The sequence below is a fragment of the Eretmochelys imbricata genome, chromosome 7 (genome assembly GCF_965152235.1).
Source record: "Eretmochelys imbricata isolate rEreImb1 chromosome 7, rEreImb1.hap1, whole genome shotgun sequence".
Taxonomy (NCBI): domain Eukaryota; kingdom Metazoa; phylum Chordata; order Testudines; family Cheloniidae; genus Eretmochelys; species Eretmochelys imbricata.
The window spans coordinates 21,338,667-21,482,206 of record NC_135578.1 but is presented as its reverse complement, the minus strand read 5'-3'; the positions used below and the strand labels follow the sequence as shown (position 1 = coordinate 21,482,206).

General features: G+C 47.1%; 2 protein-coding genes and 1 pseudogene across 4 annotated transcripts; 2 read left to right on the top strand and 1 right to left on the bottom strand.

The window, feature by feature from the left end:
- Nucleotides 1–16,837: 16,837 nt before the first annotated feature.
- LOC144267821 (small ribosomal subunit protein uS13 pseudogene) lies at nucleotides 16,838–17,305 on the top strand (annotated as a pseudogene).
- Nucleotides 17,306–22,957: 5,652 nt separating this feature from the next.
- Nucleotides 22,958–89,244, top strand: CHST13 (carbohydrate sulfotransferase 13). The gene is made up of 3 exons (XM_077822733.1): nucleotides 22,958–23,148; nucleotides 78,928–79,010; nucleotides 86,842–89,244. The coding sequence occupies exons 1-3, from the start codon at nucleotides 23,055–23,057 to the stop codon at nucleotides 87,685–87,687; spliced, it is 1,023 nt and encodes a 340-aa protein (XP_077678859.1). The 5' UTR covers nucleotides 22,958–23,054; the 3' UTR covers nucleotides 87,688–89,244.
- Nucleotides 89,245–105,430: 16,186 nt separating this feature from the next.
- Nucleotides 105,431–141,320, bottom strand: SLC41A3 (solute carrier family 41 member 3). 3 transcript variants are annotated; one of them, XM_077821352.1, is made up of 11 exons: nucleotides 141,176–141,320; nucleotides 138,771–139,087; nucleotides 124,608–124,715; nucleotides 123,025–123,096; nucleotides 122,578–122,722; nucleotides 118,762–118,908; nucleotides 115,174–115,318; nucleotides 114,639–114,718; nucleotides 111,537–111,671; nucleotides 110,384–110,532; nucleotides 105,431–108,702 (listed from the first exon to the last, which is right to left on the bottom strand). In XM_077821352.1, the coding sequence occupies exons 2-11, from the start codon at nucleotides 139,059–139,061 to the stop codon at nucleotides 108,517–108,519; spliced, it is 1,458 nt and encodes a 485-aa protein (XP_077677478.1). In that variant the 5' UTR covers nucleotides 139,062–139,087; nucleotides 141,176–141,320; the 3' UTR covers nucleotides 105,431–108,516. The 3 variants fall into 3 exon arrangements, with proteins under 3 accessions (XP_077677478.1, XP_077677480.1, XP_077677479.1); XM_077821354.1 differs by lacking the exons at nucleotides 138,771–139,087; nucleotides 141,176–141,320 and adding an exon at nucleotides 132,753–132,944; XM_077821353.1 differs by lacking the exons at nucleotides 138,771–139,087; nucleotides 141,176–141,320 and adding an exon at nucleotides 131,985–132,179.
- Between the last annotated feature and the right edge of the window lie 2,220 nt (nucleotides 141,321–143,540).

Here is a 143,540-nt window from a genome sequence, read left to right as displayed (position 1 = left end):
TACTTGACAGGGCTTGCCTCCATCTAAAGATCTTGAGAGGGGGAGAGTGGCCCAGAACCCACTATGTGGAGACTCCAGAAGGCTGGTAAAGTCCACTAGCTCTTGCCCCCTCCTTGAAGATATCTGAAGTAAAATTTCAGTGTGGATAGCCGGGGTGAACCCAACACTGAGGGCTGCAAAACAGATGAACTGAAATTCTCCCCCAACCCCAAATTGTTTTTTGTTCACTGAAGCCAACAGCTTTTATGTAGTCCTGCCTGAAAACTCAAGCCCTCAATCCAACCACCCATTCATTAATTGCCAGAAACTACCCAAGTCAGAGGTCAAATCACTCCAGTAAACTGTAAAAGTAATAAATGAATGGAATAGAAAATATCAAAGGTTTCACTCTCTGGTTTTGTCTTTCATTTGCACACCCAGCTTTTATTTCTTTGCAATATCAGCCTTTTCATACCAGCGAATTATGCTACAGTAGTGAACAGACAATGGTTCTCATCATTAGGCTAAGCTAACAATGTTATGTCTGTTACTGTCCAAGAGTCCTGCTAAATCAAAAAGAAAAGGAGTACTTGTGGCACCTTAGAGACTAACAAATTTATCTGAGAATAAGCTTTCGTGAGACCTGGTCTACCCTACAAATTTACATTGCTGTAACTGCATTGCTCAGGGGTGTGAAAAATCCACACCTCTGAGCAATGCAGTCATACCGACCTAACCCCCAGTGCAGGTCGACAAGAGGGCTTTTTCCTTCGACACAGCTACCGCTGCTCATGGAGGTGGATTAACTAGGCATGGTAGCACCTTGACTGAAGGGCTGCAGAGGCACAGTTGCACCAGTGCAGCTGTGATGCTGCAGCGCTGTAAGTGTAGCCACGCCCTCAGCCTGCCTTGAGACCAACCTTAGTCCTTTCCCCTCTCCCCCAACTAGGTAACTGTGCAAAGTATAAGGGAAACTGAGGCACACATAGGCTTCAGAAGAAACCTTACCAAAAATGCTCACTTTATCACATTAGGTAACGTAGACTGTGATTTTTCCAATATGGTTATAAGATGCTTCTCAGAAGAAAATCTACCTAGAACCTAGCTATATTTACATACAGTTGTTTCTACAACAGCTTCAGCAGTGGTGTGGACAGGGCCTCGGTCTTTGAATGAGGGTGATCAGAATGTGGTTTAATGAGGCTATGAGCCAAGGTTACGGTAACTAGCCGTATGAGAGAAGGTTTTTGAAAAAGAGACTTATTCTAAGCAAGGAAGTATAGTGAAAATTAATCCATCGCTACCAGCAGGGCATTGACTGACAGGTTCTCAAGATTCACTCTATACTTGGCTGCACCTGTCTTGCCATAACAAGCCATAAACTTCCATAAACTGTTGCCTGGCAACAGTGCCTCTTCTCTGAATCCAGTCTTCTTAAACCCGGTCATTAAAACCCTTTTGGTTTTTAGCTACGCAGCCTCAAGTATTCCCTTTACTAAGCATAAATGACAATCGCCACTGCAGGCCCTTTTCTCTGTTTGGATTGCCTCATCTCTCTGCTAATGCCCGGAGTTGGCTGCAGGAAGTTCTGCTGCATGTGCGATCAGAGCTCCAATTTCATGTCTGGTTTTCTTTTGCTTTCACTGATGATGCACAGAATGTGAAACCGGGACCCTGAGCCTGTTAAAGGCATGTGGATTTCTGAATCATCATTGCTTTGGTAAAGCACTTCTTCCTTTGGAGCAGTTGGTTTGCGTGTGGGAGGTGCTTGGCTAGCAGTTCAAGACCATGACCCCTCAGGTCAGCAGAACCATTTAACCCAGAGAGCAGTCAGAAATTCTCACTGCTTAATTTATTTTAGATTTTAGATTGAGAGTCTATTTAATGCTCATAAAACTGAAGGCCCAAGACCTATGGCGGAAGCCAGCTGCAATGTGGGCAGGGTGTGTACCCCTATGCAGCTATGGTGATGCACCCTCTCCTTTTCCAATTGCAAACTGCTTCACAGCTCTGTCAATGCACTGGAGACTGCAGCATGCTTTCATATTCATTTTTGGGCACCACCACCTCTGCTGCATTTCCCAATCCCTATCTGTGCATTACCTTCGATTCCAGCCCCGGACCCTAAACAGCTCTACCAATCCACATCCGTGTCCTCTACTACTCCGTTCCTATGCCCTCTGCCTCCACACACAGCTCTGCCAAAGCACCTCTCTTCTGACCTATGAGCCCCCTGCTATTCCAGTCCCGCTCTCTTTGCCGAGACTGAGTATCAGAATACCGTTCATTTAACCTTTATTATGCATTATGAAATGCTTTAAAATGATATTCTCTCTATCTGAGGGAAGGTTGCAGAATGCATATGTATAGCTAAAGATCACAGATTAAAAGCTATCAGAAGGGTTAAAACTTCAATTCAGAGATCTGTGTTTATGCAAGAGAGGATGAGATCACTAACATCTAAATCCTTGTGCGGCGATGCATTTCCTGAGTTTCATACACTGCTTTATATGTTAGTAAAGCGTCTGGCTGGCTGCCTTTCTAACGTGCCCACCAGAGTGCCTCGGCATCATGTTTATTATAGGTGGCACATGTAGCTCTATCTATAGGTGAAGTTTTCCAACACTTCCCATTATAAGAATCCATCTTCAGTTGCTTATAACTCTGCCAAAGTTTAACCATTTGGGCTGAAATTTTCCATGCTGAGTGTCTACCTCAGGCTGATTTTTTGTGGAAAATTTCAGCAAAAACAGTTTAGCCATTTCTGAGAACAAGATTAGGGGGAAATACATTTTTTTGCCCGTGTTAATTAATTGGTTGTAAGACTTTTTTTTAGAAGCTCGCATGCCTCTATGCTTTGGATCAGGGACTTGCAATGTGGCAGGGGTGGGGGTCTTTCTGGTGTTAGGGTTGTGCCTTTTGCTGTTCCCAGGAAAAAGTGCCCAAATTTGGCCTCTGAAAAATCACAGTTTGCACATGCTCAGTAGGGACTTATTAGAGTCTGGCAGCCAAATTCACTTAAGGTTCCATCTTCTGTCCGGGGCCTGCAAAGGCTGGGCAGGACTTTTCCTGCAGTTGCTGCTGTCAGCTGCTGTGATGCTGGGCAACAGAACTGAGAGTAGGGAGACTCCGTCTCCTGGGCTGTCAATGATCTCCCTGTTACAAGCTCTACCACCAGCTCCACCTATAATTAAGAATATCACTGTAGCATCTCTCTCTATCCAGGGTATTTCTATGGCACCAATCACCAGAGCGTCCGAATGACATCTTTTGTGCCTGGAGAAGGTCCAAACTCTCTCTGCTCCTTTGCTTGAAGCTGCTTTTCAGGGGATGGTCACTCTGGGTGGTTTTCTTCCGGCAAAAAGTTGTGGAGCCACTTTGCAGCCAGCGTTCTTGTGAGCAGGTCTGTGCAAGAGCTTCACCAATTGAGGGGGAACCCAAAACTCTGGTGGGTAAGTAAAGGAGGAAATTTTTTTCTCAAATATTTTGTTTAATGTAATTTAATATCATCAATGTGAGGCCTAATCCTGAGGAACTTGGGAATTCAAACCTGTTATGGGAGCCAATGGGAGCTTTTCCTGCCTGCAGTCTGCAAGTTTAGCTGCATTTTTCTTTTATTGATGTGGGATCTCCAACAGGTGTGTTGTTGTTAAAGCATTTCAGGTCTCCAGCAGGATTCCCCTATCTATCTGGTTTCTACCATACTAACTGTCTCTGGAACTGGAGTAGACAGAAAGCTTTTCTAGCTAGGCCTGAGTGCAGCCAGGCCCGCTTAACTCTGCAGCAAAACTAAAACATTTTTCAAAGTGCCATGCTTCTTTTGCAGCCTGATTTGTACCCAAATATTACTGATTTTCCTATTAGTGTCATTTGGTGACCCCTTGTTCTTGTGTTATGAGAAGGAAACACTTCCTTATTTACTTTCGCCACACCAGTCATGATTTTATAGACCTCATATCATATCATATCATATCATATCATATCATATCATATCATATCATACCTCTTAGTTGTCTCTTTTCCAAGCTGAAAAGTCCCAGTCTTATTAATCTCTCCTCATCTGGCAACCATTCCATACCCTTAATCATTTTTGTTGCCCTTCTCTGTACTTTTCCCCCAATGTATCTTTTTTGAGATCGGGTGACCAGAACTTCACGCAGTATTCCAGGTGTGGGCGTACCATGGATTTAAATAGTGGCATTAAGATATTTTCTGTCTTATTTTCTATCCCTTTCCTAATGCTTCCTTACTTTCTCTTCACTCTTTTGACTGCCATCGCTTGCTGATCAGATGTTTTCAGAGAACTATCCATGATGACTCCAAGATCTTTCTCCTGAGTGGTAACAGCTAATTTAAACCTCATCATTTTGTATGCGTAGCAGGAATTATGTTTTCCAATGCACATTACTTTGCATTTATCAGCACTGAATTTCATCTGTCATTTTGTCATCCAGTTTTGTGAGATCCCGTTGTAACTCTTTGCAGTCTGCTTTGAATTTACCTAACTTGAGTAATTTTGTATCAGCTGCAGCCTTTGCCACCTCACTGTTTACCCCCTTTTCCAGATCCTATTAATATGTTGAACAGCACTAGCCCCAGTACAGATCCTTGAAGGACCCCGCTATTTACCTCTCTTCCTTTTATTCCTACCCTTTGTTTCCTATCTTTTCATCAGTTACTGATCCATGAGGGGACCGTCCCTTTTATCCCAAGACTGCTTAGTTTGCGTAAGAGTGTTAGATGAGGGAACTTGTCAAAGGCTTTCTGAAAGTTTAAGTACACTATATCCACTGGATCACCCTTGTTCACATTCTTATTGAAACCCTCAAAGAATTCTAGTTGATTGTTGAGGCATGATTTCTCTTCACAGAAGCCATGTTGACTCTTCCCCCAACATATCATGTTCATCTAGGTGGCTGATAATCCTGCTCCTTGCTATAGTTTCAATCAATTTGCGGTGTACTGTAGTTAGGCTTATCAGCCTGTACCCAGGATTGCCTCTGCGGCCTTAATCTAAACCAGCGGTTCTCAAACTTCACTGCACCACAACCCCCTTCTGGCAACAAAAATTACTACACGACCCCAGGAGGGGGGACTGAAGCCTGAGCTTGCCAGCCGCTCTGAGTTGGGGGGCCCAAAGCCCAAGCCACGCCACCCCACAGGGGAGGCCAAAGCCAAAGGGCTTCAGCCCCTGGCAGGGGCATGTAACCTGAGTCCTGCTATCCAGGGCTGAAACCCCTGGCCTTCGGCTTCAGCCCTAGGCGGTGGGACACGGGCTTCGGCCCCGGGTCCCAGCAAATATAATGCCAGCCCTGGTGACCCTATTAAAATGGGGTCACAACCCACAGTTTGAGAACCCCTGATCTAAGCAATAGGTTACATACCACAGTTAGTAGTTCTGCGATTTCAGTTGTGAGTTCCTCCAGAACTCTTGAGCAAGTACCATCTGGTCCTGGTGACTTATTACTGTTAAATTTATCAATTTGTTCCAAAACCTCCTCTACTGACACCTCAGTCTGGGCCAGTTTGCCAGATGTGTCACCAAAAAGAATGGCTCAGTTGTGGGAATCTCCCTCACATCCTCTGCAGTGAAAACAGATGCAAAGAATCCACTTAGCTTCTCTGCAATGGCCTTATCTTCTGTGAGTGCTCCTTTAGCACCTGAGTCGTTCAGTGGCTTCCTCTTGAATGTACCATTGCAATCTCCATATTTAAAGGACGGGTTTATTACACTGCCAGCGGCTTGGCGTGCTAAGGAGATATGGTGGCTCACAGGCACTGAAAAGAGATGGGGCAGCACCTTGAATTGTTCTGTAGTTTACCCACGGGCAAGGGAGATATGGTGTGGAAGATGGGTCAGCCTGCTGGTAGCTTTTAGGAGTAGAATATGGGGCAATGGGGGAGGATTCACCCTCTCCCACAAAAGCACTAGGTAGGTTCTATAAATTTGTTTTCCATCCCCATGAAGAGCCGAACCAAAGTCTCTATGGCTGGGGGTCAGTGGCCATGACAGTGGAGCAAAGATCATTCTGGATCTTTCCCCTGATTAAGAGAGGGCTCTGGAATTGCAGACTTACCCCTGTCTCCCTCTGCACTCATACTGTGGTCAGTGGGATTTCCACAGCACTCCTCTACTCATCCACTTAATGTTGAGGGGCAGGTGCTTGACTTGAGCGGCCATTCTCCAGGTCAGATGGTTTTCATCTGTTAAATTGGTTGTGTCAGTCTCTCCCTTTTGTACCCAGAACCACTGCAGATGGACACACAAGTGACAGCGAAGAGAGCTGCAGAGAATGGAGCAGTTTGGAAAACACAATATACTGGTAGACTTAGTCATGATCAACCTAATCAGTTACTATCTCTTTACACCTATTTTACATATCAAACCCCCCCTACTCCACACAGACATGTATACATCCCATCAAGGGGTAATTTTTCCTTGCTCAGGGCTAGAATGCTGTGGGATTAAATCCCTGACAGGACCCGAGATCCAGAACTTCATACTTATTCCCAGCACTGCAGTTCTAAACAGCTGAATCATGAGACGCGACGTCCTCTGGCTGAGCTGTTTCAATTCTGCGTCTCTGGGGGAAGTTTAAAGATCACAATGACAATTTTTGTTAAGAGCTGGGGACAGCCTGGGTGTTCTGGCCAGCATGCCTTCTCTAGATAAAATGCTTTCTAATGTCCCAAGCTGTATAGGAGCTAGAGCTGATGGAGTCTATCCAGTCATGCTCCCTGAAGCCAGCACATAACTTCATGCTATTACCAGGCTATTCTAGTTGGTGATGAGCAGTCAGTGTCAGTCCTCCATTTGTGCCTGGCCACTGGGGGCCTTGAGATCAGTGTGTAATCTCCCAGAATAGCCACTGAGATACCGTCTCCTGGGGTGCAGAAAAGGACTTTGTAGTTAACTCCTTCCCCTGACCCACATTCCAGCGAGACAAATACCTGAGGTGCAAGTTAACTCCCTCTTAGCAGTCTCAAAAGTCTTGTAGACACAATCTCCAGGTAGTGACACAAACCAGCAATGCATCAGAGACATTCAAAGTTGTCTGAATGTCTTTCTTAGCTCTTTATATTGGTGTGTGTGTGTGAGAGAGAGAGAAAGAGAGTAAGTGGTAAATTGTATACAAAATCTACATTAAAAGGTTGCAAAGTCAAACACTCAGAAGTTAGGGAATGCCAGAATTAAGGTTGCTTGAGCAAGCTTACTTCATCCCCTTTGTGCATATGTATTAGAAGTCTTTAATTACATGATTGCATGCTTTTTAAAAAAAACATTTGGATGGTTTCTCATGGATACAGCAAAAGGTGAATCCCTAACACACAGCCTACACCCCTGCCCATTTTCAAGACCTTGCTCCAAAGCACGGAGACACCAGAGTGTCTCATTGAAATTGTTGTAAAAACTTTTTAATATGGGCAAAACAACTTCCTCCCTCCCACCGCCCGCTTTTGTTTTTAGAAACAGACGTGCCGTTTTAGCTGAAACTTTTCAGGGGGAAAAAAAAAAAGCCTGAGGCAAACACCTGGCTTGGAAAATTTCAGCCTAGATGATTACGGTTTGGCAAAGTTATAAACAACTGAAAACAGGGTTGGAAAGGTTTGGTCAACCTTAACTATATGCGGTTCTACCAACTCCTCCTAAGAGATACTAGGCTCTTCTCTATTGCACTGTAAATGTACAAAGAAATAAAATACAGCTTAGGATAATCAGCTGCCTGGTTTCTGTGAGGAGAACTCCCTTCAAATGTGTTATTAACAGATTTCCTTTTCAGCAAATGTGTGTGTGTGTATGTGTATATATAGATAGAGTTCCCAGGCCAGACTCTCAGCTGTGTAAATGGGCGTAGTCATGCAGCTATTTACACCAGCGAGTATCTGGCTCTTAAATTGTATGTTCTAAACTAACAAGCCTGAGCTTGCGCATGAATGAATGAAGGAGCCCTGCTTTTGGGGGCAAACACTTTCTCCCTTTTAGTCATATCCAGCTGTAGCCAAATCATTTCAAAGCACTGTGCTTAGGTCATGCATCATTTAGACAAAGCTTATGGTTTCACCTCAGAGGCCTCTCTCTCTTTTATGGAATCCTTTAACTCAAACCACTGGTCTGGGCTTGAAAGAGAGAATTCCCTTGGCCTAGCATGCTGGAATCCTGTTAGCTGTGTCAGCACTGGCAAAGCAGCTGTCCAGATGTTACCTGCTAGCATTGGGCAGGACCAAAACGTTTCAACTCCCTTTTTGTGCTGTCCCTATAGTCTGATCCTGCAAGATGCCAACTGCTTTCCGATTCTGGCTGCCATATGAATACAAAACTCGAGTGACTAGAGCTCAAGAAAGGAACTTGACTGAAAGCCTTGGAGGTTTAAATGTATCCGTATAATTGCTGCAGAAGAGGCAGCAGATGTGCAGGCTTCCCCCACACCAGCGTGCTTCGGTTGTGGTCTCCTCAGAGCTGTAGTTGTCGCCCCCTAGGGGGTTGCTGGAGTGCTGTGACACACCAGCCATTGTTCTGGCAAAGTGCAGTAGATCACTTGTTTGCTCCGCAGGACCTGGCTTTGCAGCGCATAATCCATATTTCTACACTGTCCTGCGACCCCCCACAGAATGACTGGTCGAAGGAAAAGAGGCAAGTAGCTGTCACATCAGATGATCACTGATTAAGGTGACCTCAGACCGTGTTTAGTGATAGCAAAATGTTCCCAAGGTGCTGGGAATCTGTGTGTGGACGTAACTGCCACTCTAGCACTTTCATGATCAGGATCTGCAGAGGAAGTCCCAGTAATTCCCACAGAGGGGTCCCAGCAAAGAGGCATTAATTCACAAAATGTGTTACTATTAATGATACTGTCCAGGATCTGGTCACTGCCCATCAGGTAGGTGATGAAAGTTTGTTGTCAGTGACTCTGAATTCAGATGCAATCATACCTTTATGCTATTTGCTACAATAGCATTCCACTCCCCATGGTAATGAGTGGCACCGTGGACTTGCTTATTAAGTGTCATTCCTGGTTGATGGGTGTGAAAGGGGGAAGGATGCTCTTGTCTTTAATGTACTGATGTGGTTGCAGGAAATCTGTGTTCAAGTAATATGCTCTGCCACAGATTTCCTGTGTAATCTTGGGCAAGGCATGTAATCTCTTTGTGGCTCAGTTCCCCATCTGTAAAATGGGGTATAACATGTCTGTACATTCATTGTTTGTGAAGCGCTCTGATAGGAGATAAAAGGTTAAATGGCCATAGGTCACAGTGACTGTTTCTAAAATAATTATGGTCTGAACCCTGAAAACCTTCGTCAGACAAAACTGTTGAAAGGTTAAGGAGAGCAAGGACAGAATATAAATGGAGCAAAGACTTCAGGATCTGGACCTAAAAAAGATTACCAAGGGAAGACTCCTGCTGCCAGCAGAGAGTAAGGTGAGGAGGTGGTGGATCCTTCCTTGTATAGACTCCTGCTGATGAAAAGAGGGTGCTAGGCTAGGGAGGAATTCTCCAGAGCAAAGGTAGGGAGGCAGGTAGCGAGATTCAACTGGTTGGGCCTCGGCCCCTCACAAAGAGTGCCTAAGCTTCGGATAGGCACCCAAACCAGCTCAAACCTCTGACCCTGTTTGGGTTTGCTCACTGTTCCTTAGCAATTTCCGTCTTTCAGGAGCTTTCTCAGGGACTGTGAGTGAGTGAATGAATTCCTCCAGGAACTAGGGACCATGACAAACCTCACCACCTTCCTCTCTGTTTGCAAGATGTGTTTTGTTGACATGGACCTCAAATGAGACACTTTACTATCCACATTTCTCCCTTTGGGGAGAGGATGAGAGAACAAACACGTCACAGATTTAGTCACGTTACTTAATGCATCACTGGAAGGGGTTGAGTAACTATGGTGCTAAGTGCAGACTAAAACCGAAACAGAATAGAATAGAACCCCTTTACTGGGGTTCTTGAGGATATATGTCAAGATGACACATGTTGGCTGCTTCTGTCCTGCCTGTGCTGTGGCTTTTGTACCTGGGGACATCTTCTTGTCTGTTCTGCTATTTTGCACAAAACAAAGATCTATCTGTACATGTGCTGATTTCCTAGACACAAACAGTGTATCCCAGAGGCAGGCTGCCTTTTGTTTACACTACCGCTATCCAACACTAGCGTCACTAGAATACCCCATACTAAAGCACACATGGCATCTCTGCTTCCTGAGCCAGCTGGATTCTGTTGGGGAGAAATTGCTTTGACAGTGTAACTTATTAAATCACACACTTACAGTTAAGGATGTCTCTGCTGTCGTGTTGCCAGTAGAGAGGCTTATTCAAAAGCAATTTGAGACAAGATCTTTATGAGGGGCGGGGAGCTGTGATCTGGAATGTAATACAGGAACATGAGGAACTGGGTATTCCACTGAAAATGGAAGCATATGGGGGCCACTGTCAGGGATGGACACTGACTGAGAAGCTAGATGGAATAGAATCGGAATGGCATTTTAACACAGTTCTAGTGTCAAACCCATCCTGATCTGAGTAAGCATGTGGAGGAGGGCGTTTTGTGTCTCATAGGACACACGTGCATGTTCCTGGCTGTGCGTGTGTCATGTGCTTTCTTTCCTCTTCTGTTTTGACAAATGCTTGCCCGCACATTGTGTTTTGTCTGTTTGTGCATTTCTCGATATAATGTGTTTCTCAGTTTGCAACAAAACAAAGTTTAGCTTCCAAGCTGTTATGGACATACGTATGTGCCCAGCGGAACATCCACTGGAATGGCTCTCTGGAACATGCTGGCTTCCACGTGGTCAGAGACAACAGTGGAACCCTGCTCCAGCAGTTAAGGGAGCATGTGTAGGGTGGAGCTCCAGACCCCTCCTTCTTGGTGATAGATGAGCATGGTCAGTTCATTCACCAATATCCATGTGTGTCCTTATGGATGCAGTCTGTGGTATCTGGATAGGGCCCACCACTTCCTGCTTCCCACTCCACCAAAGCAACTAAATACAAGTACACTATTTGCATTACAAAAAGAACAGCTGGTCTGATACATGGAGGGTTGGCCTCACGCTACATGTGCTGTGGCCCAGTTGGATCGTGATGGGCACAGTGTAAGAACCTAGATAGTCTGGAGCTGGCAGGCACGGAGGATGACAGGCCTGCTGTGGCCATGGTGGGTACCATGGTGCTGGATGTGCTATCGCTTGTGTGGTTGTCATGGTGACCTGCATTCTGGTCCTGGTGTGTGTCACAGTGATGAGTGTACTGGGGCCCTGGGTGTCGAGGTGACCTGCATTCTGGTCCTGGTGTGTGTCACAGTGATGAGTGTACTGGGGCCCTGGGTGTCGAGATGGGGAGATGGCTGTTTTTCTTTGGAAAATGGAGACAATTATTTTAACCCTTTATCCATGCTGATGGGCTCCCCAATGGAGGGTAGCGATATCCTTCTCTTCTGGGGATCGGAATGTGTCACTGAGGATCAGGAGCATCAAGGGGAGAAGGGCAATCTCCCACGGGTTCTACAAAGACAAGAAGGACCCTCCCCTCCCTCTTCCAGGGCTGCCAAAACTTTTAAAATTTGCCCTATGTCCTGAATTATCACATTGTGACTCTACCTTTGCAATGCTGCATCAGTGTGTGGTAATGGAGTTGGCTCTGCGTTGCTTTGTGAGATGATGTTGCTCTGAATAAATTCAGGTCATTTTATCTGTCCTACAATTTACAAATCTGGCCCTTTAATATTCCTCCTGCCATGAAGTATAGAGCTATGTGGATTGGAGTGTATGCATATAGATGTACCAACTCCCACTCATCCCCCACCCACCCATGTAGGAACTCTGTGTTAGTCATTGGAATTTGCACTGCAAGACAGGAAGAATTGGAAAGGGACAGGATGGGTAAGATTCGTTTTTACTAAAAACAACTAGTATTCATATTCCAGCAACAGCCAGCCATGGTGCCGCTGCAACAGGGTGAAAGTACCAGTCAGACACTTGCTACAGATGTGAGATGTTTCACTTGCTCTGAGTGAGTTTTCGTGACATAGTGGTAAAAGCTCCTGAGCCCTGTCTCACAAGGGCTTACCTCATTGCTACTCCCAGGGGAGCTGCAGTGGTGCTGGAATATGGGGACTGCCTTTCCTAGTGTAGACAAGACCATAGGGGGATAAAAGAATAACTGGGAAAATTGGACCAGTAATTCCCACCACCAGAGAGAATTTTTTTTAAAAGATGGGGGCTGTTTTTCTCCCAAGCCTTGTTTGTGTGTGTGGAACACTCAGACCTGTAATTCACCATTGGGGCAGCCAACCATGGTAGCAGCCGTGGAAAGTGTAGTGGAAACTGAAGCTTGGGCACATTGGCCATTGTGTCATCTAGCTCACCTCAGTGCAGGCCTATGTGACACAGAAGTAACAACCCCTGAACTTTTCCCTCTACCAGAGTTTTCACTGCTGGAGCTGCGCAACCGTACGTCCCAGTTTTGCCAGTGTGCTCTGAGAGTCAGGGCAATTAGTTTTCCGTTATGCATCTGTCATGTCCTTCTGTACATGAATCTGTAAATCAGATGTCCGCAGTGAATTAGCTCCTTCCCTATGTTACCGTGGAACCCTATACAAATATAAATCCCCACTACAAAAAGCAAACACAATCCCCAATTGCCATCAGCTGAACAAAATGGTTTAGCTGTTGTTTTCAACATAGCCGCGGTATTTCCAGCAGACTGAGCACTGCAGGCAGCAAGAGGTTCCCAGAGCCTGCCATTTGGATTGGTTCCCCCACTGCCCCAGCTGCTGTGTTTTATTTTTACAGTGTTTTTAAATTGGTTCAGTAAAGAAGTTCAGAGGCAGACATGACTGAAGGAATGAATTCCTGAAATCTAGTTTTGAAAAGTCCAGCATGTCCCTGATGGGAAGAATGAGCCCAAACTTTCAGTCTTCTTCTGACAAACTGTCTCCACAGGTATTTTCCAAGAGCCAATTGTAAAGGGATCTCTGGGAGCCCTCCTTAGTGCTATAGGTTTAGGATTTTGTATTTCTAAACTGAAATGGCAGCAAGACTTGAAAATGACAAGGGTGCAACCTCTCGTCACTGAAGCACCAGACTCTCTTATCCCTACCAAGTGTTACTACCTTAGGCCTCAAACCTGCAAAGACGTATGCACTTGCTTAACCTTATGCATTGTGTGTCACCCCACAATCAAAGCTAACAGGACTACACACACTATGTAAGGATAAGCACATTTGTTGGTCTTCGGCGGATTGGCATCTTACTTCATAAATTGTCTGACTGAGGTCAATGGGATTACTCAACGAGTAAGGAGCTACTCAGTGTGAGTAAAGGTTGCAGAATGTGATCCTAGATTTAGAAGACACACATGCAGCCTCCCATTGCTTTGCTTATATTATAACTATTGGGTTATCTTTCCAGAGGAAAGCTGGGCCTTGGTAACCTTAACTCTTGATCCTTCCTATTGTTCCTATAGGGCCCAATCCTGTAACACTTACCACTGCTTATTGGGCTTGATTTCTCCATTGCCCCGAACCTTGTGAAGTCATTTACATCAGTGCCAAGTAGGTTTTAAAATGCTATCATAGCAGAGTGGTCATGTTTATACCCACTCTGCACCGATGAAAGTGATTATAGCAGGTGCTAGAAAATGGAGAATCAGGCCCATTGATTTCAGTGGAACTACTTCAGACACTGAGTACTACATCTGCTAGTGATTGCACTACACCTGATAGGTTGCAGGATAAGGCCCACCCTTGTTAATTTGTAAATGTGGCAGAATTGGGCCCTTCTTTCATAGGACATACACTGTGTATTTTTTTTTGTAATCGTATGTAGGGTGTAGGTAACGGCTTCTGATTGCCTTTAGTTATGGGAATGTGCACAAAGTGAAGTTGGGGAGGAAAGTAATTCATTGCTGAAGTCAAATTCGGGTGTGTGCATTCATTTATTCACAGATAGAGGATGCTAGTAAACTAAACTTTGCAGAAAAAACATATTTCAATTCTTCCCTCAAACCCCCACATTTATGCCATTTAAACTTACATTCCACATGATTCCCCATTGCCAGTAGAAGTCCTCCCTTCTTGGTAATTACATTCTGCCTTATTAAATCCTTCGAGCACTTTGATTTGGATATGACTCTACTTCCTTCACTTCCCACCCTACGCTGTTGCGCCACCCTGCAGCTCGCTGTGAGATGGTTGCCACATCCTACCCCAGACGCGGCAGAGTTTTAGAAGTGGATGAAGTGGTTCCTGCAGTTGTCATTAGCTGAAGCACTTCTGGATGAAAATCTCTAGGTAAATGCAACGTATTAAGAGACAAGCAGATGATGCCCAAGCTTTTAGTCATGTGACTCATTCAAGTCAGTAGGAAAAATAAGTCTAAAATCCAAAGCAAGTGCTCTTAATTCAGAGATGTACAGACACACGTTGAGTAGTTCCCTAGGTACTAGGCTGCGCTACCCAGTAGGTATCACATCAAGCCATTTAACGTCTGTTTATGAGACTCCCTCATCTTGACAGGCACATTGGGAACTGATGCTTGGACTTCAGCAGGTGGCGCTGTTGCCAATGCCTAGTGAAAGCCGTTTACATTGGCCTGGTCGAGCAGGAATCAAGCAAGTTGGGGTGAAATGAAAACGCGGTCCTGAAAGGTTGCTTTCCAGGACAGCCGGGGAACGGGGCCCTGGGAGACATTGTGGATGTATCATTGCAGATTCCTAACCAATTTCAAATGAAACGAATGATTATTTAATCTGCAGTCAGCTCATCCTTGTACCCAGTGTTTAGGCTTCATTTCACTCTGTGATAAGGGACTCGAGGAGCAACTAGCCTTTTCAAAGGAGCACGCAGAGGGAGGGTTAGTGATGAGCTTCTATAATTCAGATGAAGCATCTCCTACAGGCAATGGACTGCAGGCACTGCATTTTTGGCAGACACAAGGACCTGCTTGCTCAGCCACAGAACAGACCCAACCCAGGCAAGTAGCAGCGCAAGCTTCCTTCTGCACTGCCTGGCCACTGGGCCTCCTCCCTGAACTAGAGTGATCACCTCTAATCTCCAGGCACCTCTAATTCAGTGTTCGGTGCTTCTGATGAGGCTGGCAACAATGAATTAGTGCCTAATGCAGTGGTGGGTTTTGTGGTGCAGACATACATCAATTAAGAGCTGGGCTGAGACCAGTAAACTCATTTCACATAGGCCACTGAACAGCCATCAGATAGATTTTGTTTTAATATGTAATATATGTGTATAGATCATAGGTCAGTAATTCCCTGTCCTTTCCATACAGTGGCCAATCTAGCTGGGACCTGCAACCCCATTGGGAAAAGGAGGGGTGGCTCAGTGGTTATGGTGGTAGCTTAGGGCTTGAAAAACCTAGGTTCAGTTTCTCGTTCTGCCACAGACTTGCTGTGTGACCTTGGGCAAGTCACTTAGCCTCTCTGTGCATCAGTTCCCCATTGGTACAATGGGGATAATAGCAACTCCCTCCATCACAGGAGGATAAAGATTGTGAGGTGCTCAGATATTGTAGCAGTGGGAGCTGTAGATAGAAGATGGATAGAAACATGGAGATGGCAAGCTACTGACACCTGTGTGAGAGCCCATGTTATACATTTATTATCCTTCCTTGGAGCACACTTGCCCTTTCAAGGGGTTCTGAGCACGCACAATTCCCTTGGATCTGTGGGGGACTGAGCATTTTTCAGGATCAAGGCACTCAGAAAGTGGCAAACATGCTCTAAGGGCAGATGGACCAAATGACTTTACAGTGGGTGCAGAGTTCGTTTACAATGGAATGTAAATACCTAGCTTATCACGACTTAACAGCGTTCTTACCCTTAGCTCATCTAACCCTTGGGCTCTTAACAGCATATTGACCTCAAGACATGTAAAGTGCAATCCAGCGTACACTGATATGACCACAAATATTCCAGTGCCCAACCCTTTTGGCATGAAATATAAACAAGGGACAGCATGAGCCAACAGATCCTTGCCTGGTTTTTAGCTTTGCAACTTTTAAAAAAATCTAGTAAATGCTAAGGATTTGATTATTTCATCAACTCCTATACGAGTTTGATTTTTCATTAACTCCTGTGGGCTTCGGGCCAGATTTTCAAAGGTATTTAGGCACTGGAAGATTCCCACTGTGCAAATAATTGATTTTTCCAGTACAGTGGCCGAACCAAAACATCAAAAATAAAACAAAAATTCATTTCAGGTCACCCCAATATAATATTTTATTTTATTTTTATTTTTTGAAACCTGAATTTTTTCTTAAAAAAGTTGTGGGTTGAGCAAAACATTTTGTTTAATTATTGAGGGTTTTTTAACCTTCTTAAAATCGAAATAAAATCTGAAAAGAAAAATAATTTTGACTGAAAATGAAAACATTTTCTTTCAAAAATGTCTAAACCAAAACATTTTTGGGTGTGTGGTTTTGGTGGGTTGGTTTTTGTTTTTTGTTTTGGGGAGGCTAGGACGGGATTACCAAAGCAACACAGCAAATTAGACACGAATTCACAACATGTTTCAGTTAAGCAGCATTTTTCACCGAAAAAAAAGTTGAGGCCAAAACACTTTGCTTACCACTACTCACGGTGCAAGTGGGCGCCTCATGGCATTTTCAAAAGTCTGAGGCGCCTCTGAAAATTCCGTGAGACAGCCTAAACACCTGTCAAAAGCTGGTCCTTTCTACTTAAAACTCGGGCTCAGGCTAAAAATGTTGGATATGGATTCAATTTTCAAACCCCACCTCTTTTCCCTTGCGAAGTTGAAGGATCTTGAGGAGTTTGGTTTGGTTGCTTCAGATATTCATTGTTCTGTAACTTTATACTGAGTGAGTGACTAAGTAACTGCCTTTTAATGCGGAGTAGCCGCCATGTCTCTTGTGATCCCTGAGAAATTCCAGCGTATCCTGCGAGTGCTCAACACCAACATAGATGGGCGATGGAAAATCGCCTTCGCCATCACCACCATCAAGGGTGTGGGTCGACGCTACGCTCATGTGGTGCTGAGGAAAGCGGACATTGGCCTGACCAAGAGGGCTGGGGAACTGACAGATGATGAGGTGGAGAGTGTCATCACTATCATGCAGAACCCCCATCAGTACAAGATCCCCGACTGGTTCCTCAACAGGCAGAAGGACGTCAAAGACAGCAAATACAGCCAGGTTCTGGCCAACGGGCTGGACAGCAAACTGCGTGAGGACCTGGAGTGGCTAAAGAAAATCCAGGTGCATCGGGGCCTACGCCACTTCTGGGGGCTGCGCGTGTGGGGCCAGCACACCAAGATGACCAGGCGCCGGGCCAGAACCGTCAGTGTCTCCAAGAAGAAGTAGTGTCTGCCCTGTGTCTGCAATAAAGTGCTGTTCTCAAAATAAATAAATAAAATAAATAAATAACAAGTGTCCCTATCCTCTCCCCCACCTATGGAACCTTAAGATGGTGAAAAGACTCTGCAGAAACAAAAACAGTGCAGTAAGCCAGGGGTTTTCCTAAAGGGGGAATGTTTATAAACAGAAATCAGACCACATTAACATAAGCCCACAAACCTTTCCCCAACTAATTCCTATTGGCCTGGGATCATGCCTCTAACTTTTCCTCAGCCACTCTCCCCCATTAGCTGGCTTATAGTTCTTCCCCGGAGCTCCTGTACAAGGAGAGTTGATCCTTGAGCCCCTCCTAGAGCTGATGATTATTATTTGTATTGTTGTAATGCCCAGTCATGGACCAAGACCCCATTGTGCTAGGCACTGTACAAACAACGAATAAAGAGATGGTCCCTGCCCCAAGGGGGTTGCAATCTAAGTATAAGATAAGACAAAAAATGGATATAGACTGGTGGGGCAATCCAAGGAAACAGTGAGACAATATTGGTAGGCATTGATCTCAGGACACCAGAAGCCTAACCTATTAGGTTAGCTGTTAAGATTAGCTGAGGTTAATGTCTTGTTCACTGGGGACAAGACAGTGCCACTGAACGCAGTGAAAGCACATCAGGGTCACAATCATCGTATTATTTGTATGGTGCCTCTTGAGCCTGCCTGACACTAGCATGGAAAAGTCCTAGCAAAAGTCAGCATGCAACTAGTTCAGCGCTGGAGCCAGATTCTGCTCTGCTTTACCCCAGTTTTGTGCCAATGTAAACCCACTTACTTAGTGATGTTACTCCTGATTTATGGTGGTATAAGCGAAGCAGAATCAGACCCACTGTGTACACACGTCAATTTACAATCCAGCGTTAGTTTGACAGACGTTATAGGTGGCTCGCTTTTACACCTTGAGCTGTACCCTGGTTTTTAATAGTAAGTATTTAATAACCAGAGACACATGAAAGGATTTGTATTCTTGCAGGGGAGCAGGAAAATAATCTTAAGAAAAAATGTGTGTTTAACACTGACTTTCAATCATTCATATTGCAATGACCAAAATAAACTAGCTGAGTTTAGAAAGAAACCACACATGGCATTTTATTGATGATGGTGTTGAAGCTTTGAACACTGATGATCGACCACATCCTGCTCTGCTTACTCACATGAGTAATCCCACTGATCCCGGTGAGAGCAGTCACATGAAAAGAGTGAACAAGATTTGGCTCACTGAGTCCATTGTGTATAATGGGGCTCTTCAATTAGAATCTAGAATTTCAGTCTTTCATAGGGAAGTGTTCTTCAGGTAATAAATCATCATCAGCTGTTTAGTAATTTTCTCTCTTGCCCTGAGCCCGCAGACTCTGCATCTGCCTTCAGCCCAAGTCTCCCATTCAGAGCTGGTCAGTACCTCTCTTTAATTAAATGGAGAGGTTGCTGTTTGGTTGCTTTAAAGAATGCTCAACTCACCCCAAGGCAGGGGCTAAAAGTGTTGCCTCCACTATATTGTGCTGTAAGGTACAATCCTACATCAGTTTTACACCACTGTGTTCAAGATAGTTACTCACAACTTATTCTTGTGTAGCTGATCGGAGAATCAAGCCCTTGTACTCAATTTCACAGCAAATTCTGCGATAGTTTACTGTCAGCTGTAACGCATTTGCGATCTAGACCGTGGTGTGTGATTTGTTCTCACGAAATATGTAAACTGAGTAATCACACTTTGGTATAAATGTAAATGCAGGGTCAGCTTCTGATCTCAGTCCAACCTCAGCAAAACTGGAATAACTCTAATGAAATCAGTGGAATTGCTCCAGATTTATACTGCTGTAAGTAAAAGGAGAATCTGACCCAAAGGGAACTGGACTAGAGGATATATCTACTCTGCTTAATTTTGCTTCCAAGATTAACATTCATTTAAACCACAGCACTATATAAAATGATTAATAATAAGCGGGCCAAATCCTGCCTTATTGGGGCAAAATTTTAACTGATAGTGCAGGATTGGGATCACAATGACTACTGTATTAGCCTTAATAAATATGAAAAAGCTCATAAGAATATAAGAATGGTCATACTGAGTCAGACCAAAGGTCCATCTAGCCCAGTATCCTGTCTTCCGACAGTGGCCAATGCCAGGTGCCCCAGAGGGAATGAACAGAACAGGTAATGACCAAGTGATCCATCTCCTGTTGCCCATTCCCAGCTTCTGGCAAATAAAGGCTAGGGACACCATCCTTGTTGATCCTGGCTAATAGCCATTGATGGACCTATCCTCCATGAACTTATCTAGTTCTTTTTTGAACCCTGTAATAGTTTTGGCCTTCACAACATCCTCTGGCAAGGAGTTCCACAGTTTGACTGTGCATTGTGTGAAAAAATACTTCCTTTTGTTTGTTTTAAACCTGGTGCCTATTAATTTCATTTGGTGACCCCTCGTCTTGTGTTATGAGAAGGCGTAAATAACACTTCCTTATTTACTTTCTCCATACCAGTCATGATTTTATAGACCTCTATCACATCATATCATACCTCTTAGTTGTCTCTTTTCCAAGCTGAAAAGTCCCAGTCTTATTAATCTTTCCTCATATGGCAGCCATTCCATACCCCTAATCATTTTTGTTGCCCTCTTCTGAACCTTTTCCAACTCCAGTATATCTATTTTGAGATGGGGTGACCACATCTGCACACAGTATTCAAGATGTGGGCCTACCATGTCTTTATATAGGGGCAATGTGATATTTTCTGTCTTATTATCTATCCTTTTATTAATGATTCCCAACATTCTGTTTGCTTTTTTGACTGCCGTTGTACATTGAGTGGATGTTTTCAGAGAACTATCCACAATGACTCCAAGATCTCTTTCTTGAGTGGTAACAGCCAATTTAGACCTCATCATTTTATATGTATAGTTGAGATTATGTTTTCCACTGTGCATTCCTTTGCATTTATCAACATTTAATTTCATCTGCCATTTTGTTGCCCCGTCACCCAGTTTTGAGAGATCCTTTTGTAGCTCTTCACAGTCTGCCTGGGTCTTAACTATCTTGAGCAATTTTGTATCATCTGCAAATTTTGCCACCTGTTTACCCCTTTTTCCGGATCATTTATGAATATGTTGAATAGGTCTGGTCCCAGTACAGACCCCTGGGGGACAGCACTATTTACCTCTCTCCATTCTGAAAACTGTCCTTTTATTCCTACCCTTTGTTTCCTATCTTTTAACCAGTTACCAGTCCATGAGAGGATCTTCCCTCTTATCCCATGACAGCTTACTTTGCTTAAGAGCCTTCGGTGAGGGACCTTGTCAAAGTCTTTCTGAAAATCTAAGTACACTATATCCACTGGTTTCCCTTTGTCCCCATGCTTGTTGACCCCCTCAAAGAATTCTAGGAGAATGGTGAGGCATGGTTTCCCTTTACAAAAACCATGTTGACTATTCCCCAACAAATTATGTTGAGCGATGTGTCTGACAGTTTTGTTCTTTACTATAGTTTCAACCAGTTTGCCTGGTACTTTGCATTTATCAACTGGTACTGAAGTTGCCTATTATTACTCCTAACACATGCCTGCTTTAGGCCAGTAACTGCTGTTTTTCATGCTTCCCAACCCAAAAATAATTATTCTAAGCCCTTCACTCTTTAATTTGTTCTCATTTGCCCCCTCTTTGGAAAGAAAAATCTTTTTTTTCTTTTCCTCTTTGGAAAGAAAAATCCTGCATTTTATTTCTGTATCCACATTTAGAGAGACAAGTTGAGTGAGGTAATATCTTTTATTGGACCAACTTCTGTTGGTGAGAGAGACAAGCTTTCCAGCTCTGTGTAAGCTCAAAAGCTTGTCTCTCTCACCATCAGAAGTTGGTCCAATAACAGATATTACCTCACTCACCTTGTCTCTCTAATATCCTGGGACTGACAAGGCTACCACATCACTGTATGTATCTATTTGTAATATTACTTTGACAAGAAATCTTCAGGAAAAAGAGGAAGGCAAAAGTTATCTGTGTATTCCCCTCTTATTTAATACAGATGAAACTAATAGAATATTATAGAAATGTTTCTAAAAACTTATAGAATTTAATAGTTATGTCTCTTCTATAGAACTCCATAGGTTGATTTAGTGACTCCACAGAAAAGGGTCTCATTCTCTGTTAAATTCTACAGGATATTTCCATAAGGCTAGCCTTAAACTAGGAAATATGAAGAGACAAAATCTGAAGCCAGGTATTGCTTGTGGGCCACGGGGGATGGATCACTTGATGATTACCTGTTCTGTTCATTTCCTGTGGGGCACCTGACATTGGCCACTGTCAGGGGACAGGTTTCAGAGTAACAGCTGTGTTAGTCTGTATTCGCAAAATTAAAAGGAGTACTTGTGGCACCTTAGAGACTAACCAATTTATCTGAGCATGAGCTCAAATAAATTGGTTAGTCTCTAAGGTGCCACAAGTACTCCTTTTAATTTTGTCAGGGGACAGGATACTGGGCTAGAGGGACCTTTGAACTGACGCAGTATGTCCTTCTTATGGGTATTTCACATTTCTTATGGGTATTTTGACTAGAAAACTCTCAAGGCACTGGAATTATTCATAGCTCTTTGTTTGCCCCCAGGGTATTTTAGTCCAGTCCTATATGGTTTATTGGTGAGTGATCATTTAAATGTGTAATGTTATTGGAAACAATTGTGATTTAATGGCAATAGCAATTTTTGTGCTGCAGGAAGGTGCTGGAGGTGGGTCAGAACTTTCCTCTGCCTTCTTTGCAGCTCAGAAACTACAGCCTTGTTTCCACTCCCAGGTGACTAGTAGGTGAAACTGACCAGCCTTCAATTGTCTGATCCTTGTTGTTATTTGGGTTACAATGGCACTTTTCGGCCCAAACTGAGATTCCGGGCCCACTGCACTAGATGCTATAGGAAAGCGGGGGGGGGGCTGGGCGTTTGGCCCGGCTGCTGGAGTTGTCTAACCCAGTGAGCCAAGCCCGACGAAGGGGCGAGATTTCTGAGCTGAATGAAACGCTGAGCCGACCCCGAAGGTGGAAAGCCAGGTGAGGTCTGTGCCAGGACCCGCCGCCGCGCGGGGACACAGAGGTGCGGCCAGACGGAATCTTTTGTAACAGCGAGCACGTGGGGCCGCCTTCCTCCCCCGGCCGGGGCAATCGCTGCACACACGGGCGCGGGCCAGGGCTTCTCTCCCGTCCACGTGCCGCTTCCCCCGCGGAGCCCCCAGCTGGAGCGCGGCCAGTCCCAGCCCAGCAACTTCGGGAACTCGCCGCGAGCGCTGGCGAGTCTGTAACTCAGCGGGACGGGTCCATGCAGCGGGCGGGGGAGGCGGGGGGACGCTGCCAGCCGGCCCCCTAAACGAGCCAGGCGAGCGCGCCTCCCGGGCTGGGACCCCCCAGACGGCGGGCAGGGCCTTTGCCCAAAGCGGCTGCTGGGAAGGGAGCGGGGCTTGCCCAGGTGTGTGCGCCCGTCCTCCTCTCACCAACCCCCCCCCCCGGCCGGGAGCGGGTTAGTACAGCCCGGTGTGTGTGTGTGGAGAGAGGCTTCCCTGTGCCCTGGGGCAGCGGCGGCCGCGGCGGAGCGTCGGGCGGGGCTCGGGTTCCAGCGCCCCCCGGGCCATGCCCAGCTGCAGCCGCGGCAGCAGAAGCAGCTCGCTGGCCGCCCGCTGCCCCGAGGGGAGCCCCCCCGCCCCTGTAGCGGGCTTTGCCCCGGCGCGAGGATGAGGAAAAGCCGGGTGCAGCGGATGGTCCTGGCCACTTGTCTGGGCTCCCTCCTCCTGGTGATTTTCTACTTCCAAAGCAGCCTGAACCCAGGTGAGTGACAGGGTCGCAGACCCCAGCCGGCCGGATCTCTGCCCGCTCCCCCAGCACGGCCCCTTCTCTGTGTGTCTGCGTCCCGGCTCCCCGTCCCTCGCTCGGGGAACCTGCGCCCTGCAAAGGTGTGGGCGCGCCGCTGCATTTGCCCAAGTTTCGGCTGCTCAGTTGCAACGAGCCATCCGCATATCAAAGAGCGCAACGTCCCCGGCCCCGGGATCGCTGGGGCCAGAGGCAGTTTCGGGGGTTACAGCAGGACACGGGCTGAGCCGAGTCTCGCTGAGATCAATGGAAAGACTCCCTCTGACTTCCAGGGGAGTGGGGCCCTAAGTCCGCAGGAACTCCCTGGAGATCAGCGGGACTACTCGCTGGCTCTGAACTCGGAACCGAGCCCTTTGTTTCAGACGTTCACCTAGGTGCAGTTAGGTTTATGCACTTCGTTGTGTGCTCAGAGCCAGATGTATAGAGACAGTCTGGCCAGCTGGCATTTGCTTACTGCACATAAAGTCCTGCTTATGTTGAATGAGTGAAAACTCCCTGGGGAATACACTTGGCGTTTACGTATTTTTCAGCTGCAATCATTTACCTTCACTTTGTATCTTGTTTGTAAGGGGAAGGAAAATGCGATGAGTGTAATTAATAGATATATGAATTTCACATATTCAAATATCCATTTTAAAAAACAACTTTTTTTGGATCTGTTCCCAGATGGCTGCCTGTAGTAGAGTAGATTCGATTTGATGAAGTCAAGGAACACACCAATCTAAAATCTGCACTCGGTATTTGAATTAAAATGTCTTTAATGCTGTGATACAGACTAACAAAGGTGAAAGAATGGAACAGGTCTCAGGTGTCATATGTCACACCTAGACCTATTGAAGTGCATCAAAAAATCCAGTTAAATTGTTGTCCCGCTATGGAAAGGAATATCTTTAATGTCTGTTGTCAGTAATACATTGTGCTTGGGGAGAAGATCCTATAGGAGCAGAACTAGAAAATAAACAGACTTGTACTAAAAGGGTGAGAAGTTTCACTGCCTGCTTTCTGCTCTTTCCTTGAAAAAGGAATTGCTTCCTATTTCCAAGAGATATTATTAGGTAATTCCCATAGTTTAACAATGCACTGATGTCTTCTGATAACAGCAGAGATTAATCAATGGTGCTTTTAAAGTTATCTCCTCAAATTCAAAATACCTGTTGGACAGAAGTTAGTAGATTTTTACCACTTTGGACTAAATGAGATGTAATTTCCATTTTATAGTAGTTATTCCATCACTTTAATACTCTTTTCTTGAAAATAAAAATACATAACTTGTTGGCTAAATAGTGTCTGATTTGAAAAGTGTATTAGGTTTGTGTGTGTGTGTTATGCTTACTGTTAGAAGTTTACTAAACGAGCTGTGCAGTCCTAGAAAACTGCATTCAGTTTTCTATTAATCAATAATGTATACTTTAAAATGAATATCTGCGGTATGATTTTGATATTTGGAACATTCAGTAGAAAAATGCTGCAATGGATCAGTTAAGTATCTACGTAGCAGCTGTGTTAGTCTGTATTCATAAAAAGGAAATAAGTGCTTGTGACACCTTAGAGACTAACAAAAGCTTATGTTCAAATAAATTGGTTAGTCTCTACGGTGCCACAAGTACTCCTTTCCTTTTTAAGTATCTATGCATCCAACAGAGAGAGGGCCAAATTTTACATTAACTTCACTGGAATTGCACTGGTGTAATTGAGAGGAGAATCTGGTCTGTTATATGATTTTACTGTAGCTTTTTTTTTTTTTTTTAAACAGGAGGATGCCTTCATGGGTGCTGATCCTGAAGACACTTACGCACATGTTTAACTTTAATCCTATGAGTACTCCCGGTATTGATCTGAACGGAATTACTCACAGGGTTAAAGTTAAACATGAGCAAAAATGTTTGCTGGTTCAGGCAATCAAACTCAGTGACAGAATCACTACAACTGCATTGGAATGAGATAATTTAATTACCTATCTGGAACTCATGCTGGCGAGGTGCTGAGTGCCTCCTGTTGAGTTTGTTGGAAATTAAGTGCCCTCAATGCAAGGAACATCCCCTTAATTCAGAAAAGGTATCATTTTTGAGAGGTCTCACAGATGAGCATATTTCATATAAAATGAGGTTTCTTTGCAGGTAAAGAGATAAGGGCAAATCCTCAGGTGGTATAAATGGTCATCGCTCCTGACTATTGAATGAGTCACAGGGACACGCTTGTAATCTGAAATCATGAGAGTTAAGGGTAGTTTCCAGTATTGCAGCTGCCCCTCCGTGTCCTCCTTCAGTTCTTGTGGTTTTGCAGCTCCCTTTCCCTATGTAGATCGAGTGCTGTCAAATGCAGAAAACAAGCAAGCTGAAAAATATCATTTTCTCTTAGTTGAGATAAAATTGAGATTTATCACTTAGATTTTATGTGTTGTTTGTAGCAATAGTAGGTAACCAATTTCAGACAGAAGTGTGGTTATTTTTTATTTGTTTTTAGTGGCTCTTTAAGTTGTTTGGTGTGTTTCTAGTATTACAAAAAAGCATTCCAGAGCAAGAGGTAGTCCCACAAGTCCCCTTCAAAGCAATCAAATGGTTTTTCCATTGTTGCTAAGCTAGGTTCTTCAGATTGTATTTCACATGAAACCTAAAGTGCATAAATTGTAACTGATCGATCAGTGCTAAAGGCACATATAGATTCTGCCATCATTTGAGCCGGAATCAAGGCTTAAAATTGTGAGAGGCTGAGAGAGACAAATGATCATCTTAACAGATGTAGAAAAGCACTTAAAGGGCTTGATCTGCATGGAAGAGAAATAATTTAATCAGTAAAATTCCCACCTTTAAATATGCCTCTGTTTGGAGCAGCTGGCACTGAAATAACAAGTCATATAGAAATAGGGCACTCCTATTTCGAAGTCAGAGTGTGATGCACAGACTTATACTAAAATATAGTAGAATCTCAGAATTACCAACACCTCGGGAATGGGGGTTGTTCGTAACTCTGAACAAAAAATTATGGTCGTTCTTTCAAAAGTTTTACAACTGAACATTGAATTACTACAGCTTTGAAACTTTACTATGCAGAAGAAAAATGCTGCTTTCCCTTTATTTTTTTCATAGTTTACATTTAACACAGTACTGTACTGTATTTGCTTTTTTGTCTCTCCTGCTGCCTGATTGCATACTTCTGGTTCCCAGTAAGGTGTGTAGTTGACTGGTCAGTTCATAACTCCGGTGTTGGTAACTCTGAGGTTCTACTGTAACTAAAAGTGTGAATTTCCATTGATTTGGTTATTTCATTTCCAGTTTCCATGTAGACAAGGCCTCTGACCACAAGCCATCCCCCTTGCTAGTGCAGGATACAGGGATCAAACTTGTTTCCATCAAAGTCAAAGGCAAAATCCCCGTTGTCCTTGGTGGAAGCAGAATCAGGCTTGTATGGCTGAATCCTACTTGCAAGTACCTCAGTGTAAAGCCTGCGTAACTCACTGACTTCAGCGGGCTACTCCAGAGTTACACGTGTCTGACCGAGGGCAGAATCTGGACCTTAGTCTTTGTCATGGGGAGAGGATGCATCTGATATTAAACTTGGTAACACATTTGATTTTAGCCAGAATTACAAAATACAGATGTAACTCTTTGTAAAACCTCTTGAAATAAACGTTTAGCGTTGGAATCTAATGCACACTTTGAGCTCGACTCTGATCTCACTTACGTTGGTGTCTGTCCAGTGAGGTCTTGGATTGACTCTGGTGTAACCAACGTCGGAATCTGATCCTCCGTTTTTCTCCTCCAGCTTTTACTGAGCTTGTGCCTCATTGGCTGTGTCTCCACAAGCTTTGTCCAACCCAGATTTCCCATCAGAGCTAACCCTGGTGCAGCTTCCCCTGTGGTAGCAACGGTGGGAGTGCTAGTGTGGAGTAGGCTCCAGCAGATGCTTGGGTTTTTACCGTTGTTCCATTTAACCCCACTGAAACTTCAGCAAAACCAGGGGGGGAGTGAGCCCAGCTGATTGAACAGTCCTGCAGGGGAACCTATGGGTTTGCAATTTGCATTAACCTTCACCGTACTGGCATTTTCCACACTGCCAAGCTGAGGAATGTTTTAGGTTTTGTGTGACATTTGCAGTCTTCAAAGTGGTTAAACAAATGGCCACTCCATCCCACAGGAATTTGAGTATTTCCTATATAAAAGAGAAAAGTCTCTGAAGAAAGCTTTGTAAGGGACATATGACTCTGCGGGGCCTGATTCTCCATTAACCATTGTAAATCAGGAGTAGCTCCATTGAAGCCAATGGGGTTTCACTGGTATAAGTGAGTGGAGAAACCAACAGGCCCCTTGTGCATAAGGCATTTCAATTTGTGACTTTGGTGTCTGTCTATTGGTGAAGGCCCACGGGGCTACGGAGTCGTAGTGAAATGCATGTGTAGCTACTACCAGCCCCCTCTGGCTGCAAAACAGTCAGGATTTTCCTCTGTGCATTTATTGACTCTTGCACCCTTGTTTACTAGACTCCAGTGGCAGTTCAGGGTGCCTTGCAGGATTGGGGTTTGCTTTGGCTAATGTATTCAAAGTGCTGTATTCATACAGTCATAGCATTTAATGCCAGAAGGGAGTGTTAGCTCATCTATTCTGAGCTCCTGTGTGTCACTGGCCACTAAACTTCATCCACTTTCCTTTGTATTGAGACCAATACCTTTGTTTGATTAAACCGCTCTTCTAGAAAGGCATCCATCTTGATCTGAAGACCTCCAGAGTGGAGATTCCACCACTTCCCTTAGGAGTTTTGTTCCCGTGGTTAATCTCCCTTGCTGTTGCAAAATTGAGGGCTTATTTCTAATTTGAATTTGCCATTGGTTCTTGTTGTATCTTTCTGCCCTAGATTAAACAGCCTTTTAGTACCCAATACTGCAGGGGCGGGGGGGCAGGACGGACAGCTCAATGGTTTGAGCATTGGCCTGCTAAACCCAGGGTTGTGAGTTCAATCCTTGAGGGGGCCATTTGGGATCTGGGGCAAAAATTGGGGATTGGTTTTGTTTTGAGCAGGGGGTTGGACTAGATGACCTCCTGTGGTCCCTTCCAACCCTGATATTCTATGATCCTGCATTTTCTAGAGTTCTTTGCAGTCCAGCTGTTGGTGTGAGTTGTTGAACCTCCAAAGATGCCTTTGTGTGCCAACACCAGGGCCTTACACCGCCCTTGATCCAAGCACACAGGTTCTGCTGACTTTAGGAGGACTTTTGCTGCCCATCCACAACAGCATATAGCTCATGAATTTTTTGGCACCCAGTAAGCTCAGGGAAAGCTATTTCTTTCCAACTAAGTTCTATGTCTGGTGTCCTAGGTACTGCATCTCCTATAAAGCCTTGAATTGCATTCACAATTACATCCCCTAATGACCTGAACGTTAATGAAAGGAATGGCAGAAGGGGCCCTGATGTCGCACACGCTCTGATATTGTACAAGCCATTAATATTTGCAGCTGGTTGTGAAATAATGCCTAAGAAAAGAAAGGGAAAGTGAAACTTGCAGCATAGCTGACATTCCTTTAAAGCTTCTGTTCTGAAACTTGCCCATGTAAAGGGGCCCTGTCTTGCTCCCCTCATGCACCTGGCCCCAGCTGTTGACATTGTCGCCATTAAAAGGTGTTTTTTTTGCTACTTTTTACTCATGTTAGACCCGCAGAAGCAGCCCAGCTGTGGCAGAGTGAGCTGGAGTGGGGATCGTGATCAAGTATCAGGGAGATGCAACCACGTTGGCCTTCCTGTATTACCAACTGTAAGAGGCATCCTAGCTCGATGGGAAGCAGATTTTGTGGGAAAAGAGGAATTCCGTTATGGAAAATATTGAAATCCTATTGAACATCCATTCATTTGAGTGATTCATCGAGACACAGTAGCTATAAGATGAGCCTATTTCCTGCTCGTACCTGTTGTGCTTTTCCTCACAGAAGAACTCGGTTTTTGTTTTTTGCTTTCAAGACATGGCTGTGTGACTTTAGAACTAATTCCCAGTGCTGTTCACGCCAGCTGTGACTCCTCATGTGGCGTTTACGCTGTGTGAGATATCAGCCCAAGCCACCAAATTTGGATCTGGATGTGGAAGATCCAAAATTCAGGAGAGTTTGGATCTGGGGGGGGATTTGGTCCAAGCCCACCTCTACCTTGTACATAGTTAATAAACCCATGATCTCCTTTGAGCAAAGTGGCTCTAACGGACAGTACACTCGCTAGGTCACTCAAGCCAAGATTTTCAAAGGTGACTAATGATTTTTGGGTGCATCCATTTTTGGGTCCCAAACTTGAGGTGTCTTAAAGGGGGCTAATTTTTAAAGAGTACTGAGATCTGCCAAAACCAGGCCATTTTAAGGTGTCTCAATTAGGCACCCAAAACTGATAGTAACTTTTGAAAATCTTGGCCAGAGTGAGCTGTCACAGTCAACTCTGGATTTGTCCCCACTGGGAAAATGCCCAGCAGTGCAGCTGTACTAGTGGTAGCATCAGTGGGAATTTTCCCCCTAAAATTCCCTACTGCAGGCCTGGCCACTAAGACTGGGGGAGCGGGGAAAATGTTTTAATTCATATCTTTCAAAATTTCTTGATGACAAATTAATAGTGTGCTCTTCCCCAGTGCTTTTCAGGTAAGGTACTCAAAGTGCTTTATGATAATTATTTAAATAATATTTTACATCATCCCTGTGACATATGTAAATATTATTACAGCCATCTTGCAGCTGGGGGAAACTGAGGCATAGAGCTGTTAAGTGACTTGTCCAAGGCCACACAGAGTTGGGCCCCGAATCTGCAAATACACATGGGCTTAGGTTTAAATGGGGCTACTCGTGCTTAAAGTTAAGCGTGTGTGTAAGTATTTGCAGGAGTGGGGCATTAGCAGAGCTAAGAATAGGATTTATGGGTCCTACTCCCAACCCCCTCCCCCCATGGTCTGCTCAAACCACTAGACTAGGGTTGCCAACATTGTATTCAAAAATAAAGGAATGTTTTCTTAGCACCCCACCTCCCAATATTATTATTATTTTATTATTTAATTTATTAATAATAATGAGTACTCACCTACATTCGCCAGGGCTATTTCTTATTGCTTTTTGCTGCACTCAGCAACTCCCGATCTTATTGTACAGAGATGAAGAAATAAGAGACGTTCCTGCTAATAAGGGACTGTTGGCAACCCTACCTAGACAACAGTTCCTCTGCATTTTTTTAAAAAAAGTTTATTTTTCATTCAAAGATTAGGGTAAAATCTGACACTGTTGAAATAATGGTAAAACTCCTATTGCCTTCAATAGGATCCGTGTTTCCTTCCTAGTTTTAAATTATAATAATTCAGGGAAATGAATACATCAGAATGACCCAATACTACTCAAACCATTGTGTTGTAGTTACTCCAAATGTCCACTTGGGGTTGCATCATTGTCTTATGTCTTAAAAAAATGTAATGGTGATCTTGTCTTTACTATCCACTAGCAAATGAATGCAAGTGAAATCCCAAGTAGCATCAAGAGACGCATGCTCTGCCTTCTCTTACCTCGTTGGGTACTCACCTGTGTATTGAACCTGGTCCTGCAAACTCTCTGTGCTTGGAACTCCTGCTGGAGCCAACTGGGATTTTGTGCACAGAGGGCTTGCTTGATCAGAGCTTCTTAGCAGCTGACCGACCCAATTCTAAATCTTTCCAGATAACGGTGCTGATCTGACTTCCCTTTGGTTTGTGCAACATGACAGGCACTGGTGTGAAAATATAAGGGACCCTCCAGGGCTTTTATCCATTTGCTTTCGTTGCAGATGAGTTGCGTGAGTTTTTTTCAGCTCATGTTCTGGTTTTTAGCTGTATGAAATCCGAGAGGCAGTAACTGAGTTGTAAGAGGCAATATACTAGTGCGCTGTTAAAACAATTGGCCAGTATGTCAACAGAGGCATTAGATAGCACCGTCTGGAATGCCAGTTCCCACACACTGCTTGCGTTTGCTTGTGTTGAAAGGAAGGCGTGTAACATAGAATCTGTGACCTACTCTTGTGGACTCACTGGCTGGCTCTGCACTCGAACATGGATCCGTAATGAAGTCCATATGTTCCTGAGGGCCAATCCTTTCATGTGGAATGCTTTCTAGTCCCTCTTGGGTTTGTTCAGTTTCCTGACGGTCTGTGATAATTACAAGAGATTTGAGAGAGGGCAAGTGTGGGACTTAGCTTGTCTGGAAGTTTATTCCGAATCTGCAGAAAAGAGACCGAAGATGGTGATCCTGGGGTCTTTGCCATATTGATCCAGGCCTTTTTCATCCCAGGGTTTGGTTCATTCAGTGCACCCGGCTTGGGGCTACATCTCATGACTGATGTCTGCTGGCTAGTTCACTCTTTTTACTCAGGTTGGGTCCCTGGGTCTCTCTGAAACAGGCTCATCCCTTGTGTATTACTGCATGTGTGGAGATCCAGCAAGCTAGCAGCCTTCATATCAAATGGAGAGGGGGGCTGGAGGCGGGGCATTCCCAGTGAGATGATCTGTGACTGTTTCACTTCTGGCATTGATTGGCCAGAGCCCAAATTTACTGATCTTCAAGTCACACAGTACTTTCTCCCAGCTGTTTTCTGATGAGGGCAAGGGTTAGAGTAAGGGAGAGTGAGGAGAGCACAAATTTCCATCCCCTGGCTAAAAGCAGAGGGAACTCTCCCTCCTCCTTGACAGGCACTGTTCCAATCTACCTTAACCCCTGGGTGGGGCTGAGGAGGTGGTTGGGGAGAGCTCTCTATTCGGGGAAGCAAAGTAGGAGAGTCTTATTTTGGATGATGTGGCTGTGTGTGTGTGCTGATGCAGCTCCGATAGCTGCGACATGTGCCCAGATCACAGGATTGAAGTCGTCTTTGGGCTAAATGGTACGAGCTGTAGTGAGGAGAGCCATGCCAGGCAATCGATGTATCCCCTGGGCACCAGTCATCATTTGGCCACTCTATGGAGCCAGTATGGTAAATGTGTCAATGTGTGTCTTTAATCTGATGATGTTGCCCAAGGCTCTGCTGATGAGTGAGGTACATTAAACAAACAGGAAGGCAGAACCCTCCCTGGCATACCACTTCCAGCCTTCACTTCTAACACAAGTGAAACGTTGCCGGAAGCCAGACTAAGTGATCACAATGGTCCCTGCTGACCTTTAAATCTATGGAGTTTCACATAGTTGGGGAGTCTTGAGAGAATGGCTGTCCTATCAGCCAAACAGCGGGAAGCTCAACCAGAGAAAAGGAACCCTCTTGGTGGACAGATCTGGTTCTGATTCTGTAATTACTGCTTATGTCTTGATAGCAGGATGGGCCCAATCCCACCATGAAGTTACTGGGAGTTGGTAGCATGCAAGGTAGACGATAGGCCTAATAGCAGAGCTGCTTGGAAAATGGAGTTCTTTTAGTGGAAACTTTTTCAACTTCAACATTTTTTCGATTTAAAACAAAAAACAAAAAAATTCAAAAGAAGGAAAAAAATCATTCTTGTGACATAAGAAAGAAAACCCCCAAACTGAAGAGTTTTTGATTTTTGGTTTTTCGATGAAAAGTCAACGTTTTTCGCAGCAGGCAGAGACTCTAGTGAAAAGTTTCATTTAGTAAAACAACCACTTTTCTGTCAAAAACCAGGTTTGATGGAAAATTTTCAAGCCACCTTCCCCGCAGACAAGGCTGAGCTTCATGGTTTTCCCGCCATCACTTTCATTTGACAGAGACCTGACTCTGAAGTACACCCCAAGCAGGGGCAGCACTGAACACAGTTTTTGGAAGAGCTTCTGAATAATCCAGTGAGGACAACTGGCTGGGCCAGTTCAGGCAGAATCATGCACTGTCCAGAACACAGTTCTGCCAGCCAGTCTGAAGCTGGCAACTGAATACTCTCTTGATGGACAAATAATCTGAACCTCATTTGTAAAACCAAATTATTAAAACCACTTTTCCGTCAGCTGCTGCTTGGAGAATTCCCCCAAAGGAAGTCACAGAACCTGTTACGGGAGCTGGAATTTATCATGTGATGAGTTGTCTTACCTGGCTGCTGTTTTCCATGTATATTTTAATTTAAAGCATTACAACTCTGTTTTAATCCCCCTGCAACCACAACGCTCCCCAGAACTTGTTATAAAACTGTTTATAATAGTGGCTTTTATTTGCTTGACTCTGTTTATTAGACACATCTGGACAGATGCCCATATTCTCATTAAAATGCACTTACGGACCATCAGCCAATCCGATGGTAGGTCTCACTGAACATCTGCAGTTAGAGGTCGGCCCAAATCACAAGGCCAGCTGTGAACTACCATCAACCATGGGTCCTTGTGTACACTGAAGCTTTTGCACTGTCGTAGCTACACTGTTTAGAGGTGCTGCAGCAGTAGGATCGGGCTTGCACCAACGTACTTACCCAAATGCAGGGGTAAGTCACTGGTGCGTGTCTAAATTTGGGAGCTGCACCAGTGTAACTATATCAATTTAGTTACATCAGTGCAGATTTCTATTCTGTATAGGTTCTTATACTGTGCTTGTCACTGTAGTATCTGAGGGTATGTTTACACTGCAATAAAAGACCCATGACTGAGAGTCTGGGACAACTGGCGCAGGCTCATGGGGCTTGTGCTACAGGGCAAAAAACAGCAGTGGAGCTGTTCAGGCTTGAGCTGGAGCCTGGGCTCTGTAACCTGGTGAGGGGGGAGGTTCTTGGAGCCCAGGTTTCAGCCTGAGCCTGCAGGTCTACACTGCTATTTTTAGCCCTGTAACGTGAGCCCAAGTCAGTTATCCAGGCTCTCAGCTCTGCTGCTGTGGGTTTTTTATTGCAGTGTAGGCATATTCTGAGTGCCTTCCGGTACTGCGTTGAGCAACAGGGCTACCCATCTGTCAGGTGGTGTTTGTGCCTTAGTCTAGACAAGCCCAGAGCTGAAATTCAGATCTGCATCGGCAGCCTGATTCGCTCATGCTCTGCACCCTGTGTAAGCATATTCACCAGTGGAAAGTGGGTGAGAAATGCTACCAGATCAGAATGGCAGGGTTAGCCTCTCCTGTTGCCCAGGTGTAGATGGCTACAGGCAGGAAAAGGCAGGCCCTTGAACTTTATGTTCGGGGTCCAACTCTTGTTCCATTCATTGCATGCAAAAGATGCCACATGCTGTGAACTACAGTAGCTGTTCTTAAGTTGTCCCATGACAACCGTCAGCTTGTGCATTTTAAACACACACCAAGGCAGGCCTGACATTCTTCTTGCTGTTGAAATTTTTAAAAATGAAATAAATATTAGACTAGATAATATAGGTGAACAGTTATTGGTGTGATTTGGGCATGCAGTTGCCATTGTTTGCACATAGAAAGGGCTGATGCACAAAACTGGTTTGAGTTGTGTGCACAATAATAGTCATGGCACACCAGTGGGAGAGATTTTGTGTGTACCCAACCCTGGATGCACGTGTGAATTAAGATTTGCAGCCCCAGCCTGCACACGTGTATCAACAGTTGTGTGTGCAAGTTGGGGACGCACACATTTTTAGATGTGAAAAAATTGTCTCTTTGAAAGCAGTTTAGTGCCAGGTTCATTTAATTACTTCTTGCTGCTCCTTCCTGTGTTTGCAAAGCAACTCTATGATGTGGTCCCTCTCCTCAGGATCTAACCGTCTACTCTGGCTGAGTACAATACACACATTTAACCCAGGAGGCATGAGAACTGGCACAGACAGGTCTGTAGGAGATTGGCAGTGCAAAGGTTGGCAACACAGAGCACAGGTAATGCGCTCTTGTGCATGGGAAGAGAGAGTTGATGATAGCTTCTTTGATATATCGCAGCTAAATAATACATTTATATGGTGCCTTGAGGGTCCCTTAACCAGTATCTCTCATTTGCAGTTCACCCTGGAAAGGTGAACCTTGGTTTCAGTTTGCTGTACTATGGCACAGGACCTGAAATTATCCAGTAATAATAATTTAACTTATTTTGAACATGGCCTTTTGATGGAGGATCTCAAAGCACTGTGCCAATGTTAATTGTTACAACAACCCTGCGGATAGGGAAGTATTCTCCCCACAAGGCATGGTGGGATTTGCCCAATTTATTTCCCACTGACTTCCTTAGGAGTTGAGGGCATTCAACACTTTGCAGGATCAAGGCTAGTTCCACTTGCATTGAAATCATTGCTGTTGACATCAGTGGATACAAGAGAGGGCTTGGAGTCAGCTGGAAATAAAACCCAGGGTTCTTGACTCCCAAGCCTCTGATCTAGCCACTAGCACACACTCCCACCCTTGAAAAGGAGGCAGACTGTGGGCATCATAATCTGTTATCTTTAGAGAGTATATTGCTATGCAACTGAGGTCCAGATACCTGTCTGGGTCAGAGGCTTTGGTTTGATCCCGTGCTTAGTTAGGATAACTTGATACTGATTTATTTTCCCCTCCATTCTGCAGTGTTCCCCGTTTTCTAAGTCCCCATGTTTAAGTACAGCTAACCCTTTGACAGTAAATATCCCCGCTGCCTCTTGAGAGGGAGCAACCTGGGAAAGCTGCAGGGCTTTAAACTGTTTACTTTTCACACCTCCATTCTTTATATTGGATGGTTTGTGCATACCCTGTTGGCTCTGCTTGTGGAACGCTCTGTGAAGAACTCTCGCTAGGATGGGGATGATCCCACGGTGAGCCTGTTGTGGATCCTTCTTGTTTATTCAGCTCCTTCTAAATACCTGCTTTCACCGAAGTCCTTCGGGGTATGGCATGCAGCTGCCTACAATGGACCATGTTTGCTTGACATTTTACTTCTGGCCTGCCCAGTGCCACTTGAAAGAGCAAATACCCATCAAATCTATTTCTAATGGGGAGAATAGCCTACGTTGTGCTGTTGGGGGGGAAAAAGGCCAGTGGTGGGAATCAAGACCTCTAGCATTGTCTCCTTTATGGCCTGCTTGGACTCTGTCTTCTGTCTAATATCACTTTCCTAGTAGTGATCCTGTAGCCGCCAATGAAATCCCCTCCATGCAGGCAAAACCTCAGTCTCAGGCCTAAAGCCTGAGGTTAGGCAGGTATGCGAGAGAACTGAGAGCCTGTCTGTTGGGAGCTAACTGAAAGTCCTGGGTGGCCATTGGTCAGCTGAGCTCATCTCCTTCCCTGTGATTTATTGGAAATCTACCAGCCTGTGGAATAATGTTGATGCATTGCTTTAAAAAAAAATTATTAACAACCTAGGGAACAAAGCTAATGCAACATTTATATGTTTTTGGGAAGGCAGCTGAATGCAATGAGGAGGGTGTCTAGCACGTCTGAGAAGAGTCAGAGCCACGTCTAAAGGTGTTTAGTGAAATAAGGACTCTGTGCAGAAACCCCTGAATCAAAACTTCAGTTCATTGGTGTCATAAACTACTTGTGCTGAATCTCCCGTTCCTTGGAGACTACCATTAAGAGTTGGTATGAATATGATCATAACTTAATGAGTGAAGTGGCCCCTTTTGCAGGCACTGAGGTATTTACAGACTTTACATAAAGAAGCTCAACTCGTATCAGCTACCCCTGGAATGCAGCCACTTCTGGGCTAGGGGGCAGCAGCCATTAGAACAGTTCCTTCTTCCATACAGAGCGGTTGAGTAGAGGGACTGCTGAAGAATATTTCATGCAGGCAGGGGGCAGTTCTGACTGACAGTATGGGATTATCCAGAGTGGAGGTTAGTCAAGACACTGAGGTTGACACCTCTACCCCAGAATGATCGCAAATGAGAGGGGCCTCTGCTTTACACTCCTCTGCAGGCTGGAAGCACCATGCTACAGCACTGTCGTGCTATTGAATCGCCAGCAACTTGCCTTTTCTTTGGAGGGCTCCAGTCTACATACGTCAACAGCCCTGCTCTGCTTAGCTAGTGCAGACGGACAGAACCACAGCCTGAGGTCCAGGGAATGTCTTTGTACCTGCTGACCAGTAGGCTGACCAGAATGAACCCTCAGCTTTCTGTCAGCGTTTCTTTCTTAGCATTGCAAATATCGTAGTTTTTCACTCCATCAGTGCTCTCGCCACAGGTTCTGTGCTTTGGTGTAGGGTTTGGGGGAGATTAAAGCTTTTCTGTGCTCACCGTACCCTGGCAATCATTTACAACTCGGGCATTTTGAAAGCTTGCTGGCCAGCTGACTCTTGGAATAAGTCAAAGATCTGCTGAATTCCAAACTTGGTTCTATGCGCTTAAGAGCTGCCTGGCTTTCCCTCCATTGACTAGAATGCCGGCCCCGCTCAAGTTATGCAGCTCCATTGCCCTCTAGTTACTGGGGTTCCACTGCGGATATAAAACCCCTAATGGTTACTACAGGGAACAGAGTTTCTCTCTTAGCTCAAAGGATGAAGGCCTGTGTATGTGGAGCCAAAAGAACTGATGTCGGAGACTGGTTGGTGTCTCCTGTTTGTGGCCCAGAGGTTTGTTACAGGAGGCCCTAGAGCGTGTTCATGAAACCTTTGGGATTTTTGTTTGTGTAGGAAAACCACTGATTGCCTAAGCCATAAAGGCAGTTCCTGAAGTGTGGCATTGACTGCCCGTCATTGGCCTGGAAGCCACTTATATTTCCTATAGCTCTCCAGTGCTTTGGTGTTTGGTATGGTTATATGGTTAATTTTTGTTTTGAACAAGAAGAAAGGTTCTTTTCTGATAGCTACTGAACCCTAGGTCAGCAATAAATGCAGTGGTAAAAGCTATCTGTATACCAAAGCCTTGGGATATGCTACTGCCCCCACCTGATCCGTGAGAGGAAGCACAACCACAACACCCACATCTTGACACATTGGTTCCCTGGCTCATGTCAAAACTAAGATAAAAATCTGTCGCCTTCCTGCTCGATTTTTAAAACTGTCCTAGTTTCCGGCTGACTGTTCCCTTGTGTGTCTCTCTCTGCTTCCGTACTGCTCCTACCCCTCCCCTAATACCAGCCTTTTCGCACAGTGTCACCCTGCAAGGCAAAAACCTTGCGGTCTTCTGATGATCTGGAACAGCCTCTCTTTCTTACTAGCTGATCCATCTCTGTTGTATCTCTTTGACTCATCAGTTGGACAGATCTCCACTGAAGACGTAGCTCTCACCCTTTTAATCACTCCCCCTGTGCTGCTGCTATTTAGTTTCACTGCGCCTGTTTAATTTAGCTTCACGCAAGGCCTTTTGGCATGTCCTGGAGATGCTTTTCTGTACCTAGCAAAGCTGTGCTGTAGCACACAGCGAGCGATCTCCAAGCTCACCATGTTAGCTGTTTTGTGCTTTGCGTAGCTGCTTCCTCAAGCACCACCGAAAACCATGCTGCCCACGACAGGTTCTGGTGTTGGGCTCACATGCATAAATTATGATATGCTGAGAGACACTGGAGACTGCATCCGTAACAGACCTCTTTGAGACCTGATTGAATTGGCCTGGTCAATACTGGTTCTCCACTTGTGAGGTAACTCTCTTCTCATCATGTGTCAGTATATTTATGCCTGCATCTGTAATTTTCATTCCATGCATTTGAAGAAGTTGGATTTTTTACTCACAAAGGCTTATGCTCAAATAAATCTGTTAATCTTTTTAAGGTGCCACCGGACTCCTCATTGTCTTTGACCCCTCTGCCATAGGCCTCGACTTCCCCTTTGCCCAGTGGGTGCTTGACCCCCCCCCACCCGCCCCACCCTTTTCCCGCCCCTGCACTGTCCTCCCCCCCCCCCATTCCACCCCCTTCCCTCAAGTCCCAGCCCTTGCTCCTCCTCTTCTCCGCCTCCTTCCCTGAGTGTGCCATGTCCCCACCCCTCCACCCTCCCTCCCGGCAAGTCCAAAGCGCTGCCAAACAGCTGTTTAGCGGCAGCTGGGCAGGAAGCACTGGGAGGTACGTGGAGGAGCAGGGATACAGCACGCTCGGGGGAGGAGGTGGGAGAGGCGGGGGGAGCTTGGCTGCCAGTGGGTGCTAAGCACCCACTAATTTTTCCCCATGGGTGCTCCAGCCCCAGAGCATCCATAGAGTTGGCGCCTATGCTCTCTGCAATTGATATAACTGTCAGGATAAACTAATCACAGGATTCCACTTAGTACAAAAAGGGTAGTGAATCCACCCAGGAGTTCTGGATAGAGTGGATGGATGGGTTTTTCTGACAAGGCTGAGTACTGTCTGTGTGTGTGTGTGATAGAGAGAGAGAGAGAGACTGACTGGCCAGTGCAAGAAAACCAAGCAGCAGCCTGTAAGCATAGTGTGACCCTGGAGAGAAGCTGGGGTCAGGTATGCTGGCCGAGTGAAGCTTGGGGCTGTAAGCTATGAAACTGCGCCTTTTGGTTTTGGTCTCTCCTGTGCTCAGAGAAGCAGGACTTAATACATTTCTTGTAAATAAAAAAGGCTGCATCAAAGAAGATACCAGACTCCATCTCCATCATCAATATTTACTCCCAACTGGGACGTCCCCAGGGTGCTGAATTTTGACAAGCTGCTCTGGTTAAAAAGGGGCAACATTAGTTAGTTTAAAGAAAAGGAGTACTTGTGGCACCTTAGAGACTAACCAATTTATTTGAGCATGAGCTTTCGTGAGCTACAGCTCACTTCATGAAGTGAGCTGTAGCTCACGAAAGCTCATGCTCAAATAAATTGGTTAGTCTCTAAGGTGCCACAAGTACTCCTTTTCTTTTTGCGAATACAGACTAACACGGCTGTTACTCTGAAACCTGTCATTAGTTAGTTTATGTTCTGACTGTGCTTGGAAATGCACATTGCGTTCAAAGTTTTGGGGCTGATACGACATATTAAAATGGTTGGTACACTCATACTGATGGGACCTGATAGTCACAGACTCCTTACAATCTGTGTATTCTTAGCCAGGATCTGTTAGTTCTGTATCTATCCCAATCATACACACATTCCACACTAAAGTGCTTTCACACATCCCTTGCTCTTTTATGCTGGAATTCTTTTCCCTGGACAGACCAGGATAGATAGATTGGTAGAGTTAAAAATCTAAAGATCCTTCTCCTCTTCCTCTGAAGGTCTGAATCTCCATTGTCCTGTCCCTTGTGTTGTGACGTGCTCCAGGGCAAGGTGAGTGCAAAGCGTGTGTGAAATGTTACAAAGCGTGTGTAACATTTTACGAGCCCTTTGCACTAGTGTAAATGACCGCAGAAATGACTGCAAAGTGACAGAGACTCAGGTGCTGGCTGTTGGCTGTACAGTCTTTGTGGCTTGTTCCTCACTTCGTGAATGGCACGTCCTGACTAATTTGCCTGCATATTGTGGATGCCTCCTGGGTTCTTTCCTAATTCTGCTGTTGTGGAGAGCCTTGGGCTGCATCGGGTCTGAAAGGGATTGCTGCGTTCCCTTGTCTCCGTGTCTGTCCCTTGCAGGCAGCTCCATGTGAGTTGTCACTCTTTAGACGTTCTGCAGACTGCATGGATTTGCAGCCCACCACAAGTATGAAACATGATCCAGCTCTGGTCTCTGACCAGATGTTATTTAGCTGCTCTGTGTGATGAATTATTGACCCTGCAGGAAGCAGGGTGACTGACATACGGATCAAAGATGATATTTTATTTGGAACTGTTCACTGTGGGTGTTTCTGTGTCTGTCCTGTGTCAAGGTGGACTTCCCGCGAGGCAGGGATTCAGGAAATTAGCTTGAACTAATTAGTGCTCAGCAGATTTTCAATAACACCCCTCTCCCCCATGCTCATTGTCCTTTCCTCTAAATCAGGAGCTGAAGTGCATGAAATTGTGAATAGCTCTCCATGGGTAGCAGTGACACCTGCATAGTATGCCTCTGATGCAAATGAGAAAAGAGGCACAAAGAGATCAAGGACCCAGTCTTGCACATACCTGCTCCCAAGCATGGTGCTTGCTAGGTGGAGTCCGATAGAAGCTAATGGGTCTATTTATGGTAGTAAGCACTATGCATGGTAGTAGCATCTTTGAAGGATAGGGCCTGACGTATTTTGCCCAGGATCACTCCTGGCTCTGGGAGTTACATTCTTATCTCTCTTGGACTTCAGGGAGGTTGAAGGGTGTGACAATTTGGGGGATCTGACTGTACTATATAGGGACTCTGGTTGATGTTATAAAAATTGTTACCTCATGGAATGCATCTAGGCGGATGTGGTCTCCACCATGTGCTGACAAGGCTATAAGTAATTTCTCCCTGACCAAATACAATGGAGAGTTGCCAACTTTGGTCCAAACACAGTTGTTAAACAATTGGTATGCTAAGGAGGTTGGCTAGAGCTGGAAGAAGCTCCGTCCTTCTGCTTGTCTGTGAGATGCTGATGAAGTAAAGAGTAGAAAAACAGCATCAGCAGAACAAAGGAACCCGGTGCTGGCAGAGGGACACATAGACTGAGAGACTCCATGGAGACAGGACAGAAAGCTTGGGGCAGGAGAAGGGAAGAAATGGGTATGCTTTCGCAATAGGCGGTCCTATTTAAATGTGGGCCGGTTAAAGTCAGAGAAAACTAGCTGAGCTGGAAAGACTCCATGATTTGGAAGAGAAGTCATACGCTGTAGAGGAAGGATCCTAGATGCCCCAGAGGGCTCTGCCCAATCCCAAAGAACTCTCCAGAATGGTGAGGAACCTGAGACAGGGAAATGTGTCTAGGTGTGTGTGTTGTTTTGTATAGATTGGTATATTTCTCTGGCTACTCAGTAACGAAGAAAGGTGTTTAGAATCCTGTGCAAAGTCTGTCAGTGAGTCTGTTGGCTTTCACTATCACATACCCCCGAGGAGGTGAACTGTAAAGCAGAAGGTGCACACCTTCAGTCGGATTCTGGGGAATGTGCAAGAGCTGCTGGAAGGCTTGTGGGGAGACAGCACTAGTTTCAGGGCCTAGGCAAATGGACCCTGCAGTTCCCCCTGCCAAGAAGGGTGTCAACAAGAGGCCCACACCTGGAGTGAGTGCCTAGAGACCCAAAGCCAGGAACAGTGCCTAAATTCAGCCTTGCCCCAGCAGGCAAAGGGCACTTGGGATTCAGTATTTGGATCTCCTCACAGCACTCTGGTGAATATCCAACAGTGGGGAGCTTGACTAGATCTGTGACAGAGGACACTTGGAAGTCAGTAGGAGTTGATAGGAGTCTTGCCAATGACTTCAACAGGTGCAGGTCCAGATACCCAGAGTCAGTTGGGAAGAGAATCCATGGTTCCTGACTCCCAGACCCCTGAACTAGCCATTAAACTGCTTTCCCCCCTGGAAAAGGAAACTGACCTTCTGTAGCGCCTTCTGCAGACCAAGTGTCTCAGAGAGCTAAACAGGACAGTGTGCTTAATGCTGATCGTGCAATAGCCGTGGAGGCAAATACTGCAGCTGTTCAGACAGCCAAATGGAATTGATACTTATGTATATGGTGTCTCAGTGCTACATTGATAGGCACCTTGGAAATGCTTGAATTCTTCTCAGACCCTTTTTCCGATACTCCGTTGGCTGAGAAGTCTGGGATATCCATGCTGCTTCATGATAACTGAAGTGGGAACTTGGTCATACTGGATCAGACCAGTGCTCTGTCTCACCTGGTACCTTGTCTCAGGCAGCATCTCATGCCACAGGCTTCATAGGAAACTCCATGATGGATAATTATGCAATAACATTCTCACGAGGGGGAATTTCTACTTTCACCAGGCTTCATGATTGGTTTATGCCCTAATGTTCTTAAATTTTTATCCCAGCTAATACAACTGTGTCTATTCATATAAATCTTCAGTCCTTTTTTAAAGCTAAGCTCTTTAACTCTGTTTCTAGTGGCAATGAGTTCCACAGGTTAACTAATCATATGTTAAAAGGAAATAATCTAATCAGAGATCTGAACTGGGCCTATAGTTGAAGAAGCACTAAGAATCCCAGAGATGAACAAAGGGAAAGCAGGAGTAACCACTAGTAAACTGGTGCTATCAGAAAGGATTTGCTGAGTCTACCTTTTTCATGATCTGGTTCCTATATCCTGCTTTGTGATTTTTATCAGTCCCATATGGGGAGCTGGCCTGGCTGCTAGAAACATACCAGCCAGGCATATACATCCCTCTGAGGGAGGCTGGGTCTGTGAGCAATACATCATCCGGGATGTTTCTTTCTTGCTTGTATTTTTTGAGTGTTAATGTCGTGTGCCTGAAAACGAGTGACCAAAAGCCAAAAAAAAAAGTCTGAGCCAAATCTAAGTACAAGCAGGCACTGTGCAAGCTCCCTGGCCAGCGTTCTGCAAGAATGCCTGATCCCAACTCTCGGCACCCTCCACTATCCTGGGCTCCCACACAGCAATCCCAAGGCCAGGGCTTGGAGCACAGTGGAACAGGAAGCAGTGGCCACTGGCTGGTACAGCTGGGCTCTTAATCTGACAGGTTGGCGCAGTTACCTGGAAAGTCTGAGCCCAAGGGCTTAGTGAAGCTGTGTGCCTGCATACACAGGCCCCAGTGATTGTGAGTCCATATGATTATGGATCGCCTAAACATTCTGCATGTGCACAGAAGAATCTTGGCCTGTGACTGTGAGTGGGATGCCAGCCTCCTCGTTTGAAAATCTGTGCTCTGGCATCCAGGCTGGGTGCTGCTAGACGGATCTCGATCTGTCAGCCTGTCACACCCTCTGCATTGACAGGGTGAGCACTGCTGGTACAATTCCTGCGAAGCAATGGCCTGGAAAGGGTTTATTGACAGTGAATGGGAACGCTCGTAGTTTAGATTTGCATCATAGCTCTCATCCATATGCTGCTGCGGCTGCAATGCAGAACCAGGAGAATGACTGACTTGGGTGGTAGTGTTGGGGACACCACTCTTGGAAGGCCTCTTTCTGGGTTTGCAGGAGAAATTAACCATTGAAGACGTCCAGGTAAGTATTGGGTAGGTGAAAGAGCCAGCCAGTATTTGCCTCTGTTCAGATCAGTCTCCATTAGCTTTGGTTCCTGTCTTCAGCCACAGGAATGACCCTGGGCTGTTGGCAAATAGGATCCAGCTTCCCTGACAAGGACCCATTCTCCTTCTTTGCCCACTTTATTGTGGGCTAAAGCTTGAGCTGTGGTCCTTTTAGGCCATTTGGCTGGAGATTCTTTGGCTGATTCTTGAACTGGTTTGAGTAAATGGATTGAAAAAAAATGCTTTCACCTTAAAAACCCTGACTCAGCGCTGCTCATCCTTAGGAGGGGAGAGGGCCACCTACCTGGGGCCAGGTGTGCTAGATCCCAGCACCTGATGCATACCGCACTGAGATGGTGTGACAATTGACCGGTTGGAATCTGAATATAAGTTACCGGTAGGAAAATAAACCCAAGCTAAGGTTTGCAAACAGATAGGTTTATCCTACCTTAACTCCTTTCTTGAGAAGGTTTTATAGAACACGTGGAAGTTCTTGGTTCCTGGCTTTAATCTCCTCTTCTCTTTGTTAATGGAAAGGCTAAAAAAACCTTTGGGCTCTCCAGCAGCATAGAATTTCAATGCTGTTATGTAATGTCTTCTGGCAATCAGATCTTCATAAGTCACAGCTCCTTCTGGGGCCAGTGGCTGTTAGTAGCTGGACTGACTCAGGGGTCCTTATTGCTTAACCCTTAGAAATCTGGTTAAAGCCTGAAAACTGGCTGGTTTGATTGGGGCTCTCAGAGGTCAGGTCCGGGCACTCTGTCAGAGGTTGGGCAGGAGGGAAGGATGAGGAGTGAAATTGACAAACACAAAAGTAGGGCCAGTTTCATTGCCCAAGGTGAATGACCTGCAAACTGTAACCAAGCAGCAGAAATAAACAAGTAGATTTAAAGGTACAAACCTCATTCAGTATCAAGAGTCTAAAGTTGTATATTACTAACACCACGTTTTGTAAAAATCTTAATGGCGGCCCTTAAAACTCACAGCCGTTCAAGTTAGTGGAGCCTTCGCAGGCAGCCTGAGGGTTAGTGAGTGTATATGGTGTGTGTGTGGGAAAGAATTGGCTGCAAAACTATCCGCAGTAGATAGCGTCCCAGCTTTGGGAATAGCAACCGCTCCAGTGTTAACTATTAGCTGCCAAGCCAGCGGAGAATGCACAAAGAGCTGCAAGCCAGATGTTTATATCCGTTTGGTGGGCAAAATGCACACACGGACAAATGCCTGACTTGTGCACAAAGCTATTACAACTGCCCATCTGGTAACTGCGTGGTCCGATGGCTCATGGTGGTCGCCATGTGAGCAGTTGCGCAACTAATTTGTCTGAAAAACATGGTCTGTATTTCTGGCTCTGTGATGGGGCTTAACCCGCAGCACCTGCCAGGCAAGGGAATGAACCCCAGTTAATCATGCTCCACAGCTGGGCGTGATTAACTGGAGGAGCTGGAGCTAAGTAGACTGAGGGAGCTCAGTTGGAGAGAGACTGCAGTGGAAGAAGACTCTTGGAGCAGGTTAGGCTTCTGTAGGGGAGCTCTGAGATAGGGCTAACAAGGGAAGGGCAGTGAAGCCTGAGGGGGTGAAGGGCTGTTAGTTTGAAAATGTGTTTCTATTTTTATTTGGACTTGTTTGTGCTACCCTGGAAGGGGTGTAGACTTCTGGGTGGTTGGCTGGAGGGCCAAGCCACAGAACACCCACAAGTGGAGTTGGGAGAAGATGCAGGCTGAGAAAAGCCTTCGCAGGCCAGGGAGAGCCCAGTAGGGGGCACCAGAGAAAAGAACCCTGTGCAATGCTGTGACTAGTGACAAGGAGGCGCTCATGAGATGAGGACATGCTACCACAGGCTCCCACTGAAAGGTGCAAGCAAAAAGTAGGAACTTGGGCTGGTAAGGCACCTCTTCCTCAACTGCATGATGCCTAAGGCCTGTCAGCCGAAACTGTGTCTAGTTTTCAGCCGTGTGCGTGTGTGTTTGGAACAAGGCCATCTCTGGTCGAGACAGACTTTCCCCTAGTTTGTTAGTGTTTTAATTTGGAATAAAAGCTCAAATAACTGTGAAGGTTGGGACTCTCTTCTGGTGAAGTCATTTTCTCCCTTCCCATCTTCCAGAACTATACTTGAAGTAGAGTTTTCACTGTAGGGAGAATTAGGAGCAACCTGAGCAGTTCCGATTAGTGTTCCAGCGACTCCAGCATGCGGTCTCAAACAGTGGCCTGCACATGCCTAAGTGGGAAATCCAGGAAATCCTAAGAGGACGGTGTCATGGAGTTCAAGGGATGCAATCCAGACCATTAAAGGGTTGTCACTGCTTGCCCTGCAACCCTGGGTGCCTCTCAATGCTTTGCTACTGCAGCTCCCAGCCTGGGATGCTCTCAATCATAGACTCATAGAATATCAGGGTTGGAAGAGACCTCAAGAGGTCATCTAGTCCAACCCCCTGCTCAAAGCAGGACCAATCCCCAATTAAATCATCTCAGCCAGGGCTTTGTCAAGCCAGGCCTTAAAATCTTCTAAGGAAGGAGATTCCACTACCTCCCTAGGAACCCATTCCAGTGCTTCACCACCCTCCTAGTGAAAAAGTTTTTCCTAATATCCAACCTAAACCTCCCCCACAGCAACTTGAGACCATTACTCCTTGTTCTGTCATCTGCCACCACTGAGAACAGTCTAGATCCATCCTCTTTGGAACCACCTTTCAGGTAGTTGAAAGCAGTTATCAAATCCCCCTTCATTCTTCTCGTCTGCAGACTAAATAATCCCAGTTCCCTCACTCTCTCTTCATAAATCATGTGCTCCAGCCCCCTAATCATTTTTGTTGCCCTCCACTGGACTCTTTCCAATTTTTCCATATCCTTCTTGTAGTGTGGGACCCAAAACTGGACACAGTACTCCAGATGAGGCCTCACCAATGCCGAATAGAGGGGAATGATCACTTGCCTCGATCTGCTGGGAATGCTTCTACTTATACAGCCCCAAATGCCGTTAGCCTTCTTGGGAACAAGGGCACACTGTTGGCTCATATCCAGCTTCTCATCCACTGTAACCCCTAGGTCCTTTTCTGCAGAACTGCTTCCTAGCCATTCGGTCCCTAGTCTGTAGCAGTGCAATCAGCAACAAGCATGCAAGTCACACCCTGAGTGTCTGTGTGTGATGCAGCCAACCCTGGTTCAGAAGCTCTGACCCCAGCAGCCTCTATGCAGCCCTACTTTGGCTTCCACCAGCCTTGGTTGTAACCAGCAGGGTCACTCCCAGTTCCCAATTTCTCCCAAACCATGTGCCCTCAAGTGTCCAGCCCTCTGCTGGACGTTTCAGAGAAACAATAAAGTTCATTTGTTATTTAAAGAGACAAAAGCACCTCACAGTTATTAACTTAACTGGGGTAAACACTCCCTTCTGTGCAAACACAGCACTGCATTGGTTTATAGTAAAAATAAAACACGTTTCTCAACAGGACATAGGGTAAGGGATGTCAAGTTAGGAAGGGTTACAAGCAAATAAAAGGCAAAACGCTCATCTAGAAGTCTAAAACTTTATCTAGCAAGATACAGGCTTTGTTCAAGATGGTTTCTCTCCTCGGTCATTCTTATTTCCAGCTGTGGCTGACTTTTCCTCATTCAGGACCTTCCACAGAAGGACAAGGTGCTGGTATCCCTTGTCTTCCTAGGTGAAAAATCTTTGCCTCAGCAGGTTTCTCACTTATGTTAAGTTTCCAGAGACTTCAGCCCCTCCTTGGCTGAAAGACCCATCTTTCTCAGCTTGCAAGAGCTCTGGTCCCTTGCGTGTCTCTAGAGATGGATAACTTAGGCATTTTCTGTCCTTCCCTTTGTAGTCCAGTGAACTTTTGAAAAGCATATCTCAAAGTTCATTGACCTTGCTTCAAGAATCAGGAAGGCTTCATGGGGTCTCATCTCCAGCCCCCATCGAGATTAAATGGTCATCTTTCCACACTTGCTCTCCTGGTGGCTATTTTTACTTTGCATGTAAATGTTCTTTTCTTTGTCTTTGCCTGACAACCAGGCAGGCCGGACAAGCAAATACACAGTCCTTCAGATCTGGAAATGCTGACTCCCCTTGAGAGCTTTGATGGTTCCATTTACTACATATGTAAATTGTAATCCCGTTGTCACTGGTTACCCCTACTTATTTGTATTCAAGATCTGGGCAGACCTGTTTTGTACTTTGTTCAAATACAGACTTTAAAACATAATATCAGAGAACATCCATAAGGCCACGTATAGCATTAATATATGCCTCTTACAATGATATTAATCCCCAGTGTGTCATTGGAAAACTTTAATGACACCTTTTACATACAGATCATGACATCAGTGAATTGGGGTACTGGTCTGAGCTGCTCAGGCCAGCTGAAACTCATTACCTCATACCAGTGAGCCCCTTACTCTTAGGGTCATGCCCTCAAGCATGAAAGATATTTTTTTATTGCAACTCTGGCTGTATTCTTTAGCCGTATAAACGTCCAGTTCTGTTTAGATTCCCACCCTTGGCATCAGTGATATCCTGTGTCAATTGCACTGCTGTGGAACAATTCGGAGCTCTCCTTCTACTTCACTATGAAGGGAGGGTGGCCAGCCAAGAGTTTGCGATAGCAGTTTGTTAGCTGTATGTATGTGCTGGGTGGGGCTGTCCCATTATTTAATTATTATTGCTCGACTTTGTTATATTAGCAGCTAGAGGCCCTGATCAGTGGGACCCTCCATGGCACAGACACAGAATAAATGTGCTCCAAAGATCTTGCAATCTAATTAAGACAAGATGCCACAAAGTGAACATAACAATCAATCAGGAGGAGGAGAAAGAGAAGCAGTGTTCTTACATAGGCCAGAGAAATATTAGGCAATCCCTAGCAGCGATCTTCATCGCTGTTATCAGTCAGCACCATCGTGGTAGAAATGAGCCTGGAGGAGGGATGTGAAGAAAGACAGGGCAGTGACTTAGTTTGGGAGACATGAGGGGCAGCGTGGAAAGGAAGCATGGAGGTGCTCGTGGAAGAAGCAGGCAAACAGGGGTTAGAGGCTGGCCTTGGGGATGGAGGGAAGGGGACACAGGCAATGCGATCAGATACAACAGCGCACAGGGAAGTTGTGACAAGCCTGAAAGGTGAGGCCCAGAAGTCTGAATCTGACATGGTGGGGAGAGGTAAGTACAGGAAGCAGTGACAGGCATCTTAGTCGCAGCATTTGGAACGGAGCTGCGGGGAGTGAGGTGGGCGTCAAGAAGATTGGAGAGGAGGCATTTGTAGTGGACACAGTGTGAGATAATGAGGGTGAAGGATCTGAACTGACCTCAAGTGAGCTCCGGCTGAAGCATTCTGCCTGCGGGAGTCGTGGGAGGGAAAGCAGAGACCTGTTCAAAGTGTTGGGTGGGAGCACAGGCGAAAGCCCTGCATTCACAGCAGCATCCTCCACTAGCCTTTCACATCTGTGCAGTTCAGCAGGCTCCCGTCACTGCATCTTGGCTGGGCAGTGCTGCTGTCCCTCCCTCACAAAGGTTACCGCAGCATCTGGGCAGCTGGGGAAGGCATTTTCCTGTTCAAGTCTATCTGTTTGTATTGAGCCGACTCCAGGCAGAGAAACCCAGAGCTGGTGGCAGTGAGTGTGGGAGTGAATGCACCTTGTCTGCAGTTTTATTGTGTCTGGCATTAGCCAGAAAATTCCCAGTCTGGGTGACAGGGTATTAACCAGGACGATTCCACCAGGGTGGAGGGGAGGGGAACCTTCAGATCAAGTATCAGGCTTAAAGGGCCACGCTTCCCAGACAGGCCACAGGTTGCGTGTTTTTAAGATTGCTCTCTTAAACTCTGGGGCATTTACCTGGCACCTAAATGCAAACTGTGTTCAGCAGGGGCCTGATCCAGACAGGAGCTGCAGTTTTTATTGTTACCAATGGGAGCTGTAGGTCCTCAGCACCCCCTCAGTAGGCCCTGAATGCCAGTCCCTTCCCCCCTTCACTCAGGTGGAAATGAGGGAACTGTCTCTGCAGGGGACACGCTGAAACTGACCATTCCCAGAGCACTGCCAGACGCTCAGCAGGCTTGATCCAATGCCCGTTGAAGTCAATGCGGAGGCTGTCCGCTGACTTGGAAGGGCGTTGGATCCGGCCCAGAGTAAACGAACTGGAAAATATGGAGGCAAACACCTTTGTAATCTCTTGGTCTCTATCCATTCTCCTCCTCTTCAATGATACTTTTTAACATAGTAGGGCATTAACTTCAGGCAGCAGGGATGTTTTTAAAATTCGTGGTGCCCTTGTAAAATAGACTAGAGGCAGGTTCCAAAAATGCACCCAGATGGGAAAGAAATTCACAGGCAAGGGCAGATGCTCTGTGGTGCAACCTGCCTCACCCACTCCATTTTCTCTTCCTTATAGCAGAACAAGAGATGGATGGAGCATCTTAACTGGCTTGGGTTTACGTTTTGGGTTTTTTTTCCACTTTAACCCACAACTCTGAGATGACTTAACTGTGGGCTTGGGTATTTCGTGTCCTTCCGTCTCAATGTCTGATTTCTGACTTTATAGCTTACGGCAATTCCCTAGCGTCAACCTTTCATATGCTCCAGCCTGCAAAGCGTACAGTGCCATGATAATGTCCAGATCCACAGAAGTGGGCGGTGCTGCCTGGGAATGGGGTATACCCAGAGTCTCTGAGAGATGTGCTGATTTAGCAGATTCCCCTAGCAAATGCCTTTGGAGCCCAAACTAAATTAAAAGCTGTCAATCCCGCACCCTCCTCCCATCCTAAGGAAGCACAGTGGAGCGCACACTCCCTGGCCTCCCTACTGTGAATCTTCCCTAAAGCTCAGCTGTCCCCTCTTGGGATTCAGGGGTAAATCGAGACCACTGTATGTATAGAGTTCATTTGTTCATTGCTGGAATGCAGCTATCTGTTGGGTGGAAAGTGGCAACTGTGCATCTATGTACACTAGGGATTTGGGGGAGCGGAAGTGAAGAATATCTTCTCCCACCGCATCTGCAGGGGAAGTTAAATTAAACGGACATAACTACTCCTCCAGGAATTTGGCCTGGACTCTGGATCTTTCAAACAATGCGTTGGGACCATTAACTGTGGCAAGTCAAGTCTTTGGTAACTTTTACATTCCATCCAAAAGGCTGGTTGAAGTCATGGGTTCAGCATCACAGGTGCAGGTGGATCTGCTGGTATTTTGGGGTAGATAATTTCAATCTCGAAAAGTTTTGCATTTCCCTACCCCGATGTTTGCCAGTAACGCTGCTGCTTCTGGCAGAATCTGCTGCCTGTGTGGCTGGAACCCAGCAGGTACCAGGATGTGTGCTACGGTGACCAGATGTCCCGATTTTTATAGGGACAGCCTCGATATTCAGGGATTTATCTTATATAGGTGCCTGTTACACCCCACCCCCATCCCGATTTTTCACACTTGCTGTCAGGTCACCCTAATGTGCACGCACTCATGCAGGCAGCCGTTCCCATCAGTGTCTCCTAGAGAAGCGCTTAGGAGGTTGTAGATTAGCCTGTCCTATGCATATTCCCTTTTCTCCCCATCCTCCTAGGCAGCCCTGCTCTCCTAGAACAACAGCGTTGTCCTCTTCCAGCCAAAAATGCACATCCCTGGAGGAGTTGGTGCTTTTTCCTGATTAACTCAGTGCAATTGGTTGGATAATCCCATGTAAAACCATGACTCCTCCGACCCTTCAAAGTGTGCTTTTTGGCTAGAAAGACTCTCACGATCCGCACGGGACCCCAGGCACCTCACATTACTCTCGAGCTGTTCACACAGCCCTGGAACCGAAGAGAAGCCTTGGTGTGGTCATTAATATTTGGGAGACATACAGAGGTGAGGGCTGCTGCTTTAGCAGGGTGTGTGCGTAACTCTGCCCCTTAATATGACTTAAAAGGAAAGAAAACTATTGCAAATGACCACAAACCTCTTGCTGTTCCCTGGCCCACAAACAAGAGTTTCCAGGTAACTCTTATTCTACCGTGGGTTCTGGGGTCGAGGGGGCAGTCAAGCCAATGTTTGCCTTGGCTTTAAAATCAAACATTATCAGAGGCTTCAAGTGCCCTTTATTCCTTGGTGCGGTAAGTAAGGATCTTGTAAAAACGGGGGGAGCAACTTTCAGCTGAGAACTGCTAGGGTCAGTTCTCAGAGTGGGGAGGCTCTCTGGTGGCTCACCTGAGAGAGGCGCTGCTGGTGGGACACAAGATAGCGTGCAAATTGCAGACGCGCAAGATCCAATCAGTTGTGAACCTCTTGTGCAACCAAGTCATGGTGGGAAGACTCAATATGATGTGAAACCCCCCTGCTTGGTTTCTAGTGCTGTGGAAAATCCTGGAGATTGTTCTGCTGTCATCCCTGCTCCAATGATCAGGGGTGTTCAGGGTGGAATGGCAACTGTCAAGTCCCCCTAAAGGTCATCTCATGGGTCCTGCCCAGGATCCTAAGGCAGATGCTATCTGTAATGGAGCAGTCAAGGTGGGCATTGCAGCTACAGTGTCTTAAGAATTGTTTAAGCTTAGAGGGGTGAATGTTTGTTACACAGGCCCAACCCAACTTGCTACAGATCGGCCTGTCCCAGGGGAAAGTCAGCAATTGTATGTGGTGGGAGGGGTCAGAAAATTGCTCCCTTTCCTTTTTTTCGGGGGAAGCAGGTTTGCCCAGCTGTGTGCAACCAGGTCCTTCTCAGATGCTGGAGGGGTCAAACTGTAAACCAGTTCCCATGGCAATTCTTCTGACGAGTCCATGTTAATGAGTGAGGAAGGGTCTTCTGGGATGCCACTTGATAAGAGGTCCGGGGGAGAAGCAGCTGAATGTGGATGGCAGTGTGAGAATTGCTGGAGTTCCAGGCCGGGGTGCTGGGACGGTTTGTACGGTGGGGGTGCTGGGAGCCATTGAACAAAACTGTGAACCCTGGATATCATGGAAACCACTTCAAGCCTGGGGGTGCAGGAACCAGCACCCCTGGTTCCAGGGCTTAGAGAGTTTGCCTCTGAAAAGCATCTCCAATGTCACTGGACACCTGGTGACTAAAAAAACTTACTGAAAGTCTTTTGAAGAAGAGGAGAACCGGGGGGGGGGGGGGGGGGGGAGAGTGGGAGAAACCATATGCTGTGATTGTAGCTAAAGATGTTTTAAATGTTTTTATACAGCACTGTGTATGTGGGCAGTGGCTAATTAGCCACTGGGCCAACTGGGCCCGCACGCAGGGGCTCTGGAAAAATGGGTGCCCCCTCACCCTGACCTGCTCCGTCTGCCCATGCCCCAATCCCACTCCCCGACAGGAGCACTGGGCAGAGCGGGGCAAGCCCCCGTGCCCTGACCCCATTTCCCTGGCAAGAGTGCCACGGGGACTAGGGGTGGGGAGGGGCCCCCACTTGTCATGGCCCAGGGCCCCACAAAACCATAATCCGCCGCTGTATCTGGGGCTGGCTGCTCTGATGTCACATGGGGGCAGAGATTGGGAACGGGTAGAAGCCTGTAGAAAGCTCAGTCAGGAAACAGATGGTAAAAACCGCCAATGTCTGTGGTGTCTGTGTCTGGGAGGTGTTACATTATTGTGGCTAGACTGCCCATTATAGATGTGCTGTGACAGTCTAGTACAGAGCTCACACACGTGCAGAATACCTTACTGGGGTAGATCACTCAAGTGGAAGCCCCACTGTGCACCGTTCTGTTATCCTCCAAGCTTGGGTCTGATCGCACAGGCGGCCTTGTCTTCACTTTTGTGGGCAACTTCCCTGAAACTGCATTTCTCTTTTGTCAACTGAAGGGTGTGTAAATGCCGAGAAGGGAGGGGGGGGGTTGTTTTGCTTGCCCTTTTCAGCTGGGCTGGGGAAAGGTGCTGGGTTATGTAGCCGTGGCAAATGTACGAGATCTAGCCCTTCCAGCACCCGAGTGCTACCGGCTGTGTCTGACTCTGCCAAGTCCAAGTCACTCTGTTGGTTTAATTTCTGGGTTTATTTTATTTTACCCACACAGAACAGCTTTAAATCGGGAACATGTAGGGTGACCAGACGTCCCGATATTAAGTTATTTGTCCCGCGTCCCAACCATACATCGGTCGGGATGCCATTTGTCCTGATATTTTGGCGCGGGCCCTGCTGTGTACTAGTTCGCACGTAACCTGGGGTCCCGGGCTGGCGGCACTTACGTGGGGCAGGCCCAACCAGGGAAGCAGCTGGCAGGAGCCTGCAGCCCCTAGGCATGGAGGCGGTGAGGAGGATCTCCGCATGCTGCACCCGCCCTGAGTGCTCTGTCGTGGCCAATGGGAGCTGTGGGGGCAGGGCTTGCAGGCGCGGGCAGCCTGCAGAGAGCCGCTCCCCACCCTCCTTCCCCAACCCTGCCCTAGGAGCCACGGGGAGCTGCTGGATGCTTCCCGGGAGCCACCCCAGTAGGCACCACCGGGACCTCCCACCCACGGCTGGTCCCTCTGGCTCGTAGGGTCGAGAGGACAGGGGGCTCTGCATGCTGCTCCGGCCTGCAAGCCCCGCTCCAGCAGCTCCCATTGGCGCTTTTCCCAGCCAATGGGAGCCACGGAGCTCGCGCTTGTGGCGGGCGCAGCACATGGAGAGTCTGGAGACCCCCCTCCCGCCCCCGCCACTCTGACCCTAGGAGCCAGAGACCTCCCAGCAGGGCCAGTGAGTGCGGCCAGGGAAGGGTTCCTCTGCCCCTCCTTCCTCGGCTTTATTCCTCCCTGACCTATTTCTTCCCTTGGACATAGGCTGGTGTCATTGTGAGGCCAGTGGAGCAGGCTGGGGCTCCTTCCCAGTGCTGCCCATCCACCCCAGCACATCAGGGCTTGCGTGTGTGAGGCAATCAGGCGCGGTGGTCCAAGAGGGGACAGTGTGAAAAGCACAGACCTCCTGAATGGGGGCGGGGATTCCCGGGGGCCCAACAATAGGGGAATGGAACTCAGGAAGGGAGAAGCCCTGGGAGGGGGCTGCTGGAGCCCATGAATGTAGGGGGCTGGAGCCTGTGAAAATGTGGGGCTGCCATCGGGTCACTGGGGCCCATAAAACAGGGGACAGAGCCCATGGGGGGGGGGGCAGGATCTGCAGGGCGCTGGCTGTGTGAGGCAGCTGGGGTCGAGGGGCAGTCCTCCCCCAAACATGGACTGCTGCTGGGTCCAAAACTTCCAGGCTCATGCCACTGCTGCCTTTCGCCAGCAGAGTCTCATTTGCTCCAGGACGGGGGAGGCCGTCTGCTGTGTGCACATTTGAACCTCGCCCCATCCTTTGTGCTCGCCCCCCGTTGTTGCCAAGGGCCTCACCTCGGCACCTGGGAGTCTGCCTGCATTGGGAATACAATGGAGCATGCTCCGGCTGCTGCAGGGATGGGAGTGGCTCTGCCCTGAAAGTCCCAGCCCCTGCGCATCAAGCAGAGAGGGGAGAGGGCGGAGAGGAGCCAGCAGGCTTGGTAGGGTCTGGGGGCGCAGCACCATTGTATACTCAGTACTGGAAAGAGCTGCCCTTTGCTTGAGGCTGGGAACAAAAGTCACACTTCAATTCAGCTGTCACCTGCCAGCTCTTCAGCTTAGCGCTGCACCAGATCCAAACCCGCTCTTGGCGAATGAGCTTTGGGATCCGACCGATCCAAAGTGAACTGAAGTTGCCCATTTATTTTAAAGCTCTGCCATCTGGGAAACTCACTCTGCAGTGACAACAGAGGAAAACCCACCCCAATCAATTGAGCCCGGGTGGGAATGTCCCATTAAACCTAATTGCGCTTTATGTTATCTACTGGCAATTTTGGTTTTTCAGGTTGTTTTCAGGTGTAACACAATTTACAGTAGGGATATGTATTTTTCAGTTCTGAACCACAGTGCATACCCTAGGACAAACTACAGTGGGCATGTAATAACACGTAAGAAGCACAGAGACTGTGTGGTTCTTTTCAGTGGCTGGCTAGCTATCTAGCAAACGGTCTTTAGCTGAAAACCCCACCCCAAAATGGCAATGGCAAGGGAGGAGACAACTACCCAAAACCCAAAAAAGACAGTGTAGGTACAGGACAGAATGGGAAACCACTTACACCTGGATTCGGAAATCCTACGAGTGTGATTCAAAAGCCTTTTGTAAAGCACGCAGGAAAGAATTTAGCATTTGCCATGGCGGTGAGTCCAATGTTAAGCATCATGCTGATTCAAAAAACATGACCAAAACACCAAAACTCACAAGAGCAATACCCTTGTCTTAAATTTTTCCAGCAGGCCAAACGAAGCCTTCAATAACAAGGTTATCGCTGCTGAGCAAACTCAAGTTTACCACACAGTAGTCCATCAGCACTCCTATCGCTTGTGTGACTGTGAACTTAAACTGGCGCCTACCGTGTATCCAGATTCAACGATTGCGAAGCTCGTCAGCTGTGGCCGTACTAAAGTGGAGGCATTGATCAAAAATGTGCTGATCCTGCTCTTGACAGGATTTTAAAAAGACTTCAGCAAGCCAGATGGTCCCTATTCCTCACTTGCCACAGGTACCTCTAACAAGGGCAATGTGAAAACTTTCCCCTTCTCGCTGAGATACTGGCCACGTGAACATGGGGTCCACGGTAAACTGTTAGACTTCTATGAGCAAAGTGAAGAGACTGCGGAGGCGATAAGCAACACGTTACTTGAAAAACTTGCAACACACAAACTAGACCTGAACCAAGTGCCTTCCTATTGCGCTGATAATGCAAACGTGAATGACAGAAAGCAGCAATCAGGGTACCAGAATTTAAAAAAAAAAACAAATATCTTGCCTGCAAACTGCCCTGCCCATGTTGTGCACAATGCCGTGAAACATGCTAGCAATACCCTACAAGTCGACATTGAGACTCTGGTGATTAAGACGTTCAATCGTTTCAGCAGTTCTGCGAAAAGAGTAGCAGCATTGAAGAATACGTTTGACTTTGTGGATATGGAGTATGCCACTTTACTGTGCCACGTTCTGACATGCTGGTTGAGTCTTTTCCCAGCTGTAAACAGGCTTGTAAATATGTGGTAGGCTGTTAAGTGCTACTTTGTTTCTCTGGCCAGTGACGAGTGCCCAAAATCTCTATGGATGCTGTTCTCGGACATGGAAAACGGTGAACAAGGTGAGGGGCCTAGCAAAGTTGAGGTTCATCTGTTTTTTCTCCAGAATGTCCTGAAAATCTTCAATGATACCGTGCTCTGTTTGGAAAATGAGCGTATGACAGCATGTGAAATGTATGGCATAATGAATACTCTGAGAATTAAACTTCAGCAATGGAAGAATGACATTCTTTGGCTCCAAAGTTGAAAATGCATTATCTGAGATGCTGCCTGTCACTGCTGCATGTCTCCAGAAAGACTTCATGAAATTTGATGATGTGTTGATCCTATATTTGGAGAAATGGTTTGATTTTTCAACAGCTGGCTACGTGTTCAATACCCAGTGCTTGAACATCAAAGTTAATAGGGCATTTGAATACAAGGATCTGTCTGCGGCCGTGACAGCTGTAAACCTACTTAAAACAGTGGATCTTGATCAGCTCTCTGATGATGTCTTTGATGATACAGTACTCAAGTCCAAGTTGGAGCCTGGAAAATACTCAGTTGGGGAACTCTGGTCTCAAGTACTGAGAAACAAGGACGGTAGCACTGAATTCCTGAACGTGACAAAGCTGGTGTCATACGTGCTCAGTATACCAGTAAGCAATACATACACAGAGCATGTATTTTCAATCATGAAAGGTGCATGGACTGATGTCCGGAATTGAAGCAGCATAGACTTGGTGCGGTGTGAAACCCTTGTCAAAATGAATTTTTGGATGCATTGCAAGGACTTCTATAGCTTTGTGATTGCACAGAAGTAAGTTATGACTATGGCAAAGTCATCCAAGAAGTACTAGACTTCTGCCATGTCTGAGAGGTATGCAGATTGGGAAGTTGATTTATTGACTGAATAAAAAACCCTGCCCTTTACCCTTGTTGTTTATTTAGTGTACAAATAAATCTGAATGTTTAAATATGGATTACAGCTAAGTCTGCAATTTAGTCAGGGGGGCCATGACACTCACTGATTCCAGATCTTTGTGATGTAGTTTGCTTCAGCTGTCAGGGGCTGAAGGCAGGACTGTGGGCCTCCCCTCTGTGACTGTGTGGCTGAGGCTGGAGCCAGGGCTAGAACTGGGATCCTTCACTCTCCTGCCCTGCAACTGGGTCTGACTTCGCAACCAGGATCCTGCGCCCCTGGCCCCATGGCTCCCCCCCCTCCTCCCGCCCCATGTGTCCCGATATTCACTCTTGTGATCTGGTCACCCTAGGAACACGTAAGCCTCTGGCTGGAGCATTATCAACGTTTCCACTTTGGTGAAGACTGAGGCCTGGTCTACAGACAGATGGTTGTACGAGCAGAACTACATCAAATAGGGGTATGATTTTCTTTTCCCAACATAGTAATACCAGTACAACCCCTACTGTGGACCCAGGGTGTCTGATGAGAAGCGCCTTGTACCATGCCTCTTCCCCTTCCCCTGTGGGAATAGCGACACTAGGCTGTGTCTCTGCTAGGAGCACTTTACCAGTGTACCAACACTAGTGTTCGATAGTGGCAAATGTACGACACTAGTGCGGACCCAGCTGTACTTGCATACTGTACTTGCGTACCACTCTCGTAAAGCCACCCACCACCAGTGAAACAAGCCAGTCCAGTATTATTGTCTGCGCTAAGAGCTGTGCTGACAAAAGCCCCGTCAGTCAAGGATCGCACCACTTCACAACATCGCTATACTAGAAAGGGGAATAAGCTATGCCAGGATAAGCAGTTACAACCTCCTTGTGGGGATGCCATTATAGTGGTATAAAAGTGCTTCATACCAGAATAGCTTATTCCCTTTACCCGGGTATAACTGTGCCCACATTAGGGTGCTGTGCTGCTTCAACTATACCTATGTAATGAAACCAGTACACCTTGAGCGTGCAGACAAGGCTTTACTAGTGACTAGACTCCGGAGTGAAGGCTGCAGTTTTATAGATGGTTTTAGTGCACTGGAGTGCATGGCAGATAACCAAAGCCCAGGGCGTACTTCAGTTTTAATCAAAAGCATTTCAAAGCAGATTGACGTGCTTTTTAAAAAAAGAAAAATGCTTTGCATTTATACAGAGCTTTCATCCTTAAATCTCCGGTTGGTGGGTGAAGACTAGGATCCCTGGTTTTTTAGAAGTGAGCAAACTAAGTCCTAGAGAAGGGACGTGACTTGTCTGAGGTCTCCCAGGGACTCAGCGGCAGAGCAGGGACTAAACCCCAGATCTCCTAACCCCCACCTTCCTCCTGTAACCAGTGGACCTTGGACCAATAATGGCTTGATTTTCCGAGGTGCTGAGCAGCCTGGACTGCCAGGCCTTGGAGAAAGGCATCTCCCAGAAAGGTGACGAGAGGGGGCTGGATTCAGACCTCACTAGTTTGATTCCATGGTTACGCTCCCGGTCCATGGAGTCATTCCAGACTCACGCTAGGCTGAGGAAGGGAAATGGAGCCCAGGGCTGAGGTGAGATGGCTCAGTCTATGGATTAACAGGGCGGGGAAGTGTTCAGACAAGACATGCTGTCAGACGGGGATGCTGGCTCCTTATTTTTTCAGAAAGGTGTTTGTGTCCACAGTGATGATAGGTGCCAGCTCTGTTCCCTAGCCAGGGTTGGCAGGGGCTGCGTCTGGAGTGTTGCTGGAAGCTGCTGCTCAGAAGGCTGCTGTATCAGGGCATAGCTCAGTGCTTTGGTTGACAAGGCCACTTTGACTCTCTCTCACATTTTCCTGTGGAAGAGGCAAGATGGTGAGAATTAGACCAGGCTGCTGAACCCCCCCTGGTGTGATCTAGGGCAGGAGGCTTGAATGGCATGTGTCTAATTCATTGGTACCCTAAGAAGGGCCAATTAGGAGGGGGGCTGTCAGCTCCAGTTCCCTGGGTTCAGCTCCCAATCTAGATTACAGTGGGGAATGGGATTGGTGGGTTTCTCAGTCTAGTGCCCATGTGTGTGTCCCCCACAGCACCACTGTCTGAAATGCCCAAGTTTTTCTTGGTTTGTCTTGGACTCCTCTGCTCAGCACCCTCCATTCTCCTTGGCACTGTCTTTGCTGCCTCTGGTGAGGCCCCTGGTCCTGGGTCTGAGAACTCTGCTATCTTCTCTGGGCAGCCTGGATGCCCTTAAAGCCTTTAGTGGTGAATGGCCAGGCTCCTTCTGCTCCATGTGGTGGTGAATACTTTGTGCAGAGAGGTGCCTCTGGATACTTGTTGCAAGACTGCCTGTTATCAGCTAATGTATATTACCACCTTGGCTTTCCCACTGTGCCCCCTTTTTGGAAGGCTATAAATGATCAGGTTACATTATTTTTGAGAGGATGCTTTAAAAAAAAATCCTCTAATTTCTGATTCCTGCAGGGCTTCAGAGAACATGACTACGTACATAGATAGGCAACTTCAGCAGTTCTGCAGAAAAGAACTTGGGGATTGCAGTGGATGAGATGCTGGATATGAGTCAGCATTGTGCTCTTGTTGCTATGAAAGCTAATGGTATAGTGGGCTGCATTAGCAGGAGCATTGCCAACAGATCGAGGGAAGTGATTATTCTCCTCTATTCAGCACTGGTGAGGCCACATCTGGAGTATTGCGTCCAGTTTTGGGCCCCCCACTACAGAAGGGATGTCCAGCGGAGAGTCCAGCGGACTGGAGAGTCCAGCGGAGAGCAATGAAAATGATCAGGGAGCTGGGGCACATGACTTACAAGGAGAGGCTGAGGGAACTGTGCTTGTTTAGTCTGCAGAAGAGAAGAGTGAGGGGGGATTTGATAGCAGCCTTCAACTACCTGAAGCAGGGTTCCAAAGAGGATGGAGCTAGACTATGCTCAGTGGTGGCAGATGACAGAACAAGGAGCAATTGTCTCAAGTTGCAGTGGGGCAGGTCTAGGATATTAGGAAACACTATTTCACTAGGAGGGTGTTGAAGCACTGGAATGGGTTACCTAGGGAGGTGGTGGAATCTCCATCCTTAAAGGTTTTTAAGATCTGGCTTGACAAAGCCCTGGCTGGGATGATTTAGTTGGGGTTGATCCTGCTTTGAGCAGAGGGTTGGACTTGATGACCTCTTGAGGTCTCTTCTAACCCTAATCCTCTATGATTCTATGAACTTCCCTTTCTAAGCTGTATCCTGATTTTTGCACTGCCCAACCCTGAGCCTTCTTCAGTCTCCCTAACCCTCCTGCCAAACCCTAGCCTTCCTGCTACACAAGACAAGCATTCCGGCACTGGAATGAGTGGAGGAGCTGGGGTTCGAGGGGGTAGACTTGGGATAGCAGGGTTTGCTGCAGGTCAGAATTGAGGTGCATCAGCAGAGCTGGTAAGGAGATGGGGGAGAAGGGGGAACTTTAGGCCAGGATTGAGCTATACTGGTATTGCTACAGGTGGGAAACTCATCTAGTGCCTGACTTGGCAGCACTGCCCTCCCTATTCACAGAGAAATCCGAAAGCCAAGCTCACCTGAAAACCGATTTCAGAGTAGCAGCTGTGTTAGTCTGTATCTGCAAAAAGATCAGGAGGACTTGTGGCACCTTAGAGACTAACCAATTTATTTGAGCATAAGCTTTTGTGGGCTACAGCTCACTTCATCTTCCCACTTTATCGGTTGCATAGAATGGAACATATAGTAAGAAGATATATATACACTCACACATACAAAGAACATGAAAAGGTGGAAGTAGCCATACCAACTGTAAGAGGCTAATTAATTAAGATGAGCTATTATCAGCAGGAGAAAAAAACTTTTGTAGTGATAATCAAGATGGCCCATTTAGACAGTTGACAAGAAAGTGTGAGGATACTTAACATGGGGAAATAGATTCATTATGTGTAATGACCCAGCCACTCCCAGTCTCTATTCAAACCCAAGTTAATGGTACGTATCTAGTTTGCATATTAATTCAAGCTCAGCAGTTTCTCCTTGGAGTCTGTTTTTGAAGCTTTTCTGTTGCAAAATTGCCACCTTTAAATCTGTTACTGATTGACCAGAGAGGTTGAAGTGTTCTCCTACTGTTTTTTTGAATGTTAGGAAAAGTACTCCTTTTCTTTTTGCTAATACAGACTAACACGGCTGCTACCCTGAAAGCTAGGGGAAGGAGAATAATCCTCTGTTCGTCATGAGCCTGACTGGCAATCCTGCCATTTCCTGCAATGAGTGTGAAGGGACAAAGCAGAGAGTGATGTGGAGCCAAATGCAGCCCTGGTGCCAGCAGATGCATTTCCCATGGACTTTAATGCAAGTTGTTCCTGCTTACTCCAGGGCACAGTTCGGTCCTAGGTTACCAGGCTAACCTGTGCAGAGGTTCCAAAGGAATGAAATATCCCTACAGCGTATTGCACATTATAATAAAGCCAGCCCAACAGAGTAGGATGCCAGAATTGCATTGCTACAGACATGCACCACTGGATAGACTGGGCACACTGAGGCTATGAAACCCAGAGCCATAGGAAGCACTTCAGGGCTTGGATTTCATCCCAGTCTTGGTTCCCTGAGCCCTCTGCATAGAGACAAACCCAGCTAGAGGCATAGACCAGTGCACTCTTAACTGAGGGAAGGGGGAACAAAATGGTTTAGAATCTGAACCCAGATCTTGATCCAAATTCTGCAGCTGGCCTTATCTCTACAATGGACCAGATGTAAATCTCAGTACGCAACTCCTCTCTCCCCACCCCAAAAGCCCCCCTGCAAATTCTGGGGCAGGTTACCCTCTCTACTTTGCGGTGCTCTGAGGTCCACTGATGGCTTTGATGCAAATCCAGGTGAAAGCACATTCATTTTGACTGACATTTGATGTGAGAACCTAACTCACTCTCAAATTGAAGCTTAGGGTGGGTGGACGTAGACAGTAGGAACTCCTCTCCATATAAATAAATAAATGTGATTTTAATGGACCCCTCTGAAGTGACCAGCTGAGTCATGAGTCCCAGGTTTTGGCATGGGACCTAAAACTCTCGGACCTGACCTACATCTTGTTCAGTATCCTAGGTGCATGAAGACCACCCACCCCACCCCATCTCATTCTCTCTCTGCATCGAACTCCTTTCTAATAAACATGGGTTCATGCCACAAAATTCAGAGTGGATTTTAAACACATCCAGAGGCCACTCAGTGCTTGGATATGGGGGCCTGGTTCAGCACGACGGGGAGAAAAATCCATTTGCAAAATTTCAGGTTTGCTTTGCAAACACTTCCAAATTCCAAGGTGTTTGGGCCATCTGAGGCCAGCAGACCTCTGGTTTCTGCTGCTTAAAGTACAGAAAATCCTAGGGTGACCAGATGCCCTGATTTTGTAGGGACAGTCCTGATTTTTGGGTCTTTTTCTTATACAGGCTCCTATTACCTACCCCCCCGTCCCAATTTTTAGCAAATGTTAGCATTTGCTCCAACCCCTCAGACAGAGACAAACACCTACAAGATCTCTATCAAGCATTCTTACAACTACAATACCCACCTGCTGAAGTGAAGAAACAGATTGACAGAGCCAGAAGAGTACCCAGAAGTTACCTATTACAGGACAGGCCTAACAAAGAAAATAAAAGAACGCCACTAGCCGTCACCTTCAGCCCCCAAATAAAACCTCTCCAGCGCATTATCAAGGATCTACAACCTATCCTGAAGGACGACCCATCATTCTCACAAATCTTGGGAGACAGGCCAGTCCTTGCCTACAGACAGCCCCGCAACCTGAAGCAAATACTCACCAGCAACTACATATCACACAGCAGAACCACTAACCCAGGAACCTATCCTTGCAACAAAGCCCGTTGCCAACTGTGCCCACATATCTATTGAGGGGACACCATCACAGGGCCTAATAACATCAGCCACACTATCAGAGGCTCATTCACCTGCACATCTACCAATGTGATATATGCCATCATGTGCAAGCAATGCCCCTCTGCCATGTGCATTGGTCAAACTGGACAGTCTCTATGTAAAAGAATAAATGGACACAAATCAGATGTCAAGAATTATAACATTCATAAACCAGTCGGAGAACACTTCAATCTCTCTGGTCACATGATTACAGACATGAAAGTTGCGATATTACAACAGAAAAACTTCAAAACCAAGACTCCAGTGAGAGACTGCTGAATTGGAATTAATTTGCAAATTGGATACAATTAACTTAGGCTTGAATAGAGACTGGGAGTGGCTAAGTTATTATGCAAGGTAACCTATTTCCCCTTGTTTTTTCCTACAACCCCCCCACCATTCCTCAGACATTCTTGTTAAACCCTGGATTTATGCTGGAAATGGCCCACCTTGATTATCATACACATTGTAAGAAGAGTGATCGCTTTAGATAAGCTATTACCAGCAGGAGAGTGGGGTGGGGGGAGAGAAAACCTTTTGAAGTGATAAACACCCATTTTTTCATGATCTGTGTGTATAGAAACATCCTCATTGCATTTTCCACTTTTATGCATCCGATGAAGTGAGCTGTAGCTCACGAAAGCTTATGCTCAGATAAATTGGTTAGTCTCTAAGGTGCCACAAGTACTCCTTTTCTTTTTCCCTTAGCTTGTGAGCCAAGACTTGGAGCATTGGGAAAGTCTCCTTTTGAAGACAGCTGGGGCTTCTCCATATACCTCAGGGACAGAAATGCGGAGCAACCTCCCTTTAACGGATCATGGTCTGCGGAGTGAAGGAATAAGTAAAAGCAATGTATATATTGCTGGCCTGGTCGTCAGTGGATGGAATATCTGATGCTGATTGTTGAGGAGCTGCCTGTATCCACAGCAAACTGGCACTGCATCCCTGTCTCCCTGCAGTTTACAGTAGCCTGCTGCTGCTCAGTATGATATTCCCATCCCAAGGCACCTCCCAGGCAGGATACCGCAGCATGCAAATTCTCTGTTAGCTGAGTGAGGAGGGAGAGGCCCCATCCTCAGCATCACAGGGTTTACTATGCACCACTGGGGCAGCTCCTTGTGGCTCATCTGGGGATTAGCCCTCGACTGGTGTGACGCCCCTCCTTTGTTTGTTCACCCTGTGGTCTCTCTCACTTTCTGTGGACTCGGGTTCCTCCCTCTTCGGGACTCGGCCTTCTGGCCAGGTCACTATAGTTCTCCGCTTCTGGGGTAACAAAGCCCCATTGGACAAACTGTCTCAGCCAGTCTTCTGACCCTCTACCCAGCCTGTGCCACTTTCCCAGTGTCTGGCTGGGGATCCCACCCACATACTACTTCAGGTTCCAGCACAGGGACCTTATGCCCAGCAACCAGTCTGCTCAAGCTCCGACTTTGTTGCTGTTTCCCTAGGCGCTTTCCTACTTTTCTTCCCTATTGTCTGGCCCACCTCTGCGTTTACCACGGGAGTGTCCTCCACTCCCCAGGGCTACTGCCCCCTCTCGGCTTCTTGCCTGAGTCTGTAGTCCCATGTAAGATTCCTGGGCTTGCTGTCCTCCTAGAACTTCTCCTTGTTACCTTGTCAACTCCCTCCTCACTAGGGAATGAGTGCAGAGCTCCTCCCTGAACTCCTCTCCTACCGCTAACTTCCTATCTATAAGCCTATCCCAGCTCCTCCCCGAGCTGGGCTTCATCAGCCACAAGGCCTTACCAGACCTTGGCTCCCCTCCAAGTGCAATCAGCCTGTTTTAACCTATTCAGGCCTTTGTGTGGGGCAGACAGCTCATCACACTTGGGTCTTGCCTTGAGTCTTGCTTTGAGCAGGGGGTTGAACTAGATGACTTCCTGAGGTCCCTTCCAACCCTGAGATTCTATGTGCAAGAACAAATGTTGCTGTTATTGACCATAAAATGATACCTCCACATATACAATCCAGCTACAATGTGTGACTCCTATCTCAAGTGCATCTGTTGTAATGGGGCATGAGGCTACTTAGTGACACCAAACATGTTGACAGCAAGGGCTTATATGTTCTGGTTCAGAGGTAAGGCGCTTCTATGCATCTTGTCCCAAGCCCTTGCTTGGAGAACAGAGAATCCTGTTTGGAAGGATGCAAATCAGGATTGTGCGGGAAGGAAGAGTTGCTAATTTCAGACTGTCGCCCATGAGCACTTGCATGTCAGTGACATCCTGCAGTTTAATGTGGGGAAAAATGCATTTTCTAGGAGGAGGCTGTGAGCCAGTGGACCCAGTGTTACAGGAGAACCTTCAATGAAACCCAGTCAATTTCACTTCCTTTTTCTAGTCAGTTTCACTTCCTGGGTCTCCTGCACCAGGGGAGTACTGTTGTTTGTGTTCACAAACCTGTAAGGAATGTGTGAATTTAAACAACCCAAGCAGATGATACAGTGGATTTATGGAAAATTTTAATTTAAATAAGCAAATGGCTTTTATGTTACTCGCTCTTTAGAATCACTCAATTATCAACATGAAATTTAATAGCAGGAGTCAAAGTGGGCCGGCTCATCGGTTTTCAGGAGGTGGCTCTCTTGTGTTCCAAAAATCTAAATTTTCATTTAGAAATAAAAATTCAGCTGAGGTGCTGAGCAGCTGCATCTCCCATTGACTATAGCTGCGAATGAAGGTGCTCAGCACTTCTGAGAATCGGGGTCTCCAGTCCTTGTGGTTGTGCAGATACTCTTCCAAAGCGTGAACCTGTGCAGTGAAGTGTGCCCAAGTTTGCAGACCTCCTGCAACAGGATCTCTGAGAGACGTGTGAACTGCTTTTATTAATCCCGATGAGGCCTAAACTCTGAAGACTGACGGCGATTTAAATGCCAGAAATATTGCCCTTTTTCCCTGCTGATCAAAGCACACAAGAAAGGAAAGGGTCAATTATATTACATCCGATGAAGTGAGCTGTAGCTCACGAAAGCTCATGCTCAAATAAATTGGTTAGTCTCTAAGGTGCCACAAGTACTCCTTTTCTTTTTGCAAATACAGACTAACACGGCTGAAACTTGTCATTATATTATGAAGATCAGCACAATGTACTGTGATTTGATGTCTTGCTTAGGTGCGTTGAGTGGGGAGGAGCTTGGATTGTAGGTGGAGCGTCAGTGAGTGCCACTCCTTTTCCACTTACCCTGAAGCAGCAGATAAATTGGAGCTCTCTAAACAAAGACTTTTTAGCTTTATGTCTGTCTATACCTACTGATTAGAGCGCAGAACTGGGGCTAGGACCTCTTAAGTTTTTAGTCCTGGCTCTGTGTAATGTTTTTCCTGGGTGACCTGTTTTGTCTATTTATATTACACCCCACCCTCCCCAGTGCCTGTGCTCCACCCCTCTAGGCAGATCATGGCTGTATATAATACCCATTATGCATGCAGGGACCATCACCCTGGGAGAATGCTGTTGCTGCCATGCTCTTTCCACATACGGCGTCACAGCTTCCAGACATCAACTGGAACATGTACTCCAGCCGTCATTCAAAAACTGAGATGGAAAACTGAGCTCAGACTGCAAAATGTCTGGATTTTTCACTCTGTGAAATATTGTGCAGACTGTGCAGAAATATTTTTCCAGTTTTAATTCCTTTTGGATTTTGGAATCGAAAATGAGACAATCACTAAACAACGGCTGCAGATCTCTCCCTCTTCCCCCCCACCTCCCCCCATGTTGAATAATATGGTCTCAGTTCTCCTTTGTTAAATTGGACCACAGGGTTCTATGTTTCTGTTTTTATTGGTGCGGTTACTTTGTTAGCAAGGAAGTTGCTTTAGTGCATGGTGCTTTTATTCTTGTAATCGGGTGGATTCTATTGGAAGTCACTTATCCATCAAAACTGTGCCCCTCCCAAACTTGCTCATATTTCAGGGGAGGGAGGAGGAAGTAGCAAAATTTGGAGAAACTAATCCGTGTGATCCAATGACCATCAACAGTGACCAAGAGGTCTAGGTTCTAGTCCCAGTTGTGCCACTGACTTGCCGTGTGATTTAGTTAAGTCAATTAATCCTTGTGCCTCGGGTTTCCTGTGTGAAAAATGAAGTGAAAATGCTCGCTCACCTTGATAACGCACATTGAGATCTGTGAATGGAAAGTGCTAAGAATTCTTGTGTATTTCACAAAATTTGAGGGCTGCTTTGGAAACAGCTGTGTCACATTGCTGTTCCTATCCAGCGCAGCTCTGCTGATGCACCTCGATCTTGACTTTCAGACCCCTCCTGTTCCAGTCTTGGACCAACATTGATCACTCTAGGTAGTAGCTTTTCTATGCATGTTAGGGCCAAGTACAGAGCAGTAAATTCGTTTTACTTGACACCTAAACGTGCTTTGGAATGCAGGGTCTCCAGAATGAAGGCTGGCCTGCTGTGGTTTTTCTTCAGTGGTTTTTCCTTGGTCTCTTTTTTGGATCTTGTTCAAAATGTTGAGGAAGAACAGAGAGAAGCTGTCCCCAGGAAGGGTGACTTGAGGCTTGCCATAAAAATGGTGTCTTCCTCCAATACAAGCAGTTCCTCCCAATCACCTTTCAGACTCTCTGCCTCCAGGAGTCACAGACCGTAATTAATGCCCAAGACCATAATTTCTGACTTCCAGGAAGAGCTATCATTTCTTCTTCTTTTAGGTCTTGCATAGACACAACAGGAAATGAGGGATAAAGTGAGTGTGTATTAGGCAACAATATGGAGATCAGTGCTTCTACCAGGATTAACCCTTTAGAGATTGTGTGGTGTGTGAGACAGAGAGAGAATATGCCCGTTTTCTAAGCACTGAAGGCATTGGTTCCTGTGGCAGAATACTTAGCGCTGTTCAGACATTAACCAGTCTGCACATCCCTGAATGGGAGGTAAATATCGTTGATTCCCATTTTACTAATGGGGAAACTGAGGCAAACGGACATTGAAGGTCCTGATTTTCAGAGGTGCTGAGGGCCCACAAGTTCTATGGGGACGGTGGGTGCTCAGCACCTTTTGAGAATCAGGTCTTCAGTGACCTGCCCAGAGTTGCACAGCATGTCAGTGGCAGTGCTGGGAACAGAACCCAGCTTTCCAGATTCCTACTACTGTGTATAATAATAATTAATACCCCCTAGCTCTGATATAGTGCTTTTCGCCTGTAGGCCACTAAGTGCTCTTCAAAGGAGGCAAGTTTACGGATGGGAAACTGGGGCACAGACAGGGGAAGTGACTTGCCACAGGGTCACCCAGCAAGCCGGGATCAGAGCCAGGAATAGAACCCACGTGTTCTGGGTCCTAGGCCAGTTTGCTGGCCTCTGAGTCACATTTCCCCTCTGTTACCCACAAGCCCATATCTCCTCCCCTGGGAGCCAAACTGAAACCTTTAATCTGAACGTCGGCTGCTGAGATAAAACAGACTCTGGGTCTGAATCGCCGCTGGTGTTGGTTCTGCACAGCCCATACCAGCCTCGTCTGCCAACGTCTAGCTTTATATAGGTACGATTCCAGTCTGTGTTTCCAAAAACATCATCTGCATCTTCAGAACTCTGACAGCCCTCTATTTTGTGGTATGGTTTGGTCCTGGGTTTGCTGCGGAAAAAGTCTTCTGTGTTTTCCATCCTCTGTCTTTTCCTACCTTCTCCTCAGTGGCCTGGCACTGTAGAGATGCAAAGGGGTTAGTGAATCGCTGTAGCAGGCCAAGGGGAGGTAAATTGGGTTGGGTGCGAGCAGAAGTAGGTCAATTCCCTGGCCTTTTCATGCTGTTAAATAGACTGGGACTTCAGCAGACTGAAGAGGACAGGGTAGGAAATGGGTGTCAGACTGGCGGAGATATTAACAATGCTATAGAAAAGGCAGATGGATGGGAGACCAGTAGATTGTGTGGATGGGCATTGAAGATACAGTCACCAGAAAGCTAGGTGTCTTGTTCCTGTTCTTCAGTTAATAGAATGGCCCCATGTGGACAGTGCTGGTTACAATATTCTTTACTCAACAAATTAATAGAAGCAACTATAAGAATTCAGCTGGTTATACAGGAGGTACCATGTACACACATAACTTGGGTACCACCTAGACATGGTCTTGCTGCCTCAGGCAAGTGCTCTGTCTAGCCCACTGCCCTGTCTTTATTAGAGGTCAGTGCCCAATGTTTCAGAGAAAGGTGGAAGAAACCCCTCGGTGTACAATAGTGCCTCCCTCCCAGGGGTTTCCTCCTAACCCCCATCAGTGAATGGCTCTTGCCCTGAAGCATGAAGATTTACATCCCTTGTGTTTTTATTCTCACTCGTACAACTCCATGTTGTCATTACCCATATAAATAGCCAGTCTTTATTCTGAATCGTACTAAGCTACTGTTCTCATTGATGACACAGATAGGACCTGGGGAGTTCTGAGCAGTTCTCATTCTCTCCCATACAGGGTAGTGGGTTACCAGCCAACTCATTATGATAATACTTATCTAGACCTTCCTCTTCCAAGCACTAGCTAGCAAATCCTCACCATGCCCCCATTAGATATTACTACTCTGATTCCCATGGACCCATAGAATCTGTCTCCCTGATGCTAGTACTGGCTTGTCTCTGCAGTGTTACAAGAGTGCAGGGAAAGCTTGTTGCTGCCGACGGCCATGATGTCATCTGCTGCTGCTCAATGGTCTTTGCCTGGGTTTCTGGAGAATCATCAACCTCTTTCCCTCTCCTTGGATCGCTTCCCTAGAGCACATGGACTCGCTCTGTAAAACAGATGCTGGGAGCAGGGGGAAACGGCGCCATTGGAGGGCTGCTTGCCATGCCTTTGTTTCAGCACTGAGAGCTCCTAGCTCCTCTTCCAGCTGAACAGTGGGCCCTGGCTGCAGGCCCTCAATCAACACATGGAGCAACTTTCCCCTGCTCGTGATGTGCCCGTTGACATTGGACAGAGGATGCGGACATTCTTCTCTTGACTGTGGTCCAGTATTTCCTGCGGGTGCGCCCTGGCCTGCCCTGAGCAGTAGGGGATTCCGGCTCCTGCAGGGGGAACAGTTGTCTAAATCCCCAGCTCGGGTGTTCACTTCAGCATTGCATTTACTGTTTAATTTACATTTACTCTGCTACTGTGTTCACATGCTCCCAAGTGCAATAGGGCCCTGATCTTGGTCAGTCCCTACGCACTACCATAATAAACATGCTAATCAGAGTTGCTCCAAATTGACACCAGTGTAACTCAGAGCAGAATCTGACCAGTTCACTGCAGTTTGGGTACCACAATTTCTGTTTTGTCTTGTTGTACAGTTTGATGCGACGTACCTCCCATGGTTCTCCTGCATGCAGAGGAATAGAATCAAGACAGGAGGCCTGAAACAAGGCTTTCCCTCTCATGCACTCTTCTGCAGTGCAGAAAATAGGATTTGATAGCAGCACCCCTCTTTTTTAAACACCTTGTTTTTCAAAGCATTCCCTGGGATATCAGCATCCTGTAATATTTCTGCCCACTTTATTGACTAATAAGCCTAGAAATGTCCCTGTAAAATTGATTTCCTTCTCCTTTTCAAAAGAGAGTGAAGTGAAAGAGCTGAACCCCAGACTGAGAACAATTATTGCTATCAGACTGCTGCAGGATAATAGCTTCTGTGTTCGGTGGAATATTAGTAGAATTTGGAGTGTGGGTTGGTTGGTTTATTTGTTTTTTCAAGCTCTACAGGGAAGACTGAAAGCAACAGCAGCACAGAAAGCTCTAAAAAGTACCTGTGTTTCCTTAAAGTCTCTGATCATGTGGTGGGTACCGCTTAGCTCTGGTTCCTTTACAAGTGTTTTCTCTGCTGCTTCCCATCTCCCCCAGTCACACACCCACCCACTGTATCTCTTCTGTTCACCTTTCCCAGGCTATGGCGAAGATAAGCCTTTGAACTTTATAACCAATCCAAACACGCCCCCACCTGCCCGTGCGCCTTAGAAAAGTTTGGCACTGGATCCCAACTTTGCAGCTTGGTCCCATCCTCACTGGTCACCCTCATCGTCATTGATTTCTTAGTTGTCTGAGAAATGGAGTGGGGAAGTGCAGGGGTGTGGGGTTTCTTCCCTATAGGAACTGGATCTAGCTGGCTGAACTGTACCCCTGCATATGGAAACAACTGTGGCTATGCGAAACCTTTTGGGGATTTCCATGTGCGGAGGGGGCTGGATGTGGAATCTGGGAAAGTCACTAACGGGCTGTAAAGTCAGAACTGGAGCCAAGACGTTATGATCTTGGAACGGCCCACGTGATGGAGCATCTGCTGTACTTATAGCTGTGATCCCAAAATGGAGAGGGATCCATTAATCTACCCTATTTCCCCCTACTGTCAGCTATTCCATTACCTGTTGGCTTCATCCCCTTCCTCAACCTCCTAGAGCCCAGAGGCCACTATAGCAAGGGTACCGCCGGCCCGGGAACTTAGCCACTGTAAGCAGAACCGTGGGGGCTCTTTTTTCCACTCAGTCTCTTGAAGTGAAGCCAAGGTAACAATAAATGGTCAGAAATATAATTCCCCACCTGCCCCCTGCTCTAATTCATGGTTCATCCCAAACCGAATGGAAGAAACAGGTTGGAATAAAAACCTGAGACTTTCTTCCCCCTCCAGCCCTATACTGGTTTCCAGTTCAAGGCTCAGTCCCTGCAGTTTAGCCAGCGTTCAATAGGAAGCCACTTGAGAGCTCTGCCTTTGCGGGCTGTGCTATTGTCTGCTTTGGCTTGTGTGGGGGGAGCTGTCTGTAGGGAAGTTCAGGACCGGAATAACTGGGGGCTGGAGGGTGGGATTGAAGTACATGAACAGAGCCATTGGAGGGAGTTGGTTCCAAGAATAGGATAGCGGGGAGTGCTGCAGCTCAGGAGCAAGGGGCTTCATCAGAGCCGTAGTTGGGAGTGCGGGCGGCAGACCCAAGGCCAGAGGAGCAGGGGGCGTTGCAGGTCTGGATTCTTTGTTACACAGATACACCGTGGAGCCCATGTAGAGTAAACATAGAGTCAGTGACCTCTGTTGGCAAGTAGAGTGAGTGTTCTGTATAGTTTCAATGCCTGGTGCCATCACCTATTGCTCTGCCTCGTTGCTGCACCGAGGCTCCTTCCGACTGCAAAGCCCATGTTCCACTGATCATGTCTTCATCTGCCACGGCGTGAGTTGTGAAATGTTGCCACCCGCCTCTGAGTTTGCAGCTCTGACACTGCCTCAAGAGAACCCACCCCCTCATTACTGTTCAGCAGCCATATTACTTCAAAGCTCCTGTCCTGCTGGTGACTGCTGGGCCAGCAAGTGAGGTCTAGCTGAGCCACTCGCGGTTGAGTCGCTGCTTCGGCCCCATTCGCCGGGGGTTTCAAACTCTGCTTTAAACATTGCTGCGAGCTGGGACTTGGCTGCATTACTGTCCCAGCCGGGAAGCCCATCTACGTTTCTTCTAGGGAATTAGAGTGTAAAGCAAACAGAAGTTTTCTGGGTTAGATGCTTCCTCTGGTGCATGTGCTTGTAAAAGCTGAATTGGCCCGGACGTCAATCATGAAAGTTTGGCAAGGGCCTAGTCCAGGGGATGGCGTAATCGCTTGTGAAAACTAAACCAGCTGAGAGCTATGAAATGTTGCAACCTGGCTGCTGCCCATTCGAGCTCAGAGCTCTAAGGCCCCCCCATCAGCATTGCAACAGCCGTTTTTAAGTGTACACAGTACGTGCCCTGTGACCAAGCTGACCAGGCTGTTGCAGGTATCTGTATCTATGGAAGGGGTATATTCTGGGCCAGATCTTGCTCTAGTGTAGGGACAAAGGGGAGACAGCTTTCAGCTGCCCTATTCAGGGGCTTTCTGGGGACACTGCAGCAAACAGTGCAGGATAGGGAAGTCCCTGGTCTAAATTGCACCTCTGCTTCAATGGCTTTGCAGCTGTTGCCTTCAAACTTACCTGTAGCACTTAAAACCAACCCCTCTCACACTCCAGTGGCCCCGCAGGAGCACCAAATTGCTGGAGGGCAGATCTGCCCTGCCCGCAACTCCTTCCACTCCCCACGCACCCCTCTGGCTGGCCTGCAACATGCTGCTGTTCTGCTCAAAAGTACCTCCTGTGCTGGGGCGGGGGCTCTTGCCTGATGAGCAGATAGCCCTCAGAGCCGGCTCCTCATATGACCTACAGGACCCTGTACCAATGCTATTTACTAGGGTCCTTATACTGCTGCTAAAGCCCCCTTGCCTCCAGCCTAGCTAAACTGAGCCCTGTGTACTCTAGGGCCCCAGGTCAACCTCAGCAGTTAGTCTTTGGTGGTACAGTTATTTCCTGCAGCTAGAAATGTGACGATTTGTGAGCATGTTATTTTCCAAAGCAAATCCCTCCATGCTATTTTGAATAAAAGGCAGTGTTGGCCATCCCAGTGCTCACAAGCAACCACTGTGCATCCCCCACAATCAGCAGGCACCCCGATAACAGTATTGCCAACTTCAAATGTTCAAAAATCACGAGTCAGGCTCAACTAAAATCATGAGATTGGCTTTCAAATCAGGAGATTATGTACAAATAATAGATTTGTGCTTCTTTTTCTTTGCCTTCTGCTTTTTGAGCCTTTAGGGTGCACTGGGGTCACATTTTGAAGCTTTCTCCACAGTCATGAGGGCTAGAAACTTACTTTCTCTTTAAGAATGAAGGCTGACATCATCACATATCCACTTGATTCCAGGAGCTGGGGCTTTAAGGAAAACAATTATCATGAAGCTCATGAAAAAATCATGAGAGATGGCAACACAGCTAACAACAAGCCAGTGTGCGTGGCCTAGTACTCATAAGCAACCCTACAATAACAAACTGGGGGGGAGGGATAGCTCAGTGGTTTGAGCATTGGTCTGCTAAACCCAGGGTTGTGAGTTCAATCCTTGAGGGGGCCATTTGGGATCTGGGGCAAAAATTGGAGATTGGTCCTGCTTTGAGCAGGGGGTTGGACTAGATGACCTCCTGAGGTCCCTGATATTCTATGATTCTATGAAATCAGGGGAATAAAACTCACTGGGAAACTTGCAGTTTCAGATTTTCACTTTTTAAAAATTATTTCTTCTTTGTAACAATCAGGTTTTAAATAATGGATTTTTAAAAGGACCAGGACCATTTGCCTTTCATTTGCAAATGACTCAGCCTGGCAATGCAGACTCTTAACCCCTTGGGCAAGTGTTGCAGCATGGCACTGCATGTCTCAGGCCTGTTCCTCATCTCTCCTCACCACAGATGTTGTTACACCCGCTTGCGGGGTAACGGTTACATTGGATGGAGGAACCTATCACCACTGCCCGTTACCTCCTGTTGAGTAACTCCTTGATCATCTAATGCTGCAGGAAGTGTCATTTCCTATGCGTATGTGGATTTACAGTGGCTGGTGCTCAGATCTTAAAGTGGGGTCTTTTTTTTTTTTTTTTTTATGTTGTATTTCAAAAGGACTACAGTTGCGTGTCTTAGACCCCAAATTAGCTTGCTGAAAACAGGTATATTTTCAAACCCTAATATTAGCAGAATGCTTTTCATGCTTTAACCTCCATGAGACATGTTCGCGTTGCTTTTTAAAATGTCTCTGCAGCAATTATAACCTGCATCCTGCAACACTGGGCTGCTGAACTTTTCGGGGCATCCTCATCTTATGGAGAGGGCCAACTTATAGTATTACCAAGAGCTATGTGGTGGGAGGACACAAAGCTAGGGCCGGCCCTGATGCAGGACTTGCATCGCAGAGTGCCCAGTGATGTCCTTTCAGGCTCGATCCTGTCACCTGTTTTCACATGAGCCGTCCCATTTACTGGGCTTGCATCAAGACTTGGTATCAGGCTGTTTGGGATTCAGGCTGAATCAACACTGAGGTGTATTTATTCCATGGCATCCAAATCTTGGGAGATTTTGGCCAAAAGAGGCAGAAATCACATCACATCACATCAGGTGCGCCCGGGAGATTTTCACATGTCCCGTCTAGAACTGGAAAACAGGCCCCTGACTGTTTGGGATTTTTTTTGCGGGGGGTAGGGGTGGGATTCTAATCTAAACTGTTAACTCTCATTTATCTTCCCTCCCCACCAAAACAGCTGAGGGGATTTGGAATCAAGATTCTGGTTTGAATCCATATCTAGCAGTAACTAAATTTTTAAAGGCCACTTTCAGTCCCAACATAAGCCAGAGCAGCTCCTCTTGACATCACGAGGGGTTACACAGGGTCAGATATGCTATCTTCCCCTGGGCATTCTCTGCTTCTCTCACTCTCTTCATCTGCCTTTTGGCCTCCCCTGCCTCTTCTCCCTCTTCCCCTCTTCTGTCCTGGGCTGGGGGTGATTTGAATGTAAGAGGATTGATCTCCTAAACCTCCCCCACTACTCCTGATCGGCTTTCTTCCTTTCCTTCCCAGGCCTGAGCAGGGGCGTTGTTGTGTGGTGCAGACTTCCTCCTTTCTCTCCAGGCTCCTGATCAGCTCCATCCTGCTCCCCCTCTCTCTGAGCACTGTCTCTGCCTCCCTACTGCACTGAGCAGGGATCAGAGAGGAGGAGGATGAGCAACAATTACCATGTCTCCTAGTGACCAGAGAGTAGACACCCAAGGGAAGCTTTCCCTGCTCCCCACGTTTAATCTTTGTCCCTCAGGCAGGAAGTGAGGCATCCTAGAATCCAAATGAGGGATGGGGAATAGAACTGTGCTCTGGGGTGCCACCATTTACAGCAGGGCAGTTTTTTAAACTGACGGGGCCTGAAGGAGGGTAGCTCATAGGTGCCCTGCATCAATCAGCTGTGGATAAATGCATGAGCTGGATGTTTCTGCTACACCGACCAGCCGTTTAAATGGTTAACCATGTGCATATTTCAATTGTTGCCATTAGGCTCCAGAGTCAACACAATCTGACATATACAAGGTATCTCACTCTTCCTTGATAGCCATTGTTTCAGGCTGTCAGCAGACTCAGGCAGACAGCACTGCATGAAGTTACATTTGGAACGTTTTTCACAACTTTAAGGGCTAGACACATCATTATTCTCGTAAATGAAAACTTTTCCTCAGTATCTCCACTTGCCTGGAAACTGGAATAACACAGCAGACGGGTAGCATCTATCCTGGAGTCTGACACCAGTTTAAACAACCCTCCAGTACAAAACTAGGGTATCTATGTAGTATAGAGAGAAATAAAAACTGAGCAGGAGGCTCTTTAGTTTCAAACACTAGAACAATTTTTTTGAAATAGCAAGTAAGACTTAAAACAGATTTATAATGGTTAAGGATCTTGACAACTTCCCTATTAATTAGCAAGTGACCTGAGCCTGGAAATGTATATCTTAGTCCACGGGTTCTCAAACTGGGGGTCAGGACTCCTCAGGGGGTCACGAGGTTATTACGTGGGGGGTCACGAGCTGTCAGCCTCCGCCCCAAATCCCGCGTCACCTCCAGCATTTATAATAGTTTTAAATATAAAAAAAGTTTTTAATTTATAAGGGGGGTCATACTCAGAGGCTTGCTGTGTGAAAGGGGTCACCAGTACAAAAGTTTGAGAACCACTGCTTTAGTCTGTCCCACCATCACTGCCTAGCATAAATGCTGTTACACCCTTTTGTCAGATAAAACAGTTGGGATTGCTGTCTGTTACGTCCTGTTGAGTAATTCCCTCGCTGATGCAGCCCAGCGGGCAGTGGTATTTCTCATGTCCACGTGGGTCAAGTTACTCGGCAGTTGCAACTGAAGTTGTGAAATGCAATTGCCTTTTACTTGTGGTTTATTATTTTAAAAGGACATGCATGAAATGTTTGTACCCCAAACTTAGGTTTTGTTTATTGGCAGAAATATTCTGAAGATGTATGCATTTTCTTGCATTCCATGTAAATAGTATTTTCTTTGATTTTAAACATGACCCATGAAGTGTTTGCAGTTCAAACATTGCAACAGTTTGCTAATATGGAGAGCCAGAACATGAAACTGACTAGAAGAAACAAAATAAAACGAATATTGAGTAGGCTTACAGTACAATTTAGTGAAATACAGAAAATAAAAACATACAAAAAACCACAACACAGCATTAGTCATGAAAAGTAAATTTGAGAATTTTAGTTCTGAAAACTTTCAGTAATTCAGATGATACAAAGAACAGGGATAAGGAAATTTGTATTACAAATACACTTACTAACCTGATCAGGCTCTTTTAAATCTCAGATAAACAGCAGGGCGTATGTGTGTGAGAGAGATTTTCATGTTTATAAGGCAGTGAGTTTGAACTCAGACTTCTAGGTCTATTCCGTACTCTCTCACTGATTCACTGTGGGCATGTCACTTATGGCTTGATTTTCATAAATCCTGAGCACCTATTGCCTCAGTTTCCCTATGCGTTATATGGGACACCAACAATTTAAAAATCACACATCTGTCTGAATTTTATGAATGCCTGCAAGATGTCTAGTACAATGGGGTGCTCAGCACACTTTTCCAAGACGCCCCAGGGCTTTTATGATGTCATGTATAATGTTATAAAATAATATTTTCTCTGTAGCCTTCCAGAAATGCTCCTTGCGTATCTTTAGCGATGAAGTCTTCCCAAAAGCACGCCTGAGCTTTTCTCTCTCCCATTATTGTAGCTGAGTTTTCTGGATACCCTTTGTTAATATTTTTGTGCACTCCTGGATGAGCCATTATTTTGCAATGTCCTAGGGATACTTGCATCGATATTTGCAATCCTGGATATGCAAGGAGCATTTCTGGAAGGCTATAGAGAAAATATTATTTTATAAATGTATAATGTATTTAACCATCAGCTGGCTCCAGAACTTTCATGTGGTGTGTAGGGCCATATACAGACCTGGATCTGCATTTAGCAATCCCACATGTGGGCAGCAGCAAGAAGCGCTTTGACACCTTTGAGTATGTGATGTGGGACTTGAATCCAGTAAATCCTAATCCAGAGGTGACCACCTTTCGCAAAGCGTCACACCCAGGGTGACAGACAGCTTGGCAAGTGGTGAAAGGGGACAAGTTGCTCGTTCAGTGTAAGAATCTGAATGGGCTTAAATCGAAGGTGACACCAACCCATATTTAACCCAGACACTCTTCCTGGGAGCTCTTTGCTCTCGTTCATAGCATCTGTACCCGAGAGGCAGTAGCGAGGGAAGTAAAATGCTCTGCTTTCTTCTCCCCCACTCTTCTCTCTCCAGCTGCAGAGGATAGGATTCTGAGGACCAGCTGGCACGGGAAGTCAGGCCGAAGTCCACTCCAGGCACTTTACGACAGTGACCAGGTGGGTGAACTTGAAGAGGAAAATGAAGGATCTGAAAGGTGGGGGTGGGGAATCTGTGGGGGTTTGGAGGGAATTGACCCGTTATTTAATGACATTTAGTGTGTTCTTAAATTGCAGCCCCACACAGGCTGCTTTGCAGTAACAACCTGACCTTGAGGTGTCAAGGGCAGCGTCTGAAAAAGGTCACAACCTTCTAGATAATTATCAGTGATAAAAAGTACTCCAGACCCCTGCTGCTACTTGTGTCAAGCAGTTTTATTTGCCTTTGGCCTGGCGCAGCCAGGCTGAGGTACAGTAATTGAGGATCCAACAATGGTACTCTAGCTGAGGATTTCAAAGCAAATTCTACAGCACAAAAGATGGGTAAAATCTTCCCCAGCTGAACACATGAATGGCCATGCTGGGTCAGACCAAGGGTCCACCTAGCCCAGTATCCCATCTGATGCACCTGCCACTGCATGCTGTCAGAGAGGGAGTGAACAGGACAGGGTCATTTTGAGTGATCCATCCCCAGTTGTCCAGTCCAACTTCTGGCAGTCGGACACCCCAAGTATGGGGTTGTGTCCCTGACCATCTTGAGATCACCTCTGCCATATTTTTCAAGATAACTGAACAGGGCACCATTGGGCTAGGTGCTGTACAGACGGAACAGAAAGATTGTCCCTGCCTCGAAGAGTCTACAGTCTAAGGCTATGTCTACACTACAGCTTATGTCAGCAGAATTTATATCCCTCAGGGGTGTGAATAAACCATCCCCCTGAGTGACATAAATTACACCGACATAAGCGCCGGTGTGGATAGCCCTATGTCGGTGGGAGAGCTTCTCCTGCCGATGTAGCTTCTGCCACTCATGGGAGAGCTCTCTCCTGTTGGCATAGGGCATCTTCACCAGTGGTGCAGCTGCAGCGCTGTACTTGTAGACACGGCCTTAGTGAATCGCAGTCATCTTTGGATTGCGTTGTAGCCATCTCATCTCCACCCAAGCCCTAGTCCCAGCAAGACACTAGCTAAGATGATCAGCTATACCACACCTCTCAGGCGCCGACTTTCCAAAGTGCCGGGGGGTGCTCGACCTCCGGCTCTGCCCCAGGCCCTGCCCCCACTCCACCCCTTCCCTTCAAGCCCCACCCCGCCCTGCCTCTTCCTGCCCAGTTCCAGCCCTCTCCCAAGCACGCCGTGTCCTTGCTCCTGCCCCTCCTCCCCCCGGGACTCCTGAACACCGCAAAACAGCTGATCGCAGCAGGCGGGAGGAGCAGGAAGGGATGGGGAGGCGCTGCTCCGCATGGCCCGCCAGTGGATGGGAGCTGCTTGGGAGGGGGAACTGATGGGGGGCTGCCGGTGGGTGCCCAGCACCCACCTTTTTTTCCCTGTGCATGCTCCAGCCCTGAATTCTTTCACCCTTGTAAAGTGCTTTGAGATCCTTAAGAGCTAGAACAGGCCAAATAAATGCAGGATAACAGCCTTGTCTTGCTTAACGCTATGCCTGTTACAGTCAGAGCATTCTTAAAGGAAGCCCCCACCTGGCCTCCCATTCAGATGGCCAGCATCTCACTGGAAAACAGGCTATGTGCACGCCTTTAAGCATGTGGCTGGAAGGCCAGACCCATGTATCCTGACGGAAGACATGCGGACACTAACTGCCATTTCTGAAACCTTGACGGGACCCGTCTCCCCAGCGATCCCAGAAAACACAGAGCCGCTGTCAACCTCTTCCTCACCAGGGAAGGGTTAAGCTGAGCTGTCCGACCCAGAGCTCTTGGTCTGCTTCTTGCCCTCTTGGACATGGGCTCTGGGCTCCCAGCCTTCTGAGTGGCTGGCAAGCACATCAGGAGCAGCCGCTGCCAGAGACCAGCTCAGCATTCAGCACATACCTCCCCTTTGGGCTCCTGTCTGAACACTGTTGACTTTACAGATGGTTCGCAGAGGGGGAGAATGAATGGAGCTCGGTCCTTTCACTGCACAGCCCAGGTTTCCTGGCTGCAGGCAAGGGGAGGGAGAGGACGCATGCAGGCCTGGCTCCTGCAGCCAGCACAGAATCCCAGTGGCCCAAGTTAGCAGGGGAGGGAGGGACAGGCTTCTCCACTCTCCCCTGGCTTGGGCGCTCCATTGTCACTGTCAGGGGCTTACGTGATTTGAGGTGTTTTCATCTATTGTTAGCAGTCCAGGCAAAAGGATTGAGAATGAGGGGACAGTAACCCACTCATGGGACAGGAGCAGCAGCACAGAGCAGAGAGAGACAGTGTTTTGATGAGGAGCCCGAGGGAAGGCCTTGGGGGGGAATCCTGTGGGATCTACCACACCTTCAAAGGTTCCCTGAACTTTTCCACAAATGAGGAGGGCTGGCCACAATTCTCTCCAGAGCCTGACACAGCTACCCATCCATTGACTTTTGGGGGTGTCATGCGGGGGTCAGTGGGGATGCTATTAGCTACGGCTGACCCAGAAACTGAGGGACCAACTTCTGCATCAGCACTGCTGAGTGGGGATCTGCTGCTCGCTGTGGTGTTTTTCCATTGACCTTCCTTCCCATAATGCCCAGGCAGAGCATTCTGACTGTCAGAGAGGGGCAATGACATGACATTCAGGGGAAATTGACATAATCCTCAGCTGGGGTCTCCACTCAGCCCCCCTGTTTTCTAGGAGAGTCCTGGTTTGCCAACTACCTAGCCAACAAGCCCCCTACTGGGTCTGTGACTCTGCATCACCATGGCACTGGGTTGTGGTGGCATGTCACCAGCTCACCTCACCAACTCCCAAACATCCCATAAATGCATCGTAATGGGGCAGTAGTGCCACTCAGGATATCCTGGGTATCAGCCCCTCCTCACACCCCTGCTCTGGGCCAGAGTTCCAGACTCTACAGGTTATACACTGTCACGTGGCTGACAAACTGCTAGCAGCCATGGAGGGACCAGGGGCCTGGAGGCATCAGAGATCTAGAAAGAACTATCCATGTCATCCTCACCATGTTGATCTCTCAGGTGTGTGTGGGGCAGCCTAAAACTCATCCCACTGAAATCAAGTTCACCCTCCACAACCACATTGTGCAGCATTATTGTTGAGAATGAACATGGACACAACTCCAGGAAAGGCAGTTAATGGTTCCCATGGCAACTGTAATGAGTCCCTCTTATGCCCATGTAATAGCTTTTATGCCTTTGTGTGGCTGCATTACATTTGCTCTGGGGAAATGGTAAATGTGGAATGTCTTGGCTCTGGTGCATTCAAAGCCTCAGACCTACTGCTCCAGGAATGTAGTTGGGGTTTTTAAAAACTGATATTTAATGTCCTTGGCTTTTAAAAAGAAGGAAATGAAGGGAGCCGTTTTGCACAGAGATAATACAAGGCGGGCACTTACTCCATTGGGTAAGTGGTGAAATGCAGCTGCATTTCTTTGGTGCTGGGCATGCACACTTTTAGCCATCCCTCCATCCCTCATGGTTTTGAGCAAGTACAGAAAAAGCACTTGACTATAGTATGAGATGCTCTGTACTGTTTTCACGCACAGAAATGGCTACAGATTAAAAAAAACAAAACCAAACTCTGAGCTGAGACCACACAAGAGAAATTTCAAGCCAGAGGGTGATTGTTTTCAGGAAGTTACAGTATCTGAAATCCAGGGCTAAGAATGAAAATGCCTCTTCGGCCGTATCTGTAACACCACGAACAAGATGCTAATGTCGTGACTTCCAAGTAGCCAGCCAGGTACAGTGGGGCAGAACCTCAGTTGGTGTAAATTGTCATAGGAGTCAGTGGAGCTATGACAGTTTATACCCGCTCAGGATCTGGCCCATTATTTCCCTGCTGGGAGAAAAAAAATGAGTGAATAGCAGACAAAGGATACTTTTATTTCAGTCCTGCTTCAATTTACAATTAGTATGGGTCCTGCTGACTATGGTTTTGAACAGGGATGTTAATGTGGTTTCAGTTGGCTAAATGGTACCCACATAAACATCTACAAAGGTTATGGACCTGCATTGGTGGTGAGCTCTTCCCAGTAAAAGCTTCCTCCTGCACAGTGCAACTTCTAGCAATGAATCTGCGGGTTTCAATGTAGGAGCCTGAATGCAAAGCATCAATGGGATGGAAGGCTTGTATTGGGTCCCAGGGTCCAAAGTGCTGTGTTTAGAAAGCTCCCAGCTAGCAAAGCACCCACAGCTTTGCCTGCCCAACCGAAGAAGGATCTTGAAGTGAGCCTTACAGGGACTGGCAGGCTGGCTGGGGGTCCATGCAGGCAGCCTGGGATAAGCAAACGGGCTCCTGGGGGAGAGGGGGTGATGTAACAATGGCGGACAGCTGTCAGGAAGCTTCAGGAGCAAGAATGTGAGGAATGCAAAGGTCTGGCTGCACCTTACCTCATGAGGCGGGAACTCTCTCCATGCGTGGTGAGCTGGGCTGACAGGATAATGATCCTAGTCTTGCTGGCTACTGAAGGAGCATCCAGCCAGAACCTGATTACAGGGATGGAATGATTTTAAGGCAACCCTTTTTTTATTATTATTCTTGAGTTTTTAAGGTCCACAAATATTGGGGAAATACCTGGAGACCCAGAAAGAATACGGGCATGTTTATCAAATGGGAGGGTCATTGTGCAAGCTTTCCCTGCACAATTCTGCCAATGCACTTCCGTCCTGACCTACAGCACCCTCCTAGTCCAGTCCAGGGGTCCCCCCCGTCTTAGCTGAAGCACCTCAAGCCTGACTTCCAGTTGCTCCTGTTATTGTAGTCCAGGGTCCCCATCTGGCTCCGCTGCACCTCAGTCCTGGCCTGCAGCATCCCCTGATCTCCCCATGGGGCACCCGCAGAAGAAAAGGAGCAGTTTGCCAGAGCACTGTCACACCTGTGCAGGTCGACCCCTGAGGTGGCTCGGAGAGCAGGAACAGGAAGGGTGTTCCTTGCATGGGGGTGGCATGGAGAAAGGGGCAGGAGATGGTTGCGGGAGAAAAGAACTAACAGACTCATCTCTGAGGCATTATTGGTGAGGAGGAAGAGGAGGAGGGGAGGCAGATGGTGCGATAAACAACCAGGTCAGAGAAGAAGGCCAGCAAGGAGCTCTGTAGGGCCTTGTAGACAAGGCTGAGCAGTTTAAACTGTAGGGGATGCTCAGAGGGAGGCCAATTCAAATGCCAAGCCATGGGGGTTGTTCCCAGTCCTGTGGAAGATCCATCCCTCTGTGGTTTGGGTGGTGAAAGGTGCAGGAACAGAGGGGTGTGAAGGGAAACAAAGTGAATCCCAGGCTACAGAAATAGGACAGCGAGCAGCTATTCCCCTGGACAGTGGGGTGCCTGTCTGGAGGAGCAGAGTCTGAAGTGGAAGACACACTCAGCTTGCAACATGGGAGCCATCATCATGGTAAAGCGACAGCTGCACAAAAGCAGGTTTCTTTTAGCAGTGGGAGTGGTAGTTACTTAACTGTCATCATAGTCTGTGAGTTGGTAACACTCTGGGGCCAGCCTGGCAGTTTCCCTTATAGGGCCAGCCCTGAGTGGTATGGAGAAGCCACAGCAGTTGTCTTCTCCCTCTCTGCCAGCATTGATGGGAGCGGGTGGGCAGGAGAGGGAGGGGATCTAGCGTCCTGCCAGTGGCTTTACTTTGAAATCGCATGGTTCTAGTGGTTTTAAGACATTGCCGTGAGAGGGGAGCCCCTGCTACAGAGCTCAGAGATCCAAACCTCCCCAGCTCTAGGTTTACAGAGCTAGAGGCTGGCGTGAAGTTGGAGCTGATCTTACCCAAAGTTTTTGGGGTAAGCTGAGATTTCGATCCAGAGACATCTCTGCTCGGCTTTTAGCAAAGCAGTAGAGCTGGTGGGAGAGGAGGCTCGGGGAGGAGAGGAGAGGAGGATTCGAAGACTTGAGGGATGAGAAAGAAAATGTAAATGAAGCGCTCCTGGGCTGAAACCCGAGCCTTCTGCCTGCATCCTACTGCAAAGCGGGGCTGTGTTGGGGGATGTGGCGTCGGAGGAGGAGGAGAGACGTCCCTAGGCTTTGTGCAATGGTGAGGGAAGGCCCCGAATAGGAATCTGAGTCTCTGGTTAGTGAACTTGCCCTGCACAGCCCAGCCTGGGGCCACGTGCTGACCTCCGCCAAGCCTTGGCTTTGCAGACAGCTCAGGCAGAAAGAGATGCGAAGTGGGGGGAATGGGGGAGGGTGTTTAGGTTGCTGGAGGCATCTCAAGACAGGTGTGATCACAATCATGTCCTGCGGCTGGTGGGACCGCTCCAGTTACAGATGCTGAGCTGGCCTCATAGAAAACGGGGGGGGGGGGGGCTGGCGTTGAGACGACTCGGGGGCATCTGCTTTCCTCGTCTGCTGACCGCAGGAGAATAATGTGAGCGGGGGAGAACTGAGGCCAAGGCAGGTCTAGCCCCCCACCCCTCCCCCAGTCTGGGGGAGCTGCAGGTGTTGCCAATCCAAGCTCTGAGGGGCTGCTCAGCAGGCAGCCCAGCAGATGGCTTTAGCAGCAAGGGTGATGCTGTCTGGTTGTGCAAGGACAGCCTCTCATTCCCCTCCTGCCTTCCCATCTCTGTATGGGGTTTCTTCACTCCCCTCTGCACTGCAGGAGGCCCTCAAAGGGAGCTGTTCCTTTGCCTACCCCCTCTGCAGGGCAAGTGCCAAAGGCCCCCTCTTTGCTTCCTGCATTAGGCACAGAGCAGGCCTCAGAATGGTTTGTGCCTTCAGTCCGCGCCGCTCTGCGGGTCATGCTCCCTTCCAGCCACAGCCCGAGCAGCCCCTCGTCCCTGCAAGGCGTGCACTTTCAATCCCGGCTGCCAGCTCCAAGGGGGTGCTAGAGACCGAACGTTCTTCTGCTCCCGGAGCCATAAATGTCCCTCTCACGAAACCCAAGGATGTTCTGACCCTACAGACTCCAGCCTAAGGAGCAGGCAGTGCTGACAAAGCTGGGTGATGCAGGGCTCCTGACTCTGCCATCCAGAAAGCATGGGACTTGGAAACAGCTCATTCTCCCTCCCAGTTCCCTGCTGCTTTCCACACCTCTCTGAAAATGTGCATTTGAATCTGACTCATGTCCCAGCTGCCAGAACAGCCCCTAACATGGGAGCTGAGCCATGTGTTGGAGACTCACCTTCACCCAGCCTGCCACCAGCCCTGAGAATATCCCCAGACCCCATCCCACAGAGGCTGCACAGGCAGACTCCTAAGCAAGGCTGGTGGAAGGGATTGTAGCTTCCTGGTTGAAAACTCCCTTGCCCCCACGTTTCAAGGAGAGATTTCCAAGGACGCGAGTGAGGGTTGTGTGCCTAAATCCCTTTGACTTTCAGTGGACGTCTACCAGGCTGCCCCTTGGGCCTTTGAAAACACCCCCTCTACATTCATGGTTTTTCCTCTATGGGTAACTCAGTTCAATTTAATTTTTCCCTAGCCAAAGGGAAGCCAATTCCCTGTATTACGAACTCCGTCCTGACCCCTTAATCTGTGCTAGCACAAGTGGCCAGTCTATACTTAGTGTGTATGTATTATAGCAATTTTTAAAGTAGAATTTCTCTCTTTGCTCCATTTTTCACAAGCGCGTGCTCTCTCTCTCTCTCTCTCTCTATTTGCTTCCACTCTCCTCCTTTTTCCCCATTGGCTCTAAGTGTCAAGTGCCTCACAGCAATCAAAGCTCAGAGCTAAGGCAAAAAGTCCACATAGGTGAACTCCACAGCCTACAAGCAGAGCCCAGTGCTGGGGAGGGGAAAGCGTGTTCCACCAGAGCAGAGTGGGAACATGGACTTCATGCTCTGATTCCCATGTGTGAACTCTGTACGTCTGGCTGGAGCCCAACTCCATTTTAAGTTCAGTTGGGCAATAACGATTTCCCTCTTGTCTCTCCCCAGTTCGAGCAGTCATCACTGCAGGCCACTCACCAGCAGAGGCGGGACCTGCTGAGCAGCGTTTGCAGTCGCTACACCCGCAAGCGGCGCCTCCTGACACGCGATGATCTTCGCCACCTGGTGGTGGATGACGTGCATGGGCTGCTCTACTGCTACGTGCCCAAGGTGGCCTGCACCAACTGGAAGCGCGTCATGATGGTTCTGACTGGACAGGGCAAGTACCGGGACCCTCTGGAAATCCCAGCCAATGAGGCCCATGTCTCGTCCAACCTGCGCACCCTCTCCGAGTACAGCACTCCCGAGATCAACCATCGCCTGCGCAACTACCTCAAGTTCATCTTTGTGCGGGAACCCTTCGAGCGCCTGGTCTCGGCCTACCGCAACAAGTTCACCCGCCGCTACAACACGGCCTTCCACAAGCGCTACGGCACCAAGATCATCCGTCGGCACCGGCAGGAGCCCAGCAACGAGGCCCTGGAGCGTGGCGATGATGTGCGCTTCCAGGAGTTCGTCTACTACCTGCTGGACCCGCGCACACAAGTTGAGGAGCCCTTCAACGAGCACTGGGAGCGGGTGCACTCGCTCTGCCACCCCTGCATCATTCACTACGATGTGGTGGGCAAGTACGAGACGCTGGCCGAGGACGCCAACTACGTCCTGCAGCTGGTAGGGGCCGATGCCAGTGTTAAGTTCCCCTCTTCCTCTAAGACCACCAGGACCACAGACGACATGACAGCCCAGTTCTTCGAGGACATCAGCCCCTTCTACCAAAGGAGACTCTTTAATTTATACAAAATGGATTACTTGCTCTTCAACTACTCCATCCCGTCATACCTGCGCCTCCGATGAGGGTGGTGGTAGGGGGGCCCTAGAGAACTGGGGACCTCACTCATTCTTAGCTACTCAAGACACCTCCTGCCTTCTCCCCACATGCTTGCTGTTTAGTTAATTCCTTTCCCCTCTGCCTCTCCATTCCCCTTCAAGCACGTGCATCGCATGCCGACGCCCTCATTGGGACTGACCGTGCGGCGAGAGGCTGCCTTGTTGATTAGCACGCGGAATGCTTGGGCTGAAGCACCCTTAGCCCATTCCAGTGCCTGCGGTAGATTGTTCACAGAAGCAGGCTGCTATTGTTTAAACGGTCAACTTTTGTGTTTCCTTTAGATGCTAAGAGAATTCACTGCGGATCTGAATCTTGGGAAGGCTGCTTATCGGGGTAGGCTCCCTTCACGGCCTGTCCCACTAACTGAGTTGTTTGCAGCCTGGTCACGAGGGATCTCAACCTTTGATGGGCATGGGGAGGAGGTCTGTCAGAATTTTGCATAGGATGATGAGAAAAGCAATAATTTGTGTATTGTTTTCTTTGTTCTTCTCCCATCCCCCAAGCCACCCCCTTTCCCATTGATTGAGGAAGGGGGAATGTGAATCATCGATGTCGTCTTGTGATCTAGTATTTCTCTGTGGCAAAGCCTGTTTTTATTGCTTCTCCCTCATGCTCAGTTGGAATTTTAAATACTTTGTTTTATGTACATATAGAAAGAGAAGGACAGATTCATAATTGTAAATCGATGAAGCTGCATTGCTTTCAGTGAAACTGAACTGATTGACACCAGCAGAAGATTTGGCCTAGATATTGTGTGTGTGTGTCCTGACCAAATATGGTAGTTAAAGACCCCATGACCCTTATGTGTAAGAGTAGTTGTCAACTGCTCTTTGGGTCAGGGGCAGTTTTATTTTCCATCTGTTTGGGGTCCCATTGTGTTAGGTGCTGTACAATCTGGTTGCCCTCTAAGGACTACCATAATATAAATGTTCAATAGTATTAATCCTTGTGTCCTGGCCAAATTCCAGTTTGGCTGCTTAAATGTGGCCTACTAAATATTCTTCTTCACCTCCTGCTATGCGGTGTAGCTGATGCTTCTCACTCCGGAGATGGCCGCATTTCACTGTTGGACCAAACAATTTCCAGGCATTGTTTGTGTATCAGTTTGTTTGTAAAGCACTTTGGGAGGGGATGCACTATAGAAATGGGAGATACTTATGAAAAGATGACGCAGATTTCCGGAAAGGGTTGGGGGAAGAGCAAGAGAGAGAGTCTGTGTCTGTGTGTTTGTGTGCGTGAGAACAAAACATAGACATAGACACCTAGTGGAAGGTTGTTGGCTGGCTGGCTTTGGACAATTCATTACTTGAAGAAGAAATAAGAAAACCTAAGATTTTAATATCCAACCAGTCCAGATAGATGGATTTGCTTAGACAAAACAGCACTTCAGTCTTTACTCTGTTAAATTCAGCTTTGGCTCTGCATATAGAGCATCTCCTCTGTAAGTAAACATGCTGATAGCAGAATTACTGTACAGTGGTGTCTGCTGATTCTGTTGTGAATACTTGACTTAGTGCAATACAGTGGCAAGGTTTTTATAAAACTCCATTGTGCTCAGACTTAAGTCTTTGTAAAACAAATGTTTTCACTGAGTATTTTTCAGCTTGTTATTTCTTAATGTTCTTTGCCCTCTGCTTCTGAACTGCTCCTAAAATGCGGAAGTTCTGTCCTTGGTTATCACACTCTGGAAGGCTAAAGTGAAATCCAACTCTGGGAAAATCTCATCAAGTTTGGTAGTTGGGTTTGGATGAGCACTGGAAAAGTTCAGATGATGATCTGGAGTATCAGAACTGCTCTGCCAGACTGGATCTGAGAGCTCATGAAAATGGCCTTTCTTAGGCTATTTTGGCACTTCTCTATCTACCTGAAACCCAGAAGCACAGAAACATATAAAAATATTACAGAATGTGACCAGTGAATTTTGAACTTCTCAGAGGTTTGGATTGAATTTTTGCATGGAGGTTTTTGTGTTCATTGGTCTTACATTACCTGGCCATCTTTTGCCCATGCCTGTTGAAAACCTGCCTTGCTCACATTTCTGTGACACAGTGTCATGTTTTTGATAATTGATTGTAGTCATGGGTCAGATTTAGGACACCAAAAGGCTGACACCCGACTTAAACACCACGCACAGCACCAGAGTAGGTGGCCATTTCTTCTAAAATGATCAATAGTGACCTAGGACCAGATTGTAAAGGTGTTTTAGGCATTGCTATGCTCAGCGTTGCAATGCCAAAGTGATTTGTGAGCTTAAATCTCATTTTCAGAAGTGATTTAGGCCGTTAGGAATCTAAGTTCCATTGACAGTCGATGGGATTTAGACCTACAAGTGCCTGAATCACTTGAAAATGAGATTGAGGCTCCTAAATCAGTTTGGTGTTGCAATGCTGAACACAGCAATGCCTAAAATACCTTTTCAAATCTGGGCCATAGGTCACAGTGACGACATTTACAACAGTGGTTGTCCGTGGTAGGTTTCAGAGTTAGCACCCCATTGAGCTGAATGGAGCAATCCACAAACCTCTTAAAGCTGTTGCTTCTTCAGACTCACCACGACAATTTGACGTTTGTTTGTTTGCTTTGTTTTTTGTACCCATAAGATCTAGAAATGTGGTGGGTGGGTTGGTTTATTTTTATTTTTTTTTAATGAAAGCTTAACTTTTACAGAAACCAAGGAAGTGTCCAGAAATGTGGTGGCTGGTACTAGCCCACTCCAACCCCTGCTCTTAGCAGGACAAGAGACCCCACTACGGTGTTGTCTGTCTGGTCTTTCCTTTTCTGGCTACTGTTGATGACTGTGCCAGTGAGCCAGGTTAGGACCTTCACTATTGAGAGTGCTTGTGCACTTAACACCATTTGACAAGGAATATCTCTGTGATAATGAGGAGTACTTGTGGCACCTTATAGACTAACAAATTTATTTGGGCATAAGCTTTCATGGGCTAAAACCCATGAATCATAGAATATCTGGGTTGGAAGGGACCCCAGAAGGTCATCTAGTCCAACCCCCTGCTCGAAGCAGGACCAATTCCCAGTTAAATCATCCCAGCCAGGGCTTTGTCAAGCCTGACCTTAAAAACTTCTAAGGAAGGAGATTCTACCACCTCCCTAGGTAACGCATTCCAGTGTTTCACCACCCTCATAGTGAAAAAGTTTTTCCTAATATCCAATCTAAACCTCCCCCCCTGCAACTTGAACTCCCTGTTATTGTATATGAGGACTGGGTGGCTCGGGATGGGGAATGGCCTGCATTGCCTTTCATCTTTAAGTTGTCACAGTTTGATAGCTGTTTGATCTCAGTCCCTGTCCTGGCAGACAGATATTCACATCAGCAAAACTGGACCCCTGAATGCCATTACTTAGCCAAGAGACCAGGCCCAAATGGGCCTGACAGATGGAAGTACCCTACCAGCCATAGACATGGTCCCTTCAGGAAGGGGACAATGGAAGGATGAAGTTTATAACCCTTCTATACAATGCTGAACTGTCCATTGGAAGTCAATGGGACTTTTGCTTCTAGATAACCTAGGTGCTTTTGAAAATATCACCCTCATTGGGTTTTTTCCACCAATCATTCTGCATTACGTTGCTGTTGAACTCTTGGTTTTATTCTTGACAAAATAATGCCTTTAGCCGTTGATGCCGTTGATGTGAACTGAAATCTGTATACCCTCATGGAAAATGGCCTCTTTTTATTGCAAAGATAAGTGAGTTCTGACTGGGTTGGAGCGTTCCATGTACTATAAATGCTTTGCATTTGCCAAGCCAAACCAGCAAATTCAGCCCATGACCAAGGGCCCGTGAGTCCAGGCTTGGTATCAAAAGAGAACGGTGAGGACTGCCCGTTCCATCAAGAGGAGACAACACACTGGTATCATGCTGAGTGGTGAAGAGGGACAGTAAGTTACATATTTCCATCCTTGTGCCTTCCCCTACCACAGCTACAAGGTAACTGCCCCTTCTCATGTCCCTGCTGTCAGAGGTAAGTGTGGGAAAGCCAATTTGTGTCTGTTTGACCAAATGGAGTTATGGAGACACCATGAGGCCAGCTAGGAAAATTGCAATCCTTTTAATTTCCTATGGGATTCTGGGCACTATGTCCCATGATTTGTGAGTGGTATTTAAAAATTGAGCTGTATCCACTCTCCTCCATCTTCCTAGCAGCTCTAAGCCCCTTCTCTCACGGCTTAAGACATTTTCTGGGGGAATTCAGATTGCATAGAAGATTTTATGCAACTCAAAACTTTGCCTTCTCTTGGGAACGTGACTCTAAGATGGTGGCTGTTGATGGATGACATGCCCACAAAAACCCAGAGAGTGAATCAGAAACATGGGGTGATGACCACCTCTATAGAGAACATGGAGATAACAGGTTCTGAGGAAGTCAGTGGTTCTGGGCTCTCCAAAGGATTCTGAATCAGGGCAGTTAGTAGCCTGCATGCGAATGTATCCAAACAGAACAGATGCTAGAGCCCTACCACAGCAAAGTGATTTACGTATAGCAAACCTGCTTCTGACTATATATGGAGGCACCGATTCTTTGTATGCAGAGAGGAGCTAGTCTGGTAATGATGAGGCTGAAGGGAGGTCAGGCCAGAGAAGCATATTGGGACCCAGAGCAGAAGCACCATTTCCAGGGTCTCTCACTGCCAAGCATGGTGCCTTGTGCCAAACTTTGAGGAAAGTTTGCTGGCTGCAGAAGAGAAGATGCAGGAGGACAAGGAGAGCTCGAGGAACACAGCTGAGATGGGAAGAGACAAGTTCCTACCCTTCCTTCTAGGCAGGGTGGCTGACCGGGCACACATGGGGAGACTCCTGGTGCAGCTGGCTGGCTTTTCTTGAGTGAGCCCTGTTCTCCTTAATTCTGACCACGGCCAGACTCTGCTCTCCAGGCAGTGATGGTCAATTGCCCTGGTATACTGCAGATTTTCAATTCAGATCCAACAGCATCAGCACCTTCAAAGCTTGTGCATCAGGTGAGCTGGGATGCCGTATACTAATTATCTACCTTCATTTTTATTTAGATCCTGTCACCATGATATCTGAGCCTCACTCTTCTCTAGCAGAATCCAGCCAGGGACCTGCATGTGCTTTGCAGACATGAATTAAACCTCATAACTTAAGTTCCTGCAAGATTGACATGTATCATTCCGATTCTGCAGGTGGGAAGCTGAGAAGCAGCCCAAAGTCACCCAGCAAATCAGCGACAGAGCCACGAATAGACCCAGGTCTCTTCATTCCAAATCCTCTGCAATAGGCACAAAGGCCCAGCTTTCTACTCCTCAGTTCCTTTCTTTTAGTGCCTCTGACCTACTCTTCTGAGGAGATACACGTTTGCCAGGAACATCATGGTACTCCACTTTCCCACTTCCTCACATGCATGGTGCCAATGTGTTTATGAATCCTAGAGAAGCAAAGGTTTTGGCTGGTGAGTTTGTTGAGGTATGTAGCAGTATAGCATCCAGCTGCTTCTCCCCTAGCTAGCAGGAGGAAAATCTGTCTTTGCAGAAAGCTCTGTAGCTGTGACTTGAAGATACAACAAAAAATCGATCTTTGGAGCTAATTGGGGCCATTTTTACACAGTCACTTTTCTGTGCGCCTGTCTTGTCACCATATGTGATAGAATTCTATTTCTCCTGACCTGATTGGTGCATTAATTGGAATTGCATTAATTATCTCTCTCTCTCCACAAAGCCCCCCCACTTTGGAGCAGCTGCAGCAAACCATTTATCATTCCCTTGTGCTGAGGAGTCCAAGGCACTTCATGTGGTTTCAATCTTTGTCAATTAGAGTGCAGTGCATTGCATAAAAGGATATAATCTGCCCCCTTTCTCACTGCACTAATCAATAAACTGCCACCAAATGGCCAGCCGTTCATCCCCTTACTCTGCTGTAGAACGCAGTGCTCTCCAGAGGGCGCTTGACATGGAACTGTAATCAATTCAGTTCAACATAAAACCAAAGATTTCAGGCAGCTGAGTAATAAATCTTCCTTCTCCTCTGCCCCCTTCCCGCTCCCCTGGGAAACTTCAAAACTGGATCTAATTACTGGAAAGAGCAGAAGTAGCTGCTGTGATAATCTCACCCTGCTGAAAGGCCAGTGTGTAGTATGGGAATTGTGACCTTGTCTACACCCACAGTTGCACCGGTGCAAACCCCTGTGTAGACACTCCTATTGTGCTTTAAGAGCGGATTATTTCAGTTTAATTTAAGCCTGTTCCCATTTGAAGTAAACCAAGAGCATCCACTCAGACTTTCGTACTGGTTTAGCTAAATCAATTTAAATTCAAACCTTTAGTTAAACAGCTAGAAAACTGTGTGTAAAGCCCAAGGATTGTCCTGGGACTCGGAAGACTTGGGTTTAATTCCCTGATTCGACACAGCCTTTCTGTGTGATTTTGGGCTAGTTGTGTCGTCTCTCTGTGACTCTATTCCCCATCTCCCTCACAGAGGGCCTGCTGAATTCTTTAGAAATCAGTCACACTTTTTTCAATGGAATGCTCTGTGTGAATATGATGGCAGGTGCCCAGACTGGTAGGCACAAGAGAGCTACACATTGGTTATCCATTGATCCAGTTCTTCTGTTCACTGCCTATGGCTTTTGGCTGCATGGACCACGCCACGGGCTGAACCTTTGCTTTGGGACTCGCCGTTTTTCACGGTGTGGTGTGAGAAGAGAGATTTCTATATTTTTGCTCCACTTTAATTCTCTCTCGTGCAGGGCATGGCTCTCTCTTATTCATTTGTTCTGGGTGGGTCCTTAATCTTGAGCTGCTTCTGCTTGAGAAACAAACTTTTGCCCCAGCCTCCTTCCCAAAGGGTGAAAGCAGCAAGCTGAGCACTAGCAGCTATTTAAATAAAGTGAAGTTGGCTCCTAAATTTCCTTTAATGGCCCCATCTGCACTGATGGAGTGACAAAGTAACCCCCTACCACCGTAAGTAACTAGCCTTGCAGTTGGAGAGCCAAATCCTGTCCCATTGGAATAAAGGGATTTGTGCCTAGATGAAGGGGGAATGCACTGTACTTTTGGCATGGTCTGGGCTGAGATCACAGCCAGAACGTTGGTAGAGTTTGGATCTGGACTGTGGCTTGACCTCATCCCTACTGAACAGCGTATCCATGTGTCATGAAGGCAGATTCTGTATGAACCCTCGGTTTTGGCTGAGTGACACCAGCAGGTACCCCACAATTAGCTTAGCAGAGTGCGCTGTACCTTGGCTGTATGCATGAAGGAAAATCACTTCAAACCCTGGAAAGCTAACTCTGGGTTAGTCGCTGTCAGAGAATAGAAATGAATGGAAAATCCAGGTCAGCTCAGCCGTATGTGAGGAATGAATGTGCAAATCCTGCTGTAAAAAACAACAGCAGCCCTATCACATTCTGGGGTGCAATGCAGACTAGTGAAGGGTTGTATCACCACCTGCCCTGCAACCTGGGGTGTCCCGCAATGCTTTGCTGCTGTAGCTCCCAACCTGGGCACTTCATAAACAGCATGGAGGTCACACCCACAGTGTCTGTGTATAGGCACAGCCCTGACCCCAGCTTCCTGTCAGCAACACACCAGCCACACCCTTGCTTCTTGTAGCCTTGGTTACTACTTGCAGGGTGACCACAACGCACTCCAAGTCTTATATTTTCCCTCTCCTGGGAAAGTAAAGAGTATTCAGATAGTACAGGGCTGTTGCCCCTGCAAGGGGTCAATACACAACAGTTCGTTCCTTTAATTGGCGTTACCAAAAAATTCCTTTTAAACACCGGATTAGTTTTGATTAAAAAATAAAACAACATCTCTCTCAGTGTACTTAACTAAACATAAGTGAATAGAAGAATAAGGCAAAGTCAGACATGGTTACAAGAAAAATAAAGACAAAACGCTTTCTAGCAACTAAAACTTTACAAACTAGACTTGGGATCAAGGTAAAAATCCTTCCACGATCCTAGCAACAGGCTGCCTGAATTCTCAAGTCAGGATCTGCCCCAAAAGGCCAAAGGGCTGGTTCCTCTGTCGTCTGAGAGGGCATATGCACGCAAGAGAGAGGCTGGTGTGTTTTTGCCCCTCACTTTTATAGTCCAATCCCCCTTTTAAGTGGATTAGTCTGAGGCTTACCCCTGAAAGCAAAATTTACTCAAAGGCGGCAACATGGGGATGGGGGTACAGGTGCCCCTGTGCTCTTTCTTTTCCCCTGTGTATGCTGAAATGCAGATTTGCTGTCTCAAGGACCCTGTTTACTACTTATACATAAACTGAGATTAAACACACATGCCTTTGTTTAAGCTAGACCTGCTAAACCACTCCTGCCTAAGCAGGGGTATGTGGGTTTGAACATGTGCTACCACCATCATATAGGGGGAATTTGTAACTTTACAGATCATGTTGCTACATCTATTTCACCATGATATCATTGACCAGTGAGTTACTAGTTTTTGATTTTGTACAAAGATTATTACAATAGCGTGTAGGCTGTGAATACAGGGGTGCATTCAGTCGCAAGCCCTCAGATGGTACTTATTTAAAAATTGAATCCTTCCCATTGATCGTAAGATGCTTCCACCTGTGCGATACCTATCAGGCATTGTGAGAGACACAGCTCTTGAGTCAAGGTGTTGAAATGGCAGAGGGTGAGTTCTGGGGAATGTACAGTTCCTTCAACAGCAGCAAATCCTTAAACAAGAGGAAGGGGATGTGGCCTAGTGATAAGGGTGGCTCAGAAGCCCTGTGTTGTGAGCTGTAAAGTAGGGGTGTGTGTGTGTGTGTGTGTGTGTCATGATCTTTACCAAAGTGGCTTGAGATTCCTGGATGAAAGGTGCTGTACACATGCAAAAGGAGTGGCAAAAGATCAACTCTCAGGCCTCACAACCTTGACAAGTTTACACTGAGCAATATGAGGAAACTTGGGGTTTAGTCCACTGCATTGCTGTGTCACTTAGGCCCATATTGGCAGAAGTACCCTCTGTTTCTTTTGATGTCCAACCTTAAATGCCTACGGCCTAATTTTTCAGTGCTGCGGTGCAGCCACACAACCCAGTGACGTCAGTTGGCATTGTGGCTGCCTGACACTGCTGAGCAGTTGCAGTTGGGCATCCAAAAAATTAGGGGCCACTTTGGTCTTTCTCTCCTTCAGCACTTCAGAGGCTCCAACTGTAAAATGGGTGTGCGGGTACTTACTCCTGCTTCTCAAAAATGCTTTCAGATCTATAGAGGAAAAGCTTCCAGTAAGCATGTTAAGGCAGGGGCCAGGCCTTCCTGTGTGTTTATACAACACCTGACACAACTGGGCCAGATCCTATTTGGGATCTCTTGGTGCTATTGCAATACAAATGCATAAAAATGCAAATTACCGTATATATTATAAACTTAAAAAAACTGATGGCTTTAATGCTCTGCTTTTCTGGCATCACAGTGGCGAAGGGAAAGACAGAGCCTTTCTCTAAGCAGTCCCAACTATACTGCTCTTCATTCTTCAGACCATAAACCATATTTCCTGTACTGCCTGATATTAAACACCCCTCCCCCCACCCCGTCCAGCGGCTTATTTAATGACATAAAGGTTCTTCTGCCAGTGAAACAAAACTGAGATTCAGTGATGCCAAGGTTTCCTTTCAGCGCTTCTTGGGTGACACTGATTGCCTTGTTTAACCAACTGGAGGAATAAACAGGCTTCCTGTGAAGGGGAAAAATACAGCTGTGTTGTCAAGTATGTCTTTGGAGGCAGTGTTTGTCATGAAGGTTTTTTCATCCCCCCCGCCCCCCAGATTTGCTTGTGTTTACCTGTTGGCTCTTGCACCCTGGGAGAATGCTGCACTTCTAACCAGGCATTGCTTCTGGAAAAACACTGGCTTATGCTATGACCGCCGCTGGTGAGGTTACGGGGGCAGTGTATGCTGGGGAATACTGCTCCCCCTCTCCCCCTGCACCAACCCTATTCCCTCCTCCGGTAGGAGGCCGAAGTCATCGCCTCCTTTGCTGAAAGCAAGTTCTAGCTGCAGTGGTGATGCTCCTCAGCCGGCCACGGGTCAGGCTGTTCCTGCAGTCCCAGCCCTTTTGTTCCTCAACAGTGAAGGCATAATGGAACAAGAAGGGGATCTTACCAAGGGAAAGGGGTAACTTCTGCTCTCTTACATGGGGGTAAAGCAGGAGTAACTCCACTGAAGTTGCAGTTCTGCAACAGGATGCAAGTGCCTAACTCCCTGTGGATTAGGCACCTAAAGCCCTTTGAGTTCTGGCTTTAAGTCCTCTAAACCAGATGCTTTCAGTAAATAAGGCTAAATGGGGCAAGGTGCTAGCTCACCAGGCAGCTCGGGCCACCTGAACATGAAATCGGGGGGGAGTCCCCTCTCACAGTGGCTTCACACTGCTGTAACTCCATTGACGTAATTCCCAGAGCAGAATCAAGCCTGCGGTGCTTTGTTCTGCGATGGATGCAGTGGAAGTGGTAGCGTGGGTTAGATGGCAGAGCAGCAGACACTCCAGAGGTCTATTCTGCCTGTAACTTGTGGGAGCTCGAGCGTTAACTGCTCTGGGCCTGTTGCCCCACCTCTAAGCTGTAGATAATGCTAGAGGGGTGCATACTTGATTACTGCTAGACTCTGCACTCACTGCGCACGCCTGTGACTCCTTGCAGCTCTTCATTTCCCCCACCCCCTGCCTGTGTGCTACCCTCCCCTCTCCCACTATTTCAGGGGCTCCCAGCAACCCCTCCTAATGCCCTTCCTCATGCCAGAGATTCTGTGTTGCCTGGTCTCCTCTCCCCTGCATCCCAGGGTCTCACATGTCGCACCCCCATTCAAGGCATTTGTGTACCCCGTCCCCCATTCCTCCGCCCACCAGGTTCTGTGTGTCCTCGGTTAACCCCTCCTCCTCACTCGATATCAGACTATCCGATTCTCTGCAAGGGCTCTGTGTGCTGCCCATTGCCTCCTACGTAGGGTGTCCATACATCCCGTTTTGGCCAGGACAGTCCCCTTTTTAAGCCCCATCCCGGATGTCCTGTCTTCTTTTGGCAAAACTCGGCTTTTGTCACATATTGCTTTTGCCAACTGATCAAGAGCAAAAGGAACAAACGTACACTTTTCCAAAAAGTGGGGTATGTCCCCAGGGTTGGGGGGGGTGGCGAGGTGTCCAGCCCATAGCCCTGGGCGCTGTGGGGTTGGGCCATGTGGTAATGCCAGGTGGTTCAGGTCAGCCCTACGCAATGTCCCATTTTTTACTTTGGGAAATATGGTCACCTTACTTCTATGCCTATTACAGGGACTCTGTGTATCTCCTTTTTCTGCTCCCTTTCTGCCCCCTGGCTGTGAAGGGACAGGCGGCTGGCTGGTGCTTTCTCTCTCGCACGCGCTTTCCCTCACCCTGGAGCAGGTTCTGTGGTGGCAGCATGCTGGAGGGAGGGAGCCATAAAGCTGCCTTGCCTCTCTTCGCCCTCGGGCTACCCTGACTGGTTGCGGTCTTGGCTACACTATAGAGTTTTGTTGACTAAAGGTATGCTGATGTAACCCACACGCCTCCTGGGTGTGGTGCTCTGTTCCCCTCTAGTGGCACCGAGTTGAGGCTCATGCATTTAGCTCCAGAGGTCCCACGTTCACGCCCTCCTGCCAACGACTGGGGTCTGTCAGTGTTACACTGGCCTAGAGCAGCTGTTTTAATTAAACCGCTGCTGCATGTCCACACTACGCTCCTTGTGCCAGCAGACTGCATCCACACTAGCAGCTTGTGCATTCCCACAGAGAGCAGTGCACTGTGGGTAGCTATCCCACTGTGCAACTGGCCGCGGGGTGCTTCAGGAAGGGGTTGCGGTGCCTCATGGGGCAGGTACAGTGTCGGAGGAGGCAGGTTTTTCCATCCCATCATTCCATGGACAGCCTACTGGACTGCCAACTGCCTTTCAACTGAAGGGGGGGGGGCGGAAGAGACAGTGTGCGAACTGGGACAGTGTGTATGTGAGAGAGACACACACACACAGCAGCACACACTCTGTCTCTCTCACATACACCCCCCCCCCCACACACACATGCTTCCCCACCAGCACACACTCTCTCACCCCCCCCGCCCCAGCGTGTGCTGGGGGAGTGTGTGTGTTGGGGGGCCCGACATGCTGGCTCCAAGTTCAGACAAAGCAATCTGCACAGCACAGCAGGAGCTCCCCCATGTCCCCTCTGCAGCAGCAGCCCGCTGTGCCTGCCCGTGTTCCTCGTGCTGGGGAGAGCAGGACTCCTGCCGAGTTCGCCCACAGACCAACGAGCCGCACCCTGCGCTGTTGACAGTAGCGGATTAGCCACGGGGCCGTTAGGGCCCTGGTCAACTGGGAGGCCCCAGAAAAAAAATCCACCGCTCAGTGCCCCTGCCACTGGGCAAAGCCCCAGTGCCCCGACTCTGCTCCTCAGCAGAAGCCATGGGACAGGGGAAGACACCCGCGCCCACCCCATCCCTGGCAGAAGCCCCCCAGCATCCCTCAACCCTGTTCCTGGCAGAAGCTGTGGGACGGGGGAAAGACCAAGCCCCTCCCCCACCATCCTAGCAGAAGATGTGGGGCGGCAGGGGAAGCCCCCACCGGCAGAAGCCTCCGGACAGTGGAAGACCCAGTGCCTCCCCTTCCCTGCCGACCCCATCCCTGGCAGAAGCTGTGGGGCAGCAGGAGAAGCCCCAGTGCCCCGACTTGATCCCTGGCAGACACGCTGGGGGAGCGGGGCGGGAGATGCCCCAGTGCTCAGACCCTGGGCCCCCAACAAGCGCAGGGCGTGGCAGGAGAAGCCCCAGCACATGGACCCCTGCTGGGGCCCTGGGACTGGAGGAGCTTGCACGCCCTGGCAAGGCGCAGAGACAGGGCTTCTCCAATCTTGGGGCCGAGGGAGGAGAAAGGAGCAAATGGGTTTGGGGGCACAGTGGGGGGGGAGTGTTGCCAACTTTCTAATTGCAGAAAACCGAACACCTTTAACTTGCCCCTGCCCCGTCTCCAAGGCCCTGCCGCTATTCACTCCATTCCCCCCTCCCTCCGTCGCTCACTCTCCCCCACCCTCACTCACATCCTCATTTTCACCGGGCTGGGGCGGGGAGTGTGGGGGCTGAGGATGAGGAGTTTGGGGTGGGGGTGGGGGGGCTGGGCTGGGGCAGTGGGTTGGGGTGTAGGAGGGGGTGAAGGTGCTGGATGGGGGTGTGGGGTCAGTGTGGGGCTGAGGAGTTTGGGTTGTGTGTGGGGGGGTGGCTGGGCTGGGGGGTTCAGAGTGTGGGAGAGGGCTCCATGCTGGGGGCCGGGGGCGGTGAGGACACTGGCTGGGGGTGCAGGCTCTGGGGTGGCGCTGAGGATGAGGGGTTTGAGGTGAAAGAGGGGGCTGCCAGGGCCCTGCAGCCCCTAAGTGCGTGGGCGGCCAGGGAGGCTCTGAGCGCTGCCCTCACACCCACAGGTGCCACTCCTGCAGCTCCCATTGTTTGCGGTTCCCGGCCAATGGGAGCCACAGAGCTGACACTCAGGGTGGGGGAAGCGCAGTGCCCCCTGGCCGCCCATGTGCCTAGGGGCTGCAAGGACCTGGCGACCGCTTGTGGGCGCCGCCATGCCGCCAACCGGACTTTTAATGGCCCCGTCAGCAGTGCTAACTGCAGTTGCCAGGGTCCTGTTTCGACCGGGCGTTCCCCGAGACAACTGGACGCCTGGCAACCCTAGGCGCATGCCTGTGTAGCTGGAATGCAGGGCAGCAGCGTTCAAAACAGAGAGCAGTGTGGTCACGATGGGCATTGTGGGATATTGGGGTAGGCCCGTTATGGCGCCATAATGAACGGCAGCATCTACAGTAACACGTTGCTTTAACTTTCCCGCAAATAGCCCTATGCCTCGCCTGGAGGCGGTTTTATTTTTGTATGCAAAACAACAGAATTTTGCCACTAAAAGTAGCTTTGCAGTGTGTGCACCTCCACTGCTTTGTCGGCAAAAGGCAAAACTATGTAGTGTATGTTAGGGTACAGATATTCAGGCCTGTCTGCAAAGGCCTGTACTCTAAGAATTTAGGTGTATTCTTATCACTTGGCTAGTTCTAGAGGTATAAAAGAGAGAATCAAAATCACTGTCGGCCAGTGTAAGGGCCTTCTCTTACTGTGACAGTCTGAGGCCTTGTTCTTAGGCTAAGGCCTTTGGCGAAGCAGCAGAGGCAGCCATAAGCTGGGAAGCGACCGGTCACATCCTCACATTCCAAACTAGTCACATTGAAATAAGGTGCTATTGGGCTCTTAGGAATACAATCCTATCCTGATAAAGCCTATCGCCTCCAGAGAAAGGGAAGTGCCCAGAAGATGTAAAAGGAAACTTAGTTTGATAGCATCCTGTCTGGCAAGAACTCACTTATCAATAGCTGGGATGTGAAATCCTCACTTCTGTATTGTTTTGCCATTATAGTTCCCACTTTGCCACTGTTTGTCTGTATAATCGCTGTCTGGGTCTGTGATTGTTTCTGACTGCTGTATAATTAATTTTGCTGGGTGTAAACTAATTAAGGCGGTGGGATATAATTGGTTACATAATCATGTTACAATATGTTAGGATTGGTTAGTTAAATTTCAGGAAAATGATTGGTTAAGGTATAGCTAAGCAGACCTCAAGTTTTACTATATAGTCTGCAGTCAAGCAGGAAGTGGGTGTGTGCGGAACGGGGGTAGGGAAATTGGAATCATGTTTTGCTAAAGGGGGAAATGGGAACAGGGAATGGGGGTGGGGAAATTGGAATCATGTTTGGCTAAGGGCAGGAATGGGAACAGGGACACAGGTGTATGGCTCTGTAGTGTCAGAGCTGGGAAGGTGGACACTAAGGAAGGAAACTGGACTCATGCTTGCTGGACGTTCACCCCAATAAACATCAAATTGTTTGCACCTTTGGACTTCGGGTATTGTTACTCTCTGTTCATGCGAGAAGGATCAGGGAAGTAAGTGGGTGAAGGAATAAGCCCCCTCACAGTGTAGGGAAGGCTTGAGACTGCACCCCAGAGCTGCTAAGACGCTCTCAGGAGGGAGACCAAGGAGCAACTCTTGAAGTGCTATGGGGTTTTCTGATTCTCATCGAGTTTGTTTGGGTTCAGCCTATGGGTGCCTGACCCATTCCCTGCAACTTTAGAAGTGCTTGGAAACGGGGGCTCAAAGGCTATCACCTTACATCCAGACGGAGAAATATGATTCAGGTTGAATGTAGAGCTTCTCTTCTCTCAGCCAACTATATGCTTAGCTTCCAGGGATGGGGTTTTGAGGCTGAGTGAGCGTATCTTTGACGTGGTAACTACCTTATTACTATTAGTGTAAGCAGTGTCAGGATGAGCTCCACCCTGACATCTGGTGGTGAGGTGTGGCAAGTTGTGGAAAAGAACTTCAGGGGCTGATCTCATTTGCATAGGCACACCCACCCTGCCTAGAATGAGGCCAAAGCTGCCCAAATGGTCACTTTGGCTGCTGTGGGATCCCCAGTGTCTCTGTTATTGGGGCAGGAAGAATAAATTGTTATTATCCTGATTATGGGAACTGTGCTTGGAGCTGTACTTGGCCTTTTGTTATGATGGAGGGACTTACCATCAACTAAGTAGCACTCGCTAGGCAAGGGTCATGGGTTCCAAAACTCTGTGAATTGAGAGAGACTGGGGGCAAGTATTAATATTTGGTGGTATGGGCCCCTTGGTGAGGGCCTTACATGCTAATTGCACTTCCTTCTCTCTCCACTGTGGAATATCAGAGCTAATTTTGATTTCATTAGAAGTCTAGTTACAGACTGCTGAGCTCACTCTGGGCTAATAGTGCCCCAGCACTGCGGCTTCCCTACTACAAGCTGAATTCACCAAAGAGCTGACCTGACTAAGAGCTGAAATCACTGAGTGTTGTGTTAAGTAGTGGGGGAGCCTGAAGCTATAGTGTGGAACAGTTTGCGGGACGGCTGGAGTGCCTTGTGGACAGGCTGGTGGAGCAGTTCATAGGACGGCGGGAGCTGCTGGTGGGACACGGAGCAGTTCGTGGGACGGCGGGAGCTGCTGCTGCTACTGGTGGGCTGCAGAGCGGAGCTGAGCAAAGCAGTTCATGGGGTGGCTGGCAGAGCGGAGCAAAGACCTATGGAGCTGTGGGGCGCTCAGCTTCTGATCATGTAAGGTGCCTCTTACCCCTGCCCCCATCTCCACCCAGGTTGGGAGGTAAAGCTCTGCAGATAAACTTTCGAACTCTGGGGCTGCCCTGACCAGGGACAGAGACTTTTGGGTCATTGGACTTTTGGGACTTTTGGGGTTGCTGGACTCAAGAACCAAAGGGAAAGGGGCATGCCCCAATTTGCTTGGGGTGGGTTTTTTTGCTCATGGGTTGTGTTATGAATCCTGTTGGTGGTGTTTCCCCAACATAATGCCACATTGTTTCTCTCTGTTATTAAAATGCTTTTTGCTACACATAGACTCTGTGCTTGCGAGAGGGGAAGTATTGCCTCTTGGAGGCGCCCAGCAGGGGTGGTATATAGTTGTCCCAGGTCACTGGGTGGCTCGACCCGGTTTGCATTGTTATTGGAATGGATCCCCTAGATATTGAACCCGGCCCTTGTTGCTGCCAACTCTGATGGGCAGAAGGGTTATATTAGTAATGGCTGACGGTGTGAACTGTTGATCTTAGTGCTGGGTTTTACTCAGTTTACAACATGCTGGTGTCATGGCAAGAATGACTCTAAAGTGAACTGGGCATTTGCTACCTGAGAGACAAGTGCCTTTCAGATTACTGGAAAAATCTCATTCTATCCCTGCCCAAGGCAATCCGTGTTTTTCACTGTTCTCACAAGAAAGGTTTAAAAATGGAGAGAAAAGTGGACTCCGCCCCTTCCTCCTTTTAAAATTGGATACTAGATCTATCTAAATGCAGGCTCACATGGCTTTTCACCGAGTTACGTATAGTTCTGGGACCCAGACGTGCCAGTGCTCCAGGCAAAGAACTTCCACTTAAGCCAAGAGGATTTTTATGCCTGGAACAGTTGCAGGTCTGCCTTTTTGGGGCTTGTTTCCCCACTGCCCTCAACTTTGTGTTATAATATCTTTGCAAAGCAAATGCAAAAAAACCGCTACCACCACAGAATGGTAGAAAATCCTCTTTGCACAGATATGAATGACAACACAAAGAGCAAGACACAGAAAATCAGGACCTCTGGAATCGATAAATCCCAGAAATGAGTTAACAGTTTAGCACCAAGATCAGGTCTATATCACAAAGGGACTTGCTTGTATTTTCCCCACGTTGAGGCCCATTTTCAAATTTGGTCACGTGCACATCAGCCTATTTACCTGCAGCCTTAGCACTAAAGCTAAATCTTGTTACAGGTTTCAGAGTAGCAGCCGTGTTAGTATGTATCCGTAAAAAGAAAAGGAGTACTTGTGGCACCTTAGAGACTAACAAGTTTATTAGAGCATAAGCTTTCGTGTTACCATATAACACCCATTGTTTCATGTTCTCTGTGTACATAAAATCTCCCCACTACATTTTCTACTGTATGCATCCGATGAAGTGAGCTGTAGCTCACGAAAGCTTATGCTCGAATAAATTTGTTAGTCTCTAAGGTGCCAAAAGTACTCCTTTTCTTTTCTTGTTATAGAAGCTCTTTTGAAATAAGGTCTGAAATATATATATACACACACACACACAGAGAGAAAACAGGTTTAGAAGACAAATGTCCCTTTAATACGCACTTTAAAAAGCCCCTTGTACAGAAACCATTTTCTCCTGTTCTCAGCGATTCTCAAACTTCATCGCACAGCAATCCCCTTCTGACAATAAAAATTACTAAATGACCCCAGGTGGGGGCGTGGAGGAGCAGAGCCAGAACCAGAGCCCTGCTGCCCCGGGCTGAAGCCCTTGGGTTTCGGCTTCAGCCCTGTGCTCCAGTGAATCTAATGCTGGCCCTGGCAACTCCATTAAAATGGGGTCACAACCCACTTTGGGGTCCTGATCAAGAGTGTGAGAACCACTGTGTTATATCATATCTCTGGAGGATAGAAAAGAAACACCGATACTGCAACAGAATTATTTTGCTGCTTGGCCAAACAGCAAAAGTTTCAGTATGGCCAGACCTCGGACCTTAGCGAACATCCCCTGTCAGTGCTATTTATGACCCAGACATATTGGCCTCAGCCACAGAGACGCATCTGGGATTGTCAAACCGTCCTACACAAAAACACATCAGTCAAAAGGTATAGCATTTGCTTGACAATCATGCCTGTTTAAATAGGACACAGCTGGGACTGATTACATGTTCCAGCCCAAGGACACTGTCAATATTTACAACCAGAAAAAGCTGGTCATTAAGAAATATTGTTTACTAGAAAAAAAATTAGAAGTGTGAATTATTGCTTTAAGTTCTAAGAGCGACCATGTATCAGTTACTGGGAATCATAAATCAGGAAAGTGACTGGCCCAGTCACTAGGGGTAAAATTCAACCCCGTGCAGAAGGCCAGCACCAAATAAGTCCTCAACATGGGTGCATTGGGCTTGTGCTGGCCCTTTGCACCAGTGTGAATTTCCCCAGGTGACTATCTGTAGGGAAAACTGCTGTAGGGGCAGATGATGGGAGCAACCACCTATTTAATGCTCCTCTTAAAATAGGGAAAGATTTATCATGAGGCTCCCACCTGTAGGTTCCTTTTTGTCCCTGCTGGACTGTGCTAACACACTAGGAAGAGGCTTGCCTAAGTTGCTCAGATCCCCACCCTAGCAGGGAAGATAGCAAAGACAAGGGAGTCCTTAGAAAATCGGCACAGGAAGTTTGCCCTGCTGCTACCCATGCTGTACCTGGTCTGTGGTGGGAGGACTTTGTTCTGTAGAGGCTCTCAAGCCAGCATCACAGTCACTTCTTAAAAAATTGGTTACAGGCTTGAGATCTGCAAACTCGTAGACTGCACGGCGCCCCCTTCCCTACACATCTGTAATTGCTCATGATAACGATGTTTCAGTTTGAATGTAAGTAACCCGTCTTCCTGTCTACGCTGCTGCAATTACCACACGTCCGCTCATGGTTGAAACTGAATTGTGTTGACTTCACACAGGCAGCAGATGGTTAGTAACGCATAAAGGGCCATGATTAGAGGACAATGGGATGTGAATGCTGAAATGCAGCCATCCGGGAAGCTAACGTTCCATTCAGCCAGGGCTGCAGCACTTACCGTTGTGAACGAAAAAGGGGTCACCGGAGCTATGTTTTCAAACAGAACAGGGCCTCAAGCAGTACCGCAGAGCTGAACAGCCCAGGATTTTAGGGGTGTTCACAAGCTAAACTGGGATCTGAATATTGCAAATACTTTCTTCATAATGGTCTGTCATAGGAAGATCCAGACAGCACTAAGGCTGGGATGTGCAACAGGGCCTAACAGAGTTAGGCACCCAAATCTGTTCATATTCAATGGAGCTGGTTGCCTAATTCTCATAAGCTCCTTTGAAAAATCTCAGTCTAAAACTTTAGCATGCTCAAAAGCCAGATCACAAGTTTGGCTTAAAGACTGAATCAAACCCTACTGAAACTCAATTTGCAATCTCTCCAGCTGCTGCATCTATTACACGTCTCACAAAGCACCTAGGCACTTCTGAAAATCCCCTTGGCTGCCTACCTACATCTTTGGGTGTCTATATCTCTTTAAAAATCTGGTCCCACATATTTGCCTAAGGTGACAGAGGAAGGCTGTACCGGAGTAAGGAACTGAACTGTGGTTTTTAGTCTCACAAGCTAGTGCCCTCAACCACTGTTCCCCGCTTCCTCTCTTAGGGCTGGGGAACACCACCAACCAAAGACTTCTACAGAAATCAACAAGCATCAACAGTGTGACCTAATGGAGGCTTTTAGAATAGGTTGGACAAACACTTGCCAGGACTGGTCTAGGTTTACTTAGTCCTGCCTCAGCATGGGGGACTGGCCTGGAGGGCTTCTAAAGGTCCCACCCTGACCTACATTTCTATGCTAAATGGTATTTTTTTGAAGGGGTGGCTGGATTATGTATCCTAGCTGAAATATGGCCCAAGCTGTGAAAGGTCCATGCTGTGCAGGTCTAGGTGTTAGTGATCTAACAGTTCCTTAGTACAGTGCCAATACCAGCGATTAGCAACATCAAAATAATGGCAATCCCACCCCCACCACTACGAAATGGTTTACATTTTATTTGTGTTTCCATAAACCATAAAAACTACTGAACAGATGTTCCTTAAGTTGCAATCCAATGGGGAACATGCTCTTTGAGACCCTGAATACAGAAGTTATGGAGAGAGAAGTTTAAGGCCTTTATTGATTCTTGCTCCCAGGGATGTGCTGGGGAGGAAGAGGGGCAAGAAAATATTACTTGGGCTCTAACTGCTGATCAGAGACATTGCAACATCCTCATCTAGGATCTGATCCAAAGACTAACTGAAGACAATGGAAAGTCTCCCATTGACTTCAGTGGGGAGTGAATTAGTCTCCTACTTACCAGGTGGTTACATTCATACATTTTTAAGCCAATCAAAATGCAGATTTGCCAAGATATGACCTGTGTTCCTTAACCCCTGGTTTTATAGATGCACACATAGACAGAGTACACTGTTTTAAGATGGCTAGGTCACTTTCAAAGCTGGATAAATCCAGACAGATGCTGCTTCTTTTGATCTAAATTAGACAGCTGTAAGGCACTGCAGTGGTCAGTAGGGGTGGGCAAGGATAGCAGACCCGTTCAGTTTAAAGACTTAGTCTTAGAAGTAGTCTCTAACGACCTTGTTGGACCATGTTAAAGCACCATACTGAATGACTTGCTTGGTGGAGCAGCAATGGACCAACGCTGCAGCAGATGTCCGGTTAGTTTCGCAGTTTCATCTCAGTCCCATTGACGAGCCAAACCAAGCGGAAGCAAAGTGCCAGGAATCCCGTGCCCAGGAGGTCGCCCAGGGCAGTGAGGTAGGGGATGGAGAAGTTGTCTGGATCCAGGGCCCTCCTCCACACCAGTCGCACAATTAGATCAGCCATGTAGAGCAGGATTCCCACCTGTCCAGAGAGAAGACAGACCCAGCGGTCAGCGAGTGACAGGCATGCAGCTGGGATATGGTACCTATTGCTAGAATACACTGTCATTATGATGGAGGGATGGAGTTCCTGCTGCCAATGAAGTCAACGGGAGACGTAAGTGTGAGCAGGATTGGGCCTAAAAAATGTAGGGAAAAACAATGGGCCAGCCCGCAGAAGGTAACTTCTGTAGGCAGAGGTTTTATGCTTCTCTTTTACGTTAGCGATTCGGGTCTTGTCTACCTCGTTTTTCCTGGCAGTCTCCCTGGTACCAACTGGAGATCTAGTAGGTTTTTATCACATCAAAGATACCAAGTAAGTGAACCCTGAGTCACTGAAAAGAGAAGTGATTTTTATCTAGATTATTTAAAAATCTTTGTGGTTTTATTTGTTTTTCATTCACATTTACCTCAAGATCCCGATAACCAGCTGTAGGAAAAGCTTTTGTTAAAGATTAAAGACTGCCTTTTTAATTCAATTAAATATTGAGAGAGTTCTCCCACTCTGTATCTCTAGGTCCTCCAAGGGACATCTCAGCATATCAGGGACCACAAGATTGGGCATTTCTAAAGGGAATAAACCAAGCAGAAAAAATAGCAAGCACAACTCTCCTCCCCCTGCATCATTTCCTAGTCTTCATACATTATAATGCAACTAAAAAGAGCACACGCCTAGTGTTTCCTTCACTACTAGGTCCCCTAGAAATCAGCTGTGATGTTGCTGAGATTCCATTACCGGTGCTGTAATTTATTGCATGTATTTTCATATTTGGCTCCAACTGTGGGAGTGGTTTTGCCATGGTGGATATGCAGAATAGCAAGTTTTTTTTTTTTTTAAAACAACTTCAACTGTGGTGTCGGGGTTGTGTGTCATATAATCACAGGCAGAGGATGGCAAAGCCGAGCCAATTGTTTACACGTGCAAAGAATTCACACATGCTGCAAGCCTGATTTTAAAGGGAAGCAAAAGGAGGACCACAATCTTTTACCCTGCAAGTTAATGAACTTGTAGAATGACTCATTTAAAAGGGCAAATGAACCAGGAGAATCAGTGAGTTTAAGTGACAGTGACGTGTCTGCGAGTAGGACAATGGAGTGTGCGGATGGGGAAGGCAGAACAGTGAAAGGATAAAGGGACAAAGGCAGAACAGATCGAACTGGCGGTCTGAGGTCTATGTATGGCTGTTATTTTCGAATGCAGGATCTCTCGCCATCTCAGGCCTCTTGGTGCTTGGTTTTCTCCTTGCTGAATGTGGCTCTGACTCACAGAGTCCAGTTCCCCCAGCCCACAGACTTCCACTTTGGCATGTGAAATCCGCCTTGCAGAATTATCATGGAAATTTACCAGTCTAGCACAAAATCTGCTCACTTGCCTTTGGCTGTGATGACCAGCAATAACTGGGGAGAGGGGGAACAAACAAACTACACATAGTTATTTGCCCACTAAATATATTACTGCTGCAGTGGGACAAAGAGAACTACATGAGCCTGTACAATGCACCCAGCATCTGGAACAGGGATGCTTCTGCCACTAATAATTCCTGGGATTATGGCGACTGGGTGAGGATGGCGGTGTGGAGCAACTGGGACTAAGGGACAGTGATTGGGATTTTCATTGCTGGCTGATAGATTCACTCTCAGCTCAGCTGGGCTCTTTTTATTACCTGCAGCAAAGCAGCAGTCAGATAAAACATCACAAAAGTGATGGTGATGGCTGTGTGCCCGCCCTGCAGCAGGCGAATGGTGTACAGGAATACCAGGTGTCCGGGGATAACCAGCAGGAACAGGACGCGGGCTGACTTGGAATTCACCCCTGGAGAGAACACATGTATTAAAATGAACCAGAGCAGTTACTGCTTGAGGGGGAAAGAAGCATGAAGCTGTACATCTTTCAGTGACCACAGACACATTTGTGGATGTTAAATACCATTGCCAGGAGAGTAGGAGAGAGACATGGACTGTTGACAACTCATTTCTGAAGGATACTCAGTTCCTTAATATAACATTAGGTATCGTGAGTAACTATCTAGTTGTTTCATCCACCCCTCTGGATCCCACTTCTCACACCATATAAAGTATTTCTGGGACTGCCCCCAGCAGCTTTTTCTGGCATTAACCTCATAATAAAACCATGTTCTACATACATACTCAGCTCCCCGATTCTCTCCTGATCCTCTTGCTTAACTTCCCACAGCTGTTCCATTCAGCTATCCTACGCAGCTCCGGTCCCCACTCAGCTCCTGCTATGAATCACCGTGATCCACTTTCCTAGCTCTGACTCTGCCCTATCGTCAGCGCACAGACTTCCAACAGAAAAGCAACATGAGCCAGTCATCTAAAAGTAACAGACCAGATTCGGATTTTGCTTGTGTCAATGTAACTCCATTGCCTTGATCAGAACTACTCCTGATTTTCCCAGCATGAGTGAGATCAGAATCGGCCCCACTACGTGCTTCAGTCCGCTTCTAATTCATGCACTGGGGCATCTAGGACGGTCCCAGTTACAATGGGCGACTCGCCCTGAGCGTGAATTTGAAGTTTCTTTTCAAATGATTTGTTGCCAGCGACAGATACTCTGGAGGCCAGTGTTCCCTGTCCATCCATGGAGCAAGTACAGCACAGCTAGTAGGAACAAGCTTCCCCCAACCTGCCCTTTGCCAAGGTACCTCAATCCTGCCCTGGAGGTTCCCCCTCTCAGGAAGGAAGAGGAGCGCAATCTCTGCAACCCATGCGGTCCTTAACCAGCCAGGGTGACAAAGGGCGCTCTCGTTGGGATGATGGGTTTCGCGATGTGCACACCTGGGGTTCATTGTCTACCTGATGTGAAGAACGTCGTGCATGGATTGGGCCAGTTCTGCCTCATCTTGTAGGGCAGGACTCCAGGCATGCTCCAGAAGTGCAGGAATGTGGAGATGCGGCTGGCTTGGATGGCTACCAGATTCCCACCAACACCTGCAAGTGCAAAATGCAACAATCCCATAAGCCTCTCTCTTAGTGGCAGCAAGTAGCCACATACAATGCATTGGTCTCTAGGGACTCAGCAGAAGGTTGGCCAACCTGTATCTGCTCAGATGCGCAGTGGGCATGGTGGTTAAGAAGAGATCAACCCAAACCCATGTGTCATTGTGGTGCTGTTTTATTCACATGCTAGGAACAGTCACAAAAATCACAGGAAGAGGAACGTTCGGATGAATGTCTCTTTTTGGTGGTTTTATATAAAACATTCTCCCCTGGACCTTCTGCTTGCTATGACAAGTCAAATGTTGCATGATCTCCAGCTGGCATGAACTGATCTCTGGGAAACACCTGGTGCAAACAGCCGGTGCAAAGGCAGCTGCTGCTCTCAGTTCTGCTTCTCGGAGGGACTCAGCTAGAGAGACTTTATTATTTAAATCACAAGTGAAACAGACCGTGATCATCCTGTTCATTTGGAAGCACCTGACACACTTACTAAGTGAGAAAGAATCAGATGAGAATGAATCAGCCCTAACCATGTTGGTTAATTAAAAGGCAATTAGTACCTTCCCAATTGTTTAATTCTGGCAAACATGAAATAGCTGCTACATTCTCCATTAGACCACTGACTATATTCTGGGGAGCAATCCTGCATTGCCTATGGGTCTGTATGTACCTGTGTGTGGCGGAGGGAATGGGATGCACTGGATAAAATAATAATGAGCTAAATCCTGCAGCTTTTACGTGTTTCTTTTCTCAGGCACTCTCTCTCTCTCTCTCTCTCTCTGTCACTGAAGGTGAAATCTGCCTGAGTGAAAACCGAGTAAAGTCTTCAGGACCTGATCCAAAAATAATATGACCTAAAGGGTGATATTTGCAAACTGACTCCCTGAAAGGGAACCCTCAAACTGTTCCTGGGCATCTTTGCTCATGCAAACAGGGAGTTGCACCAAAACAGGGGCATGCTTAATTCTGCAGATGATTTTGGGCCAATAAATGTTCTCTCTGATATCTAGCAATCTGTGAGAACTTTTATGAGCTCTGATCAATGGAATAGCTTTGATTTGATTTCCTAATGTAGCTTTTTGGCTGATAGCACTGGAAAAGGTTTGTCATAAAGGGTGTGTTTACACTGCAAAGTAAGATCAGAGTTAATAGAACCTGAGTTAGCAGACCTTGGGTTTGTTAATCTAGGGCTTGAACGTCTACACTCATTTGTAACCCCAGGTTAGGAATTGCTGAACCCTGGGTCCCAGCCTGGAGCTCCAAAATCTACCCTGCATTATGCAGCCTTGAGTCCAACCATCCATATCCCAGGCCTTGTCTACACTACATGGGAAAGCTGATCTAGCCTACACAATTTGAGTTACGTTAGTAGTGTAACTCAAGTCGACGTAGCTTAGATCTACTTACCACGGGGTCCACACTACGCGATGTCGACTGGAGACGCTCTCCCATCGACTCCCCTTACTCTTCTCGTTCTAGTGGAGTACCGGAGTCGACGGGAGAGTGATCTGCCAAAACATGGCCACTCTAGCTCTTTGTGTAGTGTGGGAAAAGCTGATTGTCCACCAAACTTGACTGTCCAAAGTACAAAGAAAGTTGGCCCATGGGACTGTGGAATACTTTTGGTGGACTCCCAGAGCACAAGTCCAGTGGGGCAGCATCTGCACTGCAAAGCAACATGGTTTGAACCCTGGGTCCCAGCTTGACTCAGGCTTGGACCCTCCACTCCCATGAGGTCATGGGACCTGGGTCAGTGCGATTTGTGTGTAGTCAGAAGCAGGGTTAGGCTTGAGCCTAAATTCAAACCGTGGGCTTACATTGCAGGTAGACAGGTTTAGCAAGACATCTTGTGGGTATTAGAATCGCTGCAATTTAAAGAGCTGCTAGACGACAAAATGCTTTGCATATGGAACAACGCTGTAATTTCTTAATGAATGTTGGTTTCCTCTAGAATGAGCCTAACTTGCATTAAACATTATATCAGAAAAAAAATCAATCCAAAAGCCCAGGTTGTTTCCACAGTTGGCTAATCTTGATCATCAATGTGTATCAGAAGGTTGAACTGATTGCACAGCTCAGACTGTTGATTTGGGATTGGAAGGAAAGGAGTTTTATTGTGATATTTTGCAGTGATTGAATGCTCATGAAACTCAGGGTATGTCCACAGTGCAATTAAAAACCCACAGCTGCCCCTGTGCTCGTGCGGCTCGGGCTAAAGGGCTGTTTAATTGCAGTGTAGACGTTTGGGCTAAGGCTGCAGCTCAAGCCCTGGGACCCTTCCACCTCACAGGGAGCCAGAACCTGGACTCCAACCTGAGCCCAAATGTCTACACTGCAATTAAAGAGCCCCTTAGTTGAGCTCCAAGAGCCCAAGTCAGCTGGCATCGTCAGTTGCAGGTGTCTAATTGTGGTGTAGACAGGCTAACAGCAGATGTAGTCAGCTGGGGTTATGCAGGCTTCCTCCCCACAGCTCTGCTCAGTCCTGACCTGCAGCTGCCCCTGCTATTCCACTCCAGAGCCTCTCCCGATCTGAGGGTATGTCTACACTGGAATCAGAGGTACAACTGCAGCTCAGTTTGGCATACTCACACGAGTTTTCACCTAGCTAGCATGGCTCAAAATAGCAGTGATTCGCAAAGACCGCAGAGCAAGCTAGGAGCATGAGCAGATACCTAGGGTTCTGGGCTTGTACAGCCCATGCCACTGCGTCTTCACTGCTATTTTTAGCCACACTAGCTAGATTACAGCTAGTCTGAGTATATCTATACAAGCTGTAATCACACCTCTGACTGCACGGCAGACGTAACCTGAAAGTGCCAATTGTTCTGCAATGTGTGATGTGGATAAAGCAAAAACCAGACGAGACCACCAGTCTCATTTTCTTTGGTAACATAAGCTGGCAAGTGAACCCAGCCCTCTGGAGGTGAAAGGACAAAAACATAGCCCCCCTCAACCTACCATTAATCACAGGTGTAAAAACTGCCATGCCTTCGAAGTTTGGGTCAGTTACAGTTTTGTCCAAGATCAGCCCACCAATGCTGTTAAAAATGACACAAAATAAAAGCTTATTACCTATCATCTGTTACCAGGCGCAGAATACAGAGACTGAGGCAAGGACTAACTGTCCTTTTTGTTCTGTGTTAGTACAGCACCTAACACAATGGGGTCTTGATCCGCGACTGGGGTTTCTAAGTGCTACCACAATACCAATAATAATGACAGCTATACAGGTTGTATTTGACTATGCAGCAGATGTGTTTGTTTTATGGAACACACTGATCCATCAAAGCGCCTCTAACAATGACAGGTCCTGAGACCAGAGAATTTAAAACCATGTCACTATAAATCATCACTGGAATCTCAGACAGGCAGAATATTTTTTTTGGGGGGGGGGGGCACTGTCCTGGACCTTCAATTAGGCTGACTGTTATTCCCTGAAAGAGAAAAAGATGTTCGCAGGGTGTGGAGTGAGAAGGGTGGTTCCTAGGTTTACCTGCTGATGCTCATTGCAACAATCACCGGCTGCCATCCAGACTTCAGGACCTCAGCAATAGATGGACTTTGCTTGGCAATAGCAACCCAAAGAGGAATCATGATAACAAACACAGCGCAGATCAAAGGCGAAAGGTATTTCACATCTGGCATGGAAAAGAAATTCAAAGTTAAATGCAATTTACATGCCTCCAACTGCATAAGAGTGTAAAATCTGACTGGACAGCACCATTACATTCCTGACTGACTGAAAGAAAGGAAGCACTGCTTGGGACTGAAGTCTTCATGTTGCAAGATATAAATCACATCATCCAGGATATTTTTTCCCCCCACAGTCCATAATTCACCTCCGAAACTCACCGGCACAGGAAAGTACAAAGGCCAAGAGATTAGGAGGATTCAAATCAAGTTAGATAGATATGAATCACAACGTCCACACCATTTCATTAGACTGGATAGAAATGTATATGGGATATAAACCCTTTTATTTCAGGGATAAGTCAACCACTAACTCGCTGGGGCTAAGAAGAATGTTTTCCTGTGGGCAACTTATGCCATAAATAGACATGAGGGGGCATCTCACCCCTTCCTCTGAACCATCTGGCACTGGCTATTGCTGATGCCAGGGCAGCAGACTAGATGGACAACTGCTGTTTTCTGATGCTCTATACATCAGACAGCTGAGGGGCAGGATTTTTACTTGCTGGTTTACGTTCATTTCTATTAGCTACATTTCCCTTTGGCAGCAGCATAACCTTGAAACGACCTTCAGAAGCAAATGGCACTTAAAAAATGCTGCCCTACAAGAAAACAAACATGACTCAGCACCAGAAACACCTTCAAGAGATGGGGATTGTGCCAGGCCTTTTGAGATGCTAATAATTTGTCTATAGGGCTTCTCCATCTGCTCTCTGTATTAAGTCCAAAGCTGGGCATGGTAAAACATAGGTTTTGCAGGTATTCCAATATATAACGCAAGCTTGATACATTTCTAACCTAAGGTCCTGACAATATGTTTGGGAAAATGCATGTAAGACACGATTAACTTTCTTAGGCCACGTCGACAGTACCCGCTGGATCGGCGGGTGGTGATCGATCTATCGGGGATTGATTTATCGCGTCTAGTGTAGATGCGATAAATCGATCCTCGATCGCTCTGCTGTAGACTCCAGAACTCCACCAGGGCGAGAGGTGGAAGCGGAGTCGACGGGGGAGCGGCGGCCGTCGATCCCGCACCGCAAGGACGCGAAGTAAGTGATTCTAAGTCGATCTAAGATACGTCAACTTCAGCTACGCTATTCTCGTAGCTGAAGTGGCGTATCTTAGATTGATCCCCCCCATAGTGTAGACCAGGCCTTAGAATAGTATCTTATCATTATGAAAGCTTTTTTACACAGGGAGGTACTTATAGTGCACTTCACCCACCACTGAAATGCAGCCTCTTCTGGGGTGCAAATGGCAGCTGTTTAACAGTGCATAGCATCCCCTCAAGCCAGCTAGGACAGGAAGCAAAGACGCACGATGGGACATCCAACCGAGTCAGATGCCAAGTATCCCCTTGCTCTTTTGGGCATTTGGCAATTAGCTTAATTTTAAACCTCACACATACAGGATGTTCACATCTATCATATACGATCCAAGGCCCACTGTAATCAATGGAAAGATTCCCTTTAGAATCTGTATGTCAGGCCTTTGGACCCAGTTCTGTCACCCTTACTCAGGAGTAGTATCTTACTAAGCAAGCAGTCCATTGATTATTACTTGTTGAGTGAAATACTATTCAGCGCGAGGAAGGGTTGTGTAATCAGCCCCAAAGTATTTAGAACTGGAAGGAGACATGTTGATTTTAAAAGATTATAAAACACTGTACTGGAACGAGAGCATTATACCTCCAGGGGAAAATGTAACTTTCAAAGGCATGTAACATTCTGGGCCTTCTAGGACTCAGTGTCCTTAAGGGAATATATTTCTCTGATCAAGGCAGGGTCACACACCCTATCCCACTTCCCTCTCACCTCCATTGAAATACAGAAGAGTTTGGAAACCTGGGAATTATGAAAACCCACCAATTGGGTGATGTCACACTAGTGACTGACACAACGTAACCAATCCTCTGCCAGAGCACTGCTGAATAAAACTCCAGCAGAATTTATGCCCTCTCCAGTCAGACTACTCAGCTGCAATGATAGCCCCCTAAATTCACGTCTGCTCATTACTGTATTTGTACACTAGGGTATATGTTATCACCTTACTCCAGAATGCAGTCCCGGAGAGAGACTACTGGACGTGGAGATGCAGAAGGCCAAGCCAGTTTTGTGTAGGTAGATGGCACGGCATCTTGGGGAACTGCACACTGAATAAATACATTTCTGAAGCATAGGAGAACTAGAATGAAAGGACTCTTGGACCTCCCCCAGCCTCTTTCTCTCTGGGATATGGATTCAATTGTTCTCCTATTTGTAGGCATGTGGAATGAGTTATTGGAATAGGAAAAAGCTGTCTCTCTCACCATTTCTGCTCTCAGTTTTCAGTGAAACTTTGGGTTTAATTGTTACAAACTTTTCATTTTTTAAAAACATCCTCAACAGACGTTGTTTAAAAAAAACAACCCAGCCCTGAACCTTTTCTCTTTCTAGGTCAGGCCCATGGTACTTTGCTTAGCTATTTTCAAACATCAATTAAAGCATAAATCACATTTCTCCCCTGTTCCAAAAATGTACTGTGCATTTTCCAGGCTCATATAGGAGAAGCAGTTCACGTGCCAAGGTTTTTAGCCCATTTGTCACCCCTAGGATTATGTCTACACAGCAAAGAAACACCTGTGGCTGGCCCAGGCCAGCTGACTCAGGCATTCAGGGCTCGGGCTGTGGGGCCGTTTCATTGCTGTGTAGACTCCCTCCCACCTTGCAGGGTCCTAGAGCCTGAGCCCAGACGTCTACAAAGCAGTGAAACAGCCACGCAGCTCGAGCCTCAAGAGCCCGAGTCGGATGGCACGGATCAGCCACGGGTGTCTAGCTGCTGTGTAGACATACCCTCAGAGCATGGTTAACACAGCAGTCACAGCACCGGCCTAAAGAGGGTCTCTTAGGAGAATATATTCTCTCCCCTGTTCCAAGATGATGATAATGCTTTGTGCTCCCAGAGGACCGGAGACATCAGCTAAGCCTCACAATAGCCTTATGAGGTGGGGAGCATTATTCCCATTTACATGTGGGGGTGCAAAGGCAAAGAGAGCATAAGTGACTCGGCCAGTGTTGCAGTGAGTTAGTGACAGATGCAAGACTAGAACCGAGGTGTCCTGAATCCCAGTCTTCTGCTCTAACCACTGGACAACATTATTTCCATTCCACTGAATGGTCCCAAAACCCTTAAATAGACCGGACAGTCATAGGACTTACCTACAAAGCCTTTTCCATCTCTATCTCCCACCTCCACAGCCCTACAAGACCACTCCCTGTTGTAATGCTGTGTCCAGTCTAGCTTCAACATTTCCAGGACTGTGGATGCTTCCCTTCCACAACTGAACAGCTCTCCCTATCAGGAGGCTTCCCCGACAGCTGAGCCACAGAGACTCTGCTATGTACCTTACCTATGTATTTAAAGAGGGTGCTGCTGATTCCTGCTAGCAGAGAAAGGGTTATCAAATCTCCAAGGCTCGCTGCTATGGGAGTGGCGACGTTGTCTGGGTTTATCCCCACCTTCCTCGCACCGATGATCACGCCGATCATCACTAGACCTAGAGAAGACACAGACCAGGGGTTCAGATACAGAGGATGATGCTGTTTTTTGTGTTGGCACCATTGCTCCACACTGTGCCAAGGGCTGCCCTGGTTCCGGGATGGCCCATGGTGGCTTAAAGTTGCCTTTGCCCATCACTTGGTGCAGCATCCAAGTGGAGTTTGGTCACACTCAGGAAATGGGCCCAGTGTTCTCACTGTACTGAAGAACACGGCTCTGCCATGGGCCCATACACAACAAAGCAAACACCACGGCTCAGTGCAGAAAGCACTGAATGGCCCAAATGTAGATGCTTTCATCCCTGTCAGATAGTCTCTACTGGCCTGAAGTGGGACCAGGAACAAAGCACATTCATAGCTATGCACACAGTGGGTACTCAAGACCAGGCAGAAGTAGCAGGGGACTAGAGAGGTGCCATTCTCTGGGGTCACATCTAGATTCCACAGCCCAAAGGCATTTTCCAGAACAGCATTCAGTATTATTCAGAGTTTTTTTTACTTGCTTTTGAATTCTTAAGTGGCATGGGGCTGCCACTGCAGGTCACAAGCCAGCTCCACGTCCCCAGCATAAGGGTCTTGGCTGGGCATCCGTTTCCCCCAGCGATCCCTGGCTGCCAGAACAGCTGCTTGGGGACCACAGCTCTCTGGGCTGCTCTAATTTATAATGTGGCCTGGAGGCTGGACAGCTTCAGGATCAAGGGGGTATAAAAGTAGCTTCTAGCCACGTACACACCCCCATCCTGAGGTGGGCTAAGCAAAATTCAGCTGCAGCTCAGGATCTGGGGCACAGTCTCCTGCTGGTTGGTGAGGATGGAATTTTGGCTTATTAATAGAAACCCCAAAGGCCAGGTGAGAGTCAGACTCTGAGAACAAGAGAGCGTCCTGCTACAGCAGTGCAAACCTGAACAGAGCGCAGCAAAATGCTTTGGAGAGTCACAGCAGCAGCAACAGTTCATTTTTGGGAAAATGAGACCTTGGCAGAGATCAGACAAAACTCTTATCTGTGGGCAAGTCAACTGACAGACACGTTTATCAGCCTGACTCGAGTGTTTTGTGACTGTTCAGGGCAGTAGATGATCTCCAGCCTCCAAAACAAGCCCAAATCCAATGTCCTTCGAGCCTCCCATGGCATTCTGTCCTCTGCCACTGCCCCGAGGCACCCTGCTGACCACCGTTGGCATGGCATGGGGGACGCAGGCCAGGAAAGGAGAACACTCTCTGGCTCAGAAACCTGCGTCTGTTCACAAAGGCCTGCGAGTGCTGAATCTCCATGTGTGCCTGGAACATACTCCACTCTTCCGAACACCACACCTCCAGACAACAGCTCACACACATGCACACACTAGCCCCTCCCCTCTAACACGTGCACACAATGCACCCCCAAAACACCTTCCCCCCATGACACAAATGGCTCCCTTCGATGCACAAACACGACCTGCTTCCTTAACTGCACATGTCCACACAACAGCAACTTGTCACCGTAGCTAGGAAAGACCTTAACATTAGCTGAATGTGTGTCAGCAAAGTCCTTCCTTTTTACATCCAGTCAATTCTTTGGAGGAACAGAGGTTAATAAAAGCTGTGAGGTTTTTATAAACTTCTGAGAAGTTGTCTAGTGCTCCTCAGCACAGGCACCTCTGTTGTTCTTGGACTCTGGCCTAGGAACATCTGTACGTTCTGACTTATCCTCTTTTTCTTAGAAGACGCCATGTGTGCAAGGCTACTGCATAGGGTTGCCGATTTTAGCTGGATGTATTCCTGAAGGTTTCGTCATATGACAATCTTTAATTAAAGATTAAGCTTTAATTCCTGGAGACTCCAGGACAATCCTGGAGGGTTGGGCAACCCTAGATACACAACACATTGCTGCCCACTCAGTCACTAATAAGGATGTCATGCTGCTCTCTTGTGGCAGATGTGTGAATTCCTACTTTTCCCTTTAACCAGACCCTCCTTATAATGACATCATTGTGGAATGGCCTGCCAAGAACTCAGCTCTGATTATCTTCATTTCACAGAGAGGGCCATGCAGATAGAGAAATGAAGTGATTTGTCCAAGTTCAAAAAGTGAATCTGTAGCCAGGAACAGAACTCAAGAGTGCTGACTCCCATCCCCATGCTTTAAACACTCGATCATACTAATCTACCATTGACCTTCCGTGAGGAAAGGGACAGCTTTGACAGCCATTTCCCATCCCTTATCAAAAGCATACCATATTTCCCTAGATCGACATGCTCTTAGAGAGAAGTGTGTGTGTGTGAGAGAGATGCTGTAAAAGAGCAGTCCGTGTATGCATGAAGTACCCTTTATACTTCACAAAAAGAAAAGGAGTACTTGTGGCACCTTAGAGACTAACCAATTTATTTGAGCATAAGCTTTCGTGAGCTACAGCTCACTTCATTGGATGCTTCAGATAACCCAGGGCATTTTGCAGTGTGGTACCAATTTACCGCACGTCCTGGCAGCACGGTGATTACAACACCCACTCTGCACTTAGTCGTCACTCACACTCAGCCCTGAGTGTTACAGGCAGTCTTACTGCAAGATGGAGCACCCAAAGCTTTTGGATGGGCACTTATGTGTGTTAATCAGTGAACTGCATTTACTGGCTGGCTGGAACACTGGGCTTTGGATCTGCTCAAAGATCTTCCCTGGGGTCTTCAAAATGATATATGATTGGCCACCAGGGAGAAACAGGAAGGGACTCCTCTGAAGAATGGTGCTTTTAACATGGAGCACCCCTTGCTGCTGCCCTGCAGCAGGAATGAGCCCCAGCCCTAACTGGTCTGAAGAGAATCCCAGTGGGGGAGGAGTGTCTGAACTTTCAGAGCACTGGGAACACACTGAATTTCTTTTCTGTCTTTAAAACAAAAATGTGTGTGAGAGTTTAGAGTGGATGGATGGCGCCAGCTGTTTGAGGACTGGCACGGGGGGCAGAGCAAATGAATGGCCCACCCTTTGGGTGTGAGAGAGGCCACAGAACCCAGAAATCAACAGATCATGGGACAAAAATGAACAAAAAGGGACGGGGGTGCAGGACACAGACACAAAACAAAGGAATTTAAAGGGACATGGAGCGGAGGAGAGCAGACAACACCCGCAGCTCAAAGAAGGCATTCAAGGAGTCAGTAGACACCACCCATGAGAATTCTGCGCAGATGTGTGTGCATGAATGAGGAACCCAAAAAAGGCCCCAAAGTCACAGCGAACCCCCACATCCAACATTCTTCTCTTGGACTGATGGATGGCACCACCTTGGCCAGTGCCAGGAGGAGGCTGATGAGGTGGTTTCTGGACTTTCCCTGGAGACTGAAGTCTTCTCTTCACAGAAGAGGTACAGCATGGATGAAGCAGGGCAAGCTCACCCCATCACATCTTGTCTCCTAACTAGGGGTGCGAGGGGAGCTCTCACTCTATGGTGCATTCAGTCCTTGGCCTCCCTAGGTGTCAGTTTGTGGTGGTGATTTTAATAATCCAGTAATATTTTGGGATTTGGCTGCCTGTCCACTGGAAGTTCCACCAAGACCCCAAAATCGTTTCATGTCAGCTACTGAACAGTGTCCCAGATGGGAAAAGAGCAAACAGTCCATGGAGAGCAGATGTGCATGGAAAGGGTGGTTTCTCACTGGCCCAAATTACCGGGTGTGGTGGGGTTAACAAGACTCACCTAGGGAGAGCGCAGCTATGAATGCTGTAGTCACACTGCTCGCACAGAGCACTGCAGCCTGATTCAGCTCCACGTGCCCCTTTGAGATTGCTCCCAGGATGACAGCGGCTATGGCAGCCAGCAGCCCCACTACAGTGGCCTGTACCTGTTGGGCAAAAATCAGCTGGTAGGCAGAGTTCCATGTGGGGTCCGTGACCCTGAACACATACACAGGAGACTGCGATCCCCTTCATCACCACCAGCATGGCACTAATAAGACATGGGGATCATTCCACCCCACATTCAGGAAACTGCACCCCAGAAAGCCAAACTCCAGTTGAATTCCTCTAAGAGAAAATCCCAATTCCATCCAAACACTCACTATAGAATGTAACGAGACGGAACAACCTGAGAGGGCAGTTTAGCAAAAGAAAGGAGCCTTTTCCAGCTCCAGCTGGAGCCACTTACCTGAATCAGGGCTAAATTGCAGGTGGCCATTTTCCACTGTTCCTGGGTATCATCCATCTGTCCAGTGTTAGCCTGGAAATCAAGAGAGAACGTGAAAGGCACGTGAAAGAAAACGTGAAAGAGAACGTGAAAGAACTCCTGTGGCACTGGCAGCAAGAGGGTTTCACTTGGACCCTCTAGGAGAGAGTAAGTGAACGTCAGCATGATGAAAGATGCTAGCCAGTGTCCCCAGTCTTCCTCACTTCCCCCTCTCTCATTAATGAGTATCCCCCTGCCCTAGCCTCTGAAGGGCACCAGAGTTCAGCTCTGGTCTCTTGCAGGTGGGGTAGGATATCAGCAGACACGCTGGGCCAGACTTTCAAAGGCAGGTACCTGAGCTGTGTGCACTGTGTCTGCAGGAGCCGATCCCACGTGTGAGCACCCACCTAGTGCCAACATCCCAGTGCAAGCTCTGCAGGTGCTACAGACGAGTGTGCAAATTCCAGGCTCGCAGCTCAGGTGCCTGCTTGTTAAAACGCTGACGTACAGCGTCAGGAGCTCAGTGCTGCCGAGAGACGGAAATATGCTCAGAAGAGTCACATGGTTTAGTCACTTCTGCCAGATACAGGAGGCTGACTGTGGCCTTTGACAGAGCCCATAACCACCTGGGCCCATCTCTACTGGTGCTGCTGATGGAAACTACTGGGGTGATTGTGCTGTGCAAACTGAAGGGAAACGACACAATAAAAAAACAACGCAGCCTTCTTCCCACAAGGGAAAAAAATACCCTTCAGAATAAGGAAGAAGCAGGCTATAGATGACAAATAGTATCTTCCTTTTTCAGGCTACTCAGATTCCAGTCCAACCCACTGTCAGACTCAGCAGAGAAAACCTGTCACCTCGCGCACAGAGCACAGCTGAACTGTTTGTTACTATTTATTCTTTACAAGCAGTTTTGTGGCCTGGCCTGTCTCAGGAGCAGACCTGCAGTAGGGGCATCCCACAAACCAACAAAAGGACTCCTAAAGGACAGATCATGCTGCTGCCAGAGGGGCTAGATCATGCCATGAGTTGCCGAAGCTACTAACGGTCCCAAGAAGTCTTGTGGGGACTTAGGGACATCCACATGCTGGTCTGCTGGGACAGCTCACTGCCAGGGATGGGAAGGAAAGTGTCAGTACCCATAACGGTCAGTGGCCATAAGGGGAGACATCTCAGTAGTGCAGCCCACAGCTCAGCACTGGTAGCCACTGTGCGTACAACCAATGTTCTCTTTGGTCTCTCTCAATTTTTGCAACACCCTCCACCACCGGCAACTGGACACATATCGATGAATCATCCTTTAAGAGGCGACCAGCTGCAGAATCGGGATGAACCTTTTTTAACACTCCCCCCGCCTGAAACACCTTGTTTCAGCTTAGCAGGGAAGGGGTCTCTGATTCACACACACACACACACACACACACACAGAAGAGGATGGGGTCTTTGTTTCTCTCTCTCGGTCACACACACACACGTGCGCGCATGTGCGAAAGTAGGACCTGTTGGTCAAAGGATTCCTTTCTGTTCAAACCCCGCACTCCCCCCAAAGCTTTTACACTTACAGCAGTAGAGAGTCTGGACGCCAGGGTCATTTCAAGGTTACCCTTCAAGCCAACCAGGGCAGGAACCAGGATAAAAACTTCTGTAATTGTCCGAAACACATCCCAGTGCTAAAAAGGAAGGCAACATGAAGAACGTCAACCTCATCTAATGCCATTTTGCCTAGATATGTGTTCTCCTTCCCTGGCTCATTTCCTGTCCTAAAACATAAGGCATGCACTGTGAACAACTGGTGTGCTCCACCTCAGAGGCAGCTGTAATCTGATGGTGCGTGAAACAATTTTTGAGTTTACAAAGTGTTCTCTGATCTCTTGGGCAGATAGGTACTACACAAATAAGAGATATTATTAATGACTATTATTATCCAGAGTCACAACAGTCAAGACAAAGAGATTTTGAACAGGGTATAAAAAATACTTGTGCTTTAGGGCTTAAGACAATCTCTATCTATTAGGAATTAGGATGAGACCTTCCTGGAAGCATCTTCCCACTCTGTGTTTCTGGATACTGAACTGGATGGACTGCAGGTCTAAACCAGTATGGCAATCCCCATATTCCGATGATTGCCTTGGAGTTGAGTTACATGAAGCTGATGTTTCAAACTGTGACATTCTATACGATCTGAAATCTCAAGTACAGTAGACCCTCAGAGTTACTAACACCAGAATTTCGAACAAACCAGTCAACCACACACCTCATTTGTAACCAAAAGTATGCAATCAGGTAGTAGCAGAGACAAAAAAAGAAAAGAAAAGAAGAAGCAGATACAGTACTCTGTTAAATATAAAGTACTAAAAAAATAAAGGGAAAGCAGTATTTTTCTTCTGCATAGTAAAGTTTCAAAGCTGTATTAAGTCAATATTCAGTTGTAAACTTTTAAAAGAACAACCAGAATGTTTTGTTCAGAGTTACGAACAACCCCCATTTCCAAGGTGTTCATAACTCTGAGATTCTACTGTGGCTTCAGTGACTAATGCAGAAATAATGTGCAACTTATTTGAATATACCTTTAAAGATAATGTCTGGCCATGCACTGAACTACTGTATGTTCAGGAGGTTAACAGATAGTCATGCTGCAGCCAGAGGAGATCCTCTTGGAGAGGAGTGACACACCAGACAAGCTTATCAGAAGGTTCTGAAGTCTGCAGAGCTATTCTGAAACTGATCCAAGTGCTGCAACAAGACCCCTTGCAATTACTGTGGGAAATCTGATTCTGGGACAAACTGAGGTGGACTATCAAAGTTCCTCCTAATGTCGCTTCCAGTTTCATTGTTGCCCAATGGAGCCAGTTAGGAATACAAGGATCAAATTCAGCCCCGGATGGATCTCCCACTGACACCATTGTCCAGAGGTCAGTGGCCTGGCATCTCAGCAGACTTTAATCCAGCTGAAGACACTGGGATCTGCAGGCAGTCAGCACCTTTGAAAATCAGGCCACAAATAGACCTAATTTAATAAACACCCACTACAAGTGAGGAAGGTGGTGGGCAAAACATCTCTTCTGAGCCTCCTGTAGTGATGACCTGGAAAAATAAGCTACGGGATGTTAAGAGCTAACATGAGTGGGGAAGGCGTACTAGTCATACTACCTGAAAGTCTTTAACTTTTGTTTGATTTTGTCAACACCTAACTCAAACACCTGAAATACATTTGGGGTGGAAAAAAAGAAAAGAGATATTTGTTAAAGATTCAAACACCCCTCTTTAATTAAGGGGTAAGAAAGCTTCCCTCCAGTACACATTTGATCCTTCCAGTGAGTCTTCCAGAAAAAACAGGAAAGACCAGACTTGATCTTCTTCCTGTAAAGAACAGGCATAACTTTACCTCCTGCCACCCCACCTCCCCCAACCTTGCAGGTTTTATACATAAAAAGAAGCCAAAAAAGGACAGAAACACAAGTGTTTAATTTCTTTTGCAGGCCAACTTTAAGGATCATGGTTTGTCATACCAATATGCATCCGATGAAGTGAGCTGTAGCTCACGAAAGCTTATGCTCAAATAAATTTGTTAGTCTCCAAGATGCCACAAGTACTCCTTTTCTTTTTGCGAATATGTTTTTGAGTTTCTATTGTATTCTTCAGATTCCTGTATGGATCCTGCAGGCTTCAAGCCAAAGTAGGCTAAGTTAATGGAGTGCCTTGTATGATTCGCAATGCTTCGCTTTACATATTGTATCTTTTATATGAATTACTTTGTGGGTCCATGGACAATTAATTAAAAATGAAAAAAAAAAGTCAAAAAACCCACAATATTCAGATCACTTCATTTTCCCCCCATTAGAGAGTCTCATTAGTAACATGCCAGGAATCCAAAGGCAGTATTAATTATTATAATTTGTACTGCAATAGTGCCTGGAGCCCCATACTGGACTAGCCCCCCTTGTGCAAACTGCTGTATAAACTGAACAAAAAGAGTTTACAATCTGAACTGAATGAAACACAAAGATTGAAACCAGTTAACACAGAACAGTGATTTTCAACCTGTGGTCTGCAGACCCCTGGGCATCCACAGACTATGTCTAAGATTTCCAAAGGGGTCTGCACCTCCACTTGAAATTTTTTAGGGATCCGCAAATGAAAAAAATATTGAAAACCAGTGATATAGAGGAACAGTCCTCAGAGACGACAGCTTCCCAGGTGGAATACTCCAGCTAGATTCTGTGGCATTTCATAGGCGTACAGGACCAAAAGCAGGGCGGGGGCCTTTCACATCTGCACTGGGGTCAGAGCAAAACTGAAGTGAGCTGGCCTGTGCTGTCGGAGAAGCTCAGGGCTGGAATACTGGGTGTCGCGGCAGCTCACTCCTGAGCTGCATTAGCAGAGCAGGATTGGGCAGTCGGTCTGGAGCAACAGATGGGTGCAGCAGGTCAGGACTGCAGCCCAAGTGTGTGTGTGTGTGTGTTTGGGAGGGAGCAGGGGAGATGCCTGAATAAAGACTTCAGGACTGAGTCTAAGAATAGTAACATTTTCATGATTCCTCCAACACCAAGTGAAGTGAAAACAGGTTTAGGAGAAACGTGAACATCCCCCTGCAGTATCGCAAGCCTACACTGTGTTAATGTCACAAAACTAGGAAGCGAAACTCACGAGAAACCCAAAATAAAACTGACCTCCCTCATTTCACTGTCCAAACTAATCCAAGCAGAAAAAGTTAAACATAATACATTGCATAAAGCAAATAATTTTATAAAAATCCCTGTCAGTGCTAACAATCTCATGTGCTGCTAGCAACCAACGGTGAAGAATACTTCATGCATACGGCTATAATGTGGACAGTGTCTCACTGAGGATGAAAGAGAAGCTTTATTCCTGAATGTTCATATTGAAATGTAATCCTCCTGGATCAAATCTGATTCCTCACATTAATGTAACACAGTGGGCCGGATACCAACCTGTAGTCTGCAAGGCTGGTGCCTTTCTAGCAGTGCAAAGCAGTCTGGAAGTCGGTTCAACATGTTGGCTGCAAATTCCTGTGGGGTAGGTGGAAGTGTCTAGCCAGAGCAGTTCTAAGCCATACTCCGCCCCCAGCGCAGGGAGCAAATCATGGCCATGACTAGAGCACTGAGCCATTCTGGTTAGCCCCAGAGGGAGGAACAGACTCTGAGGGGCTGCTACCAGTCAGGGCATCCTAGAGTAGCCTTGAGGCTACTCACTGGGGATGCATAAAGCTGATTTACAACCACCTTCCCAGCCCCTCTAGTTGTGTCAAGCCCAGCTGAAGATTTGGGCCTCAATAGAAATTCTATCTGTTTAAATTAAAGTACAAATAGATTAATTTGCATATATCTCAGATTGTGCTATCATTTAGCATTTGGAACCTATCACTGTGCCAACTTCAGCCCTGAAATAGGCGGGTGCACAATTCCAGGAAATTTACAATGGGGTGACAGAGTACAGAACAGGTTTCATTGACTCTTCTCAGCTCGAATTTGAAATTGACTGTATAGTTCATTTCTCCCTTGCCTACACTTTTTAATTCCTCTGTCCCTCTGCTATTATTTAGCTGGTAACTTGGTAAAGCAAATGGGATGCAGTTAAAAAAAGAAGTTGATTTACTGTATTTTTTTGCTGCTGCATTAGCCTCTGATTTGGGAGCTGTTCATTTGACTGTATCTGCTTTTCTAGAGTCTCAAAAGGCCCACAGGAATGCATCTAGCCACTTCCTCTCCCCAGCTTGTTATCGCCATGGATCAGCTGATGCTCAGAAGAAACAGTGTGGCCTCTCTCCCTGGCTAAGCTTGCAAATTGGAATAAAGGAGTTATCTCGAAGAGCAGCCAAAAATAGAGAGCATAGCTTGGTGCACTTCCCACCTCCATGCCTTCTGTAGGAAGCCATGTAAATGGGAAAGTGCTTGCAGCCACAATACGGAGGCATTTACTTTCCACCTGCCTTCCTTCTTCCCCTCACTCATTCACAGCTTGCAAAATATTGGTAGTGAAATCCTGACTCCACTGAAATCAGTGGCAAGACTCTCTGGGTACGTCTACATAGCAAGTAGCGGCCCGTAACATCGAGTCTCAGAGTTCGGGTCTACAGACTTGGGCTCATGCTATGGCACTCAAAGTAGCGGCGTACATGGTCAGGCACGGGCTCAGATGCCAAGGGAGGGGGTAGACTTCAGAGCCTGAACTCCAGTCTCAGCCGCAATGTCTACACAGCTGTTTTTAGCCCAATAGCATTAGATGAGGCTCTGAGACTTGCTGCCATGAGCCACCACTTGCTGTGGACATACCCTGAGTGTTGCAATGTTAAGCAACTGCTTGTGGCCCTGTGCTTTTGGGAGTTCCATGCAGACTTATAATCCATGGAGTGGAGTGGCAACTCACCTCTCAATCTTTTGGCAGTAGGACCAGAGAAGGAGGCACATGCCTCTACATGCCCCTTTACAGCAAGGTAGGGCCCTGAAAATTATATATAGCCAGTCCCAGCTTCCAGCACAGTGCCACTCTGCTGCTGTTTGGCAAAACAAGAGCAGTGTAAGTAAACTCATGTACACTCACTACACAGCATTCACTTCCATTATCAAGGTGGTACTTGTTTCTGTGTGTTCACATCTCTCTAACAAGGGTAAATAAGGGGATGCTGGAAAGCACTTTGTTGCAGTAACTGGAAATCCTTTAAAACAGATTTTTCAGTGTCAGACCAGCTCCTGCTAAAGGGCGGGGCACAGAGTCAGTTACGAGAGCTAGAAAGGGCCTCTGGGGTCGGTGAATCTCAATGTTACCAATTCTCACAATTTCATGTCAAGTCTTGTGGTATTTTCCTTAATTCCACAGCTCTTGGGGTCACATGAATACATCAAAATCTCAGCCTGTTTTAAAAGGATGTAAATTTCTAGTCCTCATTGTTGTGGAGAAAAGTTAGAAAACATGAATCTTACTGGCTCAAAGACCAGAACACAAATAAAAAGCGCCCCAAATATATTATTTTTTGAAATCTCATGATTATTAAGTCATCTCATGATGTTTTTGGGTCTGACTCATGATTTCTGAATGCTTGGGGTCGGCAACACTGCAATCTATTGCAGAAACATCTCCTCTAAGCTATTTTTGATTCGTAGCAGCAATGATGCTTACACCTCCTCTGGGAGTCAATTCCACTGTCCAATGGTTTCTCTTCCTATTAACTTAGAAACTTTTCCCTGTTATTTTGCTTAATGCATGGACCATCCTGTACAAGTTTCCAAGACCCTAATGTGTAAATAAATTAAGTATATATTAGGTACAGAGTCTGGTATTTATATCACGTGTGCAGTATGTTGGAATGTGTGTGTCAAGTGTGTGTTATATATTTTCTACCTAGACAGATACAAAGGTACAGCAATATTCTTGAACAGGATCCCGCTTTCCAACAACTCCAAAGGATTTTAACACTTTACGTTAAGGGAACGTTTACACTTAAAATGCTGCAGCTGAGCTGCTATAGCACTTCTGTGTAGACACTACCTACGCCAAAAGAAGCCATCCTGTCAGCGTACGTAATCCACCTTCTTGAGCGGTGGTAGGTAGGTCGACAGAAGAATTTTCCTTAGTGCTTACAGAGGGACTTAGGTCGGCTTAAATGGATCGCTCAGGGGTGTGGATTTTTCACACCCCTGACCAACATAGTTAAACCAACTTAATTTTCTAGTGTAGACGAAGCCTAAGATTTACCTACTTGACAAGGACTTGGTGAGGATTAGTATTTTAATGTCTGTATCCTGCTGTGAAATATAAGGCTGCAGATAAGTAAGTGCTAAGTATTATTATATAGCACAGGGGAGATGGTTAAGGAGAGGAGCTCCTGTAAGGCTAAAAGGTAGGTGTGTGCCTTGGAGCAGAGCACAGGTGGGTTGTTAGGCATAGTTCAGCATCAGGATACACTACTTCAGTTAGCCATTCTTTCTTTATTGCTCCTCACATCATATTCCCTTGAATCAATTCATTCTTTGCACCATTATTTTCCTTGGTCAAGTGACAGAGCAAGACTCCCCCCCCCAAATATAAAGCAGTGCCTGTACATGGCTCCTGCTGGGGTACAAGTGCCAGAGAATCCTATGAACTCCAGCTTGCTTTTGAACACCGTACATAACAGTCTGAAAGCAGCAGAAGCTGTGCCAACATTCTGATTTGCAAATCCACCCACATAAGGTACCCAAACAAGATCAAATTTTGAGTTTCTATTTGCGCCACCAGTACAAAGGAAAGCTAGATGGGCCAGATTCTGATCTCGGGCACAGTAGTGTAAATCCAGCATAACTCTACTGAAGTCAAAGGGAGTTATGCTGAATTTATAGCCAAGTAAATGGGATCAGAATCTGGCCCAGAAATGTTTAGATTCTAGTCTTATTTTCTTATTCTGTGCCTATCACCAGGATAGCTGAGTGCCTTCAAGATTAAAGAATAATCAATGAAAATAACCTCTAGTATCCAAGAACTGAAATGATAAACTTGCTTCAAAATGTGAACATGTTAACCACAGCTCTGACCTGGAACTTTCTCACTGGTGACCTGTGGGGGATAGAATGAATATGGTACAACAGATGAATATGCTATAGCATCTGTTTGATCCCAGTACTGTGGCCTGGTGCAGCTTTATACAAGTTGCCCCAAAATGCGTGGCTGGGCACAGAATGGGAGGAACCGTTCCTCTACTGTACCTAGGGTACTGCCTGTACCTAGGGTACTGTCTGTCCAGCCGCCCATCCCTAAATACAAAGCCAAACACCCTGATTTAGGAAGAGCCCTTCCTACATATTGACACAAAGAGGATGCTCTTTAGCCTGGGCAGGACCCGATGGCAATCATGCTTATTAGACACACGAATTACAAATGCATATGCAAGGTCACCAAGGCAAACCAGCCCCTTGCTACTAAGCTGCTTAATCACACATACGTACTTGAACAACATCCATCAACAAGCCAGCAGCCACCATGCCCAAACCAGCCAAGAGGAATGGCACAAAGATCTGGAAGGCAATGGAGAAGGACGTCTCTGGGAGAAATCCATTCGCCGACCTGGTCAGCTTGCAGGTGAAACCTCTCAGTTTCTTCCCATGGAAGCACAGCTCCAGTTGTAGCTGGGTGACCACCATGGTCAAATGCCATTAACCCATATTCAACAAGCAAAGCACGAAAAAAAGCCAGGAAATCACACACACCACACTCCCAGCTGCTTGCTCCACAGTTTGAAGACACTTCTCCCCAACCTAGCAGTGAAGCCACAGTCCTTTGTTTCCTCTTCTCCTCCTCCCTTCCAGAGAGCCACAGCAAGCTTATCTTCCAAAATCAGCTTGACTTGGTTGAGCTCAGACTGAGAGGAGCCTCATGGAAGCTCTTTCTCCATGTTACCTCCAGAAGAATTTAAAAGAGAAGAAAGAAAGATTGCTGAGATGTTTGTGGATAAATACTGATGATCCCACCCCTGCTCCAGCTTCCCCCAGCTCAGTGAAAACCAGAAAGACCTGCTCCTCAGGCTATGGCATAAGAGTCCCTGTGCAAAGAGTGACAGGCCACGCAGGAATCCCTCAGTGTTCTCAAAGGCACAGGTGTCCTTTCTCCTGAGGTTACATTTCTTCACAGAGCATGACTTGCCTTTGATACAATGGTTTAATATATAAGCTGGTGCTGAAGTAACCCCAGCATGTGGGGCACTGAACTTTTCTCACCGTTCCAAGGCCAAGGGGTGGGGCAATTAATATCCAGGTTTTCATTTGGTTTCCCTCAAAGTCTCTGAGAGCAGGAGTCCACGCCTGTTACAACCACGGCTATGACCCAGCTCCCATCAGGGAAGGCAGCAAAGCTGTACTGGCTGTGAGAACGTTTGCCCCGCCTGACCTCCGTTTTGCTCCCCCTCTCCAGTCTTGTCTGTGGTGTACGAGCTCAGGAAGGAATAATCAGCTTATGTCGCCTGTATCTCTAAATGATTGACTTAAAAAAATTCCACAGAACCAACCAATGAGCTTCAAAGACGAATACCCTTATCTGCTGTCATCACATCAACTTTCAGCTAGCTCACAAAAGACCAAGATAAAAGTCACAGCAAGAGCTTATTTAAGGTAGCTCTATAATCTCACTAGACCAGGGGTCTCAAACACGCAGCCCGCGGGGCTATTTCCTGCGGCCCGACAGCTCCCTGCGGTCCCCCTGCGTTTACCAAGAGCGGCTCCGGCCCGGCGCGCACCAGAGGCAGGGCAGGCTCCCTGCCTGCCTGCCCACCCTGCCCCCGCGCCACTCTGGGAAGCGGCCGGGACCTGGGGAAGGGTGGGGGGCCAAGGGGTCTGTGTGTTGCCCTGGCCACTCCTCCAGGTACCTCCCCCAAAGCTCCTATTGGCCCGATCCCCCATTCCTGGCCAATGGGAGCTGTGGGGGTGGTGCCTGGAGGCGCGGCCAGGGCAACACACAGACCCCTGTCCCTCCCCTCCCCCAGGTTCCGGCCGCTTCCTGGAGCAGTGTGGGGGCAGGGCGGGCAGGCAGGCAGGCAGGGAGCCTGCCCTGCCTCCGGTGTGTGCCGGCCTGTAGCCCGCCTCCTGAACCCTTCCTGCAGCCAAACCCCCGGCTGCGCCCCGCACCCCTCCTGCACCCCAACCCCCTGCCCTGAGCCCCCTGCCGCACCCTGAACCCCTCCTGGGAATGGGGGCAGGGAAGGGATGGGAAGAGGCGGGGCCTCATAGAAGGGCTGAACTTGGGGCAGGGCCGGGGCGGGGGGGGGCGAGGTGCAATGTACTAATGTACCCTCGGGCCAATGTACTAATTCTCATGTGGCCCTCGTGGTCATTTGTGTTTGAGTTTGAGACCCCTGCACTAGACCATGGGGGGAAAAAGGGAAAAGTTTCCAAGTTTCCAATAGCTACTATATGCTCTTTCACTTCCTGTCCTAAAGCTTAGTGCAGCACTGCTGCATGCTGCTGAATAGCTCTTGCGTTTCACCCCAGAGGTAGCTTCACCTCAGTGCTTCCTGCTTAACGATACTTGGCCAAAGTCACTGGCATACGCCCGTTGACTTCAGTGTGGTTGCGCCCATTTATGCTAGTTTTGTATAATTTGTATCATTCTTTGTAGAGATGGGCCTAAACTGTAAAGCTCAAATCCAGATCCAAACTTATCTAAACTTGGGGATGGAAGGTGTTTTGTCAGGGCTCCTCTGTGACAGGATGGATGAATTTAAATCAGCAAACAGGAAACCTTGGTTTAAATCAACAATTTTAATCATGTTTTGAATTTGAACTTTTAAGTTATTTTCCTGAAGAAAAGTTGATTCTCACTGGTTGATAACTATTAATCCATGTTGATCTGCAACTAAATATAGCCTTTACTCTAAATTTGGTTCTTCTTTCTACTAACCAGGAGGGTACACTATAGCTATATACATTTATTACATAGCTTAACATACAATTATTCAGATTCTTCATTTTTATATTTTTTATTATTTTAGAAAATGGCAAATGATTCATTTCTTATTCACTATCTGGTGATTAACTTTTTTTAAATGTGATTTGTGTCAAGCCCCATTTGGATGGAAATGCAAATTCAATTAAAATACACAAAAACTGCATTTTACTTGTTTTCATTAAATAAATGTGCTGAAAATGCAAGAAAAAAAGGATACCAAAAAGTTTATCAAAACATGTTTTGCATTTAAAACTAACCTGTTTATTAAATGAAGTAAGTATTATCTGTAGTTAGTGAATTGAACCAATTATTTCTGATCACTGTGTCCTTCAAGATTTTAGAACTAGTAGATCTCATCCTCTCACACCTGGTTTCTATTTGTAAACTGTAAGAGAAAATAACAAGCTTTCCTGCTTTTTCAACTCCCAATTGGCATCTTAATTTTGAATGACCTAGTCACTGAACTGAACTAGTTGAATAAACTGAAATGAAGGAAATATTCTCTCTCCAGTCAAAAGTTGTTTTAACACATAACCTGCTCCCAGGTGCTTAGCTAGTGGCTGCCACCAATTCAGTTTGACTTTCTTTCAAAGTTGGCAGCAACTACTGAATGTAATTTTTTGTATTTAAATGATTTTAATAGATTATAAATTTAAATTTCAAAATTAATTTTAAATGTTTTTTTAAATAAAGTTGTATTTAATTTAAATATCTGGTTTCAATTGAAAAAGTGTTTTTTTTTAATCTTCACTTTATACCTAGCCTTCTCTGTAATAATTTGGATGGCATGTTAGGGTCTTGGAGTCAAAAGGTTATATATAAGTTATTTGTAATAAAAGGGGGTTTGGACGACCTGAGGAATTGGAAATTGGATAGGGAGCCTTTCACTGATCAGTTTCTGGTTTAAATTCAGCCAGTCAGTAGTGATAGAAATTGCTGGCTGTTTGATGGCCAGTGCAAAGAGTTTGCTTGTCTCAGTCCAGTTCCTAGCATTCAAAATCAACACTGAAAAACCCTCATCACTATATTTGGCACTAGCTGGCCTCTGAATGGGCATTTTCAGCAAGGAGATTTAAGGACACATGGACCATGGACTCTGAACTAGCATTTGTCCCCAGAGCTAAGCACACTGGCTGGGAGAATGGATACCTTCCCCAGCCCTAAATTCACACAAACACACACACAATTATCAAGTCTAAAGGGTTTGGCTGCACAAGGATCTCCAGGTAAGTGTTAGAGGCCACAGAACAAGAACCCTGGCTCCAGATTCCTGACTCAATCCTTTGCTGCTCCCAGAGACAATGCACCAGGAGCAATGCAGGGAGGCAGTATCCTCAAAGCCCGTGGGATTTGGCACTCCATCAACAGCAGCACATGGTGGCTGTCAGGAAGCAAAGAGGGGAGGTTGTTTCAATCCTCCCTGCTGGAGGAGAGCTCAAAGGGACAGGAACAGGGGAGACTAAACAGAGAAGCTCTCTCCAATGCCTACAAAATGGGTTTTATGACCCAGTCTCCTTCTTCCCACCAAGAACTTCAAGGTAATAAGATGAAGCTCTGGTTCCACGCAGAAGTCCGAGGTCAAGTGAGTAACAAATGCAGAGCTGGTTCTAGTCAGCAACCTCAGGATTCCAGGGGTTTGTATTCATGTATGCAGATAAACAATATACAGTCCTAAAGAGTCACTGTAGGTTGTGAATTGCTCATTCATAGGCAAAAGCATTAGTATAAGGAGAAAAGGAGTACTTGTGGCACCTTTAGAGACTAACCAATTTATTTGAGCATGAGCTTTTGTGAGCTACAGTTCACTTCATCGGATGCATGTGAGCTGTAGCTCACGAAAGCTTATGCTCAAATGAATTCGTTAGTCTCTAAGGTGCCACAAGTACTCCTTTTCTTTTTGCAAATACAGACTAACACGGCTGTTACTCTGAAACCTGTCAGTATAAAGAGAGTATCAGATTGTTTGAAAGACCCAGTGCCATAAAGGGACATAATAGCTAGTATGTCCTATATTAAAGCTTTGGCAAGCTGGGGTGAATGAGGTTATCACTCTCCCTCATGCTCCATAACTAAGTAAGCACAATAAAAAGCATTCAACTGGCAAACAGACAGGCAGAAAACATACTTAACTCAAGCAGCCCATGTTTGCACACTGGCTTTTTTTATTGTACACTTAAGGAACCTCTGATTGAGAGTCATATATCCGGAGCCTCACCCCTTCCAGCACAAACCATCCCACAAGGTAATATTTTGCTTAAACTAAGTTCTTTCGGGCAGGAAACCACTTCTGGTTATATGCCTAGACAACGCCTAGCACAGTGGGGCTCTTACCCCTGACTGGGGCCTCTTGAATAACTTTCAAAAAGAAAATCAGAAGCGCTAAGAGGAGCAGAGGAAGAGACACAAAATGCCAAAGAACAAGATTTTAAACACATTTTGTTTGGATGGGACTTATCATTGCTGCAGAATATGCTCCCCAACAGTGTGGCTGGCCACCTTCCTGCCCCCCCATGTTCAAATCACTGGAGGGCAGGCCTGTTAAGCACCAGTGGGGTCTAGGAATAAGAACAGTACTGATACTGCTAGTTCACTGCCAGTGTGGGGCGAATTATTTCAATATTGTTTTTTAATTTATTTATCTCCCTCCCTCTATCTGAGCAGCGACAAAAAGGAGAGGAGGGAGCACTTACGTCAAGGTGGGCTGGGAGCAGGCAGACCCTGAGTGAATAGGGGAGGAGGCCAGAAAGGACCACGAGGGAAATGCTGAGCTCCTATTCATTCAGCAGAAGCCGCAGCAACAGGTGGCTTGGGATAAGTTAGGCTGGTGGGGAGGCAAACAAGGGAGGAAGAGTCCAAGCAGCAATGAGTCCATCCATGGCGGGGATGGAAAGAGCCATACATTCGCTTGGGCTGTGCACATTCATCAGGACTCCCAAGTGCTAGCAGATGGAGTGCTTGTCTTTCCACAAGTGAGCCTGCACGGGGCTGATTTCTTCCCTGACTGGTAAGGAACTCGGCATGAGAGGGAAGGGTACTATGTATTCTTATTCACATATAATTGTTTGTAATTTCTGTCAGATAGAGGAATTCATTTCACTTCCTGTTCTAAACTACAGAGTGACGTTGCCGTGCATCTGTTTAACAACTGGCACACACTTCCCCAGAAGTGGCCGCCTTTCAGGAAACACTTCACCCGCCACTGTATATATGATTTGTAAAGTGGTTGTGTGAACATTAGATAAAAGGTAATTTATCTTAATCATCAGTTACTAATAAAAAAGGAAAAATCAAAACAGAGATTAAAAATTAAAAACCAAATTAAAAACCCTTTATATGTTAAAACTCCATTAAGGGGGAGACAAAAACAGGATCAGGAAGGACATTCTAAATTCAGAGGCGCTCTGCTGAGCTACTGACATATAGCATCTTCTGTTCTAGGAGGGTTCTTACAAGAGTGGATAATGGGTGCTGCGGTATTTGGTATCAATTGGTGAATTAAGGACACTGTGCCAGTCTTAAGAGGCAATGCCCTTTGCTTCTGTAGGTCCTAGTTGATCTCCTTACACCACAAGAGTAATCAAGGGGCTGAAGGGAAATAACTCCAACTCTGTGAAAGTTGTCAATACCAGCACAGGGCTTTCAGTGTCACCATATCAGATAACAAAGGGGCACGCTGACCTGAAAGCTTGCTAGTCAAATACACAGGGAGGAAAAATACAAATGCAAAGCTGAAAAAGCATTACCCATTAGTAATAACACATTGTGACCTCTTGATTGTACTGCAGACATGAACTGTAACTCTAAATGTAAACTGCCTAAAATTAGTTCTTAGTCTAATCAGAACTTAGACTTTAAGTAGTGCCTATGACAGAAAACGTATTACACAGGCTGGAAAGCGACAAGTTGTTCATTAGAAGGCCTTAGAAACAAACATGGAGAGCAACTGGGTGCTCAGCAAGTTGCACTCGGCACTAAGAAGAGCACTAGGGAGCTCTGGGGCTTGGAAGCACTATAGTGATGCCTTCAGTCTCCATGGGAAGTGCAGGACAAGGCACCTGACAGGCCTCACCCAGTGATAGCCAGAGCACTCTGCAGAAGTAGCTGTATAATGCTGGATTGAATTTTGGGGTGGGGAAGGAAATGAACATCTAAAATAAAGGGAGACCTTCTTCTCTCCCATATCCATCCAACCTGCGGTAACCCTGTCACTTGTGCATATCCAGGAAAGGAGAAAAGGCAAGAGCTCTGAAGCCTGGTAACAGGACACCACACACAGAAGAGCTTTTTACCCTTACCTGAACATAGTCCAAAACCATCCCAGCCAAGACCATGCCAAGCCCTGCTAACAGGTACGGCAGGAGCACCTGCAGGCCAATTGCAATGGCTGATTCGTCCTGCAGCTTTGCCATGGGCCCTTTCCCCTCAGCTGGCTGCTTCTGCAGTGAGACCAAAGGGACATCCTCTGCTTCCTGGCTGCCAAGTCTGCTGTCCTTGTGTTTACCCTTGCTCTTTGCTTTGTGCCTGGATCGCTCTCCATTTTTCGTCCTGCCTTCCTTCCTCCGCTGCCAAGCTTCCTCCTCTTTCATCTTGATCCTCTCAAATCAATGGCTTTCTAAAGATGCAAGACAAGAAACAGGCCAAAGTGAGAGATGATAAAAGGGAGAATCCCATTAGGTGTTTTTTGTTGTTGTTGTTGTTGAGAGAGAGAGGTGCCCTTTGTATTCAACCACACGGTTACCTCCATCCCATCAGCTTTAGGGCAAAATGCTACCTACTCCTCCAAGCAGTAGCACAGATTACTAGTTGATCCAAGTATTGGTCCTTTTAGACTTTCATTTAGCCTCTCACTCCAGGCCACTGGTTCCCTCTCCGTAATCCCATCTCTCTGCACTGGCATGGGGTCATGCCACACCTCCTGCCATGCATTCCAGCACTCACTCAGTAAAAGGCCAGGCACTCACTAAGGAGATTGCAATCCAGTCCTGTGGCCATGGATGTGCCTGCTTCCCACACTCCATGAGTTTCCCAATGATTATGAGAGGGGGACTCAGAAGCAGACTCAGCAATTTGTAGTTTCAGGACCTTACCTGGTATAGGAAACTGACATATTCTATCCAGTAGGGGGCAGCAGTGCCAGAGCTAGCCCATTGGGAGCCCTAAGCAGGAGTATTTTGGGGTTACCCCCTCACAACATATACTAATAATTAATATGGGGGCCCGTGACCTGCTCAGGGCCCTAAGCAATTGTTTAGTCAGCTTATACCTAGCGCCAGCTCTGAGAAACAATGCAGTACAAATGTATATTACAGCAAGTAGTCACTCATTAGCTGATGAGCTGATATTTACTTCACCATGTGTCAGATCTCCATTATACCCTTCTTTCACATTTATCCTAACACACACAAATATGGGGACCTCAAGATCATATCTGTCTGCAAAACATCTACCATGCCTAACCATGGTGCCATATTAGTGGTAGATAATAGTGCAATGTGACATTTATTTGATGGCTCTGTGAAATAGAGTGGTCTCAGCCCGATCCTTGGTCATGTGCCCATGTCAAAATTGGCACTAACTGGGCCCCATGTTGGCAGGCTCATTATAAAGGCTACGGAGAACTGATTCCCAATCCTAAAGGTCTGACCCAGTACCTGGTCACTGGCTGGCTGATGTTTCATGATTTGCAGTTCAGAGAGCTGTGGATTGAACGCATGGGATGCAGGCCTCAGACAGATGCAGCCTAACCCTCAATTCCTCTAGTTCAGGTAGCACTCAACTCTCCTCTCAGCTTGGCAAACATCTGGAGAGTCACAGAGTTTAAGGCCAGAAGCCTTGGAAGACCAGACCACCTAGTCTAGTGGTGTCCAAACGTTTCCTCTCATGCTCCCCCTTACCAGTAATGGAATGTGTCCGTGCTTCTGCCCCCCGCCCCCTCCGGGCCAGGGGTGGAGCCATGGCCAGGAGCTGGAGGCTGAGCTGTGTCCAGGGGCTGTGGCTGGGAGTGGGGCTGGAGGCTGCAGCCAGGAGCAGAGCTCTGGCTGGGAGCAGGGACCAGGAGAGGGGGCTGGAGCTAAGGCCGGGAGCAGGGGCCAGGAGCGGGGGCCAGAGCAGACCTGGGGGCAGAGGGGGACTGGGTAGCACTCCCCTCCCCATCCCCCATAGGAGCTGGCCCAGGCTCCGCCACACCCCCCAGATGTTCCTCCCCCCCCCCCCCCAGTTTGGGGACCACTCTAGTCTGATCCCCTGTGTATTATAGGCCACCAACACCCCCAGCACCCACGCTGAACCCATCAAATCAGATTAGACCAAGGCAGTGGTTCTTAACCTGTGGCCCAATCAGCACACAGCTGTGGCCCATTTGACATCCTCAGGGCCCTCTAGGTAGCACTGGATGCGGCCCACAATGGTAAATGGGTTGAGAACCACTGGACCAAAGCATTACAGCCCACAGAAAACAGCATGGGAGGAGCTAAGGGGTAGGAAATACAGCTGTGGGAAACAGCTGGAGCCAGGCTGCGGGAACAATTTGTACAGTGCGGTTCCTGAGAGCCATTGAACCAAGCTGTAAACCCTGCCTCTGATGGAAACCACTTCAAGCCAGGGGGTAGGGCAGCACCCTCACCCCTAGTTCCAGTACCCTGGAGCAAGCGGCTGGGGGAGGCTACAGGAGTCTCTGAGACCCCCAGTCCCCGGCACTCACCCAGCTCTTTGTCCTCGCCCGGCAGGGCAGGCCTCTCTAGATCTCCCCCCGCGCGAAGAGGGGGAAGGGCGGGGCACGGCGCATCTGGACAATATGCAAACGAAGGAGGCGAGGGCGCCACATCTGGAGCCGGGCTCCGAGCCGCGGCGGGAGCTGGAGCCGGGGCTCTGCCGCCGCCCGAGGGGCGCTTTACAGCCGGAAGCGCCGCACCGGGGCGGCGGGAGAGCGGAAAAGCAAGCGGCAGCAGCTGGGGAAGGCCTGCCCCGCTCCTGCCGAGGGGCGGGCGGTGAGCGACAGGCCCGGGGCGAGGGCGGCCCGGTCTCCGCGCTGCTGCCGCCGCCGCAGGCCAAGTCTCTGCTCTGCCGCAGCTGGGGCAAGCTGCGACGGCGCCGCTGGCCCGGCTGCAGCCCTCAGTGCAGCCCCCGGCGCTGGTAGCGTCTGCAATCCAGTACAAGCCGCTGCCCCCCAACTTCTGCAGCGGCTACTGCTACCCTGCAGTGGGTATCCTTCCCAACCCCCCACGTCTGCAGTGCCCAGCCTCTGGCCCTGCCCCGCAAGGATGGGTGCATAAAGATAGGTGCTCCAAAACCATGCCTGGACACCTGACAACAAGAGAAGCGCGGTTTTTCAATTATGCAGCACCCTCGGCCTCAACTTCCACTAACATCAATGGGACCTGGAGGTGCCCAGCACTTCAAAGTCAGGGTGCTTTCATTTAGTTGAGGGAGAGCTTCTGTCAGTGTCCTTAATCCACCTGGGGGAGAGGCAGTAGCTATGTCAACACTCCCACTGACAAAGCACTGTCTACACCAGGGATTAGGTCGGTATAGGGTGACTAGATTCCTGTTTGTACAGGGACAGTCCTGGTTTTTTGGGACCTTTTCTAATGTAAGCGCCTATTACCCCCCACCCCCTGTTCCATTTTTTCACAATTGCTGTCTGGTCACTCTAGGTCGGCATAACTACGTCGCTCAGGAGTGTAGATTTTTCACACTCCTGAGTAACATAGTTATATTGATATAAGTCTGTAGTGTAGACCTGGCCTAAATGTGGAGTTTGGTACCTACCTTTAGGCATCTACATTTGAAAAATTTGCCTTAAATGTTGGCCTTACTTACTCAAAACCATAGACTGAGTCCATCGTCAGAACTATGATTAAAACTCAGGAGTTCTATTTTCCACAATCTTATGCTCCCACCAAGAGATTTACTTCTGATCTATTAGCATTATTAGGTGCATCACAAGAAGAGAGGGGCTTTATTTTTCTTTGAAGCATTCTGTCTTTGCGACTGTTGGAGAGAGAACAGTAAACTAAATGGTCTATTTTTCTGCTCTGGTATGGCAGCTGTTATTCATTGTTTGTTAATCACTAACAGTGTGCTAGGCCCTGTACAAAACACAGAGGAGGAGATATGATTCTTGCTTCAAGGAGTTTCCAGTTGAAGACCCTCATCCTGCAAGTTGGTCGCTAGATCCCTGAACCCTTCGGTGCCTCACTGAAGTTAATGGAGGTCTATGCAGATGCAGAGGGTCCACTCACAGACTGACTTGCAGGGTTAGGGTTTACATAGACGAAACAATTCACGCACAGGGTACACTGACTGATCTGTAGAAGCTCTGCAGCTTGAAGCGCAGTTAGTATTTGTGTTGGTTACGATGGCTGTGCAACAGCTCTTTGACTGGTTAACAGTGTGTTCCCAGAAGAAGTGAGTTTTAAGGAGGATCTGAAGGAAAAGGGGGTTTTCCCTGTATATCAGGGGCTGGAAAGGGTTATAAATCTTATGTCCTTCTGGCTCTGAACCTGCCCCCAAATGCTTCCTGCCGGCCTTTTTAATGAGAAATAAAGACACAAACAGAAAAAAAAAAGTTAAACGTCAAAGGCCCTACATGCATACTACTTGAGGTGAGTAAGGGATGCTGAATGAGTTTCAAAGGAAACAGAGGGATAAGACAAAAATGGAGAAACATGTAAGGGTTAAAAGACTCACCACAAAATCTCAGCTCCCCATAAGCCATCCACAAAACATGGGAAAACTCAGCAAAATAATGACAGTAATTAACAAAACAGCAAGACACAGTGTTTACCTAGTTACTTTTTAATATAAATGCTGGTATGTTCACACACACACAACAGTCATTTATGAGCTGGACCCAGGCCTGTCTTTTCTCGCCAGTAACGCTTCTCAAGAGACTACCCACGTGCTCTGTCGATTCCTGAAGCTCAGCTGTAAATTGATAAGTATAATAAGAACTACAAGTCTCTCTGTGACTCAGTTCTCTACCTGTTGCATGAGGATAATAGCTTTTCCCTACCTCACAGGGGTGCTGTGAGCATAAATATAGCCTTTTGTGAGCTGCTCAGATA

Bases quoted from the DNA above. Each gene is read 5' to 3' on its own strand.
- CHST13 (XM_077822733.1), top strand. From the start codon at position 23,055: ATGAGGAAAAGCCGGGTGCAGCGGATGGTCCTGGCCACTTGTCTGGGC. The intron at 23,149-78,927 runs GTGAGTGACAGG...TTCTCTCTCCAG, and splicing joins CCAAAGCAGCCTGAACCCAG to CTGCAGAGGATAGGATTCTG. The intron at 79,011-86,841 runs GTGGGTGAACTT...GTCTCTCCCCAG, and splicing joins CACTTTACGACAGTGACCAG to TTCGAGCAGTCATCACTGCA.
- SLC41A3 (XM_077821352.1), bottom strand. From the start codon at position 139,061: ATGAAAGAGGAGGAAGCTTGGCAGCGGAGGAAGGAAGGCAGGACGAAA. The intron at 115,319-118,761 runs GTAAGGTACATA...TTTCCATGCCAG, and splicing joins CACCCTCTTTAAATACATAG to ATGTGAAATACCTTTCGCCT. The intron at 114,719-115,173 runs GTAAACCTAGGA...CATTTTTAACAG, and splicing joins GTTGCAATGAGCATCAGCAG to CATTGGTGGGCTGATCTTGG.